This window comes from Arvicanthis niloticus, chromosome 13 (genome assembly GCF_011762505.2).
Source record: "Arvicanthis niloticus isolate mArvNil1 chromosome 13, mArvNil1.pat.X, whole genome shotgun sequence".
Lineage (NCBI taxonomy): Eukaryota > Metazoa > Chordata > Mammalia > Rodentia > Muridae > Arvicanthis > Arvicanthis niloticus.
The window spans coordinates 49,043,961-49,186,383 of NC_047670.1; the positions used below are offsets into that span (position 1 = coordinate 49,043,961).

At 50.0% G+C, this 142,423-nt stretch overlaps 2 protein-coding genes across 5 annotated transcripts; one reads left to right on the forward strand and one right to left on the reverse strand.

The window, feature by feature from the left end:
* Nucleotides 1-1,027: 1,027 nt before the first annotated feature.
* On the reverse strand, nt 1,028-66,432 carry LOC117719251 (maestro heat-like repeat family member 5). 4 transcript variants are annotated; one of them, XM_076911483.1, is made up of 30 exons: nt 63,374-66,432; nt 54,315-54,490; nt 53,256-53,401; nt 52,301-52,429; nt 36,518-36,677; nt 35,624-35,676; nt 30,040-30,147; nt 29,631-29,747; nt 28,431-28,550; nt 27,439-27,597; nt 26,707-26,829; nt 26,101-26,180; nt 24,682-24,817; nt 23,195-23,290; nt 22,010-22,114; nt 21,288-21,423; nt 20,850-21,022; nt 19,768-19,917; nt 19,008-19,162; nt 11,425-11,584; nt 10,260-10,426; nt 6,114-6,251; nt 5,593-5,707; nt 4,630-4,773; nt 3,145-3,321; nt 2,475-2,630; nt 1,905-2,024; nt 1,653-1,755; nt 1,452-1,526; nt 1,028-1,229 (listed from the first exon to the last, which is right to left on the reverse strand). In XM_076911483.1, exons 1-30 carry the CDS (start codon nt 63,451-63,453, stop codon nt 1,129-1,131), a joined length of 3,858 nt encoding a protein of 1,285 aa, XP_076767598.1. In that variant the 5' UTR covers nt 63,454-66,432; the 3' UTR covers nt 1,028-1,128. The 4 variants fall into 4 exon arrangements, with proteins under 4 accessions (XP_076767598.1, XP_076767597.1, XP_076767595.1 ...); XM_076911482.1 differs by having other exon boundaries at nt 1,086-1,229; nt 4,630-4,731; XM_076911480.1 differs by having other exon boundaries at nt 1,086-1,229; nt 1,905-2,027; nt 4,630-4,731.
* A 2,055-nt stretch (nt 66,433-68,487) lies between these two features.
* On the forward strand, nt 68,488-72,238 carry C13H8orf90 (chromosome 13 C8orf90 homolog). The gene is made up of 2 exons (XM_034517169.2): nt 68,488-68,588; nt 71,766-72,238. The coding sequence occupies exons 1-2, from the start codon at nt 68,522-68,524 to the stop codon at nt 72,221-72,223; spliced, it is 525 nt and encodes a 174-aa protein (XP_034373060.1). The 5' UTR covers nt 68,488-68,521; the 3' UTR covers nt 72,224-72,238.
* The last annotated feature ends 70,185 nt before the right edge of the window (nt 72,239-142,423 follow it).

Sequence of the window (142,423 nt, forward strand, 5' to 3'; positions counted from 1 at the left end):
CACAAAGTCACTGGTTGGTTTTTCCAGTCTGCCATGCTTTTTCTTTTTTATTTAAATCTTTAAATTACTTATTTAAATTATTTATTATATATTTGATGTATGAGGGCCCTGCTGCAAGTACACCCATATGCCAGAAGAGGGCATCACATCCCCTTATAGATGGTCTTGAGCCATCATGTGGTCCTCTAGAGGAGCAGCTAGCGTTCCTAACCACTGGGCCATCTCATCAGCCCCTGCTGTCCAAGTTTTAAGCACAATGTCACTATCCCAAGAAAGCACATAGTCTAGCGACTGGGAGAGACATGGTATTGGGGATGCACCCAACTGAGGGCGTGCAGGGTCTACTTAGCAGAGACTTTGTAAGGCCCAAGGGATGGCCTGTGGAGGCTCTTGGGTGTCAGACACAGAGCCCAGAGTGGGGGGTGGGGTGGCTAGCTAGAAGGTCCCTTGGTGGAGCTGTCTGGTCTATTGGGTCCTGTGAATGGCAGGCTGTGACGAGGTTCTCTAACTCTGTGCCCACAGGGCCTGTCTGCATTTCTTAAATAGGGACTGAGGCTGAGGGGAGAGGCTCGTAGAGAGTTAGGTACCCTCTTCTGGGCTGTTGCAAATTTAAGAGCCACCACTGGGCTTTGTCTGGGGCTGGCTGATGGGCTCTGCTGGAGGAAAGCCCTGAGTAGAGAGGCAGGCTGTTATGTGTTCACTTCCGCCGGCTCCACAGCCCCATCTAGAGCTCTCATCTCAGGACTCGGGAGACGCCCCTTAGGCCCTGCTCCTACCGGATGGCCTGCTCAGCCATGGGCACTATGTCCTGGGCTTTGGTCATGTGGAGTTGATGCCACCCATGAGCTGTCATTAGCAGAGTCTACCACAGACCTTCCAGTTTGTCTCTGGCCTGCCTCTCCTGGTCTGTCACCGTCTGTGTCCTGGAGTCTTGTCAGTATCTTCTAAGGGCTTGGCTTGGCCATAGCAAGGGCTCACGGGTGGAAGCACAAAGTTGACAGTGATTACAGGTTTTTTTTTTTAAATCTAGATTTTTCTTTCAAATGAAAAAATGTTATACAACCAAGCTCTCTGGACAGGGTAGGGCAGGGCTGTTCTGGGGGTAGAGGTGGGAAGGATGGCTCAGAGTCACTTCTTGGATCTGGCTGACATCTTCCAAAAGAATGAGAGCTGTCTGCTGGCAAATTCCCGGATGCCGGGTTCTGGGTCCTTTTTGAGCTCTTTAAAAGCTTCAGGAGAGAAAGGACAAGTCAGAGGTGACCCTGGCTTGGAAGTGACCCTCTGCTTCCAACTCCAGTTCCATCTGGGTAGGAGGCCAAGAGGTCTCTTTCCATCCATTGACCAGCATGGGGTGCCTTGGTGGGGTGGGGGGGTCTGTGCCACCGTGTGAGGCAGGCATGCTGCAGGAAGCTGGGCGGTATGGAGACAGGTCCAAGGTGTGGGCCACTTACTGGAGAATAACAACTTAATGTCGTTGTCACTTATGATCTGTGACACTGCCTGGGGATGGTTGCAGGTGGTGTACCCTGAACAAGATAGAGGGAGAGACATGACGGTTGTATGACAGCTGCTCAGCCCCAGGCCCTCCTTCCCACCCCAGTGGGGGTGGGCTGGGTAAAACAAGGACTCCAAGCCTGGCCCCTGCTACCCACCTATAAAAAAAGCTGCCCAGGTCTTGATGTGGCGGTGACGGCTATGCAGGTAGTTGATGGCCTGTGACAGGTGGATGCTGAACTCCTCCTGGCTGTGGTTCATCTGGCCAGAGGAGAGCTCGCCTGTCACTGCCATGGGTCTCAGGGACTGTTGGCCTTTACCCTTCCAGCCTCACTTCCCTGGGAAGGAGAGTTCATGGGGGTGCAGCTATCTCAGGCCCCCACTACTGACCCTGCACCCTGGTCCCTCACCAGGCAGGTCCAGAGGAAGTGGCGGGCGCTGAGGCCGGTTTCCCAGGCTAGAGTGCAGAACAGTGTGTACCGTGGCTGCCAGCGGAGCAGCACAGCACAGCGGTAGAATGTGAACTTGGCCTGCTGCGGAGACAGCCACAGGAGGGGTCACCCACTGCCCATGTGTGACCGAGCCCTGGGGTTCCCACTTCCCGAGACCACAGCTGTAATAAGCAGCTCAACAGCTTCCTGTGCTGGTGTCTGGGAAGCTGCTCCCACCCTAGGATCACAATGCCCTGTGGAAGATGGAGATAACCCAACTCTGTCTGAGCTTGTTGCTATCATCCCCTCCCCTGATGTCAGGGAGTCCAGAGAGTGGAGCACGGTAAGGCAGGCTGTATCCATGTATCAGCAGGTACACTGTTTGCCTGTATCCCACCATGCTCTGCTGTAGCTGGTAGACCCACAGATCTGGCTGGCTGAAGATGCCAGTGTGTGGGAGGGGATGGTGGTCTGGGGAGCCCTGTGGGTGGCCTGACCTGGCTGCCCTGTCCTTTTGCCAAGATGAAAGGCTTGCAGGTTGGCACTGACCGTGACAACAGCTGGACACTGGTCCTTCAGGTGCAGGAGCAAAGGCACCATACTCTGGCATACTTGGGTCCGCAGGTTGCTCAGCTCCTTGTCTGCCACGGTTGCCACCAGGTCCCCAAACAGTGCCATAGCTGCTGCTCGAACTTTGTCCTGTTCCTATGACAAGCAGGAAGTTAGATAGGTTGTAGTGCTTCCCAGCTTGGAGCCTCCCTATTTTCTCAGACTCCTTTAGTCAGGCTCAGGGCCCCAGGTTGGTTCTCCTCCCCTGGACTCAGGCTTTCTCTCAGACAAGGCCTCAGGTCATCCTCACATGGAATTACCCTGTCCTTTGGTGCCCACTGTCACCCTGACCATGAAGGTAGTTGGGTGACTTATTCCCCATATCCTAGTTGTGTGTGTGTGTTGTGTGGGGGGGGGGACGACAGTCATTTTGGACAGCTGTCTGAGTAGTAGGCCAGGACCCAGAGTGGACAAGCATGACTTGGCACTCTTCAGCCATGAAGAGGGCTGAGCACTGCCTGGTGGACACCTGGTTAGAACTCATGCACCTGTGGGTCGCAGCTTGGCAGTGTCCAGGTGCATTGAGAAGGCAGAAGGGGTCCTGGGGCTCAAGAGAGGTGCGGGGAGGGCCTAGGGATGTATGCCCAGCCATGCCTGGCTTTATTCTCACGTCATCAAAGTAGTAGCGGGTGTTGATAGCGATGTTGAGACTCTGTGCACCTGCGCCCTGTGTGCCCAGGCGGTGCAGTACATCCGAAACTATACCCATAATGCCTACTACCACTGCTTTGTTCTTTTGGAAGAAGCCATTGAGGAAGGCTGGCAGCTGACCCTGGAGCAGGCTTTCCTATGGGGAAGGTAGTGGGCAGTGAGTGGAAGGCACGGGTCTGCCCCCTTCACCTGGCTTCACCTGGGGAACCAGACCTGAGCCTCTGCCCCTGTCTTGCCCCTTGAGTCTGGGATCTACTCTGGTTGGATGGGGCTAGTGAATAGATGGGTAGGTGGAAGAATGGAGGGATGACTCCATACATGGACGGATGTATGTATGCATGTATGTATTGATGGATGGATGGATGGATGGACAAGCAGGTAGATAGGTGGGTGGGTTAACAGGTTGATGAGTGAATGCTACATTGCCTCCACCCTGCCCCATCATTAAGCACCCTCTGTGCTACATGCAGGGCAAAGGTCTTTGCTGACCATGGTCACTCTAATGGTTGGCCTTGCCTTAACCATGTGCAAACCTCTAAGTCTAATTGAACTGGAGTGAAACAGGCTGAAGGTCAAGGATGTTTTGGGGCCTCATGCGAAGTATAGTTCTGTGGCATCTCCATGATCACATTTTCTCTGCGTAACTGCCACTCCCTAAGTAGAGAAGTGGACACTTCTCTACTGGTAAGAACACTTGCACCTATTTCAGTCTCTTTATCAGATGGAGTTCACTGACTAGCCCGTAGTGTCCTGGCCTTGCTGCTGCTTGTGATGGCTGATGGCAGTGGTTTGAGGGCTGACCATGGCCAGCGTGATGACCATGGCCACCACTGGTCTCATGATCCTCCTGTCACACAAAGCAGGTTCAATTTCTGTCCCATTTCACAGATGTGAATGCGGAGTACTAAACAGGCCTTCTCACTAGAATCTGGGAAGGGAGTTATCTAGGGCCTCAGCTCATTACACAGTGCCTTCAGTGAGGGAGGTGTCAGGAACCCTAGGGCCTGAACTGGGGTTGGGGGGAATGCAGAATGAAGGAGGGGCAGGTCCTCCAAAGGCACCATTGCAATCTTTCTTGCCCCAAACTGTCCATAAGGAGTATGGTTTGCTATAGGGCTCTTAGTTGGGAACAGAAGACTGAGGGATAAAGGGCACGTGACTCTCAAGGGGAACCCTCTCTGTGCAGGGCAGAAGGTGATGTCTGCCTGGCTCCTCAGTGGGCCTCTGGAGTTGTGCAGGAGAGTTTGTCCCTTCTCACGGTAAGGAGACATGCTCCTGGAAAACAGGAGTGTCCTCCCCTAAAATAAGTCCATTTCTGAAGAGGAGGGAGCCAAGACCCAGAGAGGGAAAGTCAGTGTCTCAAGTGACAGAGCTACTAGGGTTCCAACCCACTGGGCCTTGCCCATCCCTGATACTTGGGGCTACATGTCCCTCTGGCTCTCACCTTCTCCGGGTGGAAGAGTATGTTTCCAAGGCCCTGCAGGCTGGCCACACGGATCTCAGAGCTGGGGTCCTGGAGGCTTTGAGCCAGTACAGTCAGGGCAGCCTGTTTAGAAAGCACCTCCAACAGGGCAGGGCTATAGAGGAACTGGGGGCCCCGGAGAGCAAGGTGGCTCAGGCTTGGCACCTTCTCTTGGTTAGCCTATGTCTTTGTTGGGGGCTCTGAGGCTTAGGCCTGTACAGGGCTTGGGGGAGGATGGTTGGCTAGTATCCCCAGGGTACTAGGGTTGAAAAAAAGCATCTGAAACTTTTCAATGGCCAAGCCCTTCTAGGTATGGCTGGCAAAACTGGGGCCTAGAGAGGTTATTTAGCCAGTCTAGAGCCAACTTACACCCTCGGTAGGCTCATGGAACATATGAAAACAGGGCCCCAGGAAGAGCAGCTCACAAATCCTTCTGGTAGAGGAAGAGGAAGAGGAGGAAGAGGAGGAAGAAGAGGGGAGAGGGAAGGGGAAGGGGGAGGAGGAGGCACAAGACCCCTTGCTTGGCTTAGACCCAGGCAGCTGGTACCAGATACAGAAGTGACCTCTCCTTCAAAGCTCTGCCTTGGCCGGAGCCTTTGGTAGTCAAGTTGCCACATCCTAGCTCTTGCTGAACCAAAACCCTTGTAGCTCAAGGTTCTAGGGTGGGAGTGGCTGGGGCAGAATAATGCCACACCTGAATATGACCTGATGAGTCCATACCCAGGGCTCACTAACTCTGCTTGGGCCATTGTGGGTGGGAAAGGGTGGAGAGACAGGCCCCAGGCTATAGGCTAAGAGGCCTCAGAAGCCCCTGCAGTCCTGGATGGGGTCAGTCTGGGCAGCTGTCCCCACAGGGTGAGTCAGGTGGGCCATCTTGTTTGGGGTTGAGGCAGGTGGAGGGTGGAACATAGGCTACATGGGACCCTTGCCCCCTCCCTGCCCTACCTCAATGAGGAGCAGGATGGCTGTCTTCCTTTCTCGCTCCTGCTGGCTCTGCAGGTTGGGTAGCAAGTAGCCAAGAAGTGCTTTGATCTGTGTGCAGTGATTCTGCACCATGGCCCTGTGGGCAGGGCCTGGTTTGTGGTTACCGCCCATGAGTATACCTTCTACCACCTCCTGGACTGGCTAGGTTGGACATCCAGGTACATCCCCGTGTGATGGAGTAGGCATGTGTCTGTGTGTTCCTCTCCCATGTGCCAGGCCTGGGCTAAGCATGGGGAAGGCAGAGGAGGAACAGCTAGCCCTTGTTCCTGAGGTCCCAGGACAGGGTGGATCTTGGGGAAAGAGTCTGCACCTGGTGTGTGGTGCGTGCCTCTTGTGTTGCAGAGTGCTGTAAGCACACACGTAAGTCCAAGGGATGCTGCCTTTAGGCTGTCCTCGGTGGCCTCCAATGATCCAGAAAGCTCAATGGTATGAATCACTGTGGTCCATATGCCCAGCCTCCCCTTCCCTTGCCCCACTAGTACCTGGCAAGGAGTCCCACAGCCTGTGGATAGGTGTGGATGGAAGTGAAGTATTCCCACGCACTCTGCAGTTCCAGGTGAGCAAAGTCATGCCAGTGTCCTGTGGTGGACAGCAGGCTCTTCAGTGCCTCCAGTGACGTGCTGCAGCCAAGCAGAGAGGCCAGGCTCTGTCCAGAGCTGCAAATGCCACCTGAGCCATCTCCTGCTATTGGGATGGGACGGGGGCAGGGGTCGGGCTCTCTCAGCTCTGGAGCCTGCCTCCTGCTAAGGCCCAGGGTGAGGAGGGCTGTGCCGGCCCAAGGACAAAGCAGAGCAGAGTTATCACTAGGACCTGCTTATTAAAGAAAACATTTAATTAGTGGGCTCTCGAGTTCAGAGAGTTAATAGAGTCTATGGCCAGCATGGTAGCAGCCAGGCAGGTATGGTGCTGGAGCAGTAGCTGGGGAGCTTACATCTGATCTGCAAGCATGAGAAAGAGAGAGAGAGAGAGAGAGAGAGAGAGAGAGAGAGAGAGAGAGAGAGAGAGAGAGAGACTTGTGATTATGAAACCTCAAAACCCAACCACAGTGACACACCTCCTCCAACAAGGCCACACCTCTTAAACTTTCCCAAACAGTTCTACCAACCGGAAACCAAGCATTAAAACTGTCTGAGTGCTATGGGGGACATTCTCATGCAATCAGCCACAGTGGGAGACCAATCACACTTTTGGAGCAGGTAGAGTGTGAGGCTTTTCTGACCAGTAGCAGGGAGCCTGTGAGGGCTCTGTGTCTAGTGTCTACTGAACACAAACAGAAAGCTGGGAAATGCCCAGGGTGGTCTGGCTCCTTGACTGTCATTCCCACTCTTCTCCCTTAATGGCATGATCTCTTTACATTGTTACCAAGCACCCTGGGGTTTCTTTCTCCTCCATTTTCCTTTTAAATTTTTCCATTTAAAGACAAGATCTTGTGATGTCACTCAGGCTAGCCTCAAGCTCTTTCTATGAGGCTAGCCTTGAACCCAGGACCCTCCTGGTTCAGGTGTGGAGCCGAGTGCTGAGGTAAGTGTGCCCACACACCTGCTTCTCTTCTTCTATCACTAGTCTCTGCCCCATTGGCTCGGCAGGGCAAAGGTCAACACCGAGGATGAGAGAGAGTCGGAAGCAGAGAAATGACATGTCTCATAAGTAGGGGAGTGAGTAAGTGGGAAGTCCTCTGAGAGGCAGGGGATGGACACAGCTGAAAACCACCCTGGGTGGAGAAAGTGTCCAGAGCATGAGTATTTGTGAGTCAGGGCGGTCCCACACCTGTCAAAGGCATGCTCCACCCGAAGCCCTACTCTGAGTATGAGGCCCATCTCAACTGAACAGAGCATCAGGAGCCTCCAGTGTCAAGGCTTACCTCCCCTGCCACCCAGTGTTCTGGGCCATCCACCCTGAGGAGCAGCTACAGCCACTGATACACTCACCAGTGGGTTCACAGATTCTTTCTTCAGCACCCCCTTTTTTTCTCTCCACACTGCCAGTCAACCTGGCACAAGGTGTCAGGTCCTAGACTGTGATATATCTCACTGATGCCACCTACCCTTTGAGACTGAAAGAATGCCAACCAGCTTCTCCAACTTCCCACTGTCACCCCTGTTACTATGCCTGCTGGGTGGCCTGCCTATGACTGGGCCCCTTTGGTTGGTCCCAGCCAGGCTGCTTTCCTCTGGGGTGAGAGGCCCAAGTCTCATTCAGCTTAGGTAGATATGGGAGCCATACATAGTCAATCAGGGCCTTGAATGTTTTCATTGGTTCAGGGATGGGCATATGTCTGAATTTGGGCAAATTGGAGCTCATGGACTCTACCTAGGGTATGTTTCAGGGCCTTTGGTTGCTTGGACTACCCCTTGGACCCGTGTGCAGGGTGGCCATTGAAAACAGGGAGTTGAGGTAGAGAAGGATGCCCCTTGGGATTTCCATCCACAGGGAAAGCCACCCATGAGCAGAGGAGGGTGGGACCTTCCTGGGGTGTGGAAACAGACATTCCTGCCTTCTAGAATTTTCTGTCCATAAGGCAGAGCCTGCAAGCCAGCAAAGGAGCAGAGATGTCAGTTGTTAGATGTTGAGGGCTGGGTGCATGGTGGGGTTGGGGCTGAGGCAGGCGCTGCTGTTCATAGGGGTGACTGTGGAAGCCTTGACAGGTGACTCTCAGGTGTCCCAGTTCTGAGGGCAGCAGGTGTTGGGGAAGAGTAGAGGGAAGGAGGAGAAGGGAGGAAGCAGCCATCTTTGCAATCCTCCCCAGCTTTCTCTAGGGGGAGAATGTTTTCTTAGCTTATTAGGGAAGATTCATGTATTTTGCATGGTTGATGTGAATAAAAAAGAGATTTTGTGCATATTGGAATTCAGAGGCAATGTAAAAAGTGACATTTTTTTTCTTCCGTGACATGCCTCAGGGAGAGCTGTTAAAACTGACAAATTGCACGAAGCACATAGTCACAGAGACAAATGAAAAGAGTGAGCCCCGATGGGTTTTAAAGACTTGCATATTGGATTTTGGGAAATAGGACCAGGCTCCAAGGGAAGCGCAAGGGAAGCCTACAGTGGCAGGATGGAATGTCCTTGAAATCTTGCTCAGGTGGGCTGAGGAGTGGGCCATTACTGTCCATGACATTACACAGAGGCAATCCATTCAGGTAGCTACAACATTGGCTATGGTGAGTGAGGGATGGTTATCTGTGGTCCAGCTCACTGTCTCTTGGCTAGAGAGGCCTCAGAGCCACCCTGAGCCTAGGCTGGTCCATGTGTATGCAGAGGGGAGGGAGGGCTATGTCCTGCAAGGAGCACATGGATCAAGAACAGGTGCCCTGAGGGGCAGTGGTGGCTCACACCTTTAATCCCAGTGCTCAGGAGGCAGAGGCAGGTGGATCTCTGAGTTCAAGGCCAGCCTGGTCTACAGAGGAAGATCTAGAATAGTCAGGGCTACACAGAGAAATCCTGTCTTGAACAAACAAACAAAAACAAAAAGAAAGAGAAAAGGAAAGGATGTTCTCTGTGTCATAACTGGGTGGCTGTGTTTAGGGGCTCTTGCTTGATACATATCTATGTAGCCTGGTACCCTTCTAGGGGGACAAAGAAAGCAGACACACACCTGTCTTTGGGACAGTTTGTGCTGGCTGCTATCCTGGTCACCGGGTAGCATTTGGGATCATAACTATTATGAGATAATTGTCTGTCCTGGTTGGTTTTGAGTGTCAATGTGACACAAGCCAGAGTCATCAGAAAGAAAGGAGCCTCCATGAGGAAATGCCCCCATGAGATCCAGCTGTAAGGCATTTTCTCAATTAGTGATCAGTGGGGGAGGGCCCAGCCCATTGTGGGTGCTGCCATCCCTGAACTGGTGGTCCTGAGTTCTATAAGAAAACAGGCTGAGCAAGCCAGGGGAAGCAAGCCAGTAAGCAATACCCCTCCATGGCCTCTGCATCAGCTCTGGGCTCTAGGTTTCAACCCTGACTTCCCATCCTGACTTCCTCCAGTCATGGACTATGGATCTGAAAGTGTAAGCCAGGTAACCCTTTCCTCCCCAACTTGTTTTTTTTTTTGGTCATAGTGTTTTTGTTGTAGCAATAGAAACTCTAAGACATTGTCTTTTTAAACTAACCATGTGGTGGAGATTAAATTATTAATGTGGTCCGAACTCAGTGGTTGGTGTCCTTATTAGAAGTGGGCAGTAGCCGGGCAGTGGTAGCACATGCCTTTAATTCTAACACCCAGGAGGCAGAGGCAAATGGATCTCTAAGTTCGAGGCCAGCCTGGTCTAAAGATCCAGTTCCAGGACAGCCTGGGCTACATAGAGAAACCCTGTCTGGAAAAAAAAAATAGGCATTTAGGCACAGGCAGAGGACAGTTTACGGGACGGTGGAAACAGATTAAAGTCGTGCAGCTTCAAGCTACAGATTACCAACACATCCTGGGGCCAGCAAAGCTAAGCAGGTAATAATGGGCAAGTCTGCAGACCCTCTGACTTTCGACTTCTGACTCCTGATCTGAGTCACGATATCTGGTAAGTTTTTCTGTGTGTGGGTGCACACACTTGATTCTTGGGCAGGAAGCTAACTTTGCCCTGAGCGTCCCTACTGGTGTGTGTAAGGCCGGGCAGTTAGCTGCCCAGGAGGCCTTGGGCTCACCTTTGAGGGCTTGGCATGGCTGCCTCCTGCTCAGACTCTGTGGGTTGGTTCAGCTCCAGGATATAGTGCATTTGGGTCAGATGGGCCAGGAACAGCTGCGGAAAGATATCCTGCACAGCTTTCTTGAACTCTCGCGCAAACTGTAGTTCGTGAATTGTGTTCATGGCCTGTTGGGTGAGTATGGATCTGAAGTGCTGGGATTCAGGCCCAGGATGCTTAGTCAAAACCCACACTCTATCACATCCCTCCCCTCTCCATTCTGATGGCTCAAGAACCAAGTCTAAGTGTCCAGGCAGTGTCCCTTGACCTGTGCCGGCTTATGCCACCTGTGCAGTCTCCACTAGAGGCTCTGGACCTGCTGTTCCCCAAATGGTGCTCCCTAAAATGTGCTCCCCTGATGGTGCTCCCCAGATAGTGCTCCTCAAATGGTGCTCCCTGGCCTGTGCTCTCTAGCTGATGTTCTGTGGCCAGATGTACTTTCCCAACCCACGATTCCCCAACCTGTACATCAGCCTAAGCATTTCCTGCAGTCTCAGTCTGTAGGTTGATGTCTGTCTAGGGAGGATTTGGGTATGGGGATGCAGCTGTATGCTCTGGGCTATCACTTTAGGACCAGAACTCTAAGAAGATTCTACATGAAGTTTGGCACAGCTATTGCCTTGCAAGAGTCTAGACAAAGAAGATAGGTATAGACATGGCCCCTGTAGTAAGCAGGTGCCCTGTCTAAGGTGTGAAAGTCAGGTGTGGGCTGACAGAGAAAACTGGGAGATGATCCTCCAGGGACAGTGTTGTGGCCAACAGTATGACTCTTCCAGAGTCTCTGATGCCAATATGGGGCATGGATTTGAGCCCCAAGCTCTAGGCTTCTGTTTGTTCATTGCCAAAAGCCCCTCCCCTCCAAGGCCACCTCATTCAGTCTCCTTGGCAGTCCTATGGACAGACCCTCCTGACTTACTTGCTGAGGGCTCAGAGTCCTGAGCCAGGTCACTGGGAATTGAGCCTGGGGACAAGGACTGTGAGTGAGGTCAGTCTATGAGTTGGGTTGCCCTATGCCCTTCTTCTCCAGATAGGGAGTGGACTGGGTACCAGTCTGCTTCCCTGAAGTCTGGCACACTGATCTGTGTGCTCACACAGTTGCCTGTCAGGGATGGGGTCAGAGACTCACAGCCAGTGAACGCAAGTAGGGCTTCTCCTTGGGACAGGAGCTGCTGTCGTCGACACTAGGGGGCAGAGGCCTCTTCTGCAGCCAAGCCAGCAGCACAGTCAGAATCAGGTAGCTTGCAGGCTCTTCAGCTCCCAGGGCCCTCCACAGGCGAAAGGCGTGGCTGTGGATAGAGGGGGTACTGTAAGTGCCATGCTGTAGCCCAAGCCTGCTTGACTTGGTTAGTGGGCTCTTTGCTTAGGGCCCCAGTGAAGGGTGGGGTGACCTTGTGTTTACTTTGCAGGGAGGTAGATGCTGAGGTCTACAGAGAGAGGCATGCTCAGATCACGGCCCTGCCAGTATATGGGCACTGGCCTTGCAGCCGCCTGAGGCTCAAGGCAGGGAGTGCAGATAAAGGCTGTTCTGAAAGGCAACTAAAGATGTTCTCTGCCTTGCCCTGGTGTTCTTTGGGCTGGAATGTTGGGTGGAAGGGGCTTTATGGGGCAAGACCAGGAAGTTGAGTGGCCTCATAAATGTCAAGGTGGACTCAAGGGTAGGCACCCTTAAGGCCCTGTGGAAACAACCCCAGTCCCAGCTGACACTTGCAGAGAGAATCCCAGGAGTCTTCTATAGTGTGATCACAAGATGGCTGCAACAAAAGGCCAGAATGAGCAAGTCCTTCCTGAGCCTGAGACCCTGGAGGGTAAGACTTTCAGTCTGCTCACTGGGGCTTCTGTCCCTCCCCCAGCCCCACACCACACCTTTGCTTGTGTCAGGCACCAGCCTTTGAAGGCAACTTCTTTCAGGGGAGCAAGACATGCAGAATTACAAAAATCCTTGATGTCTTAGGGGTGACAGCCTAGTGGGCAACACAGATATGTCGGGTGCTAAGTGCCTGTGGAGGGCAAGAATGAAGTGGAGGTGGAGAAACCTAGGAGCCAATGGGATGAGCATAGGCTCGATAAGAGCCTGACAGCTGACTGCTATCCAAGATGGGGATGGTCCCAGCAGTGTGACGTTGTTGCTATGAACAGTTTTATCTCAGCTGCAGTGGGAAAGATACATGAAAGCGGGCTTGGAAGGATGGGAACAGCAAGAAAAGAAGAAAGGAGACAGCCAGAACCCACAAACTGACAGAATTGAATAGACACATCTCAAAAGGGAGCAATACATGGCCACGGAGGAAGCATGTGGAAGATGTGAATGCCATGGAAGAAGCACGTGGAAGACATGGACTCCAGCAGGAAATTATGCATGTTTCTTTACACCCACTGTGACAGCATGGTCCAAGGCATGGCCAGCACAAGCCATGAGGAGGATGTGTAGAAATCCATACTTTGCTCTTGATGAAGTGGAAAGAGGCAGAATTGCTCTGGGAAGTCATGGCAGTTCTTGGCAGGGTTAGGTGGGATGTGGTCAGTGCGGCCTTGAACTTTCACTAAGTGCACACAACACCCCTGCCTCCCCAAAACCAGAGACAGGATCAAACATATGTAGTTGTCCCATGGTATCAGCAGGGGGCTGGTTTCAGAGTTACCCTTGGGTATGAAAATCTGTGGATGCCCTAGCTGGGCATGGTGGCCTACGTCTGTCATTCCAGAACTTTGGAAGTGGATACAGGAGGATTGCAAGGGTTTGAGTATAACCTGGGATACTGTAAGTTCTAGACCTGTCTAGGTTATAGTGAGAACTTGTCTCAAAGATCCAATCCAAACCAAAACTAACCCTGCACAAGCTCCTTGTGTAACACAGTGCACTCTTTTGCATTCACCCTACACACACCCTTTTCCAGGTGTCCTTTAAACCCATCCTCATTATATGGGCTACCTAATATAAGGCAGATTCCGTGCAAGCAGGCATTAAGCTGCATCACTTAGGTAGTAATGACGAGCCTGTGCGGGGTAAAGCACGGGCATAGTGTTTCTGTACGACTGTTCCAACTCCCTGGGTGAGGGACCTGTGGATGTAGAGGGCAGAGTTCACATACGCCAATGCTGACATCAGATTATGCATGCAGAGAAAAGGTGTGCACCACCTAGGTGTCCATCAGCAGGTAAGCTGATGGGCAGAATGTGGCTCAGACACACACACACACACACACACACACACACACACACACACACACACACACCATAGAGTATACACAGCAGAACACTGCCCAGCCAGAAGAACAAAGTTACAACAAAGTGTTTTAGTACAGAGGAACTTGGAAGGTGTAGTACTGAGTGAGGGGTCTAAGCAGGAACACAAGGCCATGGTAGATCCCATGGGAACTTTGAAGGTTATTTTCTCATTGGGAAAGAGTCAAGATCGCAAAGTCAATCCCGAACACATTAACAATTATAGTTCCTGCGAATAGAACATGTACTCCAGCCAAACACAATGATTGGCTGTGACAAGCTTGATAAACTTCTGTCTACAGCAAACAGGTCTGGGTGCTAGAGAGATGGCTCCACAGTTAAGAGCTTTTACTCTTGCAGAGGACCTGGGTTGTATTCCTAGCACCAACATGGAGCTGTTCAGAACCACCCATTCACTCTAGCTTCAGTGATGGACTGCCCTCTGCTGGACCACCAGGCAAAACACAGACACACACACACAGACACACACAAAAATTAATAAGTAAATACATATAACATTTAAGCAAAGATGTGGAAACACTAAAAGTCAAAGTTGCAACACCAACAAAGGGAACTGGTGTGTCTAGACTAGGGTTAGAACAGTCTAAGTGCTGGGCAGTGTGGACTCAGGTTCTACTTCAGTGTGCACATGTGTGAGCATATATATCTGCCTGTGTACATGCCATTGAGTGCCCAAGGAGGGCCACAAGAATGTGTTAGATCTCTTGGAGTTGGGGTTGTAGGTGGTTCTGAGCCACTCAGTACTGGTGCTGGGAGCCAAACTGTGGTCCTCCAAAAGAACAGTAAGTGCCAGAAGCACTGAGACATCCCTCAGGTCCCTCAAGCATCCCCAGAGTAAGCTGCTAATGAGATCAGCTGTGTCAGTGAGCTCCTGGCTTGATTGAGAGACTCTGCTTCAGTGAATAAGGTGGAAGAGCAACTGAAGGTGATCCCTGACTTCAACCTCGGTCTTCGAATTTACACCCATCCACACACACACGTGCCCATGCACACACAAACATGCATGCACACATTTGTACACACATACACATAGAAAAATGAAGGAAATGGGAAGATGTTAAGTCAAGCTCAACCATGGAATTAACAGTGAACATTGTAAGATCACCAGCATCCACCACATCAGCTAAAACGTGGATGGCTGACTACAGCTCGGGGCTGCAGAGCAGGAGGGATGCTTGGAGGATAGCGCTCTGTTCCTGGGGTGTGACTCTGACTCCAGCAAGAGCACACTGGGAAATGCCCTGCACCCTCCATGGAGGTGGGACATAGCACAGCTTTCTTTTCCAGGCATATTGTCTCCAATAACACACACTTGCGCACAAACACACACACACACACACACACACACACACACACACACACACACACAGAAAGAGAGAGAGAGACAGAGAGAGACAGAGACAGAGAGAGACAGAGACAGAGACAGAGAGGAGGAGGAGGAGGAGGAGAAGGAGAAGGAGGAGGAGGAGGAGGAAGAGAAGGAGGAGGAGGAGGAAGAGAAGGAGGAGGAGGAGAAGGAGGAGGAAGAGGAGGAGGAGGAGGAGGAGGAGGAGGAAGAGGAGAAGGAGGAGGAGGAGGAGGAATCCAGTTCTTGAGTATGTTAGAACAGGAATAATCAAGCTCACAGATGCGCTGTTCATCAAGGTCTCTAGTGGGGAAATGATTAAATGTTCATGGACAGTAGAGGGGACCCTTGGCATTCCCATTATTGCTACAGAACAACAAAGTTGAGGGAGCTGTGGTGAGACACCATAAGGTTGGAACATGAAGCCAGAGGGAAACAAAGCCAGGCAAGAAGAAAGACATGGGAAGGGTCCAGATTGCATGCCTCTGTTCACACTTTCAGCAATACTGCACCATTGGGATGGGCATGCTTTTTGAGACCAGGCCTTTCCTGTCTCCTTGGCTGGTCTTGAACTTGCTCCATAGATCTGGCTGTCATTAAACTTGGAGGAGGAAACTCCTGTCTTACCACTCCCTAGCACCCTCCCACCCTAGGCAAGGTGGCAATTTGTTTTTGTTTGTTTCTGAGAATTTCTGTACACAGAGTCTTCCTTAAAGTTGCAATCTGCCAATCTCAGCCTCTTGAGTGTTGGGAGTCAGCATATCTCACTAGGACATGCAGGATTTTTGTTTGTTTGGTTTGGTTTTGTTGTTGTCCATGATAGGCATCTAATAGGTGATCGCTTCATAGAGTTATGTGCATAGTTTAGGGAAGAGAAAATCGAAGCAATAGGTAAATAAATCTCTGTCCTTTAAAAATGAGAGTCAAGGACCCTTTCTGTTTCAGTACCCTAGTTGGGAAGAGGGTGCTGCTCTGGGAATCTGAACCATAAAGCCTATTTTGATGTTCAAATTTCCACCACCAATGCAGCCCCCAAACTGCCCAGAAGTTTCAGCAGGAGCCTTTATGTTTAAAACCATCACAAATGACTATGCCCAGGTGACTGGAAGAAGCTGATGTAAATCCAGATAAACTTAGCCATGAGACTCCACTGGAGCGCGGCACACAGACTCTGTAAATGTTATTGTGGGGACAATGCCGGGAACTGAGGAAGAAAGACATAAATTTCAGCAGTGAATGGAACCGTAAACTGCTGGACATTGGAAAAGGCGCTGCTTCCCTTGAAAGAGATCACAGAGCCTGGTGGGAACAGTGCAACTGTGGTCTCATCACTGGGAGTAGGGAGAAAAAAAAACCCCACCAGCCTTAATGGGCAAACTCCACCCCCTCCACCCCCACCTCAAGGTTCTGTGACAGACAGAGGCAGATAAGAGAAACTTCTGGAGAGTGAACAGAGGGCAAGGGAAAGCTCAGACTGGATCAAAACCACCTTCAGTAAGATGAATGAATCCACTTGAAGTCTTAAAATTCAGCAGAGGAGGGAGAAATCTGGGAGGTCAGAGCACCAGCCACTGGAGACGAAGTTAAACAGTACACCATCTTCAAATAGCATTAGGAATAAGGAGGAAGAAGAAAGATGAAATAAAAAGAAAGAGAAAATGGAGGAAGGATGAAAGGGAGGAAGAAGAAGAGGGGATGAGACCTGGTGGTGAAAGAGGAGGGAAGAAGAAGACATCCCCGTCAAAGAAGAGAAAAGGCGCCCAAAGAATTAGGGGACATATGGTGCTGGTGCCTACCACAAGCCCAGTCTTGTAGATGGCGTGGCCTTTGCTGTACTGACAGAAAGTGGAGCAATTGTACTTGTAATCCCATGAAACCCTCTAACAGTAACAGTAGGAACAAAATGAACGGGGTGGGGCAGTGGGGATGGTTTGCAAAAGAATGGCCTCCATAGGCTCATAGATTTGAATGCTTAGTTGTCAGGCAGTGGCACTACTTGAGAAGGATTAGGAGGTGTGGCTTTGTTGGAGGAAGTGTGTCACTGGCTTTGAGGTTTCAAAAGCCCAAGCCAGGCCCAGTGTCAATCTCTCTCTTGGCCTATGGATCAGAATGTAGCTCTCAGCTACTTATCCAGTGCCACAGTTGCCTGCCACTATGCTCCCTGTCAAGATGACAATTGACTAACACCCCTGTAACAGTAGGTAAGCCCTCAATTAAGTGTTTTCTTTGATAAGAGTTGCCTTGGTTATGGTGTCTCTTCACAGCAATAGAACAGTGACTAAGACAGACAGCTCTAGAGCTACTGCAAAAGCTAAAAGATGGTAACCGAGAAAGTGAAGATGCCCAAGGGTGCCAGTACCACAAAAGAATAATGGACTAACTCACTCCACAATGAGCACGTGATTAGAGACTCAACCACTTGAATATGCTCAGGAAAGGATAGATCGTCAGTATTATCCGTAAAGAACTGACTGAACTCAGGGAAGAAAGAGCAGGAATAAAACACTGAGTTCAAGGCCAAACTGGCAAGGTCTGCCTCAAATCAGACAGACAGACAGACAGACAGACAGACAGACAGACAGACAGACTTTCAAGCTTGGGAGATGGCTCAGTAGTTTAAAGAGCCTGTTTTGCAAGTGTAGACTAGAGTTCAGATACCCAGAACCTATACAAATGTCAGGTTGGCATGGCAGCCCATCGGTGGGTGATTCCAGCACTTGGAAGGCAGGGATGGGATACCCAGAGCGTGCTAGCCAGACTAGCTATGTATCAGTGAGCTCTGGTTTCATCTGTGAGACCCTGCTTTCATGTAAGGTGGAAACTGACTAAGGAAGACTGCGTGTCAACTTCTGGCTTCCACGTGCACATGCACATCCTATACATACGTGTGTTTTACACACTTAAAAAGGCTGGACATGGGAACAAAATTGAAGGGTATTCAAGTGAGGTAAGCATCAAATGGACGTCTAACAAGGGGTGTCAGGGTAAGGCAGGAGAGTGAGGGGAAGGGGACAGTGGGTCTAGGGAAAAGCCAGGAGCATCGGAGGGTGAGCAATGGAAGTAGAGATGACCATGAAGGGAGAGTTGGGAGAAAACAGAGACCATGACCTAGGCCAGCTACACTAAACGTAGCTGAGCAAACTTCTCAGAAATAAGAACAAAAAGACTTAAGAACATAATCCAAGATGCACCTGGTACTTGGGAAAATTAGTCTGGAGTACCTTACCTAGCAGAGGACTTGGATTTCAAAAGACAGAGAATAAAAAAAATATATCATCCAGGCAACATGAGCAAGTAACTTAGGAAGGTACATCCTGGGCCACCTATGTGGCTCAGCAGGTAAATTGTTAGCATCTGGGGCAAGAACCTGGGTGTGTGAGCTGTGACTGATTGGTAGAATCTGACCTGGGAAGGAGGAACTGGAGGGTGAGAAGGTAGGCAGGACAGCAGTAAGCTGGTCCCATCAGGTAGAAGCTTTTTGGATCCTGGAGGGAGCAAGAGATCCAAGGAGAAGTTTGGGTGAGGGAAAGAGAGGGTATTTCTAATCTGGAGAGGGGAGAAAGCACTCTTATCTTTGAGCAGTGTTATGTTCTCAAGAACTGAGAACTGACTAAGGCCAGGTGTGGTGGATGCATGCTGCGTGGCACAGACTGATGATGTGGGATCCAGAGGTGGGATTTTAGGGGGGAGGGATCATGAGGAGTAAGGAGAACCCTGGTCTATCTCCAGAGGTCCAGTGGCATGGGACAAAAGCCATGAGAGGATTGAGGTGGCTGCAGGAGGCTTGGAGAAGAGTAGAAAGAAGAGAACGAAGAACAGGGCAAGGCAGAGGGGGCTACAGTGATGGATGGTGCGGCTCTGTGGTTGTTGGTGTCCTGGCAGGAGCACTCTAGAATCAGGGAGCACTTAGATTGGGTTGTGGAGGCCGGGGCAAATGTCTCATGTGGAATGCCGACAGGGGTCCATGCCTAAGTGAACAGAGGTGCTGACTCCCTCCCACACCAAGCATTCTGGGTTTCCCGTAGGCTATGATGGACAGACAGGAGGCAGAAACTGTGGCCCTGGCCTGGGGAGGATGGAGAGCAGGTAATGGGGTCAGTGAGGAGGATACAGCTAGGTACCTGTCCAGGGGCGAGGAAAAGTCTAGGAAGGCAGCCACCAGCTCTGGAATGTGGTTCCTGGCCAGTAGGGTGATGACACGCAGGGCACTGTCCTTGGCTTGGGGCATTTGGATGGCACAGAGGTGGTGGTGGATGGCCTGGCCCATTTTACCAACCTGCTCAGGGGTAGGGAGTAGTGGGAGGTGTCTGATGGGGATCCCACCTACTCTTCACACCTGACCTGAAGCAGACTGAGGTATCTGGAAAAGTTGGCACCTCTTGTCTCCCACTGGGGTGTACCCGTCTCATCCCTTGAGCTCGTGACTCTCTCTGCACCTACTGGACCGTTCACCTCCGTCTGTATCCTATTACCCCATCAGACCACAAGCTCTAGAAGCTCTGTTGTTCTCTGTCACCTCATTTCTCTATGGTTCGAAGCTGCACTGAGCTAATGTACATTTATCCCATGATCCTGTTGTCATCAGGTGACTCTATGAATCACCCCTGTATCTACCTATCTATCCACTTATCTATCCATCCGTCCATCCACCCACCCACCCATCCACCCACTCATCCACTCACTCATCTATCCAACCATCCATCCATCCATCCATCCATCCATCCATCCATCCATCCATCCATCCATGGTATTGTCTGCTGCCTGCAATGGGATCCAAATGTTCACCATGGTCCAGAGAAAAGCCCATAGATACTGCTTACTGCCTAGTCCCCAACTCTGCCCCTCTCCTCCCTGGTCCTGGGTGGGGCCCCAACCCCTCACAGTTGCCAAGCCGTCCCCATGCTCCTGGATGACAAGGAGAAGCAAATCAGCAGCTGCCTGCACCCAGGAAGAACTGGTAGAGCCCAAGCCATCAATGGCTGTCCAGATGAGGTCGGTCAGCTCTGCCGTTTCCAGATGATTCGTGATTACCTGTGAGAGTAGAAAGCCTGTCACCTTATCACTTCAAACCCTTTGCCCGCCTCTGCCCCTTTACCCTCTTCCTTTGTCAGATTTCCTAAATCTCTGGGCATCCACTCCTCTAAGCTATCTACGTGGGTCCAGTACACAATCTCTTCCACACTCCTCTCCCCCACCCCAGCCAACGTTTGGGACAGGAAGGGAGAATATGAGGCCCAGCACACTAGGCAGCCACAAGCTCTTTTCCCTGGTCAGTGCTGGCTTGTTCTTGGATGCTTGTTCCAGCCCTTCCTCTTCCCATCTTGGGCCCAGGTCATCCACATATTATCCTGAGTTCAGAGTAGTGCTCTCCACAGTTAGGTCCCATTCCTCCTAATTAGGTTTCTTTTTTTTTTTTAATTGGATATTTTCTTTATTTACATTTCAAATGTTATCCTCTTTCCCGGTCCCCCCACTCTCTTATTAGGGTTTTAATCAATGAGAATTGAATGTCAGAGTTTCGAAGGATCTTCCAGGCCACCTGGTCTGACCTCTAGCCCTAGAGAGGTGCTATGGAATAGGGTGGGAATATGTGGGCCAGGCTGGTGTGGAACTCAGGACTACTGTCCCATGTAGGGCCTTTTGAGCCTCCAGCTAGGCTCAGAATTTCTGTACTAAACTTCTAAGGAGCCTCCGTACTCAGACAGCACGCTAGAGCTGTTGAGTTCCAGAGCCCACGGGATCAGATCATGTCTTGCTTGGGTACCGCACAGACTTCCTGAACTCACAGGTCTTATGCTGCTAACGCCAGTATCATAGCCTCAGGTTGTGGCTTCTGAGGATAACACGATTCAAACTCTGGTGTGAAAGGGGTGAAAGAACTGTAAACAAGAAAATACTCTAGAGAAGAAGGGTCTGCTCCGGCTATACACCCGCCCAGCTGAAAAGACGTTGACGGCTTTGACCTTGAGGGCTTGGCTGCTGTTCATGTGGAAGATGCTGTCATCTTTGGATGCTGTCCCCCAGAGGATTGGAGGAGACCCCTTCTGGTCTCCACTGCTCCATAGGGAAGCTTCTTCTGCATCAGGCCCGAACAGTTCCCGAGGGCTTTCCCTCTCCACTTCTGGAGTTTCTTGGGCTGGTCAAAACAGACACAGATGTGTACAGGATACAGTCGGCTGGGGTGATGGGACAGGGTACCAGTCCCGCTGGGTCCATTAGTAACTGGCATCAGGCTGGGCATTTTTTGGGTTTGGGGGGGTTGTGTTAGTAGAAGCTTATGGCTGGAGTCAAGGCTGGGCTGAGGGTGGACGTGGGGAAAGGTGGAGTTCAGGGGTGCTGGTATGAATCCGCCCAGGCTGTGGGGGAGGGACCAGGTGTGCTGTACTGCTGAGAACCCTCACCTTTCTGGTGCATCAGAAGCTGATAGAGATGGCCCAAAGCTTCTAGACTGAAGCTCTGGATGGTTCTGTCAGAGTCCTGGCACAGGAGCCCCAGCATGGCCACCAGCTGCCCGATCCTTATGAAGTTCTCCTTGGTCTATGTAGAGAGCATGGCATTGACGTGGGCTTACCTTACAGCATCCCACTGGCTACTCATGCATCCCAGAATGGCCGCCACCAGAGGATCTGGATGAGGACTTGACTCCAAAACTTAGTAATCAAGAGAAAAGAATGGGGTAGTATAATATAAACCAAAACCAAAACCTTAAAACAAACACAGAGAACTTCCAGATGAATGAAGTGGTCTTAGGGCCTAAGTGTCTTAGGACAATGAGCTTGTAGGAAACTATCTAAATTGTCATTCTGATCTCAGCTTTGGAGCCAATAAAACTATTTACAAAATAAGTAGCCACTCTGTGGGCCACAGTTACATTAAAAATAAAAGATTTATTGCAGGGCAGTGGTGGCACCTGCCTTTAATCCCAGCACTCGGGAGGCAGAGGCAGGCAGATGTCTGAGTTTGAGGCCAGCCTGGTCTACAGAGTAAGATGAGGGGGGAGATGAGGAGCTGGAGAGGAGTGGAGCTGAGGAGGTGAGGAGCTGGGGAGGAGTGGAGCTGAGGAGGTGAGGAGCTGGGGAGGGGAGGAGCTGGGAAGGGGTGGAGCTGGGGAGGTGGTGCTTACACTTAGGCAGCATTTATCTGTCAGGAATTTGAAGAGTGTTGTGCATCTGTGCACCGCCCGTTGTCGCTCCTGAGTCTTCTCTGATGTCAGCCAGATGTACAGGTGCTGCAGGGTGGATGTGTTAGGAGCTTTGCCAGACCCCCAGAAATGGCCATCCCTGGCCACCCCTCAGAGTAAGACTCTTTGGTTTTTACCACGTCCAGATTCAGCTTCTCCTGATTCCTTATCAGTCTCTGTCCCTAGAACCACCCTTCAGGGCTACCTTCTTCCTGTGCAGCAGACACATTCTCTTCCCCATAAGTGCTCAGCCTGATGGGTGCCAGGTGGCCCTTTCTAGAACCTTCTGCCATGCACACAAACAGGGATGAACTTGCCTCTGGTAGAGGCTGGGCATTGATTCAGACAACTGCATGCAGAGAGGCTGGGTGGTCAGCTGATCTAGACACAGGGTATTTGGAGATAGAGTGGCCCAGGAATGCCTGCGGAAACCATTGTGACTTGCACTGGTAGAAGCCACTGCCACCTGGGGACACTCCTGGAGTGCACGCTACTTCCTTGCTTTGGAGCTCTCTTACCTGTGTTCCCTCTCCTGACTTCCACCTGTGCACACCAGGACTTGGAGCTCCTGCTTCTCTTGGCTTCTTGATAAGGCCCTGCCCCTGCTGGGCTGAGCCATACCTTAACCCCTTACCCTCCGGGCTCCAGTGGGTCAAGTTACCTCTACTCTGACCTACTGGGATTGCTCCTGCCTCTGCCTGGCCCCAGGCTACTCTGTGGCTCCTTCTCTTCTCAGGGATGACTATGGTCTTCATTCAGGGCTCTTTAGTGAACTTCTATTGGTCCTGACCTCTGGCTTTGGTGGAGTTGGTGTGTCTTCTGGGTCAAGGCCCTCCTCCTAGGCTATTATTATCTGCTGAGTGGGCTCCCTCCCATGGACACCTTAGTGGGCAGATGATGTGGTTTATGGGATCCATATCCTCGAGGTACACTGAGGCATGGGCATAGGTGGTAGGGGAAGCCATTTCCTCAGCAGATGATGCTTCCCTGTCCCCTTTAGGTGCTCTAAACCTCTAGACATGTGAAGCCTACTGGCCAGGTCCTGCTTCTTGTGGCATGTCCTCTTTGGGACTCTCGGGCCAGAGCTGTGTACCCCTGCCCTGTCCCCCAGCTGCCAGAAGCCCTCACCGATAGCAGGAAGTGTAGCTCATTGGCTGTGGGGTTCTGCACCATGAAACACTGCAGCATGTGGTCCAGTGCCTCCATGGTCTGGCTGAATAGTCCCTGCGGAAGAGAGGAGGTCAGCAAGGTCCTGTGGGGGTGAGGCCCCCAAACTTCTACAGTGTCCAGCGGCCCCCACTTTCTGCATGTGTTCAGGCTGGGCTCCCACAACTGACAGAGCCCATTACTGTGTTTGCAAGGGGGCTGGCCACACAGGTATGGATACTGGTTAGAAAGGCCTTGGGAACCCACCCATGGCTACAGGACAATTCAGTCCCAGCAGGGCTGACTCCATAGACGCTGTAGACGTGTGACCAGGGCTGTCTTGTTCCAGGACCCCAGGGTAAAAGGGATGTTATTACTGAAAGTAATTTTTCATCCCAAAGCTCTTAGCAAATTTTAATTCCATTATCTATTTAGCATGTGTGCAAGCGTGCACATGCATGCATGCATGCACGCATGCTGCAGTATGTGTGTGGAAACCAGAGGACAATTTTCAGCCATTTGTTCTCTCTTATTATGGATTCTGGGATCAAACTTAGGCCATGGAGGTTGAGTGGCTAGCACTTTTACATAGTAGCCATCCCATCTTAAAAGTTTTCAAAAGGGGCCTGGATAAACACCTTTCCCTGGTCCTCAAAAGACATGGCTGATGTGACTTCTGGGGTTCATGTAAGCCCCCTCAACAGTGTTTACCACTGGCATGTTCAGGGAAAGGGGTTGGATGTGTAATACAAGTAGGGTTCTTGGGTGTATTCAGATCTTGGCATCCTCACTATTGATTTTTTTCTTTTGAACTGTCAAGTCACTGTGGGAAGGTGGGAAGGGTACACAGACAGGTGTGGAGCTCACTTCACAAAGCTGTCCTGCTGTCCTTTGATACTGACATGCCGGGCTAGGACTATGCCTAGCAATCTCATGCGCCCTCTGGTGGTAGCCATGAGACATAACATGTATCTTTTCTGCAAGGCCTGCTAGTATTGAAGAGGGTGGATCAGGTGACCCAGGCAGGCAGATAGGTGTGGCGAAATAGAGCTCACTTTCAGGAAGGTGACTCCCTAAGCCACCTTAGTGTGGCAGAATAATTTCCTGCAATATCAGGGAAAGCTTCTCTTTAAGAGAGCCATCTCCCCTCTTCTGTGAATTCCTGGGGTTGGCATGGGGCTTGGGAAGAGCGAAACACAGTGGCAACTTTGCCTACATGGATCTTGGATCAGCTGTGCATACCATACCATTACATACAAAGTTCCTGAGCAGGCACACATCAGGCAAGCCACCTGCCTTAGTAATCATGGCCCGTGACCCAGGCAGGTAAATGTCAGAGCCTTGAGGCCAGTACCTAGGGCCTCCACCCTGCCTGTGGAGTGGCCAGCCCTTGCTCTCCATCCAGCCACACACAGCAGACTGAGCCTAGTGTCCTGCCAAAGTCCCCTGGGCTTTAGTGCACGATGCACCTGGATGTTGGGTGGTTCCAGGAGGTGGGAAGAGTGTTTCTCCAGGACATCCAGCTGTGGCAGGGTAAAGATGCTTCGGAAGCAGATGGAGAGGAGGCGGGATTTCCTGTCCATATCCATGGGTGGCCTCAGCTCACTGTTGGGAGGGTAAAGGATCCTGAGGGCCTGGGATTGTGAAGGTAGAGGTCAGGGTTCAGGAGTCCCCTATCGTCTGTTTCTGACAATGCAGCCTTTTGCTGCTTCTACTTCTGTGTGTGTGTGTGTGTGTGGTTTTTTTTTTTAAGTATTTATTGTTGTTTTATGTACATTGGTGTGTTGATTACATGTATGTATATGTGAGGGTGTCGGATCCCCTGGAACAGGAATTCCAGACAGTTGTGAGCTGTCACATGGGTGCTGGAAATTGAACCTGGGTCCTCCGGAAGAGCAGACAGTGCTCTTAACCACTGAGCCATCCCTTCAGCCCTGGCTCTTTGCTTCTTACTGAGATTTGTGCACCCATCGGCCTCCCCAGTCTTCTACTCCTCTATCAACTCAAACCCATGTCAGCTAAGGGCCTTCGGAGGCGCTGTTCGTGCAGCTCTGTACCTGCAGGGCTCACTGACTCACCCGTGCAGGATTTGCTTAACAGTTCCCTTTCAGTCAGCCACGGCCATGCCCTGGACTCTAGCAGAGCACCAAGCTTACAGGAACAGTCTATGAAGCAATACTCTACCAGCTGTCATGTCAATCAGCCTCGATCCAGTGCTGGGGCTCCTACCATGAAGATGTTACATTCTCCCTATCTCCCTTCCTGCTTCAGTCTCTTTCAGCACCTTTCCCTGTGGCGTATGTATCCCATCTCAGGGGTACGTTTGGAGAACAGAGGTGTTTGCTGCTGGCTTCCAGCTGTGTCCCCAGAGACCATGCAGGGCCTACCACCTAGAGATCACCAATGGCTGTGCAGCAGGTGAACAGGAAGTGAAGGCGAAGCATCTGGAAAATGCAGTCAGAGTGGATAGCCACCAGCTCTACCTGGCAACCCTGCCAACGGCCATGTAGATTGCCTGCGATGGTCTGTGAGCAGGCAGCTCTGAGCACCCTGGTCTAACCTCCTCCCTAACCTATGAGTGGAAAGATAAACCGGGTCCTGCATCCCTGGCTCTCTAGACCCAGATTCATCCCTTCTCCCTGGGGCTTGGCTAGGCCTAGATGCTTGGCCTCCTTGAGTCTTCCCTACTTGAGTATCTGGGAGAGGGAGTCAACTCTGTGTGGAGTGGCTGTGCTCAGACTAAATGTCCCAGACCCTTCATTGCCCGCTGTGACCTGCGGTGGCTTAGCTGCTCTGCCTTGCAGTGCTTTGATGTCTGACGTCCCTCCACTTTTGTCCTGCTAGCAGCCTGGGCAGAGAGTTGGCAGTCACCACAGACTGTAACCTACCAGAGGCTGGAGATAATGTTGATGGCTTGCTGACGGATGCTGGTGAGCAGTGTGTCTTCCGGTTCTTTCTCAATCATTGTCTGCAAGTCCACAGGAGAAGGTGCAGAGGCTAGCAGACCCCACCTCTGACACCAAGTCTTATTCCCACTACACGCAACCTGGGTGATGTTGCTGCTTGTCTTTATCTACCTTGTAGTGAAAATCATCCCACTTTGCTGCTGGGTCTCAGGCAGGGGACAGGAGCTACCCTGTTTTGATCAATGGCCCTTAGCTCCCCACACTACTGCACAGCTTCTGAAATCCACAGTGATTGGTTTGAGACCCAAGCCAAGAAATTATGCAGAATGGAATGTGTTGGCCTTTCTGGGTCTCAATGGCATTGCCTGTAATGTGGGCATACCTGTTCTGCTCGGGGCCCCAGCAAGACCCAACTATGTGGAGTATTTCCAGATGGGGCTGGGACTGTGCTTGCCCTTTCCCAGGTCTGAGGGAGGAGGCTTCCCGTACCTAGGAAAGCTGCTGGTCTGAGAGAGGAAGCTCTGCCTAAAAGGGCTAGTCTGAGAGAGGAAGCTCTGCTTAGAAGGGCTGCTCTTCCTGTGCACATACCATCAGACACTCGAGGAGTTCGCTCGTCTGGGAGAACTCGTAGCTGTGGGCACCTTCACTCCGGCTGATGGCCCCCACCAGCATCGTGACAGCCGTAAGAAAGCTTTGTTTCAGGGTCTCATCCTGTGTAGGTCAGGCCCCAGGGCACAGATCAGGCTGACAGCCCAGGAGCTTGGGGGAGAGAGCAAGAAGCGAGGCCAAGGCCACCATCTTCAGGCACGCTTGAATCAGGGTGAGAGGGGCGTGGTGGGGACCACTGGGCTGGGAGCTGGTGGGTAGGGATTTCTTTAGGAAGGGGCACATGCTCTTGGTTTAAACGTGTAAATTCCGTGAGCCTGGTCAAATGTGAGAGGGGCCTGTGAGGGTTTCTGGGGTGTGGTGACTACAGCCTTGATGGGTAGACTTAGGGCTGGCCATTATGACAACCCAGGCTATGGTGCTCCTTAAAGAAAGGCATCACTCTGGTCTCTTAGGATCCAGCCCTCCCCTAAGTGAAAATCCAGAAGTGGGGAATGGGGTCCTTATCAAAGCAGAAAATTTTCAGGGATGATAAAGGCACCAGGGTAAAGCACAGCACAGGAGGCTTGGCAGGACGGCAGGGGAGTTGGACACAGGCCAAAGATGGCCCTGGGCTTCTCTGACTCCGCGATTGGGGCAGGGCAGAGCTGGAGTCCTGTTTCTGTCCCGGGGAAGGTGCCGGACTGGGGTGACGGTGAGCAAGGTAACTTGTACCCAAGAGCTAAAGCGGAAGTAGAAGATCATCCTGGATAAGATGTTGTCCACCCAAGGCAGGATGTAGCTCTTGGCCCAGGCTGCCATCTGGCCGTAGGAGAGGAGGATGGTGCAGCTGGCCCACTTCCACCGAAGGTCCTCAAGGTTGTGGCTGTGGGGCTGGGTAGGAGTGGATTTGGTGTCGGGCCTTGCCCGCAGTCTACTTGGGGAGTGGTGAGAGGGGGTACCCTGATCCCAGCAAGGTGGGGGAGGGGAGTGTCTAGAGGGTCTTTTTCACCAATGAGAACAGCAGCAGTGGAATTGGATTTTTAGGGAGTTGGGCTGATTATACTGGGACATTAAAGGTGATGTACCAGGCTCCACTGGAACTGGAAGAGTTGGGGTCTCTCCTGTGATAGCCCTTTCCCTATATAGCCCAGCACCCTGAGGGGCACAGCATACATGTGTGGGCTGCCAGGGGCCTGGAAAGATCACACTTCTATCCGGACAGACATTAATGGGCAAAGTGGAGTTTCCTGCTTAGGTGTGGCCCAGAGTCACCTCTCTTATCAGATGTCACTACAGTACTAGCCTGGTGACATTGCATAATAGTGACAGGTACCCACGGAGAGTCTGAAGCATGCACTTCAATTCTGCCACTTGCCAGATGTGAAGACCCAGTGGAGCCTTCTCTAGGTTGCAGGGTTAACCATGAACAGACCACCAAGAGCATGGAGAGCCTCCCCAACCCAGGAATCCCCATGGAGAGGATCCCAGCACTGTCTTCCTGGGGCAATCATGTGGGGTGCAGTAAGGTGGCACAGAATGGAGCCCCCTCCAATGTTCACAAGCAGTTCTTGGGCCAAGTGTTCACCTTTTGGACAAATCTTTGCCTCAGTGACAACCATAAACCTGCAGTGGCTGCTATGCTTCCCTGCATGCAGTGTGAGATTTGATGTCCACCCCTACTCCCCCATCCCCAACCTACAACCCCAGGAACCCTGAGTTGATACCTTCAGGGAAAAGTTCTGTAGGCTCCACTTGAAGGGTGTGCTCCGCCCAAACTGTTCTAGGATGGCCCAGGCATCATCTAAGTGACGTACTGCAACCAGCCCGACTGTGAGAGCAATGCCCTGTGGGCAGAGTCCCCTGAGTCTGTGACCAGAATCCAGCAATTCCCCAGTCCACCAGCAGGGGGCAGGAACTCACACACAATTTAGGACCTGCAGCTCAGAGCCCAGATACCTGGGAGGTGTCTCTTGTGGAGTCTGGTGGGTGGAGTTGGGGGTGGGGAGAGGAAGAAAGAGAGCTTTTGGGGTTGGTTGTCTCTCATGGCAGCTCAGCTCTGAGCAGACATGCTCAAGGGTAGCAGTGAAGCCACATAGGAGATGCAAGAGATGGGATCAGGGTTCAGTTTGTGACTGAGTCAGAGTTCATGCTGTGCAGCCTTCAGGACCTGACAAGGATCAGGCCTCCATGTGCGTGCATGGTCAGGTCTCAGATTGTGAGCAGCACCAGGGCTCATATTCTGACTGGAGAACCACAGAATGAGAGTTATAAGGACTCAGTATGAGAGCAGACTCAGGAGGTCTCAGTGTTAGGAGCAAGGTTCAGTGTGGGATGAAAACAGGGGTTCAGCGTGTGACCTTTAGGGCTCACTGTGGGAGTGGGATTAACTGTGCGTGCGCAACCATCAGGGTTCATTGTGAAACCAGGTAGGGGCTCATTCTGTGACTAGGGACATGGCTGAGTATGAACAGGGTCAGGGCTTGGTGTGAGACAGGATCACGGTTGAAGGTGTGATGAGAATCAGAGCTGTGTGTGATGAAAACCAGGAATCGGTAGGTGGTCAGCACAACTCAGTTTATGACCAGGGTCAGTGTGTGACCATGACCAAAGCTGTGGTTTGGGTTAGAGGATCAAAGGAGACTGGGCCCTCACCTCCCTCCTGCCTGGGCCCTCACCTCCCCTTGCTTTGGCCCTCACCTCCCCCCTGCTTTGACCCTCACCTCCCCCTTCCTGGGCCCTCACCTTCCCCTGCCTGGGCCCTCACCCCCTAACCCCTGCCTGGGCCTTTACCTCCTCCTGCTTGAGCCCTTAACTCCCCCCTGGTTTGGCCGTCTCCTCCCCCTGCCTGGACACTCACCTCCCCCTTGTTTGGGCCCTCACCTCCCTGTGACTGGGTCCTCACTTCCCCATGACTGGGCCCTTACCTCCCTTTGCTTGGCCCACTGGTGAGACGTTTCCAAGAGGGTTTTGAGATGTATCCTCACGGTAGTGCTGTTCTCCTCAGCTTGAAGGATTAGCCCATAGTAGGTAAACAGGAAGGCCTGGTGGGGTTCAACATCCTCTCCTGAGTGGGACCCACCTGACCTGAGCTCCTATGACCAACTTCCCTGGGCTCCCTCATCCTGAGGCCACCCTTCCTATCTTGCCCCAGGATGGCCTAAATCCCAGCCTGTGGTGAGGGAGGGAGACACTTCTAGTCCAGCTGCCCAGACCTAGTTCCTTTGCCCTTTAGATCCACCAATTTTGTCCAAGGGCCCTGTTTGTTCCATGACAGAGCCCATAGGCCTGTGTGGTGAACAGGCTGGGGACCTTGGGAATAGTGGGGGGGCCTACCTTGTCTGGGGAGTGCTCTTGCTGTGTCCTGCCAGACTTGGTGATGGCCCACAGCAATTCCTTGGACCACACGTCCATGTTCAGAAACGGCACCGACTTTCTGGCCATCTGTGGGCAGGTGAGGTGGACAGGGCTGGAGGTACTTTCCCCTCTGGAGCCTGAAAGCCCTGGCTTCATTATCCCCTGTTCCTCCCTCCTCTAAGTTTTCAGTGCTTGAGCTTATTGTGTAGATCTCAGAGAAGGGGAACACGTATCTCAAAGCACCCCTAGCTGTGTTCAGGATATCCGAAAGCCTGGGAGGCTGCAGTGTGGTATCCAGCCACATTCCCAGCATGAGCTGAGGGCTTAGCACATACGAGTTCAGGGTTAGCAAAAGTGGCCCCGAGACAGGGTGGGCCCCATCGGCCGGGGTTCAGTCTGTTTCCCAGTGTGGTTCCAGTGCCTGGCCTGGTGCCAGCCTGTAGTAGACGCTCAACTGGTTCTTAATGAAACGAGGAATCAACACAACGACCCTTCTAAATGCAGGATTCTGGAAGGTTCCATCTTAGCTCAGTAGGATGGCTGTAATGACGTCTAAGAGACCTTCATTTCCAATCTTCCCAGATGCAGTAAGTCAGTGAGCCTGACATTTTTGTTCCCAGCATTCTTCTGGTGTTAGGGACATCCCTTAACACCCAACTCTTAGAAAAATATTGATAAATGGTCAAAGAAGTTTGTTTAAAACATATAAGCTAAGTTAAAAGATACCGTTGAGAGTATGGTATCCCCTGATCTCTCTTTTTGGAACGGTAATATAGATTCTGTGCCACAGCATGTTGGAAGTATGTCATTTTCTTTTAGATTTTACAGGTCACAGTTAAGGGATTGCCTTGAGTCCTGAAAGAGACTAAACTTTGGACTTTTCAACAATGTTGAGACCGTGAAAAGCTCTGAAGACTTTTAGAGTTGGATTAAATGCGTTTTGTTCTGATATGGCTACAAGCCCGTGGGGACCAGGAATGGAATGTGATTGCTTGAAGGAGAATGGTCCCCATGGCTCATGTATTTGAATGCTTGGTCCCTAGCTGGTGGAACTCTTTGGGAAGGATTAAGAGGTATTGGAGGAGGTGTGTCTCTGGGGGTGGGCTTTGAGGTTTCAGACGCCTACAACATTTCCAGCTTACTCTCTGTCTCCTGCTTATAGATTAGCTGTAAGGTCTCACCCACTGCTCTGGCCCCGTACCTTCCTGCCTGCTGCCATGCTCCTCACCGTGATAGTCCTGGACCTTCTGATTTGGAAATTACAAAAGGGAACATATTGGTGAAGGAGGTATACGCTCAACCTGGCCGATACTGAAGAACTCGGAATTAGGGGCCGAGGCAATGGCTCAGTGGCTAAGGGAACTTACTGGGCAAGCTTAAGGACCTGAGTCTGAATCCTCAGCACCCACTTTAACGTCCCCAACCCAACCCAACAACAACAAACAAATCAAGCACTGTTGCATGTGTCTATAATCCTAGCAACATGATTATCCTATGATATATATTTTTTTAAAGAAATGGAAATTAATACTTAACTTGGTCCAAGACTGTGTAGAGACTAGATTCATAATGTTATTTCCATTAAGTTAAAATGGAGCTGGGAGATTTCTATTGCTGCTGTCCTAGGGTCTTTCTCCTGTGGGTTTTTTTTTCCTGCAGTGTGGTGATGCTGGGTGGGAACAGGCTAATGTGCCACCACTCTTGTCAAACTTGACACATACAATTATGGTGTGGTGTGTACTCCTTGATCATGATAAATGACTCTGTTGCTGGCTTATGCATCCACTCCTTTGATCATTACTTGAGTTTCTCTCTCTCTCTCTCTCTCCCTCTCTCTCCCTCTCTCTCTCTCTCTCTCTCTCTCTCTCTCTCTCTCTCTCTCTCTATATATATATATATATATATATATATATATATATATATATATCTCCTCACGCTACAACAATGTCAGTAGGCAGCAGCCCCATACAGCTTGTACCGTCTTTTACTTTCATCAAAGCCCTGTTTGCACAGTAATGAAAATGCCCAACAGATCTGTGACGGAAAAGAAGTGCTCTTTGGTAGCAGGGTGATTGAGTTGACAGCTTTACGTATGTTGTGTGTGTGAACATTTTGGCAGCACCAATTAAAAAGCAATATTGACACAAATTAAAACCCAAAATACATTTGTTTAGGCAACTAAACTTTTAGTTAGGGATTTATCCTAAAGGAGTCCTAAAATGAGAGACACCATGAACCCAAGGGGGAGTGTCTTGCAAGGCCGATGACTATCTTAGAGCGCCCCCTGTTGGTAGTATTGTTTATATCATTTCCTACTCTGGCTTTTCCACCTCTGGGATAGGATTTGCTCTCATCAGATGGCAGAACCTGATAAAAGCTTGCTTGTCCTGGCTAGGCCCTGCTCTCTGTCCGTTCCCTGCTTTCTAGGATACAGAACACATGGCAGGTTGATCCCAGAGTACTGTGACTCCTGGGAAGCTCCTCAGAAGCAACAGGGGTGTGTGTGGGGGGCATCAGGGGGTCCTGTCTTTTCACCCAGTCCCTTCTGTCTGCTCGCTGTGAAGAGTACCGGAGCCTCTTGTCTGCAATGCAAATGTCAAAACCCTGAAAATTAAACATTTGCCCCCTGTAGCTCTGTAGTCTCCTCTGTGTGTGGCCCAGTCTGTCCCTAGCTGGTGTGGTATGGATTGCAGGACTCGTGCATACCCGTCTCTGCAGCAGGGGCAGTTGTCTGTGTTTCTGTCTGGGCATGCACTCTACACTCTGTTTAGAGCTTCCAGGGACTATATAGGACAGGCACCACTTAGAAAAAAATCAGAATATTTGAAACTTTGAAGCCTATTTCCAATAGATACATATTATATACTATATAATATATGTGTAACATATGTTATATAACACATATATGTGTATAACTTGTATCTGTGTAACACACATATACATAAATATAATACATAACATATATGTGTATATAACATATATACAACACACACACATACACACACACACACACACACACACACGGCCACAGAGATGGCTTAGTGGTTAAGAGCACTGGCTGCCCTTCTGGAGGAACCGAGCTTAGTTCCCAGCACCACATGGTGGTTCACAACCATGTGTAACTCCAGTTCCAGGAGACCCATTGCCCTTTCTGCAGGCCCTGCGCAGACATAGCACACAGGCGTACATGAAGGCAGAATGCCCATACACAACTTGAGGGAGTTGGTTCTTTCCTTCATGTTCAAACCTGGGGATTGAACTCAGGTCATCAGGGTTGGTGTAAGCACCTTTACTCATGGAGCTTTGTTAACGTTTAAAACATCCAGGCGTAGTTAACGCACAGTGAAGTTCACAGCACTGAGTGCAAGAGACTGAGCACACATTAGAACTGCGAGCTTCATGTACCTTCTCGCTCCTGGAATGTGCACAGAGCTCCCGAGACTCGTCACCAGCACTGCCCTTTCTGATAATAAATCAGTGTGGACTTTTCCGGAATTCCTTGTATTTAGAATCCTTCAGTGTGTGGTGTTTTTTTTTTTTTTTTTTTTTTTTTTTCACTGAGTATTTCCGAGATTCATCCAAGCTGCTGCCTGTATCAAACTTCGTTTTCTTTTTTTGATTTGGAATTTGGTTGTTTTTAATTGGTTTGTGTTCAAGAGGCTTCCCCTAGTCTTGGCTTCCTAAGGTGGACGTCGGGTTGTGGGTTCAAACTCTGCCAGCCCTACATGTCTCCAGTTTGAGACTAGAGCAAGGACGGCTGCTGTGCACTTTTTGTATTGGTGTGCAGAGTCCACAGAACAACTCCAAAGGATTCCCGGGTCACAGAACTCCATCGGATTCCTCCACGTAAACTGGGCATTTTCCTTGCTGGAAGCAAATCTCAGGAAAACCCCAACAAGCCAGCTGCTGTCCTGAATAGACAGACCAGACCTCATCTGCTCTTAGTCACTGTCAGCGGATTGGTGACACCTTTCACCTTCGGATGAAGTGTGATCCAGTTACCTCTCCTCAGGTTTGGAGGTGGATTTCAGACCTGCTTTCTTGTGTCCACTTGCTAGGCATCTAATGAATAAATCCATCACTCTTTCAAGCATGCCGTTCAGTGACTGGCCTGCTTGCTGTGCAGCTGGCAAAATGGGCTTGGCTGGGAACAGGAAGATTGCATGTCATTCTCAAGGACTACTGAGACTTTCTGCTTCTTCTTGTTTCAGTTCTGACAGTCTGAGTTTTGCAGGCAATCCTTTAATAACTGAGAGTGTTTGTGCGGTTAATTATTCTGTGCTGAAAGAGACATTTCCCCCCTCTTAATCAGTGTGGTGATCTTCTGTGAGGAACCTGCTTTCCTTTCTTTGTATTTGCTATGTAGACCAGGCTGGCCTCATACTTAGGGCACTTCTCCTGTCTCTGCATCGAGTGCATTTTTCCTCTTTTCTATTTATTTTGGGTTTAGTTTGTTCTCCCTCAGTAGCTTCTAACAAATGAATTTTTATATCCTGACTAATATATAAAAAAAAAAGCTTTTTGTACCTCAGGATGTTCAAATATGTTTTCATTAACACTTAACTTAAAAATATTTTTTCTAATTTTCCTTCAGATGTCTTTATCCCCTACATTTTACTGAGAAGCTACTTGTTTAATCTCCAAGCATTTGGAATGTTTTCAGATATATTTTTAAACACTGACCTCTAGTTTAATTTTTGGTCAAACAAGTTTTCTGTTTGGTTTTAGTCCTTCTAAATTTATTGGATGTTGATACACAGCTAGCGTGTAGCAGAGAGAGGCAAGTCCTATTCATCGCAGTGAGGATCACCAACCAGATGAATGTGACTAGTGATGTCTCTGGTCCTCCAGTCCTCAGTGAGGACTTGCCATCTCTTGCCATTCTGCTTCATCTTTTCAACCCCACTCCTGCTTCCCTGCCTGCTGTCTGCCACAGTGCTGACAATCAACACTAAGCCGGGCTCCTTGGGTTCCACACTGGACAAGACCTTCATAACCACCTGTGAACCCATTTCACAGGTGAGCAAACTAAGCAACAGAGAGGCAAAGGAAGTCAGTCCAGGCCACAGTTGTGAATAGTTGACGTTGGAGTGCAAACCAGTACAAGCCTCTCACTTGGGAGTCAGAGATGGGCCTGCCTGCCATCAGACTGCTTCTGGGATTGTCACATCTTTAGTCCACCCAAGCCTGTCTCCCTTCTTCCCAGGTCTTAACACTGGCCCCTGTGTCTCTTCTAGTCCCCCAAGTTGAGTGACATGAACTTGTCTGTGTTGAGCATCTACTCTGTGCCAAGTGTCTAGAGACCAAGATCAAATCCTAGCTCCCACGGTGACCTTGGTTAAGCCACCATCTCCCGCTATGCTGTGTGCTTATCTGTATGTGGAGACTCTGTCAACCCTCCTGCCATCCCTATTTCCCCCTCCTCCCTCCAGTTCCTTCATTCTCTCCACCTTTCCCATTTACTACTTCCTCAAAAGCCACAAAAGGGGTTCTAGTGTAAGCTTGCTGTCCCTCACTTGCTGAGATCCCTCAGAAATTCTGGGGTGATGGGCTCCCTCTGTACCTGGGAAAGCAGATCTTTCCAGTTCTTCCTGTCTTCTTTCTTGAGAAGCTCCTCTGTGGGAAAAGAGGGTAGGCTACAGGCCAGGTCTTGCACATCCCCCAGACCCCATCTGCTCCTGCCCGGTGGGATCCACAGGGATTTGGTAGGGCAGCCTCCAGTAGGAGCTGGAATGGGGTCTAGAGAGCTGGGTTGGAATCTGGCACTGCCTGCACGCTGTGTTCAGGGAAGCTGCTTGCCTTCTTTGGACCGTATTTCCCACTGGTAAATGGAGGGGGTCCTTTGAAAGCATGGCCTTTTGGGATATGCTGTGGTCCCTTCAAGTATGGAAAAGTAAGGCTGGGAAGGGATACTTGGTGGGACTGAAGGCCTTCTAGGAAGATTAGAAATATCTTCCCAGAATATCTTTGGAGCCCTGCTTCTTCTTCCTGCCCGACCTTGTTGGCTGCTGACCTGCAGCTCCCAAGGCCTGGCTAGATGTGGCGCATACTGCCTGCCTCCTATTGGAAGCCCTCTATAGTGGGCCTTCTGGGCAGCTGGCCCTGTCACAGCCAGTGCCTTCTCAATTGGGAATTTTAAAGAATAGCACATGCATGTGAAAAAGGTGAATAAATGAAGTGAATGAATGAAGCAGGCAGAAAGCCCAGGGTCTGATGTAAGGCAGCCTCAGTGACCCTAGCCATCAAAGCTACTTCTTTTGAGCTGAGATTCTCATCTGCCTTGTGTGTCCAAGGGAGAGCAACGTGACACAGCCAGTATAGGGGGGTGTCAGGGCAGAGTGACCATCTCATCTCACAGGGTCTGGACCAACTCCTGGACCAACAACAATGTCTATGAGACATTGCAGAGGTCTCCTCCTACTGCCTGTCTCTTGATCTATCCTGTAGCAGCACGTACCTTGAGAGAACAGGATGCCCATCACATAAAAGAGGCTGCGGTGTGGGAAGACACCCGTCAGGAGCTCCGTCTCCAAGTGCTTGGCCACTGCTGGCCATGAATGCCGGCAGAGGGCTAGTAACACATTGCTGGCTGCGTCCTGATATGTAACATCTAGTTCCTGGGCAGGGGAGAAAGGATGGTGGTCAAGGGGGCTGGGAACAGATGGAACAGGGGGAGAGTGGTATATACCAAGCAGGGCAATTCCACATGTATTGCCTTTACTGAGCCATCTTTTGGATAGAATACAGGCTAAGGGAACCTGAGATGGGCTGTCTCCTGATGCTGGGCTTTCTAGAGCCCAGAACACAAGTGCTGTCTTTGCTCCCCAGCCTTTGTTACCACTCTGTTCCTGCCAGGCGTTCCAATCCTTCTTGCGCTAGTCAAACCCATGTTTATCTGTAAACCCACTCCCAAGCCTGCTTTCAGGACACCCATTCATAGGGCCTCTGGCTAACATCATCTTTCCCAAGGAGCTCAGGCAGCTTAGGACATCAAACACCCCCTCCTCCCCCTACTACCCTCCAATTCTTTGCACCATGAGTTTTGAGCAGAGGCTACATTTCCAACTTAAGACCTCAGCTTGGACAGCCACTGTTTGTAACATTAAGTCCACAGCAGAGTCCAGCCAAGCAGCTCCCTGTCTGCCTGCACGAGGGTCAGACAGCTAGGAGCCCAGTGCCTGCAGCCCAGCTGGGTGCCACACAAGGCTCTTTTCAGCAAGTGTGCTATGTTTTGCCAAACCTGCTTCCACCCACTCAGGGTGCTGTTGGGTGGGGTTGGAGAGAGGTGGATCCAGCAGGGTACATCTGCCTGCTCGAATCTGATGGTTTGGCAGCATCAGTAGGGGTAGATGTCTGAGGCCCCTCCCCCTCCTCCTCTCCCTGTGATGCAGGAAATTGTCCTATGAAATCAATATACCACTTATGGCTTATTATAGGCACGGTTGTGAGGGCCTCTCGTTAACACACTGGATTGAATTTGATTTTGCGATTTTAAAAAAACCAACCAAACAAAAAAACCCCCTAAAACCTCCCCATAACATCACAGAAGTCTCTCATCTAAAACTATATTTAGGAGATTAAAAAGAGGGAGTAACAGTAATTATGTTCTGACAGCCAGGAACTGAAGGACAAGGGAACTGAAAATCTAGGGCTATGCCAGCAGCAGGGAACACTGAGATCTGGCCCCCTCACTCAGTGCCACCCCCTGCATCTGGAGGGACCAGTGGTCTTAGCTCCCTAACCTTTGGAACTATGGTAGCAGTGAAGGGGCTAGAGGGCAAGCCACACTGGGCAGAGCTCTGGGCATGACAGGGAGGAAACCACACAGCCTACTACCCAGTACAACCCAGAAACAACTGACTGGAGAGTTAGAGGCTGAATATAGACAAAGACATCAGGTAAAACTCGTTAAGGGCGAGGGAGTCCACTCAGTTGATACAGTACCTACTGTAGAAAGCGCAAGGACCTGACTTCAGCTCACAGTATCCACATACAAAGGACCTCATGCAGGGCATGAGGGTGCATGCTTGTAACTCTCCTGCTGGGGAGACAGGGGCAGGTAGATCCCCAGGAATGGCTGGCCAGAATTTTGTAATCAGTGTGCTCCATGTCCCAGTGAGGGACAATGTCTCAAGAAACAGTGTCCTTCTGAGGAATGTCACATGAGGGACCTGTGGCCTCCATGTACATGGGTGCACACACACACACACACACACACACACACACACACACGGCCACCATGAACATGGACTCCCGCTAAACAAAAAGTGAAAATCGATCGATGTCACCGGAACAAGAAGAGGAGGTGACCTTCCTGGATGCTATTAACAGTGCATGCTGTGGCGACATACACCTTCCCCCCGCCCCCTTTTTTTTTCATGGTTCCTTGCTCACAGGCCCCTCCCCATGCACGGTAGAGCACAAAATCTAGAATTATCTTACACGTCCTGGCTTGCTTTCTGTTGCTATGGTAAACACCATGAACAAAGCACTTGGGGAGGAAAGAATTTATTTCATCCGTAGGTTATAACCCGCCATGTAGGAAAGCCAAAGCAGGAACTCAAGACCGGAGCTTGAAGCAGAAACTGGAAGGATACTGCTTACTGGGTCTCTTCTAGCTTCACATCAGCTACCTTATTTATATAGCCCAGGCCCAGCGGCCTAGGGATGGTGCTGCCCCAAGTGAGCTAGGCCCTCCTAAATTAATTAGCAGTCTTGAAAATGCCCCACAGACAAGCACGAAGCCCAGACTGAGAGAAGTGCCTCCTTAGTTGGGGTTCCCCGACACCCTTGTCTTTCTCTGCCTTTTTTGTTTTGGAGCAGATCAGAGACCTTCAGACCTGCCTTGTCCCATGGTGGTCATATGACCTCCTTATTCCAGGGACTTCCGCCCTATGCCCTGGAGGAACGTTGTTGGTAGCTCTCAGCAGCAGGAAGAGCCTGAGCAGACAGCCTTTGATTATCGTCCAACCCCCTCTCCACCCCCAGCCAGGTCATTTACAGGAATTAGAGTCTAAACAGGAACCAGAAAGGTCAGGGTTTACAGATTCCTTGCCAGCTCAACCCAAAGAAGTTTCTGGAAATTAGGAGTACCTGGAGAGGGCAGGGATGGTCCTTCCTTCCCCACACATCCTTCTAAGCACGTTCTCTCTTGCTTTGCAGTTTCTCTTGCAACAAATGAATAGGTTTGAGAGCATCTTCCCCTGAGTTCCCTTAGCTGCTTGAGATAATTAAGTGAAGATGGGGAGGTGGTTGTGGGTGTCGTGGTCTGTGGTCGTTGATCAGGGGGATGGGTATAACACCTGGTGCTGTGATGATGTCTAAAGGGGGCAGGCAGCCTAGGGACTGAGCCCAGCCTGCGGAGATGAAGGCCACCAACAGGTAGAGAGTGTCAGAGCCTCCTCTTGGTTTGGGGATGCCCTGCTGGTGCCTACAGCCTCAGAGCTGCTGGATGTCGGAGCCACCCACACACCTCCAAGGTCACAGGCTCCCGAAGCGCCCGAGGTGGGAAAGTGAAGACAAGATGCTGGTTTCCCCTAACACCCAGACGGGGAAATGAAAGAGGACGACTCTGTGAACAAAATCGAGATCTCTTGAAAATTAGACTTCTGAAGAGGTGACATGTTAGAAGCTGCCAGTGTGTGACTGTGAATGAGAAGTGTCATGGTAATGGGGGTGGGGATTTTTAATCCCAAAGAGGAAGACAGAGGAGCAGCAGGACTCCCAAAAGAGGTGACAGAGAAAGACAAGCTGTACAGGGTACAGAAATAAAACCAAGCCTCAGCCCTGGCTCCCCCGCACCCCTAGACTGGGGTGGGATGGGGTGAAGGTAAAGCCTCATTTACATGTGTTATAAAATTTGAGAAATAAAGATGAAGAGGGGTGTAGGAGGCTGGGGAGAAGGCTCAACAGAAGCCACTGCCCTTGCTGAGGACCCAAGTTCAGGTCCCAGCATTCATGTTGGGCAGTTCACAGTCACCTAACTCTAGCTTTAGGGATCCAACACCCTTTTCTGGCCCCCTTGGACACTTACGAGCGTGCGCGCGCGCACACACACACACACTTAAAAAATGAAGACAAATCTTTAAAAATTCTTAGTGTGCATATGTGTATGAGTATGTGTGGGCACATGTGCCAAGGTCATGTGGGGGTCAGAGGACAGTTTTGTGGAGCTGGCTTTCTATTTCTATGTAGGATCCAGGAACACAGCTCAGATCTCTAGGTTTGCATCAAGCTATTTCACCAGCCCAGGTTTGTTTGTTTGTTTATTTTTTAACTTAAAAAAAAAAAGCTTTTGTATTTTTCACCCCCTCTTTGTCTGATATTATTCACAAAGTGTTCTTTCCTGTTCAGATTTTCATCTCTTGCTTTCTCCCTCTTCCTCACCTTCTTCCTTTTCCCTTTCCTTGTCCCCTTATTTCATTTAATGTACGTGAGCATACTGTCACTGTCTTCAGACACACCAGAAGAGGGCATCAGATGCCATTACAGATGTTTGTGAGCCGCCATCATGTGATTTCTGGGACTTGAACTCGGGATCTCTGGAAGAGTAGTCAGTGCCCTTAACCATGAGCCATCTTTCCAGCTCTATTTTATTCTTTATCATTGTGTGTGTGTGTGTGTGTGTGTGTGTGTATTATTGCTTACTTTAACCATTGTACCTTGACAGCTTACTTTGTCTACATAATTTTTGTCATTCTCTTTTCTGCAGCAATCGGTGGCGTAGCAGTTAGCTTTAACTGAGTTCAGTTATGTTTCTTTATCTGCTGTGGATTGGTGTTATTGCTGTTGTAGTAGTTTGCTTTCTCTTTTCTGAGTGGTGCTTGGGATTTAACCCTCGAAGAGAAAGGCTAGGAAGACGCCAGAATAAAGTCGGAAGAAGCAAATACCCCAATAGATGAGCAAACCACACAGCTCAGGAACACAAGAAACATGAAAAAGCAAGGCAGTGTCACTCCTGCAAATGACCATGACTCTTCAGCTACTAAGTCAAAGATATGAGGAGGGTTCAAATGCCAATGTAGTAATAAAGATACGAAGTGACAGTAAAGTAGATCGAAATGAGCAGCTAAAGTAGAAGAGAGACACCGAAGAACCTGGGCAGGAGAGCCAGCAACACCGAGGAATTCATTAAGAAGGCAGAGTGTCAGAAGACAACCAACAGAACAACAGTCAAACAGAACGCTGGAAACAAAGAACTGCCGATCCGAAGGCCAAGTCAGAAAAAATTAGGAACTTAATATGAGGTTGAACAGATTATTTTTTCTTTTAAGACAGGGGTTCTCTGTGTAGCCCTGGTTGTCCTGGTTGACTCTGTAGACCTGGCTGGCCTTGAACTCACAAAGATCTGGCAGCCTCTGCCTTCGAGTGCTGGGATTAAAGGCATGTGACCATGGATGAGATCTTATATTCAGAGACCAATAAAAGAACAAATAAGCATGGTCATAAGCTGTGGGAATTCAGAGGGATAACTACAAAACCAAACATGAGAACCAATGGGTAGGAAAAGGAGCTAGAATACAAATGGAAGGCCCAGGAAAACCTATTCAAGGAGAATTATAGAGGAAAATCCCCAAAGGAAGGGACAGAGAGGGCATCTTAGAACAAGAGTAATTTAGAACCCCAAATAGACATGCCTAAGGAAGAGTCACTCAGTGCAGTTATAGTTTAAAAGCCACGACTACAGAACAAAGACACAGGGCTGAATATTCAAGAAGAGAATGCCAACTCCAAGCCCAGCTGATCAGACTGACACCAGACTTTTTCAGGGCAGAAGCTTCAAACCCTCTTTGAGCACTGAGAGGCAAGAGTTGACAACCCAGATACCACACTCACCAACCTTCCCTTAAAAATTAATGGGGGAATAAAGACTATGGAGAAATGGAGAATGAAATCTACAGAGTTTTCTCCAAAACAAGTTCCACTGATAGTTTATAGGATGAGTCAGTACGTACATGAAAACCAGAAATACATGCATTATCAGATCATAATAGAACAAAACTAGAAATAATATCAAGAGAAACTACAGAAACTATACATACGCTGGCTAAATGATGTCCTCTAGACACGAGTGCTGAAGAAATTTTAAAATTCCTAAAAATCATATGAAAATGAAAACAGCATCCCAGAAATTCAGCAAAAGAGGCTCTAAAATGGAAGTTCATGGGCAAGTGCTTACATTAAAACCTCCTCCTCCTTCTCCTCCTCCACCACCACCGCTAGAAAGAGAAATAACTCAAATAAAAAGCTCAAAAATGTATCTCTAGCTCTTAGAGGACAAGAGTAAGCTACCAGATGGGATAGAACGGAAGATCCGGAGGAAGTGAGTGACAAGGGGACTATAGAGACAACAGAAAGACATTGTGATTGGTGAGCTGGTTTTCTGAAAAGATACACTGTTGCAGACTCTTCGTAGGGGGCACCTGGAAGGTTAAACTCTCAGTGTTGTTCCTTCAAGGCAAAGCATGGAAAACTTGTTGTCAACCCAGTGGTCTGGGGTAGATATGCTTTCTAGCCTGGTGACCTTTGCACAATCTGTGTGGCAGGAGCCTTTCTGCCACCACACCCTCCCCCAGCCCCATCTCATAAGCTTGCTTTTTTCAGTTAACCTATAGATCCTATCTTTATGGAAGATGTCAGAGACTCTTTAACGAAGAGTTTCAATGTAGTCAGATCTGAATTGGGTTTAGCTTACTTTGTTCCTCAAAGAGATTTAGGTAAGCTTTGTTGTTAATGTGAGATTTAGTTGATCATCACAGAAATAGGTTTACTGTTTTATATATATATATTTTTAAACCAGATTGTGTTGTGCTTTAATAACCCTAAAATAAACTACTTGGGGGTCAGACTCCTGAAGTTTGAATGAACACCAGATACTGAGAGTCCTGTTGAGCTGAACTGCCGTCTTGCCTCCCACAGCTTACTACTCTGCTGCCATGAAGGTTGCAGAGGCACCTGCGACTCTTAGAAATGCAAACCAAAAGAAGAGAAGAAACAATTACAAAGTTAGAGATGAAGTGGGGGCAGAGGGACATTATAACTGATACCAATGAAATTCAGAGGATCATTAGGGACTACTTTAGAAGACATGGATAAATTCCCAGAGACACATGGCCTGACCAAATTAAGTCAAGCGGCCAGAAACAACCCTAACAGATGTAGAAGGAGCAGAACAGATGAGACAGTAGTGAGAAACCTCCTAACAAAGGAATCCCACATCTGGGTGAGTCTTTAAAGAATTAACATCAGGACTCCTCAAATTGTCCCATTTCACCGAGAGGGAGAATACCAACCTTATTCTACAAAGCCAGTATTATCCTGATATCCAAGTTGGTTACTTTTTACAATCACTAAGACTCAGCATCTGACAAAGACATCTCAGTGGAGGATTAGCTCAGGTTCAGTTTGAGAGGGAAAGTATGACAGGACTTGTGGGTGGATTCCTAACATCTTGGTGTGTTAGAAAGCAGAGAGAACTTGAGATAGTGTAGGTCAAGTCTGTAATTTCCAAGGCCTGCTTTCCAGTGGCTCCTTTTCCATAACAAAGCCCCACATGGTTAAGGTCCCACAACTTCCTAAAACAGAACGAACATTGAGGGGCCAAGTGTCAAAACACATGAACCAGTGAGGAACACATCACACTTAAACCAGAACAATACCTAACTCATATAAAGCCATGAACACACACACACACACACACACACACACACACACACACACACAGAGAGAGAGAGAGAGAGAGAGAGAGAGACAGACAGACAGACAGACAGACAGACAGACAGAGACAGAGAGACAAGAGGCAGAGAGACAAAGTTCCCAAATGAACACAGAAAAACTTTCAATTAAATACTATCAGACCAAATTCAAGAACACATTGATATCATTGTGGAGGTTTGAATGATAATGGCCTCTATATTTTTATATGTTTGAATGCTTGGCTCCTAGTTAGTGGACTGTTGGTGGACTGGCTGGTTTTCTGTGCCAACTTGACACAAGCTGGAGTTATCACAGAGAAAGGAGACTCCCTTGTAGAAATGCCTCCATGAGATCCAGCTGTAATGCATTTTCTCAATTAGTGATCAAGGGGAAAGGGCCCTTGTGGGTGGTGCCATCCCTGGGCTGGTGGTCCTAGGTTCTATGAGAAAGCAAGCTGAGCAAGCCAGGGGAAACAAGCCAGTAACATCCTTCCATGGCTTCTGTATCAGCTCCTGACTCCAAGTTTCTGCCCCGTGTGAGTTCCAGTCCTGACTTCCTTTGGTGATTAATAGCATGTGGAAGTGTAAGCTGAATGAACCCTTTCTTCTCCAACTTGCTTCTTGGTCATGATGTTTGTTCAGGAATAGAAACCCTGACTCAAGACAGTTGGGAAGGATTAGAAGCCTTTGCTGGAGGAGGTGTGTCCTTGTTGGAAGAGCTGTTTTGTTGAAGATGGGCTTTGAGGTTTCAAAAGTCAACAGCAGGTCCAGTCTCTCTCTCTCCCCCCCACCCACTCTCTCTCTGCCTGCTGCCTGTGGATCAGGAAAAGGAATTCTCAGCTACTTCTCCAGCTCTATATCTGACTTCCTGCCGCCACAATGTTCCCCCGCCATGGCCATGATGACAATGGACCAACCTTCTGAAACCGTAAGCAAGCCCCTCAATTTCAGTGCTTTCTTTTATAAGAATGTTCTTGGTCATGGCGTTTCTTCACAGCAACAGTGAAGACAGAAGTTGGGACCAGGGAGTAGAGTATTACTGACAGGCCTGAGCATGCGGGTTGTCTGGAGGAATATGGAAGATTTGGGGACTTGGGACTAGAAAAGTGGATGAACGTGTTAAGTGGCGCTTATGAGGCTGTAGTAGAAACAGGGCAGACAGCTGTGCTGAGGGTGATGTGCAGTATTGGGGGCCCAGCTCAGGAGGTTTCTTTCAGAGACCATTCTTGTGATATTTTGGCAAAGAATGTGGCTGCTTTTTGCCCTTGTCCTAAAAATCTGCCAGAGGCTAATTGAAGAGTTTTAGGTTAATGCCACTGGCCGAGGAGATTTCAAGACATTAGTATCGACTGCATCCTGTGCGTCCTGTGGTTATTAGTGCCCACTTTTATGCAGATCCACAATGAAAAAGAGCAAACAGGGTAATGAGAAATAGAGAAAGCACAGTCTGAGAAGAACAGGGGCATACGGAAATGCAGTGAAGTCCTGAGAAGAACAGGGGCATACGGAAATGCAGTGAAGTCCTGAGAAGAACAGGGGCATACGGAAATGCAGTGAAGTCCTGAGAAGAACAGGGGCATACGGAAATGCAGTGAAGTCCGGGGTTGAAGGAGATAAAAAGTATAAAGAAAAGTCTGATGCTAAATGCAATAAAAAGAGTACTAACCTTGGGGCAAGACCCCAGTTAGCTGAACTTTCAGTTTGTGCGAAGGAATTAAAGGAAAGATTAAGTAGCAAATGAAACCACCAACAAAGGAAAGCTGATACAAATGTAACTCAATGAGGGTCTCAGGTTCCAGCCCCAGCAAGCAGGGGAACTTGGTGCCTTTGCTCACATGGTTCTGGTTTTAGAGTAAAGAATACCGGAAAGGGTTGTGGAATTTTCCTCTCCAGTTAAGGAAAGCTGGAAGGCCAGGCGTGTGTCAGTGAAGTGAAGTCCTTGCATGGGCACCTGGAGAGGCCACTGTGTGAAGCTTTGAAGGTGAAGCCTGGGTTGTGTTGGAGATGTCAAGATGTTGGAGATGCCAGAGCTGTGGGACACCTGCCAAGGAGAGCTGCTGACTGGGCCTGGAACCCGCCCAAGGGAGAGAACTGTGTGGCAGTCAACAAAGCTGAAACTGACGGGAGTTCTGAGGAGCCCGATGACACTGGACATGGAGATGCAGAGTGTGGCATCTGCCCAGCTGGGTGTTGGATTTGCTTTGGCCCAGTATCTCCTCACTAGGCTCCCCTTTCCTCCTTTTTTTGGAATTTAATGTATATTCTGTGACATTATATGTTTGACGTATGTGATCTGCTTTACAGAGAGTTCCAGCTAAGAGATTTCGTTCAGTCTCAGAAGAGACATTGGACTTTAGACGGTATTGAGACTGTGGTAAACGATGGGGACTCTTGAAGCTGCCCTGAATGCATTTTGCATTATGATATGGCTATAAGCTTGTGGGGCCCAGGGAACGGAGTGCGGTGGTTTGAATGAGATTGGCTCCCCTTGGTTCATATATTTGCATGCTTGGTTTCCAGTTGGTGGACTTCTGGGAAGGATGAGGAGGTGTGTCCTTGTTGGAAAAGGTATGCTGCAAGGGGTGGGCTCTGAGGTTTCAAAAGCCTCTCTCTCTCTCTCTCTCTCTCTCTCTCTCTCTCTCTGCCTGTTGCCCATGGCTCAGGATGCAAAGGGTTCAGCTACTTCTCCAGAACCATGCCTGCCTTTCTGCCATCATGTTCTCTGCTATGACGGTAACTGACTAACCCTCTGAACCTGTAAACAGTCCCTCAATTAAATGCTTTTTTAAAAAAAAATAACAGTTGCTTTGGTCATGGTATCTCTTTCACAGCAATAGATACAAATAGTAACCAAGAAAAATCACACACCATAATCAAGTTGGCTTCACTTCAGGGATAGTCTAATATGTGGAAATCAATAAAGTGTCTATAAGATATACACAGAATCAGGGATGGAAATCATATGATCATATCATATGATCATATGAATAGACATGATAACATTCACATCCCTCCATAATAAAGGCTCTAAAGAAGCTAGGCCTAGAAGGAGCGTTCCTCAACATAATACAGGCTGTCCGTTCAAATCTACAGTGAACATTCAATAACTGAAGATAGCTGAGAGCATTTCCTCTAAAATCAGGGACAAGAGAAACACGTCTACGCTTTATACTTGTATCCGGTAGAGAGCTTGAATCGCTTGTGAGTGTACAAAGTTAAGATACAGAAACAAGTGACATGAGGAGGAGATTAAGAACTCAAATGACCTCTATCCTACTTGCAGACGACATGATTCTCTACACCAGTGGTTCTCAACCCTCCTGATGCTGTGACCCTTTAATACAGTTCCTCAAGCTGCAGTGACCCCCAACCAGAACATTGTTTCATTGCTACTTCATAACTGTAATTTTGCTGTTATGAATTGTAATGTAAACATCTGATATGCCACCTCTGTGAGAAAGAGTTGTTTGACCCCCCCCAACAGGGTTGTGACTCACAGGTGGAGAACCACTGTTCTACACTAAAGATACCAGTAGAAAAGTCTTCGACTCTGGCAAACACTTAGCAAAGTAGTAGGATACAAAAATCAACATACAAAAATCAGCGGTTTTCTGTCTCAATAATGCCCTTATGTTGATGATACACATGCTAAGAAAGAAAGCAAGAAAACAAATCTTATTTACAATAGCCTCAAAAACAGTAATGAAAACCAAACATAAACCTAACAAAGGAAGTAAGAGACTTATAACATCAAAACTTTAAAGCACCGCCTAAGGGATTTAAAGACGGCACCAGAAGACAGACCTTTCACTGTTAGTGGATCGATGGGATTAATATTATGAAAATGGCTACATCACCAAAAGCAGCCCACAGATTCAGTATGAACCCATCAAAATTTAATGATGTTCTTCACAGAAAGAGAAGACATCCTTAAATTATTATGGAATCACAGAATACGCTGAATACCAAAAGAACCCTTAGCAGTGACAGCAATGGCAGAGGCATTCTAATTATACCACCGGGCCACAATAACAGAACCAGAGTGCAGCTGATACAAAACCAGACAGATCACCCAATGGAATAGAGTAGAGACTCCTGAAACAAACCCACTACAGCCTCTGGATTTACAGCAAATATGCCAAAAATATATGTTGGAAAAAAGAATGGCTTTCAACAAATGTCTTTGGAGAAACCAGGTCATCCACACTCGAAAGTCTTAAACTAGATCGCTATCTCTCACCCTGAATAAAATCCAATTTATGACCGATCAAAGACCTTCATGTATGACCTGACCATTTGAAACTGCCAGAAGAAGAAAAAAATAGAGGAGATACTTCAAGATATAGGTATTGACACACAAACAGAACTCTCATCCCAATGGAGATAAAATATAGTTTATTTTGGAGCCGAGTATGAGTGACCATAGCTCCAGAATATAGATTAAGTCTTCTCTAAATTCCATGGCCCAGGCAGGTCGCTTTTCTTATGAACTGTTTATAGTGGCGGAACAAAAGAAAGCCATAGTGGAGGTATTTTCCAAATAGGTTTGTGGGTAGAAGAGGGAACTTGGCTAAAGCAGGATGGAACCCTGCCTTAGGTCTTAGCTGCTATCTGATAACATCTCATCCCTTGGTTAGTGGAAAACTAGGGTTTTGATAAATTAATACATTCTAAAGTTTTTTTTTTATCTGTTAGACTGTTAGATGGCTTTATCTCTTAGCAATAGAATATTTGTTCTCATTGCAGAGGAGGGCAAGGAATGGCTATTTAGTTGGCTAAAGATAGCCCACGATAAACTGCAATTAAGCTCTGGGTTTGCACCATTCTGTCCTCTCCACAAGGCTAAAGTCAGTTAATCAGCCTTTACAGACACAGCTTCTTTCCAGGAATTCCCATTCACATAGGCACAGGCGAGGACCTTCTGAAAGGGACTCTAATAGCTCAGGAAACAACGGCAAGAATTGACAAATGGGATTGCATGAAATTAAAAAGCTTTGGCACAGCAAAAGAAACAATTACCAGGGTGAAAGGTCAGCCTGCAGGATGGGGGGAAAATCGTTGGTAGCTATTCATCTGACAGAGAATTAATATCAGGAGCATTTAAGGAGCTAAGAAAATTAAACAGCAAAAGACAAATCATCCAATAATGAATTGAGCAGGCAGTTCTCAAAAGAAGTGGTACAAATGGTCGATAAGCGTCTGAAAGAAAAAAAAAAGTTCAACATCCTTAGCCCTCTGGGAAATCCAAGTCAGAACTACATCGAGATTCCCTATCATCCTACAGAGAATGGCTGTGTTATAGTTTGCTTTTATGTTGCTCTGATGAAACTCTCATTGACTGAAATCAATTTAGAGTAGAAACGGGTTTATGTGGCTTTGGGGGGGAAGTCAGGGCAGGAACTCAAGCAGAAACCATGCAGGAACACTGCTTGCTGCTCCAGTTTATGCTTATGCTTATGCTTATGCTTTATGCTTATGCTTAGCTACCTTTCTGCCTAGGGATGGTACCGCCCACAGTGGGCTGGGCCTTCCTACGTCAATTAGCAGCCCAGCCAATGCCCCAAAGATACGCACTCAGGCCAATTCAGAGGGATTTTCTTTTCCCAGTTGATTCTAGCTTACAATAAAACCTACACAGTACAGGGTACCATCAAGAAGATAAACAAGGCTTGGTGAGGACGGTGGTGGAGGGTGGGATTTATGCATTGTTAGTTGGTACAATTACACTTGAGCAGCGCACCTGTGGAAGTAAGTACGGCCGTTCCTCGAAGAACTAAAAGATGTGCCACATGACCCACCTTTACCATTCCCGGGTCTTAAGTCAACCTGCCACAGAGGCATGTGCATATCCATGCTTACATGGCACTGTTTGCAACAGCCAAGGTATAGACTTAGCCTCACTCTCTATCGGAAGATAAATGGATAAAGAAAATGCAGCCTAAACACACAATGGAGTTTTATTCAGACATACAAAGGATGTCTGTCTGATTCCATTTCTGCAGGAAAATAGATGTAACAGGAGATGAAGTGAAATAAGCCAGATGGGGAAAGATGGATGTCACTTGTCTCGTCTTACACCTGGAATCTAGATTAAACAACACGTTTTTAAAAACCATGAAAATGGACGGGAGACTGTTTGCAAGAGGAAAATGATTAGCAGTGGTTGTGCAGGAAGGAAGATCACGGGCGGATAAAAGCGGCCTGCATGATGCTTGTGTTTCTGTCTGCTGTAGCAAAACCCCTTGTTTTGTACAACGAGTCTATCCTAATAAAAACAGAACTGTTTGCTCCCCGAAGATCTAGATGCAGCACCACAATGCTTGGTGGGAGATTTGGAATGTTGTGAACTTTTAGCCCAGAGAGATGGGATGGGAGGGGAGAGGAGGCAAGAAGCCTGGAGAGGAAATTCTGTGTCTCAGCACTGACACGGAGCAGAGGGATGCTGTCATCAGTACAGGATCCGCAGCAGTTCTCTGGAATCAGAGGATACTGCTGCCAGACAGGACACTTGACCATGACCATAGCTCTGTGATTAGACTCAGTGTTGAAGTCTGGAGCATGCAAAGTAAAGCCATGCTGGGCTCCTGGAGGGAAAACAGGACATATGAAGGACCTGGGACTCAGATGGCTCTGAATTTTAACAGCCACACTGAGGGCACAGAGACTAGAGGCCAGTGATTTTATTTTAGTCCATGTTGCAAGAGAATGGAGAGATTCCTAGAAACTGAGCACTCGGTTCTAGGAATTTGGACCTTTCAAATGTTCTTGGTGAAGAAACCACCAGGGAATGTGCACATCCTGGGCTTTGGACTGTCTGAAGACTATCTCTGCTTGGACAGCATGAGCCACTGCCACAAGTCCTGTGGTACAGGGGTGGGGGCACATCTGGATGTGTTCAGAGGAAGAAAATGCTGAGCGGCCCGTGCCCCCTCACCATGCCCACACTCAGCTTGCCAAACCCCAGCTCGGTGTCAGAAAGCCTCAGAAGAGTCCCTGTTCACTCCGGAGAGATGATGCCCCAGGCTGACCTGTAGCCGTCACCTCTAGCTGTGGTCTCTGCTCTGGGATGTACTGCAACAAGCCCACAGCTAGGCCTGTGTGTGTAACTGTTTTATTGGCTTGTTTGTTTTCCTTCAATTTCTTGAGACAGGGCCTTACTCTGTAGCTCAGGCTGGCCTGGAGCACACTGTGTGGTCCAGGTTGGCCTCAGAGTTGTGATGATCCTCCTGCCTAAGCTTCTCGTGTGCTGGTATGACAGACAGTCACTGTTAGAGTTGGCTTCTGCTGTATAGTTCCTCAATGAATCCAGTATACTTCAAAATGATGGGGGAAAAAAACCTTGAAAAAAGGAATTAGGTGACAGTCTTTGCTCTCTTTTTCCTCTGCAGTCCACATCAAGGCTGTTCAGACTTCCCTGAAAGCCAGACAGCTCATCAAGTCTGCTCTCTACCACCTGGACTGATAAAGTTCCCCCTAACTCTGTGAGCCCCCATCCCTCTTTCTGTAAAACTGGGTCTAAGAACCTCTTGAGGGGTGGACACATCTCTTCCTGTAATGATAACCACCTGGTTAGCTGGCTGATCTCAGGGTTGTGCAAAACACCCAGTGAGTCAAAGTTCTTCCTATCTCGCTGGATGTGTGAGCGCTGTACAGCAGTTAGATTATAACTCTGCAACCATGGGCCCTGTCCAACCTGTATCTCATCATCAGTGGCCTGAGGACAATTTCTATCTAGTGACTTACTGTACTCAGAGTCTCTCAGAACCTCTCTCTGTCTGCCCCCTGCCCTTGTGTTGGGATGGCTTCCACTGGATGGCATTGTGCTGGGCCATGGTTTGAATGTGGCAGCGAGTATGTTATTACAAACCTTTTCCTCATGACATTAACCTTCTGAGCTATTCAGTGTGATATGGACAGAGGAATAAGCCTGGTCTCACTTGTAGAAGGCTGTAGCTTAGACTGTGGTACACTTTGGTGACAGTCACTGGTTTCTGAACACCATTTGTGCCATGTGTGTAGAGTAGTTCAACACGGGGCACCCCAGGGTCAGTAGATCTGGAGAAAACCACCTGTGTCAGACAGACCCCTAGAGGCCATTATAGCCTACAGAATGTAGAGGGCCTCTGATATTTCTGGTTCATATCAGAATTTGGTGGGCTGGGGCAGCTGAGTTCCAAGCTTGTATGTCACTATTAAGCAGGTACTCAAGAGGCAGGAGTTGAAGCAGGGTTGGGGTCTGAGGAGTGGGTGAGGCTGGCAATAGCTCTTCCAGATGCTGGTGTATGGACATTGGGGAAGGGATGGGTAGGAAGAGATATTCTGAGAAGGAGTGGGGCTGCAGTCAGACGGTTGGTTTTTGCAGATGGGTCTAGCAGGGTCCTGCATGAGATGGTTCTGCTGAAGAGGCCATTTCAAGGGCGAGAACATACAGAAAAAATGTGAATGGGAGAGTTCGGGAATCTACATCGTTACCTCCATGGTTTGGAACCCCAGGCTCTTGGAAGCCCTTGAGAAACCAGCCTGTGTGCTGTGGGTGGGAAGCCTACCGTGGACTTGGTCATGTGCTCCAGGGCCAGCTGCATGAAGCACTTTTGCCAGGTCTCCTCCAAGACATCAAGGGCTCCAATGGCTGCCACCAGGACCTGGAACAGCCGGAATCTGTGTCGGCAGGAAATCTGTGGAGGACAGAGGCTAGATAGAGACCATGGTATCTGACAGCGACAGGGGATGCCAAGGAGGACCCTACTGGGAGGATATGAAAGGAGGCTGGAGGGAGGAGCATACGTGGGCACATCCATTTATCAATTCTTAGATGACACCTGCCACGTGCTAACCTTGAACCTGGCCTACAGACTGGAGGAGGAGGAAGAGCTTGTCTGTCCTCAGGGAACTGCTGAGGATTTAAAAACTCCGCCTTCGAAGTGAGGTCATCTCTTCATCAACACGTGGGTAGGATTTCCCCCATCCATGCATTAATGCATTTACGCATATCATAAATGAATGCTTCTGTCACCATATTTACTCATTACCCACACTCCCCTCCTTCCCTCCCTGTATCAACCTACCTCTCCACCAGTCACTATAGCTATCTACCCACCAATCTATCCACCGAACCCTATATCCACTATATCCACCCATCCGCCCTTCAATCCATCATCTGTCCATTTGTCCACCTCCCCTCGACCCACATATTCACCTACCAGTTTCTACCATTTACTGGTTCTGTGACCTTAGGCAAATCCTCCTCTTCCCCAAGCCACAGTTCCTCATCTGTGAGAGTCATTACCTCATGAGTGTGTTCTGAACATAGTAAGGGTAAATGGATACGCTTCCCTTCCTCCCTACTTAGCCTACTGGCATGCAAGAAGATTGATGTATTTTTTGGTTGTTGTTGCCAGAATGCTGCAACTTTCCCATGTAGGATTCAGGGTTTGAGTCCAGCTTGGGATCCAGTGCTCCCCTATGCTCCCATGCCTGCCCCAGGGGCCTAAGCAACACCACCTCTGGGTTGTTTTTGAAGTAGTCATGTATGGTTTCCATCACCAGGTTGGGGGACCTCTGAGCCATCTTCTTTATCTTCTTGGTGATGTACTTGACTTGGAGAAGGTCTGAGGTGCCTATGTCTCGGAGCATCTTGAAGCAGACAGCTAAGGATGACAAGAAGGATGTGAGGGTGACAGGCCTTTGGGAGGTCATATTGGCAGAGAATTGGGTGGGTAAGGAGGGGCAAGCAAATAATGAAAACGAGAGGCGGACACATTGGGAAGTGGTCTGATGTTCTCGCTTTCTACGTGGTCCTTCATGGGGTTTAAGATGGAACAGAGCAGGAATACATTCTCATCTGCGTATTCTCATTCACTCATTCATATTTCCCTCTATTCATTCACCCATCTACCTGCCCACCCACCCATCAATTCATCCTAATTTCTATATATCCAGTGATCTAGCTCTTCATCTCATGTTTGTTCATTTCATATTTATTTAACCACCCATTTACTCAGATACTCCAAAGTCCACCCACTCCTACACCTAGCTAACTACTATCTATTAATACATATTTTGATCCATTTAGCAATATATCCAACCATATAATCATAAATCCACTCTAAAATCATCTCTTTATCTTTCTATACACAACTTCTTTGTCCCTCCCCCCGCCCCCAATGGTCTATCTCATCAGCCTTTGGCATTGGAATGAGAAGGAAAGCATTCCAGAAAGAGAGGTTCATGTCTAAGCTGAAGCTCTGAGGTGTAAAATAGTGTGGCTGGCGAGGAGGCATGGCTAGGAGATGGTGAGGAGACGTGGCTAGGAGGAGGCGTGGTTAAGAGGAGGCGTGGCTAGGGAGGCGTGGCTAGGGGAGGAGGAGAATAGGTCATTTTTTATTTATTTTGTTGGTGCTTTGGGGGGCAAGAACAAGCCAGGGTGCTCACAGACAGCTGTGCATGCCCGTAGCCTTTGTGATACACAAAGTCCTAGGGAGGAGCTCCTTCTACCCCTCATCCTCAGGATTACTTCATGTGGAGGGACTGGGTGGGACCTGTTGTCCAGTGTACCCTCACCTGAGTTGTAGGCCTCCTCCATAAATAACTGGTGTTCCAGGGGAGTCTGGCTACTCTTGGATCTGCACAGCAGCATGGTGGTAGTGTGGGACTCTCTGTCCCAGGAGGCATTGTCTTGCGGTTCCTTGGTACATGTCAATGACTCCTTCGTAGGAACAGAAACGTGGGAGAAGATTCTGAAATGGAGCAAGTTCCATGTGTAAGCATCATGTGCACCTATGTGTGGTCAACTGCAGGGCACATGGCGTGCTTTACTCTGGATCAGCCTCTGCAATGTCCTTCTATGTGTCTGTCCTTCTGTTTAGTGGTCTGGTAAGCCTGAAGTAAGTGTGTGTGTGTGTGTGTGTGTGTGTGTGTGTGTGTGTGTTTACCTTGAGGCTCTAGGACACTGTTGAATAAGCCAAAGCTTCTTAGACTGGGTCTGACCCCACATAGGGTCATGTAACTGCATGTATGGAGCTTCAAAACCTTGGTAACAGTAAAACATTTCTGAACATGCAACACCAAAATCAAATTCAAAATCAAACACACTTGTGAATTGAAGCTATTAGTCTGAAAGTGTTTGCCTGAGCTGCTCTGTGTGACTTTCACCACAGCCCAGGTCCTGAACACACCACCCACGCATTCCGCACCTCACACAGTATCATCGAAAATGAACTTTGAATAGTTCCCTGCCAGCACTGCTCAGCATGTAAATATCAAATTAGCGTAACTTTGGACTGTATTGTGTTAGACAAACAAGCACATCCATCTCATTAGTAACTAATTTGCTTTCATCTTTAATAAATGGTGAGATCCTACACACCAAATAATTGATTAAGAGAAAATGCTTTGTGGTTTTATGATCAGCCAGTGTTTGACTTGCACGCCTGTTGTATATACCTGTCTTTGGGGATGTTTGGCTTATATGCCTATTGTATACATCTGTATCCCTGAGGTCTTGAAAAAGTTTCATAGGCAAAAGATTCTTATGAATGGAGAAGTTTAAGGTCTGGAGTAGGTGGCTTGGTCCAGCAGAAAGACAGACAGACACACTAAGAGTCCAAAAGGGCTCAGGGTGGCTCATCCTGGCTCTCTCTCTCTCATATCAACTTGGATAGCCAGGGTTTTCAGAGTGGCATAGGTAATATCCTGCCTACCCAGATATGCCTTGAAGGGTCTCCATGTATGTAGACAGATCTGCAGGAGCAGTAGCAGAAAGAACACAGATAATGCAGGGCTTTATGTTTTGTAAAAGGGTGCAAATTATCTCCCTAGACTGGCAGTTACCATAAAGGGCCAGTCTAGAAAAGGGCCTCTGGCTTTGGATGCTGCCCAAGTCTAGTTCCTCCGTGCCTCCATATTGGCTTCTGTTTCCTGCTCTGACTGCCATCTGCTAGCTCATACGTAATTTTCAGTTCCACACACTTCCTATGGGGAAGGCCTGTTCTAGAATAGGTGAGAAGGACAACCATGCCTGCAGGCTAAACAAGATCACGAGGCATATTATAAAACAGCCATCATGAGTGCACTGAAAGGCAGCCATCATGGTTACACTAGAAGGCAGCAGTCTCTAAATGTTTTATTTATTCATTGTTTCACATGTGACACTTGCCATACCAGGTCTCTGATCCCTGCCACCTGTGCATCCATCATGGAGCCACCAGGACCAGATTTCTTTCTTGCCTTATGAAATCAGAAACTGGCAGAAGATATAGAAAATCATGGTCACCAGTAGACACCATCAGTATGGGACAATGATCCCTAAGAAGTGGAGATCTCCAGGGTGAGCTTCAGGCTATGAACGCTGGTTGCTGAGACACAACCTAGTTCCCAGTGGAGATCAGGAAAGCCTGTGACGTTTGTGTGCTGCTGACCTGGAGGAGGTAGGATGGGGAGACCTCAGTGATCAGTGTTTGAGTGTGGGAGGCCCAGAAGGAACTCTGAAGGTCTCCAGAGTCCCCTCCAACCCCATCTTCATCTGACCTTGGTGCGCAAAGGGTTAGGAGCAGAGGAAACAAGCTTTGGAGTTGATGCAGGGCTGGGAAGCATTCCTTTCCCATCTCTACAATGAAGTCTTTAAGGAGTTGCATCAATTACAGGGAAAAACTTACCCAAACAAGGATGCCCTTGCTCTCCCTGTCAAAGCTCTAAAAAGCAAGGCTGGAAGAGAACAGCTGTTTTAACAGCCCATATTCCAGACAGAGTTGAAGAATCTTTTTTTGTTTTTCGCTTTTTCTTTGTTTATCAAGACAGGGTTTCTCTGTATAGCCCTGGCTGTCCTGGAACTCACTCTGTAGACCAGGCTGGCCTCGAACTCAGAAATCCACCTGCCTCTGCCTCCCAAGTGCTGAGATTAAAGGTGTGTGCCACCACTGCCCAGCTGAGTTGAAGAATCTTTATGTGTGCAAGAACAGCATCATACTGATCGAGGTCTAGTTCATGGTTACTGGCAGTCACTTGAAATTTACCAGAAATGTAACACAGTAAGAAACAGTCCACAAAGAGAAGATTAACAGACCATAATCAATATGGAAGTCCAAGTATGAGGTACACCCAGTGTTAGGGAGGCTGAGGTGGGAGCACATCTCAGCAAGATTGGTGTACATAGCAAGTTCTGGGCTAGCCAGGGCTACACTGTGAAATCCTGTCACAAACAAACAGACGAATACCAATGCACAAAGTCAGTAGGCAAGGTCACTGAAACAGTTATATTCAACATGGTAGAATGAGATGTAAGGATGCTAAAAAAGGGGAGAGATAAAAAGGATGAGAGTCATGCTCCAGGTGAAGACTCCAGTGGGTGGCTCCCATATCAGGCTACACACCTAGGAAGGACAAAGTGGCAAACAGCAAAGATCTGAAAAGGAAAACACAAGCAGACAGGACCGGATGGAACAGAGTTTTCAAGTTGTGGGGGCAACTTACAATCTCTTACTATTTTCCAGGTTTGATAAAGATCCACACATCTAGGACACTCAACGAGCCGTGAGCAAAAAGCCACAAGGAACACACCAAGTGGCATCGGGAAAATGCCACCTGAAGCCAAAGGCAAGAAAAACAACCCCCTCCACCCCCACGAAGGGCAACAAAGATATATTAAATAAGGGCAGCAGTGTCCCTGTTAGAACCATGCAAAACAGGAGAGCAGAAAGGCGGGGAGGGACCTTAGCTATCTAGAAGACTCTGTCTAAGAAAATATCTTTGAAACCTTCAGGTAAGATATGGCACTTTTCATAGTGTGCCCCTCCCCCATGAATTCATCCCCAGAGACCCAGACTGCAGACAATGTTAGAGGAGTCCCTCCCCCCACCCCACCCCATCTCTGGTCCCCAAGGCAGGAGACTGACAGATCCATGTATGGAAATAGAATAAAGAACACTGGAGAGGCTTAAATATGCATCCCGAGTAGAAAAGGTCTCTGCTCATTTAAAATATTTACTGTGAAATAATGCATCGTGGGCTTGTAACACATGCAGAAGTAAAACATGTAACATCAGTGTAAGATCAACGGAGAGTCGTAATGATGTGTTGACAGCTCTGGCACGGTAAGTGATGTGACACAACTCAAAGGCTGTACTGCATACTATAAATACCTAAGTAATGACAAAGAAGGACATCAACACCAAGTCAGAGCTGCAAAAAGACAATGAAGGACACAGGTTAAGAACACCAAGTTACATCAACAGTCACATGGAATGCAAGTTGACTCAAACACTGCCACCTAGCAGCAAAGATTGACAAAAACGAAGGAAGAGAGATCAGGTCTGTGTGTCCTGCATGAACTATATTCCTGCAGCGAGCGGCACGGCTCAGCTGTAATCCATACTCACAAGGCTGAGGCAGGGAAATTATGATTTCATGGTTAGCCTGGGCTACATAGTGAGATCCTGTCTTAAAAACAAAACAACAAAACAGTTGCTGGAGTGATGGCTCAGATATTAAGAGCACTCATACGCACAGAAGAGCCAGGTTGAATTCCTAGGACTGACAGGTTGGCTCACAACTGTCTATAACTCCAGTTTCAGGGGTATCTGACACCCTTTTCTGTACTCTTTGGGGACCTGGCATGCATGCAGTGCACAGACAAAACACTCATACACATAAAATAAGCGGATCTCCAGGGACTAGGATAAAAATAAAACAACATATTAAACCTAAGGAAAGCCAGGCAGTGGTGGCACACGGCACACGCCTTTAATCCCAGCACTTGGGAGGCAGACAGGCGGATTTCTGAGTTTTAAGGCCAGCTTGGTCTACAGAGTGAGTTCCAGGACAGCCAGGACTACACAGAGAAACCCTGTCTCAAAAAAAAAAAAACAAACAAAACAAAACAAAACAAAACAAAAAAACAAAAACAAAAACAAACAAACAAAAAAAACCAAAAAATGAACCCCTTCCTCCCAAATAAATAGAGAAAACCAATGAAGCCTGATACCGGTTCTTCGAAAAACCAAATTCATTGACAAATCCTTTGTGGGTTTATTGGAGCAAAAAAAGAAAAAATGATAAGATACAAATGATTAATTTAAAATAGAGTGGTGCCTAACTATACATCTTAAAGGTGTTTGTAGGATGATACAGGAATAGAATGCCTAACTTTACTCGAGCTAGAATACAGCATAAACAGACATTTAAGGACATAAAATGCTAACACTCATTCTAGAGGCAAATAACAAAGCTCATATGAGATAAAAATTATTTTATATTGGAATGTCCTACAGTGAACACTTCAGGCCTATCAGCCCCTTACTTTTTACATAGCATTTGGGGGAGAAATAATACTGACATTTAGCTAGAAAACAGAAGAGATAACGCAGTCCAACTCTTCCTGTGAGATACTCAAGCCCACTCTTCCCGTCTCTTCTTCCTGACAGGGTCTCACTGTGTAGGCCTGGGACTTGAAACTCACAAGATCCACCTGCCTCTGCTTCTTGAGTGCTGGGATTAAAGTTGTACACCACCACACCTGATCATCAGTGAACTTGCAAAAAAAGGAAAGTACAGGTTCACACACTTCCTCTAAGGATACAAGATTTTTTTTTTTTTTTTTTTTTGGTTTTTCGAGACAGGGTTTCTCTGTGTAGTCCTGGCTGTTCTGGAACTCACTCTGTAGACCAGGCTGGCCTCGAACTCAGAAATCTGCCTGCCTCTGCCTCCCAAGTGCTGGGATTAAAGGTGTGCACCACCACTGCCTAGCAGATACAAGCTTTCTTAAAAATATAGGGAACTACTCACCTGTCATCTCCAGCTGGGATTCCTCTTGAAAATGCAAGGAATTCAATGCAACTTCCCATATCAACAGACTAAGAAGAAAGTCTCAACAGACGCAGAGAACGTGTTTGAAAAATGCAACAACAAAATCCCAACAGAAATGGGAATTAGAGGAGCCATCTCTAATGGACCACAAGAACATAACTCTCCCCACCCCCAGCTCCTAACCCCGCCCTCAGCTCCTATCACATTTAGCCATGGAAAACAGACTCTTTTCCTTTCCAATTAAGAATGAGGCAAGCGCATCTTCATGACATCCATTAAACATTCTACTGTGGGGATAGTACCGCTCACAGAGAGCAGGGTTGATTAACAAGATAATTTCTCATCAAAGAAATTTCTTCGGAGGCTGGAATTACAGGCAGGCTGCCATGACCATCCAGAATACCCATGGGTTTCTGACGATCCAAATTCTAGTCCTTATGCTTGCTAGACAAGTGCACCAACCATTGAACAACTTCCCCAGACCGGGGCGACTGAGTTTTGACAAATACACAAAAGCAGTTCCAATAGGAAAGGCAGGCCAGATTTGCCAGCATATCACATACAGTGAAACACTGGGACATATGCTCACAAAGCAACCCGTCTATAGTTTAAATATATGAATAAGATAATGCAAAACAGCACGGAGTTAAATGGCTGAACACTTCTTGAAAGTTCTAGACGAAAACAGGAAAAATGTTTTCATGACCTTGAGTGACAAAGATTTTTTTAGATGTGACAAAAGCATTACCCAACCACAAAAGAAAAATATAGATACTTGATTTAATAGAAACAGAATGTGTGAAGGATATCCAGAAGGAAAGGTGGAGCAGAAGGGCCTGGAAGCAATCACACAGGTAACAGAGGAGTGAGTCCCGGGTAGCTCAAGAACTCTGAGCCACCCCCCCCCCCAAAAAAAAGTAACCAAAACACAGGCAGAACAGTTGATGGGACAGCCACCTGTGGAGAGCAGCAGAGGGCAGAGCAGGGGATGGACTGAGCCATACTGTCCCTCTGAAGGACACAAAAAAAAAAAAACCAAGAAACAAAACAAAAAATCCACCACCACCACCACCACCAACTAAATCCATGGCAGGGAAAGCTCCATGCATCCCTAAAATAATAATATCAGGAAACCCGGATACATCAAAAGCTGTGGGTGTGTGGAAACCGGAAGTCTCTGCAGTGCCGGGGTGGGGAATGTTACAATCTCAACACTTGGGGAAAAAAGTTGGGTGAAGTTGAACAAAAAGTGGGCACCCCAGCTATGTGTGTTCACTTGTGTGTTAGAGTCACACACACATCCCTGCACAAACGTTTAATTAGTGCCTGACTTACAACAGCTAAAACAAAGGCAAAGCATGCAAATGTGCTTTCTAAGAAAGCTGTAGCACCCCCCACCCCGGAAATCCGGGGAAAACAGACCGATAACAACACAAGACATCAGAAACACAGTAGGACATGTGAAAGAAGCCAGACCCCAAGGCTACACTCAGAGTTATTTTTCTGATATTATGGAAAAGGTAACACTGGTTGGTGGCTCCTGTGCTGAGTGTGACTGGGAGCTCACCCACTACCACGCTGTGTGGGAAATTGGAGACTGAGCTGTTTCTTGTCTTATTTGTGGTCTAGGACACACTCAAACCGGTGAATTCTATCATAGATAAGTCTGTACAGGAAATGGGGAAAAACAAAACCCAGAGAACAGAAGAGAACCCACTCTGTTGGATCTCAGTTCATCCCGATTCCGGCTCATTCCACCCTAGTCCAGCGAGCTCTGGCTGTTTCTAAATCACCAGGGAGGCTACAACCTCAGGACATTTGCACTAGCTGCTCCCTTCTATCTGGAGGTCACCCCACTCCCTATCATTGCTCTTCTGGTCCCTCACTTTTTAAATTTAAATGACTTAATATGTATGTGTATATATGTGTGTGTGTATATATATATATAGTGTGTGTGTGTGTGTGTATATATATGTGTGTGTGTGTATATATATATATAAAATGTGTGTGTGTGTATACACACATACACATACATGTGCCTGCAGAGGCCAGAAAAAGGCATCAGATTCCCTGGAGCTGGAGTTACAGAGGATGTGGAGTCCCCTGATGTGGGTGCTTGAGAACCAGACTTTGCAAGAGTGTGTACACTCTCAAATGCTGAACCGTCTCTCTAGCTCCTAGCTGCGCACTTCTTTCAAGTCTTACTTAGGTGTCATCTTGACAAACTTGTCTGAAACTTGAGCCTGACCCTCACTCTACATAATTTTCTACCACTTCTCAGCTTGTGAGGTATAACTGACAGTATCCTACCAATTCTCATCTCCAAGGCAACCCCAGCCCCTCTAAATCTTTGGATGGAGCCCTGTAATAAATATAGTCTTTAGAATATTAACCCAGCTAGCACACGTGCTGTCTAAGAGCACTCCAGCAGACACCTTGGGCTTGTATGTCTCCCGATTCCCCTTCTGGATCTAGCAGGATGCTCTTGGGTGGGGTGGGGGGATTGTTTCCCTGGTCCTGGGGACAAACCTGGGGAGAAACTGTTCTAAAGTTGGACAGAGGGAAGGCCTTGGCTGTGGAGTAAGCTGCTGCCCTGCTATGGACAGACTTTTCTCCTTGCTCCAGAGTCAGGTGAAAGCTTCACTACGCCATGTAACCTTGGAGGTTGGATCTTCCAAATGATTGGGGTTAAGATGGGTCCTGAGGACAGGGCCCAAGCACAGGGTTAGTGCCTCCACAGGAGGATGGTCCATGTGAACTCTCAGCTGGAGGGTGGCTGTCAGCGAGCCAGGAACCGGCTCTCCTCAGAAGTCATTACACTGCTCTGAAACTGGAGGGGACAAGGATGGTGGGAGAGGCCCAGTTCTTGGTGCTCCATCACTGTACAGAGCGGGCCCTGTCATCATAAAGTTGCCATCTAGGAGCTGGGCCCTGTGCACAAAGCAAAGTTTGTCACAACTATTACTCTCAACTTCCCCTTGTGGGGAATCATCACATTGCGATGATGGACACAATGAGATGGGACACAGGGGGAAGCAACCACACAAGGGAGCTGCTAGGCAGGAGCAAGATATGGGGGACCATGTGGCACAAGAAGTCAATTTAAATGGCAGACCTGGAAGGCTAGGCTGAGGCTGTGACCTGTGGGCAAGGCTACCCTGGAGGTACCTCATTTGTGTGCATATCTATATGTTCTTATGTGTGTATACATGATACATATAAATATATCATGTATATATATATATATCATGTATATATGTATGTGTGTATGTACATGCATGTGTATGTGTGTATATGTGTGTATGTATATACACGAATGTACATATATTTGTATATGTGTGTGGGTATGCATGTACACGTGTGTACGTGTCTGTGTGTGAGATGAGTAAACAGCAGTGCCTCTTTTTCTTGGGGTCAAATCTGTAAAAACACAAGCTATTGTGTCCTTCCCATTCTGCCCTGAAGAAGCTGACACAGAAGTAGGCAGCAGCCCATCCCTGTCTGTCCAGTTGTCCATTTCTTGTTTCACACTGTGTTGTGACCCTCACCCATCTTCATCTCTGGTCCTCATGAGCAGTTTCTGTCCTCTCCCTTCCTGGTCCAGCTCCACCACTCCTCCTATCACACTGAGGGCAGCAACAGCATGGGACCTACCCCAAGTCCCTCTTGGCCTGCTCTTGGAGGTGATATCCCTAGACACTGTGCCAGCATGACCATCCCAGGATGCACCCTCCAACAAGGTGCCCTGGAAAGTGAAAAAGCCAGGTGCCTGTGGGCTGGGTAGCCTCTGGCTCTCCCATGTCTTCCAGGGCTGAACTGACCTGGGGTTGTGGGACATGGCTGATGAGGGCCTATCAATTGGGCTGCGGCTGTGTGACCTGTTGGAATGATGCCCATCCATGTTGAGATTCAGAGCAGGACACCCACAGGTCCCAGTTGCCAGCTTATCCTCACCAACGGGCTTAGTGCTGTCCTGCGTATTGTCCCTTCTCTGGTGCCCTGACTAGCCCTGACCTCATCCTGAGGTCATAATGGCTCCAGTGTCCACAGCACCCTTCTAGAGACAGTGTTGTGCCAGCGTTGTCTGAGGATCGTAGGCTGAGGAGGTGTGCTTGGGTATACACATGCATTGAGGACATGTGTCCCCAGGAAGGCTGCTTCATGTCTGTCTCTTTGTTCCTCAAACCTCCAATACTCTCTATGACTTGTGGATGAGTGGACCATGTTATAGGAGTCCAGGACCCTGTGGTGATAGCTGGGCCTAGGCTGGGCTGTAACACATGACATGCTATGCTCTCCTGTGCTATTGCACAGACAGACCCAGAACACACCCTCTCACAGACACAGCTCCTGGACTGAGGCCAGCTTGAGGTTCCAAGTAGAGGGTGGGGCAAACTGCCCCACACCAAATTCAGCCTTTCATTTACTGACTTTATGACTCAGTGTCAGTCATTCAACCCTTCTGTGCCTCAGTATCCACTCCTGTGAAACGGGAGCATATCTACTGAGCTCCTAGGCCGCTCTGAGGCTTGATGAGAGGATAGGGTACTCCAGTACAGTGCCTGAGCAGGCTAGGGGCATCTTGGTTCTGGTGCCAAATGGTGACCACCATCCCAGTCTAACAATAGTCTGTGAGAGATGGTAACAATGCCAGTCCTGGCTGATGATACTGAATGTCATAGCATCAGCCTTGGGCATTCCTGGGACTCCCCTCACCCACAAAGTGTGGGAAGCAAAGCAAGAAGCCAGGCCTCAAGGTGGAGCAGTGCACCTGCCCTGTAAGTTGGGGATGTTAGGCTGAGGACCTGAGAAGTACTGAGGGACAGTGTGTGTAGACACCAGGGGGTGTGAGGTCTGTTCTTGTGGAATGGGAAGAGTCTTGGGGCTGCGGCACCTGAGGAAGATGGAAGGAAGAGCCAGGTGTGACCCATCAGGTGTCTGGGTCACCACAGAGCTGAATCCAGCCCCGACATCATATGAGACTGTATGGACAACTTTTACAAAGGCCACTAGTCTGGGGGAAGTCTGGAGGCTGTGGGCCTGGCTCTTCACAGCAGAGGCCCTGGAGACTGAGGACTGATTACCTTGGCTCCAGAGTCTGCTATACGCAGCTTTGACTCTGCCCTGCAGTCCCCAATGACTGCTCTGGCTCACTTTCCCTGCCTAAGAGGAAAGGCAGGAGATGGTAACCAAGTGAACGAGGCCCACAAGCCCTCACTATGCAAGGACACTCTAAGAAGGTATTGTCTTCAGCCAGAAAGAGACCCTTAGCTGACTTACTGTTGGTTCACACCTTGATCTTGTCAGACTTCCTGATACCCATGAGCCCTTAGGCCATGTGTTCTGTCTGAGGGGCAGAGTTGAAACCCCAGGTTTGTTTAGGGAGGCTGACACCTCCTTACGCTATCCATTCACAAGGCAGGTCACAGCCTAGCTGGTTCTGTGGCTTCTGTGTGTGGTGGCTCCTAGGGCCCTGATAACCATTTTTTTTTTGCCATGGACCAAGGGTGTGTGGGAGCCAGTCAGGTAGGCTCTGAGTGATTCCTGAATTTTTAGGAATTTTGTGTTGGTTGCTAAATAAAGTCACAGGAAGCTTACACAGATTATCTTGAGTCTCCATATGTAGCCCTTCCTGCGTCTGTAGCTATGCTACTGTCCTTATGCTAAGACCATTTCTTAGCTGTACACTATACCTGTGTGGGCGAGAAACTGTAATGGTGACTCTGCATGAGTCAGAAGCATCCACGGTATGCCCGAGAACCTGAATTCAGTGCTCCCGGCTATACCTTGCTTGTACTGGTCTGCCTGTGAGCACCACCAAACATCTGCCAGATATAGGTGCCTTGTCAGGTGTGGGCCACTTCTTCCTCATGCCACCCAGAGGTCAGATGCGCCCACTGTCCTGGTCTGGGATGAAATTCAGAGGGGGCCATACATTGGTCACACAGCTGTCGGTGGTAAAGGCAGGATGCAAACTCAGGCCACTAAACAAGTCCAGTATGGGCTTGTTTAAACGAGGCCTCCTAGGATCTGGCACCCTCTTTCCAGGGCACTAGCTTCTCAGTCTTGCCCCAGTGTGTCACCTGCCTGGCTCCCCCATTGAGCCAGTAGGTGGCGCTGTGGCCACAGACAGGACTGTGATCAGAAGGCTGCGGTGGGAGGGAGGTGATGTGAGGGCTGGACTCTACTGGGCCTGCCATGCTGTCCTGGAGCCTCTCTCTGTAGGGAGCTGCTTCCTTATAGCACCCTCCCCCACCCTAGGACCAGCAGTGGGGTGTTACAGGCTTGGGAGTCCAGTATCTTACCTCCTCAGGGTAGACGTGGCTGGTTTGATCTTGGGCTTCACTACCAAACCCTTGCATACTGGCTCTCCTAGCAGAGGAGCCTGACCCACTTCAGGGGAGCCCCTAGCTGCTCTCAGGCCCATCCTCTGCCTTTCCCAGCCCTCAGTGTTCCAGAAATGTAGGTTTCCCCCACTGGATTTTGTCCCTTTCCTAAGGAAACCCAGTGCACTGTCCTAGCTCTTCTTGTCCTCTGAGAAGCCAGGCTTGGTTTCTGAGTTCTGGAGGGGCAGATCCTGGAACTGCTGGGCCCGGTGGGTGAAGGATGGAGGAGCTGCAGTGTTTTCTGCTCCTCCATGGAGCATGGGTCTGCTCCCCTCTCCTCAGCAGCACAGTGCAGTCCCTTTGACCAACTCACACTCTCTGGAGATATCAACCTCAGGCTGGGAATTACCTGCAAGACCTTTATAAGAAAACCTAGGGGACAGGAGGCTTGACATTGGTCCCCCTGGCTATGAAACTAAAAGTCCAGGGAAAGAAGGTGGAGACAGATGGAGAAGGCAGTCCAAGCAAAAAGCTTCAGCAAAGCACAGGAAACAGTAAAGCGAAAGGCAGTCCTCCCCACCCCGCCTCGCCCCACGCACGCCCCAGCCAGGGGAAGATAACGGCAATCATTTCTCTAATATATGATAAGGTGTTACAGCCAAACAGTAAGAGAAAACACTGAAGTCATCAACAGAGAAACCCCAATGGAAGCAGGGCAGGACTGGGGTGACATTCTCCAGAGTGGACAGACACCTGACCATCAGGTACATGAACAGGTGACTTCATCACTAGAAACCCGGGCCGTGCCGTCAGAACCACCCACGGCAAGCTGTCAGTTCTTACCTGACAGGATAACTATTGAAAAGCAAGACTCAGGGGTGTGGGGGAGGGGGATGCTTTTGCCTGGTGGGTGAAGTGTGACAGGGTACAGCCAGTAAAGAAAACAGTATGGAGGTTCCTCAGAAAATTAAAAATAGCACTGCCATATGATCTAGTAATCGCCCTTCTGGGCACACATCCAAAACCATCAAGATTAGGATCTCAGGATGCGTCTGTCACTCCTTGTTTCTAGCTGTCGCTACAAGGCCAGGGTGTGGGAGTGGCCTGTGTCCATCTACGACTGAATGGATGGAGGCACATGACAAGGCACCCAGGGGATACCATCCAGCCTTTTAACAAGAAGGAAAGCTGATGTCTTGCATGTGTGGATGTCCCTGAAGACACTGTATTAAGCGAAAAGAGCTACCACGACGGGCAATATGGCTGATGTCATTCCTACCACACGGCTGACTCCCAACCACAGGAAGCCGTGGCAAGCAGGGCTGGGGAAGGATGAGGGCTACTGGTCCAAGACTTTGGGAGATGGGCAGGGTGGGACATTGATGTAGCACTGAGGGTGTAAGCTGATGTGCATGGGAAACAGAAACAGAGCTCTGCTGGGTTGGAGTGTCACGAGTGGCCAGGAACCAGCATTCCCTAAGAGTCAGGGAAATCATGGGATCAACAGCCTGGCTGTGGCTGTTTGGGGACTGGGAGGGACTTCAGCCCTTTCACTATGACTGAATGGTCTTAGTGTGGGCTGCCTAGAGCAAAACACGCTCCTTCCCAGGATGCATGAGGTCACAGAAGTCAAGGGAAGGACTAATTCAGACAGGTGACTTTCCTTGAAGGCTCTGTGGGCTCAGACATATGGAGCAGACCAGGAGGGCCTCTTGAAAGGGGACAAAGAGATACCTGAGGGACAAGAGGGTGCTTGCCCTGCAGAGGATAGTAAGGCAGGAGATAGCAGGAGATGTGAAATGCAGATGCAGGTGGTAGTGGTGGTGGATGATGGATAGACTACTCTTCTATGAAGCTGTCAACATTCTCCCACTGCAGCAATGCTGTATCAGTTAGTGTGGCCGTGTAACAAATAGCCCCTGACAGTGAGCGTGCTCACATGATGGTTGGAGGATGGGTCTTCTCTCTTTCAGGCCCCAGACCCAACTACAAGCATGGACATCTACTTCTTCTGAGGTTGTCTTGGTTTCTGGGCCTTCTTACAGCCTGCAGGCATGTATGGAGGGGAGTGATACCTCCCGCCCTCTGTCAGGGATTATGGCTAGTTCCTGGACCATGAGTGCTCAGGTGGCACCACAGGGATGCTATGCCACAACGCCCAGTGCTCCTGACTTCAGGGAGCACTGCTACCTACAGCAGTTCCTGCTGGAGAGTCTTACCTTGTCAGCCCCACATCTTTGATCCCTCTACTGGTGCTGTGTCCATGTCGAGGAGGAGTAGGGGAGGGAAACAAGTCCACAGAGGCTTCTTGAAGCAGGAGTCTTAGTCTGGCTCAAGTCTGGCCTCTACTAGAGTTGCTGAAGACAGGAGCTGATGATGGGGTTCCCGGGCTCTGGAAACACCCCTGCAGTGCCCATGGCAGGGTATCATGGCTGAGGAGAACCCCATGGGCACAGACAGGCATGTGAATACCAGATTGATCTGAGACAAGACAGGATACAAAGGTACCTTCGGACTCTCAGGAACCCTGCCCCATCCCCCTTCCAGATGGGGCCCCTTTAAACGCAAGGTTCTGTCTTCCAGAAGGGCCCTCCCAGTCTCCTGGGCAGCCAAGTAAACAGAAGTGGGACCCTAGCTTCTGACATGGCTTCCCCGTGTTCTGGGGACCTCAGCCCCACTGGTCTGGCCCCGCCCCCTGTCACCACTCCAGGTGAGACACCGTGGGAAAGATGACTTATAAGAAGTGTGTGTGTGTGTGTGTGTGTTGGGGGGGCGGTTTCTGAGAATGTGGGAACAGAGAGCATCACTTCAGCTATCTTCCAGAAAGTGGGGGTGGGGCCCAGCCAGTGGAGGGCATCAGTCTTTTCCTGAGTTCCTTCCTGCCCTCCCCCACCCTTGGCCCTGAGAGCCCTCCTGGGGGAGAGTAGACAGGGCCTTCTTTGTTCTGGCCACACCTCCTTAATACCCTCTAGGACTCTAGCCCTTCACCCCAGTGGGGACACCACCATCTCTGTTCACTGTTTTCCTATCATCCTGCTGACTTCTTCCCTTCTCGTGGCTCAGGCCTCTGGATTCATCTAGTTCAAGCTTGGTCAAGGCCTGGTCAGCATGGCAACTACAGCTTTCGTACATCCATCTTAGAATTCTTCTCTGGTCTGCTCCCTTGAAGAAGCTCCTGCCCTACGTTGGGGGGAAACACACCCTCTGTCTTTAGCCCTCTCCCTGCACTCCCAGACAGCCTTCTCTTTCTCCTGTTCTTGATTGGCACCCCCTACCCCCAAAAGTACCCCCTCCATTGTCTGTGTCCTGTGGGCTGGAAGAACCAGGTCTTCACCCTCTTTTCTTAACAGCTGCCTGAAGGGTGGTGCCTCGAGCAGGCCAGGCCCCTGACTACTTTCTTGGTTGCCTGGTCTCTCTCTTAGCAACAGACAGGTGCCTTCTCCCTGTGCCCTGCTGGAGTCTCTCTCTCCATGACACTGAAGCCATCCTAGGACTCAGGTACTTGCCCCCACACACTGATGTCTGACTCTGTCCACTCCCAGCCAAGTCCAGCTGCCCACCCTTCTCTCTGATGCAGCCACACCCAAGTCACCTTCTGCCTCAGGCAGAAGTGTTCACTTTCCTCGGCCATTACCGCAGAGGCTGGAGTCTCTCTGTTCTCTCTCTCAACCTCATTTCCCTTGTGGTGACTGCCCGATTTCTCTGCTCCTCATTTATAACAAAGCTCCTCCGGAAGGTTACTTATCCTTGCCGCCTCCAAATCTTTCTCTCCCACTTCTCTTGAACCTGTTCTAATCGAGCTTAATTTCTGTACTTCTCTGAAGCACCTCAGGTCAAGGGCACTGATGTCCTCCAGGATGCTAAGTCTGAGGCCAGCTCTCAGGCCTCATTTGGTGTGACCCGCTGGCAGCACGTGACTCAGCTCGATCTGCTTCCAGAATCTCCCACACTGCTCCTACATCACTGTCTTATCTTTGGTCTCCTCAATGGCTTCTCTTCTCTCTGACCTGGCAAGGACAGATGGCCCCAGGCTTGGCTCTGGATTTCCTCTCTCCTCCCCTCCTCTCCCCTCCCCTCCCCTTCCTTCCCCTCCTCTCCCCTCCCCTCCTTTCCCCTCTCCTCCCCTCCTTTCCCCTCCCCTCCTTTCCCCTCCCCTGTCCTCTCCTCCCCTCCTCTCTCTCTTCTTCCTCCTTCCCTCTCTTTTCTCTTCCCTCTCTTCCTCCCTCCTTCCCTCCCTCCCTTCCTCCCTAGAAGATTTTATCCACTCCTTTTCCCAGGTCTGTCTCCAGCCAGCTGTGCTCTCCATGGGCCCATCTGAAGGCTTCAACCCAATCTGTCACAAATCAAGCTCTCCATTCTCTAGCCTCAGTTGCTTCTCTTTCAGCTTTGCCCTCTTCTATCTAGCAAGTGGTGTGGCCTTAGGCTCTCCTCCCCCACAGTGCTTCCACTCCATGGCTCCACATAAACTAGCTTCAAGACATCTTCAGAAGCAGGGCTTTTCTCACTGCTGTCCTGGCCCCAGTGGCTTCACCTGGACCAGAGGCAGCTGCCACCAAGTTACTAGTTTTCCTGCAGCTCTCCCTACCTTACTTACCTGGAACAGCAGCAGGCTGATAAAACCACCCTGTCCATGCCCAGGGCTGTGATGGGGTCACTGTCTCCTCTCCCAGGACCCACTGCAGCCCTCTCTTCTCCAAAGCTTGTCTCTGCCAGTACCTCAGAGGAATTCTCACGGCCCCTTCTGTGGCTGCACCCCACCCTGGTACTGAGTAGGAAGACAGGGATTTGGAAGGCAGCCGGGGAGACAGGATAGGCTGCAGGGATGAAGGCAGGGACTTCGTTGATCCTCTGAGCTGTAGACTGAGGGTGTGGCCCTGCAGGTCCTGCCTGGGCATGTCAAACCATCTCCAGGCCTGGCTCTCCCCACTGGGCTAGATGGGTCATCTCCAGTTCCTCTCTCCTCCTGGTATAACACCCCTCGTCCTGCCCAAGCTTCTGACTCAAGAACACATTTGTTTATTTACGAAGGTGGAAGAAGGGGCTTTGCTGTCTGGCCCATGGCTACAGACAGTACCTAGCCCAGAGCCCGACTGCACACAGCAGGTGCTCAGTAAGTGCACTATGTAAGAATGATAACAGAGGCCCCTGGGCATGGGTGTGGCACCGTGGGGTTTTATTGCAGCCCTCCCTCATGACTTTCCTGTCCTTAGACCTTTGCCTGTAGCAAAAATGGAATGTTGACAACCCCCCCCCCCCATTGCATTGTGGGAAATCACAGATTATTATTTTTTTCCAGCCTGAGACTGGGACTGGTCCCCATCTTGGGAGGCAGCATTTGCTGTCATACCAGGTTCCTGCACCCCATATCTCCACCTGAAAGCTCCACTCTCCTTACCCTTACTTCCTCCCCATGGGAACCAAGCTGAAGACCCCAAGCCCGGCCCATAGTCTGCTGCGTCAGCGTGGTTTTTGCTGAGTGACTCAGACACCTCCTGCCCCAACTGCTGCTTGCCGCCACCTGCTGGGTGAATCCTACTATCCCGAGCTTCCTGGCTAAACTAGCCTCCTCCCCATCTCGAACTTTCTGCCCAGCGGCCTGACTTTTTCATACTCTCAGGACCTTGCAGGCCTCCACAGTCTGTCTGTTGATGCTGCCTCTCAGGAAAGTGGACAACTTCCCCTTTGGAGGGAGAGGTGACAAGGAGGCAGGAGAGGGGTCAGGGATGGAGGCAGGCCCCCCTTCGGTGTTGAGAGGGGGCCCAGTTCTCACTCCCCAGTAGCCCTCACCTGTTTCTTCTGGCCCAGTGGCCTCTCGTTCCATGTCCCCCAGCCTCCCCTCGTCGGGGACAAGCGTGGGCGCCCCCGCTGACTGTCGCGCCCGCCGCAGGTCCGGCTGCGCCCCCGGCGCCGCGCTTCCCCGACATCTACGGCGGCGACGCGCAGCTCTGGGAGGCGCATTTCCGCGGCATCGGGCGCGCCTACCGCGCTTTGGGCAAAGAGGACGACTTCGCTATCCGGGTGCTCACCGAGGACTTTACGCTGCCTTTCCCGTTCGCCTGGCCGCCAGGCCCGGACCCGGCCACCGGGCCGCTCTTCTACGATCCGCGGGACCGCGCGGGCTTCGACTTCCTGCTGCGCGGCCCCGGCGCGCCACCCCCCGCGCTGCTGCGACCCCTGCACGCTACGGCTCAGGCGGCCGAGCGCAAGCGGCGCCTGGAGCGCCTGGCGCTGAGCTACGCGGGCGCCGGCCGGCCACCCGGCTTGGTGCTGCTGGCGCCCGCCGCCGCCTTCCCTCCCGAAGCCGGCCGTCCTGCTTGGCGAGCCCTCGCCCGCGACGGCGAATAAAGCCTCTGCCTCTCCCGTACCCGCGTCCGGCCTCTCCCTGCACCGTGCGCCAGGGAAGCCGGGGAGGGGGCGCGGGACACGATGCCTGCACCATCTCAACCGTCTAGTGAGTCTGAGAGTCAGGTGGAAAAGGTGACCCCGGCAGGCTGTGAGAATGAGATGATCCCGGGGAAGGTGGGAGATCAGGACTCCAACCCCCCCCCCCCCCCAAGTTGTCATTCTTGCTCAGCGCCAGGATGGGAAGTTACGCGACCTCACCTAGTGTGGACTGCCTGGCCTCCAAGGAGTAGCTGGATGCTGACTGTCCTTGTGCCTCACTCCAAGGGCCACAGCGTCTCTGGTTTCTATGGCAGCCGCTAGGGATGCACAGGGGTAGAGTGTAAGCGTGGAAAATATGGGCGAGGCAGTGTCAGGAAGGAATTCTGACAATCTCCAGCCTGCTTCCCTCTCTGTCCCCTCCCAGAAGGATGCTGTCTACTTCTCCCTTGAAAATCTGAGAGGATTTCCTGAAATGTGGCACTTGTGACCTGGGCTTCCGGCTTGTCCTTATCTAGGTTGCATTCGAATTTCAGACAGAAGTCTGTGTCGACAGTAGGTGGGCAGCAAGGAAGAACTGCCTAGCCCTGGTGACTTCTCTAAATCCTGTGATATCAAGCAGTAAGGCCGAGTGGCCTTTAGTGAAAGGACTAGGCTCCATCCTGCTTGAGGGCTTTGGGTTCCTGGTGTAGAGGGGCTGGTGGGCTGGAGGCCCGTTCCCACGCAAGAGCATCTGGGCTTAGAGAGTTTGCTTCTGTTTTTGTTTGTTTCTTCTAATACAGGAGTTATTTATAATTTCCCAGTGCTGGGAGAGAGAGAGAGAGAGAGAAAAAAAAAAAAAAAACTCCAAGTCTTGGCAGAACAACTTAGATGGAATGTTCACTTTAGGGGATGTGGTGGAGAAGCAGGGACAGGAGAAGGAAGAAAGAGGGGAAAGAGGAAGAAGAGAAGGAGGAGGAGGAGGAGGAGGAGGAGGAGGAGGAGGAGGAGGAAGGGGAGAAGGAAGAGGAGGAGGGGGAGGGGGAAGACACAGCGCAGCACCAAAGACAGTTAAGTGTTACAGAGGAGGGGCTCCCTCCCTCCCTCCCTCTCCTCAGGCTGCGCAGGATTGAACTCCAGCTTCTGCTTTAGGCTCCCTCTCACCTTGGGCATCTCTTCAACTCTTCAGAGATGCTCAACAGCGTCATCATCGGAGCACTCTCCAGCATGTGATTCCTAATGAGGCAACATCCATCTTGACTGTGCTTGTGTTTGTTTGTCCATATGGTATGTTAGCTATTTAGGCTCCTTAAAAGCAGTCCTTAGATGTGGACATTATCCTCCAAACACAGGCAGGGTATCAAGGAAGACAGCTGAGCAAGGAAGGGGGATAGCGGTAAGGCAGATCAAACTGTGGGCAACTGGAGGCCGGTCTCCTCAGGTCTCTGAAAAAAAACAAAACAAACAACGTCTCCCTCTTCGACCCCAAGCCTGTTATGAGGCATTCCTCAAAGCCATGCTCCCAGGAACAGGAGGTTCATTGCCTCTTCATTGTGAAGAGTCTCCAGGCCACTAAGTCTCCTAGGTCGGCTTGCCCTGTGGGGATGGAGCACAGATCTTCTCTCACAGCAGTGATGGGGTCATTTTATGACTGTGGTATAATAATGAAAATTTGGGGGTTGGGCCTTTTGTGTTTTTAATCTCGCCTTTCTAGAAATTTATTTTCAAAGTAGTTTTCAAAAGCGTGTGGTTGAGAGCTCAGAGACAAACCCTTGGTCCAATCTGGGAATATAGGGCACCAAGACTCCCGAATGAGTTATCAAATAGGAAATTAAACATCGCAAGATGGCGGCATGAGAAATAATGATACAAACTCTATTTCAAGCAGTGTGTGAAAGCCTCTTGGAGGGGGGGGGGTGTAACAACTTTAGCTAAGAAAGGGAAAGGAAGTGCCTGCCTTATGGGTAGGGAAGGAAGCTGAAGGCAGAGGAGACGGGATATGCAAAGGCTAGGCAATCCCAGGAAGTGGCAGCAAGGGTCAAAGGTCCCAACAGGAGTTCTGCCAGGCTAAAGAGACTGAGCTCGGGTGAGCTTCAACCACAGAAGGGATTGAGTGACCAGGTCATTGGAATGGCCAGTAACACAAGCTTCAGGGAAGGTTTGCTTCCTGGGCTCAGGGTAGTCAGGGAAGCCCTGCTCTGCCAGCTTGCTAGTTGTGCCCTCAAATTGGCCTCCCCACCACACTAGCTCAACTGACACCCCGTCTACCTTCACCATCTCCCTGGCCACAGGCCACCGGCTTCCGAGAGCTGTCTCAAAAAGGACAGCCACATGTTTAGAAGCTGCACAAGGAACTCGAACGTGGCCCTATGTTGAATGCGTTCCCATGTTCCAGGCAGTGTCACACACCAGTTGACATTTGTGCCACCCAAGTGAGTTTCTTTGTCAGGAAGGTAGGAAGATATTGGGCATACCTCAGAGCCGTGCTCCCAAGGACAGGAAGCCAGACATTTAATCACTGCCTCTCTAGAGGCCTGTCTACAGTGGGAAAGGTCAGAAAGAGTGATGGGAGCTGAGTCATGACCAAGAAGTTCAAAGGTGTGGCCTCATAGCCAGCTCCTGCTAAATCTCCCATCTTCCCCTCCACTCCCAGGGAACATTCTGTCCCAAATAGCTACAGACCAGAGTCTCTACCATTTGTGTAAAGTCCAACCAGACATCTGCATGTGCCAAGTGGTGTTGAGGCTGTGAAATAGATTCTGTCTCTAGGAGCGCTCAGATGAGGGTATGGTGGTAGGAAGGCCTGCACAGCCCTTTCTGACCTCAGCTTCCCCCGTTCACCTTGTTACACAGTCGAGGGCACTCACAGAGCTGTTTTTGCTATGGCCCCTGGCATAACTCTCCTTGTGCTTCATCTTCTGGAACTCTTGGCCCCTCCTTTTTATCACTGATGCTGCCTCCAGCTGTCTGCCTTCCAAGTCTCATGATGTCTGGATCATAAATATATGAGGTATGACCTAGTTTCATTTCTGCTGATGTGATAAAATACCCTGACACCCCCAAAAAAGCAACTTAGGGGAGAAAGGGTTTATTTCCGCGAACAATTCTAGGTTACAGTCCATCATTGTACAGAGTCAAGGCAGAAACTTAAAACAACTAGTCACATTATATCCATAGTCAAGAGCAGAAAGACTGCTTGTTTACTTGAGCCCAGCTCAGTCCTCTACTTTTATACATGCAGGCCCTCTGCCTAGGGAATGGAGCTGCCTACAGTGGGCTGGGTTTTCCTAGGGAATGGAGCTGCCTATAGTGGGCAGGGTTTTCCACATCAATGAACCTAACTCAGACAACCCTACCTCATGCCATACAAGTCACAGACCAATACAATGTGGACAACCTGTCATTGCGACCTTCTTTCCAGGTGATTTCAGACTGTGTGAAGTTGGCAAAGCCTCAAAAGGCCTCAAACATAAGGCCAGGTATAGTAGCATATGCCTTTAATTCCAGCACTTAGAAGACAGAGGTGCCTGAGTTCTGTAAGTACAAGGTTAGCCTGGTTTACATCATGAGTTCCAGGCTAGCTAGGGCTTCGTAGCAATAGCCTGTCTCAAACAAACAAGCAAACAAACACCTCAAGAACCAAACAAGCCTTCAAATTATGTTCAGAAGTTGAAGGGAAAGCATTTCTTCTAGGGTCGCCTTGGATGGTGGGACCTCATCCTTTTCTTTCAAGGAGCTGGGGTGCTGAGCCAAGACCCACACTGGGGTTTGTAAGCTGCTCCTGTATGCTACCATATCTTAAGGGCTAGCCAGTCCTCTGCCCCAAGTACAGCAGTGTCTCTCAGGGCCCCACATCCTCTTGGGAGCCTGAGCTACCTGCTGTTTGTTTGGCTCAACCTCAGGATGCATCATCTAATGGGGGTGGGTGGGTGGATCTGACACCTGGATGAAGCATCTGTCTTGCCAGGGTAAGGTTTCTGTCCTGGTGCACACATGACAGAGCTGCATACAGCAGGCATTCAAGTTAGTATCCAGAGCAGCCCTATGATCTGGGATATCACCTTTCTGAGCCAAGGCAGGGCACCCTGGGGCCCTTACCATTTTGAGCATGGAGGAAAAGGGGAAAGTGAGTCCAGGATACAGATGCTGAGTTCTTTCCACCTCACAGCGGTTCTGGGTAACTCCGTGTCTTGCTATATTCAAAGGAGACTGGGACATGCTTTGAGTCCCAGGCTGCTTAGAATAGAGGTAGGACCCATCTCCCCAGGTTTTCTCAAGAACAGATTCTAAGGAGCAGTGAGGATGTTTAATTAATTGCAATTACACTCTTCAAAGGAAGCCCTGAGTTGGAAGTTGTTCCTAATTACTGTGTTATGATGTCGGCCGGCTCCCTGAATTGATTGTGTTAGACTTTCCGATGGAGGCGTAATTGAGTTGCTGTGAAGGACCTACTTTACGTCCCTCCCCTGTAGATAAAGCCTGTGTTCAGAAAGGCAGGGAGTTGGGTTGGTAACAAGAGTGGGATGGGGGAAGACACTAATGCCTGGATAAGAACCTCAAGGCCAAAGTCGGGGCTGATGGCTGTGGGGATCTATTGTGAATGGTCAGTTGGGCTTTATGTGGTCACCTCTGCAGGTTAATGAATGCCCTGTGTAAATCTACTGTCAATTCTGGGTGTGGCTGCTCTTCCTGGGCTATAAGGCAGGTGGGGTTAGTAGGTGACCATTGATAGTCACTGAAATTCGGGCATCATGACCTTTCCACTAAAAGCCAAAGCATCTTGGTCAGAGGAGCACATGGAAACCCCTTTCTTGTCTGTCTTGGTGATTTAAAGTACTTGCACCTGGGTTGCCCACAGTCTGGGTCCTGGGGCTGACTAGAGTTGGAACTCTGTGGAGAGAACAAGAAATTCACCTCTGTGATGTGAGGTTGTCTCCTGGCAGCAAGCCATATGGAGCAAGGATACTCTGGCTACAGGGCTCATCAAAGCACCTTGGGTCCTAGGCTGGGACTCTGTATGACAGCCAGGTGGATGCATGTAAGCAGACCCTGCCACACCCCCAAGGCTCATATGGGAAGTGTTTTTTTTTTTTTTTTAAACTTCCTTTTAATGTGCCCCAGTTTCCTCATCTGTAAATCTGGGGATGGAGGGGTGCAAGCAGGCAAGTTTCAACCCTTCCTCCTCCCCAGAGAGAACCCAGGATGCTCCTAGAGGAGGCTGTATCTCGATGCAGCCAGCCACAGGCCCTAGTGGGTGGGGGTCTGAGCAGAGTCGGGAGGACAGGTACAGATGGGCCTGCTATAGGAAACTCAGGAAGGGATGGCAAGGTTATGGAGGCTGGCCAATGAGATCCAGACATGATGAGCAGAAGTAAGCTGAGTTCTTTCCAAGGTGTGAGGCACTCAGGCCTGGGGAGTGGGGATGGAACCTACCAAAGAGATGAACTGATGGACATGTGTCTCTAAGCCTGAGGGGATACCACCCCTAAGGGAACACTGAGGTCTTGGGAGCTAAAGACACCCAACGCTGTACACACACACACACACACACACACACACACACACACACACCCGAGGGGGAGGGGGAGAGAAAGGTAGATCATCTTCTGTAGGGGTAAAAAAACCTATCTAGATGACTTAAGTAAAGCAAGGAAGGTGAATGCAAGGGTAGCATCTGCAGATCTGGAAACTGAAAGGATGTTTCACTGCTGAGGGCAAGACCAGATCTGGGAAATAGGTGGGAGAGTGAGGGGAATTGGGTAAGTCACATTAGTGTGCTTGTGGGGCAGGGGCTGGTCTGGATTGTCACATATCAGGTGGAGGAGGGCTCTGGGGCCAGCAGGGGTTACCTGAAGGCAAGAACAGTTGGCTCACAGGTGATGTCTTGATGCCCACAGGTATCTCTGTGGTCATTACCACACTTGAGATGGGGGCAGGGAGGCTGAGGTTAGAGAAGCAGCTGAGGCTCAGCTTTAGAGGCCTTCTAGGGTATGCTGGGGGGTCTGAGCTCTGTGAGGGAGGAATGTGCAGGCTGCTGAGTGCTGTAACTGTCCTCAAAGCCCTGCTCTCTGCAGGCTTCTCACCAGGGACAAGGACTGGCAAACACTAGTCTCTGTGTCTCTTCTCTTCAGGGCTGTTCCTTGCAGTTTGCCCAAATTCAAGCCCAAGTAGTTGGGCTGTTGCTGGGGTGATGAGTGCTCCCTGGCCCCCTAATTACTGAGTACTAATGAGCCCTAAAATTCAATTAAGAGAAGGAGCTGACAACCCTGTGTCTTTTCTCTTTGAGCTTTGGGAGAGGAGCGAGAACCTCAGGAAGATGGGACAGATGAGATGGGTTACGAGGCATTTGGAGTTCAGGTGTGCACAGCTGTGAGTCCCAAGAGATGGGGATGAATGGATTATCCTGGAATGACAGTAGAACCTGATGAGATACCTAGCCCTAGCCTTCATGGTGGCTCCACAGTTCTGGTTGTGGAAACTGAGGCATACAGCAAAGACAAGAAGAGTGTCTATCTGACACCATCTTTGGGGTTCCAAAGTCCTGGGCAAATGAGTGTGAGTCTTGTTCTCCATGGGAAGTGAAATGAACATTGTTTAGATCGAAGGACTCTGCCTGACTTATCCCAAGGACTGAAAGACTCTCCAGCCAAGCAGGGCTTAGATCTGCATGTTTGGTTTATGTGTCGGTGACAGGAGGAGCTACGGTGGCCTCTAACCCCAGCCCTGCCATTTCATCATGCCTTCTGCCCAGTTTCAGGCCCAGAGCACCTACAAGGGCCGGGGAGTCCCCACATTGCCCCTGCTGGGGCGCAGCACCTGTGCCAAGGCCATGAATATGCCAGCACTGCCCACCCTCCTGTAGAGCTTCCTCCAGGATGCAGTGGACTTCAACATTAATCACTGTTAATTGCTAGTGGGAGTCGTTCTTGTCAAGAACCATTATTCCTGGGAAGAAAGAGAAATAAAAGACGCCCCCTTTTAGGAAGGCAGCTTGGCCCGAGGAGGAACAATGCCAGCCCTGAAGGAGGTCCCCTGGCCCAGCTCACTTCCAGGGGTTTCCAAAATGCATGTGACAAACTCAGGCTCCTGGCTTTGGCTGAATGCGCAGAGAAACAGAACATTCATCTTGCTCTCACATTTTCTAAAGTAGTTGTGAGTTTCCTTGAAACCCTGAGGGCTTTTTTTTTTTTTCTTCTTTTCTTTTTTTGGCAACAACAGCTGGGACTAAGTTGACACTTTCTGTTCATTGCTGGGGACTGGTGCGGGGAAAGGGGGGGGCTCTGCTTGCCAGCCCATGGTCCCAGATCCCCCTTCTCTAGCCAGAATCTACTCTGTCTTTGGGGTCTCTAGAGCTGGCGCCAGTGTCATAGTCTAGGTAGTCAGTAGGGACAGTGGAGTAGCACAGGGCTGGTTTTACATGTATTATCTGTGGGCTTGCTCCCCTCAAAGGACCCAGAAAACAGGGGACAAGGATTCTTCACGTTGTTTTTTTTTTTTTTTTTAAGACCTTTCTTACACTTACGCTTCATTGGAGTATCCCTTAAATTAGTTTTTAACTGGAATTTTGGCTATTATTTTCTTATAGCATATCATGCCTGATATCACTCAATACTGATTGAAGCCATATACATGAGAAACATGAGACATGACCATGACGTACACACAGAGCTCAAGCACTCTGCATCCATGTGTATGCGTAATGTTGCTCTACGTGTGTCCGTGTTCGCTCGTGCCATACATGTGAAAACCTGTGTGCCCTGTGTATGCATACATGTATGCATGTGTTCTTGCTGGCATGCATGTGCACTGCTGTCTGTTTGCTTGTGTCATGAACATGCGTACATAGGAACGTGTGTGCAAGTATCTTTGCTGATGTGCATACACTGGGTCATATCATTAACCTGCATGTGTATACCTATGTATGCACACATGTTGTTGCTTGTGTACACATGACTGCTCAGGAGTCGGTGCATGTACAGGTGTATGATGTATGCATGTGTGCTTGTTGTGTCTCTGGGATTCCACACATGCTGTGTGAGTAACAGGAAGGCCTTTGTGGTTCTGGATTCCCCATGCTGCCTCATACTGTCATAGTAGGTCTGTGAACTGTATGTTGATGAGAGACTGAGGCAGTGTTCAAAGGTCTGGCCCCATCTCTATATTGAGAACTGACCCAGAAGGATGTGGCCTGGGATTTCTGGTCTTCAGCCCTGACCTGCATGTCACAGGGAGGCACAGAGTTGGCAATCCACAGAGTAGTCAACAGTCAGGACACGTCACTCTGAGGCTCCCTAGTCTCTCTCATAAGCTCTCAGGTCCTGTCAGGTGTCTCTTCCCTTCTTGTAGACCCACCTCGAGCGACCTTACCCATTCCTCCCTCTGCTGAGGTTCAGCACTGGAAGGTCTTCAGTTGTGACCAAATCCAACACCTCCTAACACTCGACTAGGTTATGGCTTTATTTCCAGGGACAGCTTCAGAGTCCTCATGGATCTATCTGGAATTCTTGTGTTCATTGTACACTTGGCAAAATACCTCCACATGTGTCTGTTTGGCCTTTTGGCTGAGGCATGGGCTTCCACCCCACACCTCCAAGCCTTAATGATGGTGGTGAACATTCTGAGGGGACAGTGCCATCTTTATTTCTGGCTGCATAGACTGGTGAGGCTCCCATCTCCTTCCTCTTTGCTTCCTCAAATACTTCTGGAAAGAGCCTGGACCAAAGTCAGAAGGATCCATGCTTAGATCTGTGCATCCTCTTCCACTTGGTAACTGGGGCAAACATCTCCAGCCTAGCCTTGTATCCTTACCTGTAAATTAGGATGCTATGAGGATGAGGTGGGTAGGAGGGTGAGGTTGCAGATGAGAGCCCAGAACAGCTGGCTGGGGTCGGGGATAGATAAAGCCAGGAATCTCTGTGTCTCCAAGCATGCTGGGCCACCTCCACCAGCTTCAGAGTCTCAGTGAAGGACCAGATGGTGTTTTGAGCATTTTAATAAGAGCTATTTGCAGTGTTGCTGCTGTTAAAAAAAAAGGAGCCTGCTTAATGAGCGAACGCACGTTGGTAGCGAGTTAAAGGCACTCAGATGTTTTAAATATTATGTACGTTGTGTCGTGTTAACAAACCTGATTTTTAATTACACCTTCTCCTGCTGCCTGGCTGGGCTGGGCTGGGCTGGGGAAAGGGAGAGACAACCAGACAACAGTGTGGTTGGCCATTAGAAGTGATAGTCAGTTCTTTTGGGTCTCCTCAGATGTTGCCTTGATGGTGCAGACCCTGAGGCGGAATGCTGAGGTGGGGTGAGTTGGCTCCCTCTTGTTAAGATTTATTTCCTAGCTAACACCTGAGTCCTGATCCTGACAGCAAGTTAAACCCAATCTTGGCCATGTACTGAGCCCTAATCCCTGCTTAGAGGGTGAGTCTTGATCACATAACCTGCTGAGCACTGACCCTGGCCTTAGGCTGAGCCATGATGTCAACCATAAGCTGAGAGCTGATATTGGGCACTATCTGAACCATAGTCTTGGCTACAAACAGTCTACTTGCTGGTCAAGGTCTGAGCTCTGACCTCGGTGGAATGGAACTTTGGTCACATCAGATATGTACCAAGGCCTTAGTGTTTTCTGGTAGTGTCTCTCATGAAGGTAAACGTGGTGGGTGGGATATTCAGGGAAGTCCAGAATGATGTGGAGAAGGTAGGCTAGGCAGGGCTGGGCTAGGACCTCTGGCAGGTGTCATTCAAGTCATTATGTGAGATGTGTCAATGACCCTTCCTCTGTTCAGTCTACAGCTGCTCACAGTCCCCATGCATTGTGGCCTTATCTGGTGGGTTACCTGCCAGGGAAAAGCATGGGACTAGCTGTCTCCTGGTCACCATGGCAAGGATCCTGTCTGATCAGTCCCTAGGAAATGCTGACTACGTTTGGCTTTGTCCTGGTGAATGGTCACTGCAGGTCACAGCTGTGGGGTGACAGAGGGTCTCCACTGTTGGAATCTGTCACTTTTATTTTGTGGCAATAATGAGCACACTGAATTCATGAAAACGTTATGCAAATGACATATTTTAGTGCCGTATTTATGAGCTTTTGCCCAAAGAAAAGCTGCTCTAATTGGTGCAATTTGACTCTTTTAACAAGTCCCCTTTTCACATTTTAAAGCAAGTGACACCTTTCTGAGTAGGGACTCAGCTGGAATCCCAAGGGTTTCCCTGAGCTCACTCCCAGAGGCATCTAAACCAGCAGGGCGTGGCAGAGCAGACTCCCAGGTGGCCCTCGGAGTCACACCCCTCATGGTGCTGACCTTCCAGCAACCTTCTGACCTCACATCCAAAGGATACTGTTGCACAATGGTGGGCTTGCCTCTCTTCTCCCTTGCTGATGAACCTTCAGTGGTTCGAAAGATTCTGAGGAGGAAGCTGCCGTCTGGGTTTCTGAGTTCTTCCTCCAGCCTCCTCAAGGTCTCCTTTCTTCCTCCATAAGATCTCATTCTGATGTGGTGCTTGGTAACTGTTGGGTGAGTGCATGAATGAATGAATGAATGAATGGTGGTTTCCTTGGCCGTTCCCCTGGTATACTGAGATTAGATTTTGGCAGCCTCAAGGTTCCCAAAGATCCTGGGGATTGTTCATGCAATCACATTGTTGGAGAAGGTTCACTGTATCTCCCATGACCTTCCCCTTTTCCTGTGGAGGGCTTGGGAGATTTCACCCCATCCCACCCTTTCCTACTTTGAGGTGTTTTATTTTACTCTCCCCCCTTGCCAGGGACACCCCTCTTCTGTCTTTACCTGAAGGTTCCTGGTGACCTTTGGGTCTCAGGTTAGACAGAGTACCAGGGCCATTCTATCTTTATGTCTTGGAAACAGCTGCTTCTTCTACACAGTATCCATGGGAACAGCATCACTGAAGTTCTGGTTAGCTCTGGCATGTAATGCTCATACTAGGCAGCCCAGGACCCTTGTAAGGTTGTTTCTCTCTGGCTAGTGGGCACACAACATGGTTTGAGTGCCAGCCCTGTGGGTCCTGGCAGCTTCTGTATACATGCTCTGGGCTCCTCAGGACCTGCCTTTTTTCTGAGTTCATGCTGGGTACCACCTGCTCTGTGGTCTACACAGGAGCAAGAGCAGGTGAAGTTGCCAAGGCAGGAGGGAGATCAAAGTGGTGGCCCAGAGTGGTGCCTTGGGCAGGCAGCACATCGTCAGCCACTCACACTTGCAAACATCCCACACACCCAAAGCAGTCCATTTCATTTACAGCTGCTTTTGAAGATGCATGGGAAAAATATATTTTTACAAAATCTTGACCTTGAGCCTGGATCTGTGGGGCAGTTTTCTATCTCAAAGCAGGCCCCGACCTTTCCACTCCCTGGGGACTTCCTCTATCGGCCCAAGCCAAGTAGGTAGACACATTCCAGCCCCTTTCCCAGCTCCCTGAAGTCCAGGGACACTGCTGTGTCCCCTGAGGGAGGAGGTCCCCAGAGATCTCTTGTATCTTTGAGTGACAAGCATCAGTAGTGGTCATTCCTGGGAGGAATGGGGATTGTCTTACACACTGCTTCTTCCATGGCTCTGCCTCTGCCATGGGCTCTCCTGCCTCCCCTCCCCCCCAAATGGATCAGAGCCTGGTAATGCTCTGTCCAAGAGACACCATGCCCACAGCTACTCTGTCTGTGGTGCTGGGACTCCGTGCATACTGCTGGAAAGTTTTCTGTGGGCCTAGGTGTATGTAGAGTGCTGGATACCAGTGCCTGCCAGAAGGAACAGTTTCTCTGGGAACCACAAGAAAGAGGTCCGCCTCCCCTTTTTTTTTTGCAGGGGAATCTGAGGCTATGAAAAGCCTGACTCCTCTAGGGTTACATAGTAAGCAACTGGCCCCCCTTTCTTGCATCTCAGGCCTCTACAGAGAAACATGTTGAGTGACACTCATCTGGGGCTGGCAACCTGGCCATTATCGTGTGACCTGCTTTCTCCCCGCTGCATGATGCTGGAGGGGGTGTGCTGGCTACATGGATAAGAAGAGCTTTGACTGAGGGTAACATGGTAGAATTTGGTGCTCTCTGGGTTCTTGTCCCAACTCTTCTTGTGACCTGCAAAGAGAGCTTGTAACCTTGCTTCCTTCTGACTGCCTGGCTATTCCAGATGGCTCTGGAACTGAAATCTGGCTTTGAACTGAAATCTATGCCTTGCTCCTCCTGCCAGGATGGGACAGGGCAGGACAGGGTTCATTCACCTCCTGTGTCTGGAGCTGTCTAGACAAAGCTCTCAGACTCCCAACATGCACAAAAATAGCAGCTGGGTGCTAGCTCCATCCCTGCTGGGAACAGATGCTGCCTCCAGGGGGCGGCAGGCAGCCAGCAGCGGGAGGGGCCGGTCTGATTGCCGGGAGTTCTCTAGCTGCAGGCCGACCTGGGTATCGCTGGCCGTGTCATTGATTCAGGTTGTAGAAGGACGGACAGGGGCCTGAAGCTGGAGGCACTAACCTGTTCTAGGTGCTGTACATCTGTCCCTAGGTGCATTTCAAAGGACATGCCTGGCAGGTGCACGTTCCCCCCCTTAGTAAGAAAATCTGGGGAGTGAGATCAAGAGTCCACTAAGTTCCATGGATGGTGAGACAGAATGGGACTGGGTCAGCAGGAGGGCACACTGCCCTTGGTAGGGTGGGGAGCAGACACATTCATTTGTTCATTGGTTGCTTTGCTGGGGCTGGATTCTCACCTGGACTTGGCCTGGCTCACTGAGTACTGAGGACTGTATTGAGTCCATCTCAGGGACTCAATTTGTTCATGTGTGAAATAGAGAGATTGAAGTTAGTGGGCCTCTCCCTTTGTGAGCTTAGCAGGCTCACACATGTGGCTGCCCAGCTCCTCAGCCTAAATGTTTGTTATATTGGAACAGCTTGGAACAGAGACCAGTAAGGCTACCCCATCTCTTTTGTTCCCTCTCATCCCTGCCTGTTCCCAACATAGGCAGCCTGACATGGAGCCAGAAGGCTCAAGACAGCTTCTTGACTCCATCGAGCTAACCTCTTGGTGACTCAGTTTTCCCATCTGTATAGTGGGAGGCTGATAAATCCCATATCTCCAAAGGATGAAGCTCTGGGGACAGGAGGGCCTGGCACATGCAAGTTCCCAGGGATGGGCTATATAATCATGGTCAGAACCTTCTGGGTACCATGTCAGGCTGGACTCAGGAAGCCAGTAGTGAATCTTCATCGGAACTTCGGGTCTAGTGGTGTGAGGCCAGTGTCCTGTTTAGTCTAGGGGGTTCAGGGCTGGATGGTGGATAACTATATGATCACAACTGGGTTTGAGGTACACTTTAGGCTGAAATTAGTCACCCACTCTTGCTTCTGAGTGACTTCCTGGTGCTCTGGGAACTGGGAAGTCATTCTTCCTACTCATCCTGGTAACTACATGCTACGGTATCCACCAGCCTCCTATATAGAACCTGATTGTTTGAGAGGTTTGTAGGCAAGGCTTCCACTCAGTGACCCACTTGGAGGGACAGTGTTCTTACCTTACCAGGTGCAGTGCTGAGCTGGGGAGGAGCAGCAAGCAGCTGCTGGGAATGAAGCTGCCCAGGCCCAACTCTGCTTTCTCCTGGAGAGTGAGGTAGGGACAGTGGACATCACTCCTTTCATTGATGTCTTGCTACAGCTCCATGAGAGGAAATTGGTGCCATACAGGTACCCCTAGACAACCCCAGGCATCTGAAGGCTCTTCCTCGTCCCCAGCCAGGGTGCTGGTCTGTCGTCCCAAGTCTAAGCTGGCCCCAGAAACTTGGGTGGTTACCTCTTAGATAGCTCCTGATGGCTTTCTGGGGCCTCTATAGGCCACACGAGAGCAGTAGGTTGGATTCTGGAAGCTTTTGGAGCTTAGGAGTCATTGGTCATTGGAGGTAGGGTACGTTGTGAGCCTGAAGTCAGAGTCACAACTTTGGGCCTGAAGGAGCACATGCCACACTGCTGGGCAGTAGAATATTTAAAGACACAGAGGCTTTGAAGTGCATTTCATAAGTGGGGAAACTAAGGTCAGGAGTGGTGAGGCAGTGTATTTAGGCTACAGCCCAAACACTGGATTGCTGTGGGTGGGGTGTGCCCAGAAACCCCAGAGAAGTGCCTTGCAGGACTCAGTTCCTTGGTCAGATGGAAGCCCCTTTACCCATGGCCCGGGATCCCATCATAGTCCCAGTTCCAGGGTCCGTAACCCTTTTCCACCCCATGCCAGATTCTTAGGAAAGTGGTCCATGGATGGCCACTGAGTGAGTGGCTGCCCATAGAGATGCATGAGGGGCTGAGCTGTCAGCTCAGAATTTGAGGTTTCATCGAGCTAGTTAGTAAATGGTGTCTTACTCTGCATATGCTGTTAACTGAACACAGCACTGCCTCTCATAGCCAGATGCGGGGAGTCTGTTACTCCTACCCAATACCAGGTGTCCTCTCTGAAGGAAGCTATTTCACACATCTGTTGCCTCCTTGCTGGGGTGCTGAGGAGTCATGGAAAGTGTTAGGTTATGGTGTGATGTAGCCCACTGGGAACACTGGGTGTGGTCTGGTCCCAGCCAGATTATGAGGTTCATGTGAAGGCTCTGAGAGTTGAGAGGGGTGGTCAGGGAGGACAAGCAGAGGGCACCAAGGTGGCTTGTCTGAGATGGTGTTCTGCAGAAGTGGTCAAGGCTGTCCCTTTGTTTGAAGGGACTGTGGATTCGAGAGCCATGGACAAAGGGGCTGTGGATCTCCCATTGGTTGGTCTCCTCCCATGTGTTCTGACAAGGAAGGAGAGAGTCAAGGGCTCTGAGGCCTGACCACAGTCACCTAATTCTGGGTGGAGTGAAGAGAATGGTGTGAACTTAGGCAGTCAGGACCCCAAGCGTTTACATGCTATATGGATAGCGACTCATGGAGATGCAATCTCTCTCTCTCTCTCTCTCTCTCTCTCTCTCTCTCTCTCTCTCACACACACACACATACACACACGAGTAATACATGTACAAAACACGCCAACACATACAGACACACTCACCTCTCACACTCACACCCACCCAGACACGTGTGCACATACCTCACAAATATATTCATGGGTGCACACACCTATGTGAGAGTCCTTGAGACCCCAAGTGTGCCTGGCAATGGGCCCAGGAGGTCTTGTCCCTGGCTTCCCACCTTGTGCCAGACAGTGGTCAGAGGGTCTACCCAGGCCCAGGAGCTCATTGGAGTACTTCTCATTGGTTCCATGTTTCCTGCACAGCTGGAGATTCATTGCCAAAGAGGAGAGTGGGCAGCTCCAGGGCAGATGGAACAGGAGTGTCCCTGCAAATGCCTAGATCTTGGCATCCAGTCCTGTTCCAAGGCCTGCCCCCTTCTGCCAGCCAGCCTCTGTTCTGCGTTGGGGTGGAGTGGCAATCCCACGCTGAGACCCACTTCCTGCCACATGGCACCTTAGTTTTCTTTGGTCTGTGAGTGGCAGATTCCCATCCCACTATGGTTGACGAGCTGTGTGACAAATGTCACAGATGGAAGTCCTATAGCCTCCTACTGCCTCTGTCACCGCCTTAAAGCTTAGCTTCAAATTTCAGTTCCAGCTTAAGGGACCAGCCAATCAGGGTCCGGCACAGAAATCTGGGCACACACTTTAGTTTGCAGTTTTCTCTTCTAGGTATGGGGACCTCCTTGCTTAACCTTCTCCTAGGAGGTGGGCAGGGGAGAGGCATTCCCTGCCTGATCGTCACTGTCCACTGGGTAGACCTTCTGTATGACTGCAGACTCACACAGAAACAAGCCTTCTCCCTCCCCTGCGCCAGACACACTCCAGGGTCACCACCCATTCCTGTCACACCAGTACCAAAGCCCCAGTCCGGCGCTCATACAAGCGAGGTGCCGCAGACACAGGGCATGTAGGAGTCACTTGGTCTCTTCGTCATGTGAGCACGGCCTAAGGAACACAGTGAAGCAACCCTGACCCCGTGACCTCTAGGGCAGGGGTTTTATTCTGTTATCTGTTCCCTTATATCCAGTCTCGCCCCCATTGTGCCTTCCTGTATTGGGTGCATTAGAAGCAAATGTCACCCCTCATGGTTGGTACCCCTCCACAGCCTTGTGGCTCTCCCATCATAACATCACAGGGCTGGCTACACCTTAGCTCTCTGAGCAGCCTGGGGTAACTGCTGCAGATGGAGTAGTGTAGGCTGACCAGTTGGGGAGCTGGCCCTGAACAGACCCTGTGGCCCCTCACACTAGACTGCCTTTATCCTGTTCCTTCTTTTGTTATTAGCCAGCTCCATGCTGGCAAGGGATGCCATCTGGAAACAAATGTCCCCCAGTGTCCTTTAGGAAGTCACCACATTTGGAAGGAACCAGAGTTTGTCCCCAGACATGGACACTGTTCTGTGCCGGAGGCCAACCTGCCAAAAACATACATTTTTAATTAAAATAAGAATTAATCCACTCCCCAACTACCTGCTATCTGCAGTTGGGTGAGCACAAGTCTTATTCTTCTAATTAATGTTATCACTGGTAGCATTATTTACATAAGCAGATAGGATTTACGCAGGCCTGTGGGAGCTGATGGGAGACTTAATTTTTTTTTGAAGTTAAAAACAATTAATTACCTTGACCATCCCTCTTTCAGTCTAATCACAGATGTACAGACCCTTTATCCACCTCCTGCCCCAGCCCACAGCGACACCTTCTTCAATACACTGGACGCTTGTTTTAATTGAGGGCCATGAAGCATACAGAGGAGTAGCAGCCAGCGCCTGGAAGGCTCAACACACATGATCTACTTTTGCCTGGTGTTGGGTTTTTGTGTTGCCCAGTTAAACAGATTCTAAGCACCACATTAAGATCTCAAAAAGCTCCTGTCAGATTAATAAATCATACTAAGTGCTCTGGCATTCAGCAGTGTTGTCGGGAGGTCTGAGGCTCTGTGGGAGGTGAGGCGTTATGCCTTTAGAGGCTGCCTTGAGTGGTCTTTGCCAAGATCTTCCTGGCCCGTCTAAAATGATATCTACTCTGGAGATCTTTCCCTAGCTTTGTGTCTGGGTCCTGTGGTCCCTGTTCTGTGATGCCACCTCTTCCTGAGATGTGGCTATGATTTTTAGTTTCTTCCCCCATGGGACTGTACATTCCTTTGGGAGTCTCAGTGACGGTGTGCCCAGTCTGCTCCCCACAGAGCATACCGAAGTGCCTGGTAACTGTTGGACAGGCTTGTGAATGTACAACCTGATCTCCTCTGTCCTGTGGTAAACAGAAGAATGCCCCAGGTTGGCTGAACACTGAACACAGGACTCAAGCTTTGGTTCCCAACCCCTGTGGTAAGTTCTAGTGCCCCAGAGCTGGGTAGGCCTTCTGGCTACCTGTGGCCTCTCTGACTGGATTCCTTTCATCTTTGGTCAGAGGAGATACCCCATCCCACCTTTGAGCCTGAAATGGCCACAGCATATCATCTTTGGATTACACAGTTCTGGGGGCTGTAAGGATGCCTGGGTAGTAGACTAGAAGCCATGTGGAGGAGGGACAAGGACAGAGAGTGGAATTCTGAGGCGCTGCCCCCACCCTGCTGCCTCCATGAAGGGAACAGATGCACCGTCTCAAAGAGTTTCCTCCTCCAAAGAGACTCTAGTGTGCTTTTCCCCTTCTTGAATGAAGGGAAGAATGGGGCTGAGTGGAGAGTAATTACCGAAATTGAGGCGGAAATCTGCCATGAAAGGGAGCAAAATGAGGATCAGGCAGGAAGTGCCCGTCTCTTGGCCCCAGCCTGTTCTGGAGCTTTCCTGCCCAGCCAAGGGCACTGTCTTTGGCACCCAGTGTTAGCCCTGGATGGCTGGGTCTGAGGAGTCAAGCAATCAGGCCTGCTCAGGTGTACCCACATCCCTTGGCCCCTCTGTCCCGGGGCCTGTGGAAACCCAAGCCTCATAGCATAGCACACTACGTGGAAATCCCTCAAAGCCTTGTGCTGTGTGTGGTCTTTCCTTTCTCAAAGCTACAGGCATTGAGAGTGGGCAGGTTGACTCCTCTGAGGGTGGAAGGAAGCTAGGCATTAGACAGGGCTTCCTTCCTCCCAGGCCTTCTTTCCAGGTGAAAGCACTCATGTTTACAGGATGAGACTGTACACTAGCCCTGTCCTTTGGTCCTGGCCTAAACAAAAGCTCCTGCTCAAGTTAGAGAATAGGGTAATGCCGTCCTCATACCACACCCAACCTAATCTACCTCACTGCTCCAGAAGCATTGGGCAGGATTCCGCCCGAGAGAGATGGGAGGACAAGGGTCAACGCCACATTATACAGAATTAACCTGTCTCTGTTCTTGTCAACTTGACATAAATCTAGACACACCTGGGAAGAGGGGATTTCTGTTGAGGGTCTCAACTCCGTCAGGTTGGGAAATTCACTCCATCCAATTGGCTTGTGCACATGTCTATGGGACATTTTCCTGCTTATTGATTGATGTGATAGAACCAACCACACTATAGGCAGTGCCATCCCAGGACAGGTGAGTCTGGGTTGTATCAGAACAAGATGAACAAGCCGTGGGTATAAGCTAGCATTCCTGACATCTCTGCTTCAGGTCCCACCTCCAGATTTCTTTCCGACTTGAGTTCCTGCCATAGCTTCCCTCCAAGAAGGACTGTAACATGTAAGATGAAATAAGTAAAGCCTGTTCTCACTAAGTTACTGTTGGTCATTGTGTTTATCACAGAAACAGAGAAAACAAGCTAGGAACCATCTATGGCCATACCCTTCTGGAGCTGCCTTTCCATACAGCTCACTATGCTGTGGATACCTGGGGGAGACCAGAGACCCAACCTCTAACTTCTAGCTCTCGAGCCTCTGGGGGTCAAGGTAGCCCCAGGGTTTCTGTGTCCTGGGAACCCTGCCCATGCACGTTTGTTTGTGCCTTGTGAAGGTGAGGTAGGTGTTCCTAAAGTCTTGTTTTGGCACTTGTGGACCAGACAGGGTGATGGCGTTGGTGTTGTCTTTGTGTTGGGTGACCTGGCTTCTGTGTTCTAGATTCTAGAGCATCAGAGTTATAGGATGGGGTATTTATTGATGGGGGAGAAGTTCCCCCCACTTGGGGCAGATCATCTAGTAGGAACCACCTCGTTCCCTCAAGCAGCAAGAATGTCTTCCTATCATCTTGTATAAACACAAGCCAGTGACCAAGGACCATACTTTGACCTGGTCTGCCTAATTACTCAGACCTCTTGCCTTACCCACGTCCTCAGTTCTTCTCTTTAGACCTAAACCTCATGTCACCACCCTGAAGACAGGCTTGTATTCCCTGGACCCCTCTGTTCCTCTTCCTCACATTTGACTTCTTGCTTTACATCATCCCTCATACCTCCCATTGACATCACTGGACTGGAGGTCAAGCTTAGCCTTTGGGGCAGCCAGAGCTGGGCTTTTGTCCTAATGTTAGGCTGTTACTCAGTTATCAGCAGGCCTGAAGGTCATTGAGGACAACCCCCCACCCCCCTCACCCCCTCGTAATCTGAAGCATTTAAAATCAGGAGCTGCAGGTCTTTGATTACAGGGCTCTGACTTGAATCTCTGGCCTTGCGTGGAGATAGGATATTTTAAACTGTCCAAAAGATCGTAAGATTGCCAGCCAGCGGAGGCTTTCAGATAAAGACCAGTGTCCCCCTCCCTTCAGAGTTAATCCAAATGGGCTTGTCAATCACCTGGGTGGGGAAATGCCCCTCCAGCAGCTGCCTCAAGGTTTAGAGACTTCAAGAAAATAGTATGAAGTCTTTGTAAACACATAAGCTGGTACCAGTGGTCCTTCCAGTACTGTCCGCTCCGTCTTTGAGTGTGTTTCTCTCTGTAGTGGCCCCTTTGGCCACGGTCCACTCTCACCCTTGAGAATAGTTCATTTTACCTTGGAATAAAGTCTGTCTTCTGAACCACACTTGGCATGTCTCATGATAGAGATCACAAGGACTGGACCAGGGAGCTGAGCGGAGCTCAGAGCAAGGTCTTCACAATGTTAAAATACAATTCTACTGTGTGGAGCAGGGCTGCTAACAGCAGCCTCAGGTCACACAGCAGCAAACTAGTCTTGGTCCTGCAGTAGAACTGTGTCCTATAAGGGAGCTGGGAGCTAATAGGAAAACCAGGGCTTCTGACTGTGAACCTCTGAAGAAACCTAGGGTTTGTGAGCCTCTGAAGAAACCTTCTGTTTGTGAGCCACTGAAGAAACCTAGGGTTCACAAACAGGGATTTATTTACTATTTATTTAGACAGGATCTTACTGTGTAGCCCTGGCTGGCCTTGAATTTGAAGCCCTTCCGTCTCCACGCCCCAGCTGCTGCGATTTCAGGGAATAGTCAAGGCTGGTATAAATGTAGCTGTTTGAAGGCATGGGGTCTGTGTTCACCTGTGTGTTACAAAGCATAGACAGCTAACACAGGTGCCAGTGTCCTGTCCCCTTCTCATTCCCACCCTGCCTGCTTTTTTTTTTCCTGGGGAGCAGAGAAAAGATTGTGTTCACAGACTGTCTCTCGACCTGTAGACTAAGCAGACTGTGGTGGGACAGCAGGGTTAAGCAGGGGAAGGTGAGGCAGCTGCCTGACCTTCCAAAGTGTTCTGTGTCCCACCTCTGGCTCCTGCTGTGCCCTCCTCTGAAGAAGACCTCCACTTTGATCTGCCACTCAAATCCAGAAAGGCCAAAGGGGGTTTAATGGCTATGGAGTTCCCTCCCCACAAACCCAACTATCTATGTAACAGGCATGAAATAGAAAACACTGCATTTATGGAGTTTGTGGGTGGAGGCCTGCCAAGCAGAAAGCTTTAAGGATGTGACTCACCATGGTTTTATGTTGAGACCTTCCACCTTTTGGTCTATGCTTGTGTGTGTTCATTTAGGACAGGGCCCGAACCAGCCAACATTTGTTTGACAGTGACTAGTAAGCCAGATGCTTGCCTCTGAGCTCCAAAGAAAACCTCTTCTTTAGTGTGAAGGTTTTGGGGCTGTGGAAATAAATACTGAGTGGCTTTGGGGCATGAGTGAAGTTGGGCCACAGTGTCTGATCCTTCAAATGTGGCTCTGGGTGAGGATCCTCTACAAAATGGGAAAAGTGAGACCCCAGTAGATGACTCAAGTGTCCTGTCTCTCCCCTAGGCTCCTAGATGGGCTGGTTTGGGCTGCTGTTGTATACCAAGCTTGAGTTACAGGTGTAGCAGTCAGCAATATGAGACCAGGCTGCGGGAACAAACATGCCAAGCCCTAGGGATAACACAACACAAGTCTCTTGCTAAGATACAAGCTGGTATCTCCGTCCATTTGGCATCTCAACAAAATACCACAGATCAAGAGCTCCATAAACAACAGACTTTTATTCCCCAGTTCTGGAGGCTGGAAGTCCTGGATCCGCTGGTGGCTGTTTTCTGACCGTTGGATGGTGCCATGGCTTGTGAAAGGCTATGTAGTTTTTTCACTCCAGACATGGCATTTAAGGTGACAAAAATACCTCACAGGGGTTCTCAGCTTCAGAACAGGCCTTCTGGTCCATCCTGTGTTGGGCAGTGTCAGAGGCCCACTGTGGGACCATGTGTTGCTGAGGACAGATAAGCAGGAGAGTGCCAAGAAATGGATCTGACAGTCCTGCTCCCTCCCATTGGGGTGAATGGATCAGCTGAGGCTTCAGAGCCTGTTCTGACCCAGCCGCACTGAATCAGTCTGTAGAGGGTAGCTCAATGCGATGCCAGCCCTCACTTCAGTTTAGCATTTGCTTCGTATTCATGCTGGATGCTCCAGGGTGGGGACATGGGGACATAGAAGCTCTGCTTTGCAGAATCATTTGGCTGGGGAAACAATAAACAATAGAGATCCTAATTCTGGATACTGCTGTGTCTTAGGAAATAAGGAAGGATGGCAGACTCAGCTACCTGATCTTTGGGGTCTCCGTGGCCTCGAGTGGATGTGTCGGGAGAACGGGGGCGGGGTGGAAGAGGGGGCGGGCTGAGGGTGGGGAGGCATGTTCTGTTGCCTGCCTGTGTCCTGGTGTAGGGAATGTGAGGATGTGGGTGCGTGGGGCCCGTGGGTGGGGCCCCACAGCAGAGCCACCATCATCTTCAGAAAGTGACATCTGAAGGACGCAGCCTGGAGCTCACTTAGCATTTGACTGTCACACCGAGTGTCCCCAGGGGCAGTAGTAGCTGTATTTGCAGTGACATGCCACCTGGCACAGGTTGGTGTGGGATATGCAGGCAGAATTTCAGAGCTGAACGCAGATGCTGAGTTAACAATGATAAGGTTCCACCCTCTCTTCCTAAGCGGAGGCCCCACTGGGGATGCAGGAGGATGAGAGATGAGGCAGAGTATGTGGGGGTGGGGTGGGGGGTAGGAAGTTTGGCCCCCTCTCCTTCATGGAGTCCTGTAGCAGTCCACAGATTCTGGCTCAGGGTTGATACCTCCAACTCCTTACCCTGGCAGTGTCCCCCAGTCTTCCAATGTGACACTGACTCTTCCCCAAGCTCATCAGTGGTACTCTGTCTCCCCCACAGTCAGGATGCCCCTTTGGAGTCCATAGGAGTGGTCCACACTGCATGCATCTTCATAGGAACAGAGATCTAGACATGCAGAAAGCCCACACCTTCCTTTACCCCCCACATTCCCACAGCTCTGTGGGGGCTAGTGCTGTCTTTTGTGGGGGACGGTTCCCACAGCTATTGGAAATTATTCCTGCGAGACTAGTGCCTCTCTCACCGGAAGTCCAGGATGCTTGGCTCCTTCTGTTGCTAGTTACAGTGTGGTGAGTGGCATCCCATCCCACAGGGCCCTCAGAGCTGGTCTTGCAGTCATCACCGGGCAGAGTGAGACATCCTCCAGGCCCACTGCATTAGGCAGACTCTGTATCCTTGAAACCCTCAGTGAGTCGGGGGTGGTATATGGAGACTTAGTTTCATTCGGCAGTACCTTCAGCTCTGGTGGAAATAACTTACATCATGTCTGTTCCTCCCCACACTGGGCCTCTGTATTAGTCAGATTTCCATCATGAGGACCAAATACCCAACAGAGACAGATTATGGGAGGAAGGATTTAGTTCGGCTAATGGTTTCAGTTTGTGGACCTCAGCAAGGAGAGTATGGTGGTGGTAGAGTGAGCTCACGCTCAGCAGGCAGCCGGCAGAGAGAAACAGGATGAGGCCGGGGCCAAGTATGCCCTCAAAAATGCATCCTGCTGATCCATCCTGCCCAGGCCCCACCATTTACCTTCATCACCTCCCAAATGGTTCATGCATATTTGAATCTCCCAACAGATGAAGCCAGAGCCTTCCCAAGCACTCAAAGATGCCCAGGGGTGTGCTTCCTAACCTTCTAACATCCCTCATTTCAGTCAAGACCTGAGCTAACCAGCACGATAAGCAATGGCAAAGGCCTATACATGACCATGTGGTGTGGTGAGCCGTTGACCTTGGGACCCTTCTTACTGGGGTTATATATAGAGGAAATCAAGGATCTGTGTGGAAAGATTTAGAGCTTCCTTGGCCATAGGAAGAACCCTGCAGGCTGTCCTCAGAAGCATAGGCCGAGGAACGGGCCAGGCCTCACCTGCTCTGCCTGCCTCTTTCCTTCTAGTGGAGGCAGCTGGGATTGAGGACAAGCATCTGCTCTCCCTGCATCAGCCCTTGGAGGCAGAATTACCCATGCTCCCTTTCTCTCTGGGCTGAGTCCCTGGAAGCTGGGGACAGACCCTGCCTTTCCTGGGCATTCCCTCTGTGTGCCATGTGTCCTATATGTCTTTCTGAGGTGGGGCCGGGATATGGTTGCCTGGGAAGCTTTCTCATCTGGGCCCTAGGCTGACGTTTGGTCTGTGCTGGTTACTACAGCTTCATCCATAGAATGCAGGTCACAGAACCAAGAACTCCATGAAGGCACCTTCTTCTGTAGGTCCAGAGGTCTAGACGGTCTGTGGTCCCTTCGTTATGGTTTCTCATAATGGCTCATGTAGATAGACAAAACCTAGATTCTGGTATCTAGGGTACCCAAGCAGCGCGCGCGTGTGTGTGTGTGTGTGTGTGTGTGTGTGTGTGTGTGTGTGTGTGTGTTGCAGGGGGATGGGGGTAGGCTTTATGGAGTCTGTCCTTCGTTCAAGCACTGAGTAATGTCCTGAAGCTGGGCATTCTGTCCTTCCTGGTACTCCATACAGATCAGCCTTCCTATGGAAGTCTGCATGGCTTAGCTCTAGATTCTGTAGGGAACACCCTAGTCAGCAGGATGAGCTGGGCGAGTCAGTGGGAGGCAAATGGTAGGCATAGCCTGGAGCAGGACACACCTGGCCAGGGGTATGTATCTCCACTGATTCCAGGAGCGAGGAGAACAAGGGTGAGGACAAGCATTCTGAGCTGGGTCATTGTGCAGCAGGTGCTGAGAGCTCTGGGGACTTTTGGCCTCTGCCCAGGTCTGAGTAAACCCGCATGCAGTAGGTGTGTAACACAGGCACATGGATAGTATATGCCCTCTCTGTGTGCTGGGCACATCCTGTCCAATGTGGATTCTGCCCGCCTGGCACCCATTCCATACCCTTTCTTCCAGGACTCAGCCCCTCCCCCCCATGACTGCCTCCCACTTCTCTGGAATGGGAGTCCTGTCCTTCCCGCACTGGCTGGGCTCTTCCAGGCTCTGTTTCCACACCCATTCCTTCTCCGTGCTGAAGTGGACTAAGTGGGTTGCCGAGTTGAATTTCCCATGGATCTGGTCCCCTACTTAACCTCATCTCATTTTGATCAGGACACAGAATTGCTTCGTGTGTTTGCTTTGCTCCAGGCCAACCCTGCACACAATTACTCAGAACAAATGGCCGGTCGAGGCAAAGAGCATGGCTAACGAGGCATCCTCCACTCCCACGTCCTCCTCCCTGCTGCACTCCCCGAGCTCTCCTCCTTGACCACTGCTCCTGTCACAAGTGTGCTCAGGGACAGAAGGGACATGGGCTCAGACCACAATGCCCCAGAACTACCCACAGGGAGAGCTCCTTCAGATGGTCCTTGGGACATGGAGGTTTGCACAGTGGGTAGAGTGGGCAGCTCTGGAGGAGACTTAATCACTCCTGCCATTCAACAAACACTTTCTGTCCTTTGAGGTACAGTGTCCTTTCTGTGGCCTCAGCTTCCTGTGCTTCAACTTGCCCAGTCTGGCCTGGCCTGACACAGGTTCACGGGCCCAGGCTCTTAGTATCCTTGTTCAAAATTAAAGAAGAAGAAGAAGAAGAAGAAGAAGAAGAAAAGAAGAAGAAGAAGAAGAAGAAGAAGAAGAAGAAGAAGAAGAAGAAGAAGAAGAAGAGGAGGAAGAAGATGATGAATTTACTGTTCCCAGCGGCAACCACACCAATGAGGCTTTGGTCCTGTGACCTCTTCACCCCGTGCTAACTCACGTGGGTAACTAAGAAGGAAGAAAGTTCATTCAAGGAGTTGGGAAGGTCAAAGCCAGGCAGCTACATCATGGTGGCGTGGGGAGGGAGCATCAGGGCCTGCTGCAGCTGCACCTCAGAGCAGAGAAGAGGGTGAGCCGGGTGAGAAGACTGGCTTGTTCCCATTCCCGCTGCCCCCCAGAGCAAAGTCTGCCTTCAGGCTCGATTCCCAGTCCTGTATACGGAGGAACCAAGGTTCCAATGTCTGAGCTTTAGGGGTTCACACATTAAGCCCAGCACCTCCAAACAGTGAACAGCATGTGTGTGTATGTGAATGTGGATGTCATCCAGAGCCTCGAGCACAGAAGGGCACCAGGTGAGCCCATGGTCAAGGTCAGTAGGGTGTGAAGTCCTGTGGGAGCCATAGCCAGGTAAGAGAGAGTAGGTGAGTGGGCTGGGCATTAAATCATCCCTAAAAGCAATGGCTACCTACCCTCCTGCCCTTGGAGCCCTCTAGGGAGGGATATGGTGTCATTGGTCTATGGTTGGTCCTCTTTGCCTCCTCCAGGCCTGCAAATCCCTGGCCCCTGGCATGTGATGCTTCCTCCTACTTTTGGCTCTCCTCTCCTGGCCCTCTTCCCTTCATGTCTGTGTCCAGATTTCATTTCCTTTGTGGACACTCATCACATTCTCCACCTTTGTTCAGCAAGAGAGCTGGTCAGAGCTCGTGACCTTGGAGGCATCTGGAGGCTTTATGTCTAAAGTCAGACCCATTTGTAAGCTCTGATCAACACACTCTTCAGCCTGGTGCAGGTGGCCCACAAAGGGCAAGTTAGCCGATGTCATGCATGGAAGCAGGGCTTAAGCCTCCTGGTTCTCCGGAGCCAGTGCAAGCAAGTATAGTGTCCATGGGCTGTTCTGCTGCTAGAGGCAACCACTCCTGACACTTGCTCCTGAATGTGATTGGAGGGACATGGCAGGGAGAGCAGAGGGAGGGTTCCCAGACCCCCCTTTAGCCATTATTACCTTCTTGCCTCTGAGGGCCTTGGGATCCTGTCATCCTAAAAGGGAGGGCTCCTGGCTAGGAACGCCCTACACAGTTCCTGCTCCTCCCAGACACTCCACGGGACTGCCTAAGGATATCGGCTCTCTTGCTGTTTTAGAAAATATTTTTTATACATTGTTCATGTTGGCGTTTATTGTTGGCATTCCAAGAACAGTCAAACAAGATAAATGTCCCATTTCCATGCACGACCCACAGGCTGCTAGCTTTTCTTTGCTGCAACTTCAATCCAAACTCCCAGCCAACATCTCTAGTGGGTCTGGAGGTGGTGTAAAATTCAACCCATGCAGGAACAAGAGCCATAAGCTGCAGGAGGCAGATAAAACCCTGAAACCAGATGTGACTGTGCCTTGCCAACGAGTCCTGAGCCCTCGGAGGCTGGGCTTTGGCACTGTATGTCCATGGTGTTCTGACTGACTGCCACACATGGCTGTGACACTCTGGACAGATGATGTGCTGAGCCTCAGACTGGAGGATAGCTCATGCCATGAGCACATGGCCAGTGGTTCAATGTGTTCTCTGTGTCCCTGTTAGTTCTGTTTTTATGTGGTCACTGTTGATCTTGGAACCTCTTCTTGCCAGTGGGCTGTGAGTTTCTCAGGGTTTCTAAAGACCAGCAAGATGAATAGGCAAATGGATGTGAAGATAGAGAGACAGATGACAGATAGATGGATGGGTAGAAATGAGAGGTGATAGATGGACAGATAGGCAGCTAAGGATGATAAGAAGGAAGATGGCAGATGGTTGGATAGAGAGATTGATGCTTAGGGAGACGATGATAGATGGATAAAGAGATAGACAGTGGGCAAATGAATGGAGTGACAGAAGAGAAAGAGAAAGATGGATAGAGAGAGGGCTAGATGACAAGCAGACAGGGGGATAGATGGCAGATGGACAGACGAGGGATGCATGTCATCTGGACAGACAGAGGGATGGATGGTAGGTAGACAGAGGGATGGGCAGCAGGTGGACAGTGCTTCTGCTCTGCCTGAAGCTCCTGTATGCAGTCAGCATGAAAGATGACACAGGAAAGCAGTCAGGGAGGGCTTCATGGGAACAGCTGCCTCTGAGCTGAGTCCTAATAAGGTAAAGGGTTGGCTGGGCTGAGAGACAGCAAGAGGCTACTTCTGAGCAGAGAAGACACAGGGATGCGCTCACATGCCCACAGCCACACTCCCAGCCAGCAGGGTCCCCTAGCTATCCTCCTGCATCCATCACAACACAGAGGAATCCCAGGCTCAGAGAGTTCTGATCTTCATCTGGGTCATTCAGCATGAGGGGAACTGCTAGGACTCATCCTCAGAACTCCACTACCAAAGTGCTGATCCTCTGTCCTTTGAGCCCTGGCTCCCTGCCATGACCACTTTCTTGCCTGGAGCTGCCCCATGATGAATCTGTCAGCTCATGATGAATTCAGTGGTCACTTGGAGACCTGGGGCTCCCAGTGGCAGGAGATCCTAGGACACATGCCTCTAGTTTCAGGGACCTGGGACTGTTTTTCATGGTCTGTCTGTGGGAGGCCAGCTCTACTGGGGATGCCAGATCAGCTCAACTCCCGCTGGGTTCCTGTTAGTCACTTTCTGTCACTGAGATAAACAACTTAAAGGAGGACATTGGCTGGGCTCAGAATGCCTGACTCTGTATGTGTGTACATGCCTCTGCTGCTTTGGACCCAGGGGAAGGCATAGCACCATGCGGTGTGGTGATTGAGGAACTGCTCACTCATGGTAGCCTGGGAACAGAAAGAAACAGGTCCCAATACCCCATTTAAGTGCATGGCCCCCAGAAACCACTTTCTCCCATCAGCCCCTTCTTTGAATGTTTCTACCACCTTCTATTGTCTCAGCTGGGGACCAAGCCTTCAACACATGGATAGCACAAGCCAATCCCCAGAAGCCCTGTTGTTCTCCAGTGGCAGTGTCGACCACTGTGTGAGCGAACAGGCTGCAAATGCCAGACTGCCAGGTGACTGGCCACTGCTGCCTTGCCCTTCATGGCCTTCCACTGTGCTCTATTTGACAATGTTAGCAGAGAGGTTGGTGGGAGGAAAGGGTGGTACAATGCTCTCTGGTCTGTAGGAAGGACAGAAGAGTCTGCCAGTTGAGAATCTTGAAGCAGAACAGGTTGCCTGGGGGTGGACACAGAAGGCTTTTGCTGTCATAAGCCTGTGTCAGTCCCATGCTCTGGGCAAAACTCTTTACCAGGTCTGGTTGATCAGATCAGCATGCTTTGGAGTCTGGATGGGGGTGGGGAGAGGAAGAGGGATCAGGAGGAGGTCCTTTGTGAGTGACCCATGATGGTGGCAGATGTATCCTCAAAGTCTGTGCCCATGTACCAGAGCCTGGTAGAAGTCTGTGCATCGCCTTCCCATGGAGGATTGCTTACTCCAGAGCTCACTTTCAGTTGTGGAAACTGAGTTCTGAGGGGTGAGTGACTAGCTTGTGGTCCCAGCCACATCCAAAGATGGTGGGTCTGAAACTGGCACAGCCTCAAAAAAGGATTCTTCCTTGCTCCATTCCCATCAAGGAGAGTGAGGTCCCTGACCCCATGGAAAGCAGGGTGGCTCAGAGATTGTACCCATATCTAACTGTAAAGAGATAACATGGAGTTGACTCTGGAAGTTAGAGGATGGGACAGATTATGCTCATGCTTGACCATGTACACGCATGTGTGTATGTAATTATAGCTCTGCTCCCCAGTTTCTTGATCTCTTCCTCCTCCAGCTTCCTCAGTGGTCCATCTCCAATTAGGGAGGAGTCACTTTCTGATCTGAATGGCAGGCTCCTTGAGGCAGAGATTACTTGCTTGCATTCATCCTGAGCCAGGATACTCAAAAACACACAGATGCCCTGCTGACTCCTATACCTAGGAGAACTCAAGGCAACCTCTATTTTGGATTAAGCCATGCCACCCTGTACCTGACAGCAGCTCCTTGATGGCTGCCCAGCTGCCCTGTCTCCTCCCTCTCATAAGGAATGCAACTTACTGGTCTCAGTCTGGTCACTTTCATCCAGACATGATTGGCTCGGCCTCTGTCGTCACCAGCACCTCCCTCTGCCCACTTATGAAGGTCTGGATGCATGTGCACAGATATGTACCCCATACCCATGCACAGATGCAATGCATATGCAGCATACTCAAACAGATGCAAGTATGTGTCCACACAACACACTAATAACACACACAGACCCCAGGACACACATGAACATAGGTGCACAATGAATGCATGCATGTGCAACACACAGAGGAGATACACCCACATGTAGCTACACATGCATACATATGAACTCTGGTACGTAGGGACACTGATGCACAAACATGACACACACGTGTGTATATATGCATGGAAGCACATGTATGCACTCAGAGAACATAGACAAGATTGCATACATGGACTAAGCCACATGCATAGGTACACATATATACAACACTAAAACTCTGGTACACACATGCAGGTGCATGCAGACATACATGCAAACAAAGACATACATATCTCTGTGTGGGCCATGGCTGATGGGCCTGGAATTGCTAGAGGTTACTGGTCGCTCATGTGCAGCCAGTGCTGTTCCTCTCAGTGGGGCAGGGAGGCCTTTACAAGTTTTTTTGGGCACCCTTGGCATTTCTCCACACCTTTGCTTAAACATTAAACATTTCCCTTGGCAAAAACAGGTTGTCTGTCTCATCGGCTGGGAAGAACTCGTGAGGCAGGTATTCCTGCCTCTGCCTGGGTGCCCTTCCCATGGCCCTGGACGCTGGGCCCTCTCCAAGCCCAGGCTAGTGCAGGCTGGCAGCTGATGTGTTTATTTGCCTGGCGGCATGGTGGGCGGGAAGGCGCGAAGGTAATTGGTACATTTTGTAAGCAATCATCTCCTGGCACCTTCTGCCGCAGCGTGTGGGTCGCCTGATCCCGTTAATCACGCCTGGAGGCCTGAGGCCCCCACCAACTGACAGCCTCATTTCTCTCTCCTGGAAGGATGGGCTGCTCCACTTCCTAATGGCACTATCTGTTATCCCGGACAGTCCTTCCTGCCGTACCATACAGGAGCCAGACTTGTGGAGAGGGTGGCAGGCAGAGTTGGTGTCCATCCAGATCCTGTATCATGCCATGCTTGGCAGGGCACCAGTGGTTGGTGGCTAACCCTCCACAATATGCTGTGCATATTTCTCCTTTGAAGAAAGAAAGGTCAGGAGATGCTGGTGCACCGTGAGGTCATAATGCGGCGCTGGTGGGCTCTCTCTGGGTCCCCTGAATATAGCCCTCATGGTCAGGGCCAGCTGTGGAATCTGGAAGCCCACGGTAAAACACAAGTGATTTCAAGAGGGCATTGAACCAATCACTGGCCACGAGAATTTTACCTCACGGCAGGACAGACCACACACATACGAAACTACTTGCCTGGGTGTTCTGACATGTGTGTACATACAGACACATGTAGCATCAGACAGTGACTCAGACTCAGATGTTTCTTACCCAGAAGCCATGGCAACGCCTCTCCCTGCCCCTACTGTCTTTATTTCTGTGAGGAGATCCAGGATTTGGTTCAACACCAGGACTGCAATGAGACCCAGTAGGAGATCTGGCTGCTCTTGACAGGGAGATGTGTCTATCACTGTTCCTGATGCTGTTGTTAAGTGTGGAAATGATGGCTATGTATGGGAAACACAGGAGCAAATTAAGCTGCAGATGATGCACATGGGGCCCAAACTGACTAATTTCTGAATCACCAAAAAAGATTCACACATATATAGCAGATAATATAAGCCATGGTGTCAAGTACCAACTCTATCTACCCGCTCATCCAGTGGTTGATCCATCCATCAGTCCAATCAGATTCTTTATTCTAAGCATACATCCGTCCATCCATCCATCCATCCATCCATCCACCCATCCATTTTCCACTCATTACGCACCCACCATTATCTACTCATCTGCTCATCCATTGATTGATCCACCCATCCACCTACCATCTACTCATCCATCCACCTGTCACCAACCCATTCATTCATTATTCATATACCTACAAATCTATCTGTCTGTTTGTCTGTCTATCTATCTATCTATCTATCTATCTCAATTAATTCTATTCATCCATTCATCTTCAAATGCATACACTCATCTGTCTATCATCTGTCTATTCACTTACCCATCCACTCATTATCCAACCATACAACCATCATCCATCCATTCACCTGTCCATCATCCATCCATCCATCCATCTGTCCATCTATTCATTCACCCACTCCCTGTTTATTCATCAGTTCTTCCATTTATCCATTGAAACTCTATCCATTCATTTGCCCCTATAAATACCTACCTATTCATACACTTACTTCATCTATCTATCCATCCACTCTTCAATCTGTCCATCCACTAACAAGCTTACCCAGTCACCAAGCTCTCATCCCTTCAGTAAGTATTCACCATGGTAGCCCTTTGTACCAACGTTGAGGTCAGGAATAGACAGTTCCCATGGCCCTATCCTGAAGCCTATGCAGCTAGGTAAAACCATGCTCTCTCCCATTCCATGGCTCTGTGCTGCATCCAGCCGAGGTATGTGGGGGGGGTGGTGAAAGAGAGGGGACTAGGTCAGTGAGATGACCATTGTCTGAGAAGAGGGAGAAATCTACTGATTGCTTGGGCAAACCACCACTCTCTGTGCAATTTAGCTTCCTCAATTATAAGATAGTGCCAGTCATGATACCTTCTCTCCCAGGATTGCAGCGGGGGTGTTGAAAGAGTTAACTCAAATCAAGTATTTAAAATGGTGCTGGGCATATTGTGAGAGCATGCTATGTTAGCATGAGACACACATGTAACTCCTAAATTTATCTTTTACATTTAAAAATATTTCAGTTTGATTGGAGGGTCTGTCTCACCCCAGCTAAAAATCTAGTTAAGGAAACAAGGTTGGGGGACATTCACCATAAAAGATTCACTCAGAGATCTTCTGGGGACAAACAATGGGCCAAACTCTCCTAATCACTGATTGAAAAACATGTAGCCTGCTATAGTTTCTAAATGTTTCTTTTGAACACTGGGTTTGGAATACGTCCTTCCCTTCCTCATGGGCCAACTGGGCTAAATATAAATCCCTGAAACCTAACACTGACGAGGTAGTGGTGGGGTGCAGGAGACAGGCCCTGGGGAGCTGGAGCAGAAACTGTTCATGGAGGCTGAATGAGGAGCAAGGAGGCCACTCCTGAAGAGGTAATGGCATGAACAGGAGGTCAAGGGTTACCAGACTGGAAGTTACCTTGGGCTCATCCTCAGGGAGGAAAATGGGCAGCATTTTATCTACAACCCTGCTGTGACAAAATGCCTGACAGAAGCAGTTCAAGGCAGGAAGGATTCATTTGACTCAGGATCTCAGAGCCATCATGGACGGGCAAGCATGTGGCAGAGGCTGTTTGTATCAAGAAGACCAGGAATAAGAAAGAGGCCAGAACCAGGGTCTGAATATAGCTTTCTAATACTTACCACTGGTGACCTACTTCTCTCGGCTAGGCTCCACCTCCTAAAATTTCCAGAACCTTTCAAAATAGCATCACTAGATGGGTACCAAATCCCCCATCTGGTACCCATCAGATGGTGGGAGTCACTTCAGGTTCAAATTATAATGGCTGGATTTTTATCTGAAGTGGATAGAAGTACCGGGAGAAGAAAGGCACTGGTGATGGCATGTGTGCTCTCTAAGACACGGTGCATAAAACGTGTGATCTGAAGCCTAGGAAGCCATGCCTGGCACCAGAAAACTTCAATTTAGAGCTCTCTGTCTGAAGGAAAACCAGTTTCTGAACCAAGATTTCTTATAGCACCACAGGGGTGTTGGGACCTCACTGTCCTCAGTATGGAGTGCTTCAGGACCTTGAAGGCTAGTGAGGTATCTCTTGGCTTGAGATACCTGGTGCACTAAGAACTACTGGTGTCTCAGCCTGGATGCTATCCTTGAGGGAGCACAAGTGCCTTTGTGTCACTGACATGCTGGGTACTGCTACTGAGCTTGGATTAGTTGCTGGCATTCATTCTCAGCATACAAGAATGTAGAGTCTGGGGCCTGGGTTGAAGTGCTGACTTCTCATGGCTGTGTGACTTCTGGAGAGTTTCTCCCCAGCCTCAACTTTCTCTCTTTGCACTGAGGAATCTCTATGTCTGATGGGAGTTGACCCATCACTCAGACGTTAGGAATATGGCATCTGCTAAGCTCTGGCATCTACCTGGCTGAACCAATGAAGGATGTGGCACCATCTTTCTGAACTTGCTCTGGCTGAGCACCAAGGCCAGGCCTGGGGTCTGCCTTGTTCTTTTCCTAATAGCTGGGGTCCTGGACTCCTCTTTGGGGATCTGAAAGTAAATGCAACCTGCCTGTCTCTGTGCAGAAGAAAAAGGCTTTGCAAGATCAAACAGTGAAACTCTGACACCATCTCAAAAGGATATTGATTTCAGAGATGCAGACAGGCTTGGGGAGGCTCTCCTCAACCCACACCCCTGGGAGATAAAAGCTGGCCCGGTCATCACTGTTGTGTTTCGGCTTGTCCCTTTCATCCCTATGAAGGGACCAGACTCCGGTGAGAGGTTCAAGTTATCATGAGAACAGCTGGTCCAAGCCTTGGGCTTGGGGAGTGAAGTGGGGCAGGCCTCTTCCTAGAGGTAGCTGCTTGGTAGGAGGGGGACTTTATTATTCAGTACCACTACCAGATGAGCCTTTGTTCACAGCCGCACTCCCTGAAGAATTGGGAGAGGACAGGGTAGCAAAGGTGAAAGGCAAGGGTGGCCTGAAGATGCCACAGGGAGGGCAGAGAGAAACAGAACACCTCAAGGCTTCTGTCCCCTGACCTTGCCACCCAACTCTTTGGCCATCATGTGGGTCTGGCTGTCACATTTCCATGGTCACTGCCTAGCCTCGAAAAGGGGATGGAAGATCCATAGCGGCATGCCTAGTAGAGGGGTAGACGGAGGCTTCCCTCGGTTTTTATGGAGACACACCTGGTTTGGTCCCAGTTACACCTTACAAACAGAGACACAGGCTCTGTGCACCCCAACTGAACTTGTTCAGTTCCCTTCCTTCTCCAGGCAAGTCAACTGGACTCTCAGTCCAGGCAGCCACACCAGAGGCCTTGCTTACACTTTGTCTGAGTCCCAGGTTTGTCTCTGTGTGGTCTAGAAGCCCTGAGTCTTGAGCTCTGTTGAGTACCAAGCAAGTTCAGTAAGAGTGGAAATCAGACAGTATGGACAAGGATGAGCATGAGGCCAAGACACTGTTTTGCTCAGTGTGTGCTGTGTACCTATAGCCTGGCTTCCCCCAACACCACCACGAGGTCCTTCTGCTGCCCTCTGCTGGGGGGCTTGGGCCAGGGACACCCTGACCCATGGCTTCCTCTTCTGGTTAGTGGCGTGGATACATCTCTCAAACGCTGTTCACATCACTACAAAATGCTTTGCAGCAGACTGCTTTTGCAAGCATGGAGAATGACTATCAGTGGTTGGAACTAGGACAGGAGGGACACAGGGACCTTGCCTTTTCCTGGTCCTGTACTTGCTCCATTCTGGAGGCTGTCTGGGTAGAGCATGGCTCCCGGCAGGCCTGTACGGAGGAGGTAGCTTGGAGGGCAGGTTGGCTGGATGACTTGGCAGGTTTGGTAAGAATGAGACCCATGGGAAGACAGAGAAATATGGTCCTTCCTCTTAACAGCCATGTGGCAGGAGCTGGGGGCATCAAACACACAGGACGTTTATACCTACTAATAAAGCAGAGGTTGTAATTCTCTCCCCATTCCCCACAGAACCTGGGGACCAGCATGCCCTCTGAGTCACCTCTGAAAGGAATGATTCTTCTGTGTTCCTGAGGCCCATGGGCACAACAGTGGTGACCATGGTGGTCAGTGACCTCAAGAGTGGCAGGGCCAGGTAGAGTCTGGCTAGAAGGGGCATGACAATTGGCTGGGTGCTGATGTAGAAAGGGAGTATAGGAGTCCCTAAGAGAACAAGCAAGCAGCCTGCCTGATATGTATGGGACAAATCTTGAGATAGGACAGTAACTCTTCCTCTGGCTAGTTGGATTCTAGAAGAGGGGGCCCCGTATTCTGGGAGCCCCAGGTGTAAAGGACCATATTCTGCAGCTATGTCCTACTCTGAGGCTTTCTCTGCCTTGAGCCTGCACGAAGACCTCTCCTTCCTCTCCTGGAATCTTCCTGGTGGGAGTTGTACGGGTCCTACTGCACAGGTGTCCTGGGATCTGGTGTCACCTGCAGAGTGGGGAGCCTGGGAATCTGCAGCCGTGGTGGAGTAGCAACTGCTGTCACATGGCTTTGACATGAGAATGTACTAGATTTGCTCCAGGAGGAGCTGTGGCTGCCAAGGCCATCCCCATGAGCTTTGTGAACTAATCTTGTCTCAGCAACATCTAGGGGATTCCACTTTCTAGGAGCCTGAAGTTGAATCATCTGGCTTCCCCAAGGCTCATGTCCTCTGTCTTATGTAACGGTCTCTCTGTTACCTTGTGAATCCAGGAGAACCTCAGGAAGAGCCAGGACAGGTAGGCTCAAAGCCTTGAACCTAGGCCAAGCCACTGAAATGGCCAAGCATGGTAGAGCAGGGAGGCAGAGGGCTCCGGATCTCCTGAGGGACAAAAGGGGCCTTCAAGTAGAACACTCTAAACTCTGCTTGTTAAGTGGAGCGAGAAATGAGTCAGATATTTAGATCCTGACCTGCATGGAATTGTTGGATCGGGATACCCAAGAGGAAGTGGTCATTCCAGACCCCACCATAAAAGTCAGTCCATGGGGGCCTCAGTCCACTTTTCAGGAAGTAGAGGCAGATAGTCTGGCTACTCCTAGGTTCTTGCCTCTAGGGACATCAGCAGGGCTCCAGTCGAGCTGGGTGGGATGCTCCCTCGAGCTCGGCCTCCAGAAAAGATGCGACTGGGTAGAGGTATCTGGCTTTCATCTTTCACGTGCTAGGTTTCCAGCCTACTTGCAATTCTTTCTCAAGCCTAGGCTGGTTTTTCCAGCTTAGTCCATTCCTGAGAGTATTCAAAGTAGAGGTGTGGTAGGCTGGGATGGAGAGAAGGTGACCTTGGTTAGTGATGGAGGGCTACTGGCTTCATGTTGGTGTAGAAACTGGCACCAGACCAAGATGCTGCCAAGGCATCCAGGTCATGGCCCAGTGGTGACCCTCAGCCCGTCATGCCTCTTTACACCTGTAGAAAGACTCAGTGGCTGACAAGACCACAAACCTTCGAAACCTGCAGGGTAGTAGAGGGGTGGGGGGTGGGGATATGAGGTAGTTGGGGAAATCTAGAGCCAATCCAGGACCCCAGGACCTTCTGAGGTAGCTGTGTATCAACCTCACACCCAGGATTCAGGCCAAGTATGAAGAAGGTGGAGACACAGAAGAAATATAATACTGTACCATAGGCCCCATAGGAGGATTGGGGCAGGAATTTGCTCCTCAATATACTGTGGTCTAAATTAGACCCACTGCTAAAAGGGTCTAAATGTGGCCCACTGCTGCCAGCCCACCCTGAGCCCAGGACGGTTCTGAGGGGCCCTGGCCAGCCTCAGGCCAGCCATGGCTGAGGGGCTAGCTAAAGGATAACTGTTTCCACGCTCACAGTATGTCTTGGGGTATTAAACGGTTAGTGAAGCTTAATACAAAAAACACGTTCTCAGTTGATTAAAATTTATGAGCAGTGCAGGCTCCATAGCCACAAGGCTTCTGGGCCCAAGCCTTCCCTCATTCCCATCTCTTGCCCCACCCCCACCAAACGTCAAAAAAAAAAAAAAATCTCTGGAAATTTCCAGAAGCCAAGCCCAGAAATTGCTGCAGATCTCAATCACTGACCCCCCAAGAGACTATACCCCCACTGACTACTCCCTAGGCACATGAAGTCTGGACCCTGTCAAGAAGGCTAAGCCCTACACGCAGGGCAGTCCTAAGCAATCCATTCCCTCTGGCAGTGAAGCCACTCCCTCTGTGGAGAGGGGCCTGGGCCTCCAGCCATAGGCTAACTGAACCAGACCTGAGGAAGTTGCCTGAGGCTCCAGCAGGCCTGTCAGATTCCTGAGTGACTCCCAGATCAATTGGCCTGGCAGATTTAGATATCAAGACACCAGAGAGAAAAATCACCTGGTGTCCCCGGCTTCCCCAGATTCAAGAACTGCAGACAGGTTCTTGGCTTGTGGCTACGTCACTTCCCAGCTCTTCTCAGTGTTGTGTAGCTCCCTATGTCAGACACTTCTGTCCTGACCCTGGGACAGGGTCCCACAGCTCCCCAATACTGAGCCACAGTCAGCAGGCAACACCCAGCCATCCCTCCATTTTCTTAGCATGATGTCTGTGGGATCCATGGAACGCCACAGCACACAGACACTCTTCAACCAGACACTCTTACCCCTGTCCCACCTTTCCCAGAGTGTAAGGCCTAGAATACAAGTGAAGCTGTGAACCTGCCTTTTGTGGAGCAACTATCAGCACTCCTAAGAGCAGGATTTAATTGATATTTATAACCAGACCCCTGCTGTGGGAACTGGAAGCACTGTGATGAGAAACTCGTCTCTTGCAGCCTCTGGAGGGCTAGAGCAGCAGGTTCTACACGTTAGAGCCGGCCAGGCTCAAGAAAGTAGAGCATCGCAGGTCCCACCCCTTCATCTGTACACATAGCCTCTATTTCTGCATGCAAGGACTCACAGAGAGCAGGAAGTAGGGGACACACTGTATCCTGTATAGAGAGGGAAGGTTGTCTCAGCCCAGCGGGGGGTGTCCCATGATGGGGGATGCATCTCATTTGGGTTCAGAGGAGCCTAGAGGGCAGGCTGTATGTGGAGATGACCTGATAATGGGGTGCTGAGAACTTTGTTGGGAACAGAAGGCTATGTAGGTCATAGCCTGTGTAACCATAGTGAGGTACCAGCCAGTGCTACAGGCTGAACTAACGCAGGGGACATGCCAGAGGAAGGAGGTATCATCCACTGGAGGGCAGCAAGTGGCCTTGAAGTATAGGAAGCCTGGAGGTGTTGGCTCTGCTGCCGTGTGATCATGCCCCCGTACCCCCAGGTCCATCAGCCCCTCTCTTCTCCAGGTGACAACCATGGTGTTTTTTTAGGCCATGACTTTGTATCTAGGCAGAAGGTGACACTGGCACAGTGGATCTGTCCCCTATATCCTTGTCTTCTATGTCCTGAAGTCTCCTTCCAATGCCTCAGTTCAGCTCATGTCTTCAGATCTGGGTCTGACTACCGGAGGTGCCTGCATCACAAGGACCTGGGTAGCACCCCTGTGTAGCTACACAGTGTGCATCTGATGGTAGTGCCATTGAGGCTTCATGTGTTCACAGGACTGATACCTCGGCCTGGGTAACCTGACTGAAACAGCTCGAGGTCCATCAGTTCTGTGGGGCCTATGTCAAGCAGCACCAGTCTGTTTTTCTGGCCACAGGCAGCTGTGCCCCTTGGGCTTCATCTCTGCTCCTGCCAGTGTTGACCCCGAGTGCCTGCAGGAGCTACGCTCCCCTTGGAGGAGAGCAGTGGTTATGGACTCCCTCTGGGAGGCAGCCCCATGAGAGGAGACTGGCTCATGCTGGCTTCCAAACCTGACACACTTGCCCGGAGTTGTGGGTGGCAGATGGAAGCTGACAAGCCGAATAAATTAAGGTGCGATTACTTTTTAGCAGACGTCATCTGAAACAGCTTGAGGCCCGTTAGTTAAGCACGCCAGGCTGCATGTGCAAAGGGGAGGGTAGCCAGTGCTCTTCATCTGCAGAAGACTCTGGATGGTGCTGCAGGGTTCAGCCTGCAGGCCTAGCCCCCCCCCCCCATTTCTGGGGACCACACTAAGGAGCCTGAAGCTTACTGTCCACACTATTTTCTGTGGGAACCCTGGGCAGGGAGCATTCCTTGCTCACAGCGGTTGTCTGGCAGGCTCAGCCTACAGTGATGATGGTTTGGATACCTCAGGATTCTGAGAGCCAGAGCTTGTCTGTTCATTCAGGAGTTATTTATGAGAGCTTGGTGAGCCAGAGGCAATGGTGGGCCTGGATTTAGCAGTGCACTAGAGCCAGAAATCTGCAGCTTCCTCCACATCCAAGCTAAGTGTGATTCATACCTCAGTTGATAGGGTTCAGTCACGTGCTTCCCAGGTGCCCTCCTGAAGATGACACTGCAAACATAATCATGCTGGTGACCCCTCTCTGGGTGAGTATAAGGGCACTGGTTTGCAGAAGTTGAATATGGAGAGGGCATGTGGCTCACTTAGGGGCATTCAGGGTAGGTATTTGCATAGTGGTGATTCGGCTCCATCTCCCCAATCCCTAGGTGTGGGAAGCTGGTAAGACACACAAGGCTTTGGCCCCTGGAGTGATAAACACCAGATAGGCAGAGCCCTGTGACAGGCTGCAGCTGGCTTGGTTTGCACTGGCTTATGGCTGCCAGGGTGTTCATTTTGGAGGTGGTGGCCTCTGAGCTGAGACTACACTAAGGAGTAGTATGAAGTTAGCTGCAGCAGAGGAGTAAGGGGCAGTATAAGAAGGGGGTGTGCAGAATCAAGGAGCTGTTCAATAAGAAGAAGGGCGAAGGGGGCCCTAAACCCCAGTCACCCAGGGTAACATTGCCTGGATGCTTGGTGGATACATATAAGCCAGCTTCAGAATTTCCAAATATCTCAGCACCCTGACCTCTACTAGGTCTGACTGGCCCTACCCCCACAAACCTCCTGTGCCCCTGTGGAAATGACATCTCTTCCTATCTTGGTTTCCTGCTCACCCAGCCCACAGGCACCTCTTCCAGGAGCTCAAGGGGTGGTTCGAGGGCATGGTTGGCGTGTCTTTTTTCTAACACCTCTCCTGGAAAGCCTTCTTTCACTGGAAGTGTCCTTTGAAAACTACACTGTTGAGGCCTGGAGAGATGACTCAGTGGTTAAGAGCACTGGCTGCTCTTCTAGAGGTCCTGAGTTCAATTCCTAGCAACCACATGTTCACAACCATCTGTAATGGGATCCGATGCCTTCTTCCTGTGTGTCCAAAGTACTACATTGTACTCTTGTACGCTTAAAAAAACAAACAAAAAAACACCCCCAAAACAAACAAACAACAAAAAAAACCCAATTATGCTGTCACTGAAGCTGTGGGAGTGGGGATTGACCCCTTTGAAGCTCCAAGGGACAAAACACCCTTGAGTAGGCTGTATGGCCCAATACAGGATCCAGCTTGACCACTGGACAATGGAGCCACAGTTTAAGAGCCCACTGTGCACCCAGTGTTTCTCTGGGCACTTCTTATGTGCCTCGCAAAGCAGCTCCCATTGTCCTCCTCTGTCTCCAAGGAAGTGAGCTCAAAAAGTCTGTGAGTCTCTCTGAGCTCACACAGTGAGAAAGTAGAGATAAAGCAGGCTTTGAAACCAGGCACTTGCCCTGGGTCCATGCCTCTCCTCTCTTCATCTCTTGTGACTGAGACTGGCAGTAAGTTGGGCTAAGTTAGGTAGGTGGGTTTTGGTGTCTGGACCCTGGTAGAAAGGTCTGGGCTGAAGTTGAGAATTCCATAGGTAGAGATAATAGATCAACCCCCAAATCCTTAATGACAGGAAGAAGAGGAGGTCATGCCCCTGCCCCTGCCCCTGCCCCTGGGTAACCTCCAGAACCCTATACTGTCTCAATGACAAGGACAAGAGAGCAAGGAGCAATCACCTTCTGTGATCCAGTTGGATCCTCAGGCCAGGCCTCAGCATGCTATCTGCATGTGTGACCACATGGCTTGCCCATCCTCCCTTGGTGGGGGAAGCATGCACTCGCAAAGACTTGTGAGAACCATGATGGGTTGCTGAAGAGTCACAATTATTTGATCTCATCAGGAAGACATGAGTCAGCAGTGCTGGGAGCACCTCCTCCTTCCCAGGGCCTCCAGAGATCCATGTAGGTCAAGTGTGAAGGAAGTGCATGGGGTCCTGATGCAGGGCGAGTTTGGCCCCTCAGAGGCATAGTACACAGAGGGCATTGAGAGGTCTTATTGAATCTTCCAGCTTTGTGGATCTAGGAGGAGGTATGGACACCAAGTTCTGGTAGTCATCATGCTTTGAGGCTCATTCTAGTGACAGACTAAACTAGTCATAGACTGAGCTGAGATCCCCTTATACACTGAGCACCTATGCTGGTCACAGGCTGGATCTTGAGCCTTGCTATAAGCTGAGGCATGACAGTGGTCACTGACCAATGGCAGCTCCTGAAACCATGCTGATCCCCGATCCTGGTCACAGATGAAGTCCTTATTCTGGCCATATGCTGAGCTCTAATCCTGGCCATGGATTGAACTCTGACACAGGTCATAGACAGAGTCTTCATCTTATTTATCGCCCCATGACCCTGAAGAGCTCACAGACATGAAACTGCATTCCAGACAATTCTTTGACCCAAGACTGGGCCACAAGTACTCAGGGACTAAGTAGGAAGTCAGTGAGGGTCATGACTTCATGACAAGCTGCGATGACCTCACAGTGCTGAGACCCTCCTTAAGGGTCAGCAGGAACACATAGCTTAGTTGGGGGTGGCTGTGTGACTCTGGGTACCATGGGCCCGAGTCTCAGAGGACATCAGTGTGAGAAGGCTGTGTGGGCCAACCTCTGTGAGGCAAGTCTAGACTGAGGCTCTGTGTCTCAGTCATTGATCAAGAAAGAGCTCTAAAGATTTGCTTACAGGCCATCTTTAAAAACCAAAACTTCTAATTGATTCTTTGTGAATTTCACGTGTCTTGCACCGCAATCCGACTCATCTCTTCATTTCTCCATATCTGTCCTCTGCCCCTGCAACCTCCCTGCCCAAAAATTAAAAAAACAAAAAATAAAAATAATTTAAAAAAATAAGAAAAAAACCCCATTTCATCGTGGATGCTACAGTGTGTCACTGTGTGTCACACAGTGTATCCTTTTGCCCAAACAGCTTTACTTGCAAATGTTCATCACAGTGAGTTATTGGTCTGGTTTGAGGCCTCTGGCTTTTGCTACACTATCAATACTGGATCCTTTGTAACAGGACTCCTGTGGTTGCCCTGTGTCATAGAGATCCTGCAGCTTTGGTTTTGCAAAATGGCCCCTTCATGTGATTCAGCAATTCACAGGTTGGGTAGATGTTGGGGTGGGCTACTCAAAGGCCTGGGTCTGGCCTGAATGGTAGCAGAGCTGGTCAGCCTTCCAGCTCTCCTGTGCCCATGCCACCAGGACCAGCTTTCCAGCTTTGCACAGGCAAGGGGTAGGGCCAATCTCTCCTGCCTGTGGTAGCTAGCAGGAGGCAGAAATGGCTCCCCCATGCTTATACCACGAAGCCAGCAGTGCTCTGGTGGGTCAGCTTTCCCAAGTTCTGCAGCCAGTGAGGGGCAGGGCCTGCTCACTCACTCTCTCACTATCAATTAAGAGTCCCTGTTTCCAGAATATGTCTAAGTTTGTATTTAGCTGACAAAAATCATCTACCACAGTGTGTGTGTGTTTCACAAATGTGTGAGTTTGCAGGTTTGCATGTTGGTGCACACACACACAGAGCATGGAACAGGTTGTCTTCCTCTGTTGCTTTCCTCTGGAGTCAGGTTCTTTCACTGAATGACGAGTTTGCGGTTCAGGCTAGGCTGGCTGGCCAGTTTGTTCTTCAGATCTGCCTGTCTCTGTCCTCTGCTGTTGAGGTTACAGACCATGCCCAGGTTTTGTTTTTTTTTTTGTTTTTTTTTTGTTTTTTTTTTTTTTTTTTTACCTCATTAAAAGAAAATTATAATTTTTACCAGACATAGTTCTGGGGACATGGATGTATACAAGGAAAATGTGATGTCCTCACAGGTTTTCTTTTTTTTTTTCTTCTGGTGACTTGATTATTCATTCAGCAAACTCTTGTTTCTGTTTGAGGCCCCATGATGTACGTCTACTGAGGGCAGACTCCAGTGGTGTTGTTTCTCACTACCCTACCTATGGTCTTGTGTCCACAGACTTACTCTCCTCCTCTTCCTCTTCCTCTTCCTCTTCCTCTTCCTCTTCCTCATCCTCCTCCTCCTCCTCCTCATCCTCCTCCTCCTCCTCCTCCTCTTTCTTTTTTGGTTTTTCGAGACAGGGTTTCTCTGTATAGCCTTGGCTGTTCTGGAACTCACTCTGTAGACCAGGCTGGCCTCGAACTCAGAAATCCGCCTGCCTCTGCCTCCCAAGTGCTGGGATTAAAGGCGTGTGCCACCACCGCCCGGCCTGACTCTCCTTCCCATGCAAGCTTCGCAGAGCTTGTTTGTTGAGCTGAACTGAGCACAACTCCGGCAGGCTGGATCCACTCCTGGGGATGCCCTAGAGTGATCCTCACTGTGAGATTGGGATTGCTTTTATTATTTTTTCTAAAACCCAGAATTGTGGATGGAGGCTGGCTTGGTGGTTCCTGGATCCCCCCCCCCCCCCATCAGCCTTCTGTGCCTGTTGCAGTGATGGCTTGTGACTCACCTCTGGTTAGACTTCAGTGCCACGGAGCTATTCTGGGTGGCTTGGATGGGTTTGACAGTGACGCGCTCTGCGGTCCCGTTATTTTACTCTATGATCCTGGCACCCTATCCAGCTATTATCCTCCATGAGTCGATGATGGTTCTCAGGTTCTTTGGAGAAGGGCTGGGAAGCCTGGGCAGGGAGAGTAAAGGAAGCAGTTGGAGGAGGGGATGGTTGTGGCAGCCCTGCCCTGAATGTCCCTGGAGAAGCCAGAGTTGTGGGTGCTGTCTCTCTTCCTCTGCCTCCTCTCTCTTTCCCTTTTCCCATAGTCTTTCTCCTTTTTGCTGGGAACCCTGAAAGCTTCTGCTCTAGGACAATGAGGGGGAGGGGAGGTGCTCAGACCTGGTGGGACAGAGGGAGGGAGAACAGGCTGGATGTCCTGAGACAGTTCTCCTGAGCTGGTTTTGAGGAGTTATCTCAGGAGCCCAAGGCTTTTCTCCAGGGGTCACTGGCTCCCTTTGCAGAATTATCTCCAGTCATCTCCCCTCTGGCTACTAAAAGCAGTGCTCAGGGGAGCACTGGCTGCAGTTTCCAAAGTGGTTCAGACCCAGATCTTGTAAATGACATATCTTGTCCCTCAGAGTTGTAGCCTACCCAGCCCCATTCCCTCAGGGTGCATGAGCAAGTAACCCTGGCTGCCTTCCCCTTCTCCAGTGGAGATCTGCCCCAGCCTAACAGCCCACTCCATAGGGGGACATCCCCAGCTCACCAGGACACTTGTGACCCTGACTGCTGGTCTCGGTGGACCCCTGAGAGTCACATTGGCCTGATCATGGTTCCTGTGGGCCAGGTGGCAGTGAAGCTGCAGCCCATAGTCCTGTCCTATCCTTTGTCTTTACATGCGTCTTCTCCCCAAGTCCTCCTCAGTCCTGGGTAGAAACAGTCATATCTAGGAAATGGACCTATGACGCCTTATACCACAAATGTCCCCAGGAATTGGGATGAAGGAAAGCCATGGTGGGAGGGAAGGAAAGTGGTAGCTCTGTTGACTTTCTAGGCCACTCCCAGGGTCACGTGGGTGCTAAGGTAACAGCCCTCCTACCTGGTAAGCCTGCGGTGGCAGTGATGAGAGAGCTGGGGGGAAGAGGGAGGGGAGCAGATGAGTGTCATGGGGGTGTGGCAAGAGAGGGAAACAGGTGAGTAATCTGGGGGTCAGGTGAGTTGGGAAGCACGTGACTAGTGGTAGGAGTCACTGGAGTTGAGGTGACTCTGCTTTTCTGATTCCAGGAGGCTTTATAGCCTGAAGCACAGTAATCAGGTAGCTGCTACTAAGCCATTGATACCTGGAGAGAGAAAATGACAGGCTCAGGCCTATGAGTCATCATTTCAAGCACATCTCCAGGGATTGGACCCCTAGGGACTCTGGGAGAGAAACCTATTTTCTGCAGATGAGCAGGCCTGAGCCAGGGTAGGAATTGCTGGCAGGCACGTTCTCAGGGAGCAGTCTGTCTGCATCAGGTGGGGCCTGCAGGGAAAGAGTGGGCCCTGTTACTGGAGGCGCGGAGAGCCCTAAGCTTGATTTCCTATGATGGGACTCTGCCACCAGCTAAAGCATCTTCCAGCTACTCAGCAGACCCAGGGCAGGCAGAGCTCAGAACAGTGGGCCTCAGCTCTCCCTTCTGTGGAGGATGGGGAAGCGGCGACCTGCCTGGAAGCTACACTGATCAACATCTGTGGGTGGAAGGTGCGGTGCACAGCCCGGTGGCAAAAGGCCCAGCGTGGGATAATGATGCGTTGTCCACTTGCTGTCTCCTGGTGATGGAGGAAGTCTAGTCCAGGAACTGGCAGATTGAGCTCCTGGATCCTGGGTTGGCTTCAGAAGCTTCTGGTACAGCGTAGGGGAGATGATGTAACACAGAAAACCCCAGAAGATGGGATCAAGAGGCTGGCAAGCAGAATGCCTGACTCCAGACTCCATCAAATTCTTAGGCCCAGAGCCCATCTAAGTGAGATGTAGTAGGGTCCTTAAGGCAAAGAACACTGATGCAAGGTCCTACCCTTTCTCCAGGGGACAGGAGCTGTTTACCTGGAGCCCATGGATATAATATGCATTGAGTATAGAGTCAGACAGTGCAGACACTTGGGGGCTTAAGGCTCCATCCTGGTTAAGTGTAGTGTAGGTTGTACAGGCATCAGTTTCTAAGTGGGCTTTGGTCTACGTCCACTTGGCAATGGGCTCTATAGATGCCCATATGCCTATAGTTGGTCTTTCTCTGTGTTCTGACTACACATGGCAATGAGCTTCTTGTGGAAGAGCTGAGAGTCAATTCTTGGGCTTCCTAGCCTTAGAGATGCTGCTGTTTGCCTCGCTATTCCTGGTATCAACTTTATCACGATGGTATCCACCTCACTGTGTGATGTGTCCTTATCTCTCTATTTCTGGTCTCAGTGAATCTTCAGGGTAGGACCTCAGAAGCCTGCTAGCTACACTGTGGTGTGCTGCACAGTACCGAGGGTCAGAGATGTGCAGCAGATTCTGGAGAGCCTCTTCTGTCCTTCAACCCTGTGATGGTTTGAATAAGAAGAGCCTCCATAGGCACATATATTGGAATGCCTGGTCGTGCTGGAGTGGCACTATCTGAGAAGGATTAGGGGTTGTGGCCTCGTTGGACTAGATGTGGCCTTGTTGGAGGAACTGTTGTTGGAGGTGGACTTTGGGGTTTCAATAGCCCAAGTCTGTCCCAGTGTCTCTCTCTCTTTTCCTGCTGCCAGTGGATCCAGATATAGAACTCTCAGCTACTTCTCCAGAACCATATCTACTATGCTCCCCACCAGAATAATGGACTAAGCCTCTGAAACTGTAGGCAAGCCCTAATTAAATGCTTTTTTTTTGGAGGGGGTGGGGTGGAGTGAGAGTTGCTTTGGTCATGGTGCCTCTTCATAGCACTAGAACACTGACTAAGAGAACACTCAACTTCATGCTAATGTCCCCACTCCACCCTGTACTCCCTTGGTAGGGCTCTCCTCTCTGTTCCAGGCAAGACAGCCCTAGGATCAGTATGAGCACCAACAGCATGATGGCCAGATACTGTTCTTCTCGGCTTTTGGCCACCTGGCTGTACTGACTCAGAGCCTGGGCAAACCAGGTCTGTCTTTATCAGAATTCTTGCTGGTCTAATCCTTTTTTGGAGTCTTAGTGCAAGAAGAAGTATGAGGATATGTGTGGGCACCTCAGGCCTCCCTTGTCCTGTGGTTCTCTGGTGCTGTCAATTGAGCTGAGTACCTTTCATCATGGGAGCCAGCTGAGACCTTGGGACTCAGGCCTGGGCAGCTCTTGCTCCAGTGTCTTCTTGCTGGTTTATAAATCCTGCCCTCCTCGCCATTCCACTGAAGCTCCTGCCCTTGCCCGTGGATAGCACCCTTGGAGTCCTATGCACTGACTGTGACGGTAATCGCTTGACCAGGAGGTGCCTTTGTTTGTCCACTGGGGATGGGCCAGCCTGACAGTGGCCATGTCTGAAGGACAGCTGCCCCTGTGGATGGGTGTGGGGCATGAGCATTATAGCTTGTGTCTGTTGCCATGGGGTAGGCAGGATGCTGTTCCTTGCAGGCATTGGCTCAGGGTCCTTGTTTGTCTAGCCTGGACCTCAAGGAACCCACAGGTAGCAGTGTAGCCAGAATTGATCCTAGAAAGACATTAAATGCTGAGGTCCTGGTGAGAAAGGTCAGTCCAGTGGCGGTCTGCATTCTGAAACAATTCTCTCATCCCAGATGCCTGGCAAGAATCTGTAGGAATTCAGTACAGTGGAAAAGGGTGTTGTGGCCGATGGGCCACTGCAAAGTCAAGGGCTTCAGCCACAAAGTACTGCCAGCAGTAGAAATGGAGCCTATCTACTGCAGGACAAGACGCTGGAGGCATTAAGGACTAATCAGTGAGATGCAGTGAGATACAGTTCCCTGTGGAACTCACATCCTGAATGTGTGTGCATTCGTGACTTTTCTACTGCTGGCATGAAACACCACAGCTAAGGCAGTTTATAGAAGAAAGAGCTCATTTGAGCCTTTTGCTCCAACTTGGCCGAGAATCAGCAGACATGCAGGAAGGCACGGTGGCTGGAGTAGCAAGCTGAGAACTCACATCTTGAGCCACAGGCATGAAAGCAGAGAATGAATTGGAAGGGGGTGGGAAAGGCCTTAGATTCTCAAAGCTCACCCTCAGTGACATACTTCCCCCAGCAGGACCACTCCTTCTAAGCGTCCCCAAATAGCACCACCAACTGGAGACCAAGCATTCAAATGTCCAAGATTATCGGGACATCTTATTCAAACCCACCACAGTGCATGACTGCATACAACACATTTCTTAACTATGGCCTTCTAGGGAAAGCCAGAGGTGGGAGAGACAGAAAATGGATGATGGTGTGGAGAATACAGAACTGGGGGTCAGTGCAAAATTCGGGAGTGGTCCAATGGGAGATTTGGGCAGAAATAAGAGTGAGGTACAAGAGGTGACTATATGGGGACTTGGGGTATCACTAGTGGCCTGGGCACGTGTGGTTCATAGAGCCTCAGGCAGCAGAGTAGAGTCTCCACAGTCCCATACCTCAGCATACAGGTATCTCTGGATTTCTCAAGAGGCAGGTTGGGGTTTCTACATAGTTTCTCTAGAGATCAGGAGACCCAGTACCTGATTCTAATAGCCTTTCCATAGACTCATCCCCAAACCTTAATCTCATGCCTCAGTTTCTCTACTTAAACTTAGGGGCCAGGTGTTTAGCACTTCAATCACCATGGGGCTCCCGTGGCTGTCTGAGCCTGTGGTCAATCCCTCAGGGACACCAGCTCTCTCCCCTGGCTCCAATAATCTAGATTCATCATTCCTCCACTCTCTGGTGACATTTAATCCATGCAGGGCTGGCAGAGGCTTTATTTTTGGAGCTGTCTTTGATTGGGGAGGGATTGCTCACGGGGTCTCCTGGGAGAAGATTTAAGAGTAAATGTCATTGTTTTTTGAGAAGGCCTGGGGTAGCCCTGCACAGATGCTCACCCTGTCCAGAAGAGTACTGGGCCTGTGTGCCTGGCTCTCTGCCAGGATACAGCCTTTCTCCCTCTGTAAGGAGGCGGCTTGCTGGGCCATAGAGTTGAAACTGTGTTCGCCATAGAGTTTTCTGCCTGGCTCTGGACACAGGAGGCTGATGGGCAAGTCCATTAGTCCGTTGTCTCCTTCCACCTCAGTTTCTTCACTTAGACATCGTGCAAGGTCAGATGACATGGGATCCCTGGCCCAGTGTCTTCATGGCTGTGTGGGTGGAGCTGACCCTGGAGAGGAAGGACAGGCAGCCGCCTTGCCTTCCTGCAGCTGATCTGGGGGAGGTGTTATTTGCATATGATTTGCATGAATATGTATGCAGATTTCACTAGACTCTAGCTCCAGGCGGTTAAGAAAATTCCGACAGACAGATCTGGGCATTGCGCCCATGATTGTCCTCGACCTGAGGGGTTCTGCCAAGCACTGTCCTGCAAGCTATGTCGTCTGCCGTTTCCCACCTGGGCCCCTTTGCAGCATAAGGAAAGTTAAGACAGTGCTCACCGGCCCTGGCTGGGCACAGAGAGCTGTGTTTCCAAGGGGTGCCCAGTGTGCCAGGAAGGGGGCTCCTGGGCCCCAGATCAAGGTTCTTGGAGTCCCCTGTCTGGGAAAGCCTCTTCTGGGTCCCTAGGAGAATGAAAGATGGGCCTTTCATTCAGGATAAAACTTCCCACTGGTTCTGCATCCCCTCAAGTTGCCAGTTAAGCCTGTATCCCAGGAGCTAGCTACATGCACTGCCTCTACCATTTCTCCTCAGGACCTCTGAATAGCTCTTGGATTTCATATCGTTAAGCTGACCTCATTCTACAGCTGCAGGCCCTGAGTGGTTTCTCCTGACCTTAGAGAAGACAAAGCTTTTTCTTGGCAGCCCTAGGACCCTTGAAACATGGCCGTCTTGTACCCCCTGTTGTATCTGCAGCCTGGTTCCTCTCTCTGCATGCTCTGCTCTCACTGGCTGCCAAGCTGTCCCCTCTAGTTCTTTCCTACCAGTGCGTCAGACCCATTCGAGATGTCAGCAAATGGGTTTCCTCACACTGTTCCTATGCTGTATGGTGACAATGGACAGAACCCAGCTTCACTTGATCCTCGTCTCCCCCAGGAATGGACACTTCTCAGGACACACAGCCCATGAGCAAATGATACTGAGTGATCAAAGGTCATGCAGTTTTCTGACTTTTGGACCATCAGTCCTAAGGGATCAGGTTGGTCCCATTTCAGTGTGGTCCCTGTAGGTAGAGGGTATAGAAGAGATAGCCCCAAATTCTACACAGAGACAAGAAATGACCATAGCAGTGGTCCACCGCCTACTCAGCGTGAGGACTTTTGCTTTCATAGGCTGGGAGGAAGCAAAGGAAGAGGCACAGAAGGGTCCTGCATCCATCCTGAGACATCCTGAGTAGGGGCAGCTCAGTGATGTCCCCTTCCAGTCATCTGCTGCTCTCCACTCCACCCAGTTATCATTACAGGTTCCATCCTTAGAGCTGGTACCTCCAAGCTGGATCTAAAAAGGAGCCCACACCTTCCCGAGTCAGGGAAGCACTTCCCTGGCAAGGTTGTCAGGGAGACCATGGCTCTAGGGTCTACTGAGCAGCTGGTCTTTAGGTTGGGGCTTACGAGAGATCATTTCAGTTTGGGTGGGCTCAGCTACTACAGTATGATACATGGGAATGTTGATACTGCTGCTTCATCTGGACTATGTCCTTGTCCCTGCTGCCACTGTCTTCTTGGAGTTAGCCTCCAAGGTCAAATATGTAGATCCTCCAGAGGGTACGGGGAACAAAAAAAAAAAAATGGTGCATCAAGACTCAGGACTCATGGCTGTGTGGCCTTAAGAGAGCCTCTCACCATCTCTGAGCTATATGCTATACTGGTAGCATATGGCTACCAGTATAGAAAAACCATCCACCATAGGCTGGAATCCAGGACACAGGCAGGGTGGAAGGCTGTGGGATCTTGTGGTCCAGGTTCACCTCACATGCTGCGGGCTGCTGTTCTTCACCAGAGAGACCCCTCTATAGCGCTCCAGCTCTCCAGAGATGAACCTGCTGTCCACTAGGTCACTTCGTCCAGCTAGAGCTAGTTTCTTATCATGTGCAAACTCAGCACTGGGCCAGGAAAGTCAGGACCGCCCAGAGGAGGCATGTCTGCAGAGCCTCAAAATTTGGGTGCTATCTAGAGACAGGTGGAGGAGGGACCAGTGGAAATTTCTATACTAAAGGCAGAGGGGAAGGGCTACCATTTGTAAACCTCATAGCAAATGGCTGTCAAAGTCCCCAAACTGTGATGAATGCCCCCCGTGCTCTTGGCTCTGGCCCACATGCTTCTGAGTGATGGTGATTTATGATGGTTGAGATTTTCCTTAAGCAAGTGGTTTTCAGAGAGAAAGGAAAGGTCATAGCAAGTTAGGCCTAACATATCTTATCTTGTTCTGCGCCAGCTGGCAATTCCCTCTGACTGTGGTGGAGCCCATGGAGGGTTTCAGCACTGGACTGAACATTAATATCAAATAAACAGACACAGGTATAAGGGAGACATATACATGGCTGGGAGGGTATGCTATTGTTCTGAGGGTTTGTGAGTAGAGGGTAGCCCAGGATGGTGTTGTGAAAAGACGGGCTCTCCTGAGGAAGGAGCTTGGGCAGGCAGAAATGAGGCAGAAGGGGAGGATGGTGAGTGGTCTGCTTCCCTTTGTATATGGATGCTGGATGGTGATCTCTGATACACATGGCAGGAGTGATCAATCCTGCAACCTAGGGCTGTGTGTCTCTTGAGCAGTTTGTTCTGTCTCTGGGCTTTGAATGCCTCTGCCACAATAGCTCTCCTTAGTCATCTGTATGGCTTCTTTTATCTGTTATCGATTGGTCTTACCTAGCTGGATCCCAGAACATACCTGTGGGTTCTTCATAGATGGGAAGGATGGATGAGTGTGTGTGTGTGTGTGGGTGTGGGTGTGTGTGTGTGTGTGTGGTGAGAGAGAGAGAGAGAGAGAGAGAGAGAGAGAGAGACAGAGAGAGACAGAGAGAGACAGAGAGAGACACAGAGAGAGGAGAGAGAGACAGAGAGAGAGACAAAGAGAGACAGAGAGAGGAGTGAGAGAGAGAGAGCGAGAGAGACACAGAGCCCCAGACAGAGAGAGAACATGCATGTGTAAAGTGCGGCACCCCCCCCCCCCCGAGAGACTGGAGGAGGCAGTTACCTTTCTTACATCTTCTCAGAACATAAGCTGCATCCAGAGGCAGGCTCAGAATGCCAGGCGGGTGTGCAGGCGGAGGACTATGTCATGAACAGGTCCTGTGTCACTGTTAGACAGTCTAAGAAAGAAAGGCAGGCATGGTTAGGAGGAGAAAGGGGACTGTCCCTCATCATTCACACAAGCCTCCTGAAAGTGCCCCAGGGGTGGGTGGGAGGCTTGACATCCCCTTGCAGGGAGCCCAGGCTACTTGTTAGAGCAGCTGGAAGGACCACTGATTTATCTGGGAAGTCCTTACTGGCTAGCCATGCTTGTCCAAGTAGCAAAGAAAGGAGTGAGGCTTTGGGCTTGCAGAACCCCTGGGCTAACTTCTGCCTTGGGGTCCCCTGCCACTTTTAGCCAGGTCCTTCAAAGCAACAGAGAGCCCTGACATGTCTGTCATGGTTCCTCACAGCGCTTCCCCCACACCTAGAAAGCATGTCCACCTGGACTTTATAGCATGACCTTTTCCTACAGTATAGTTGCATGTGGGTGCAATTACAGTGGGGGTGCTGTGACTAAATAGACCTGGATTATGGTGACACTAAGTCCAACAGCTGACGGACTTCTAAGAAAGAAGCACAGATGCACAGAGGAGAGGTGTGTGTAGACACAGCTGAAGTTAAAGGGATGCAGCTATAAGCCAAGAACCTTTGAGGCATGGGGACCTTTGAACTTTGACCTCTAACACTCATAATAGATTTTAACCTTGATTCTCTCCTTGTGAGCTGTATGACCTTGCACAAGTGTATTAAAGAATACCAGGCTGTCTATAGTTTCCTTAGAGAGCATACACCTAGTGGCTCTCTCTCTCTTAAAACCTCCCACCAGGCCACCCCAATCTCTCAAAGGGCCTAATAGCACCACACTGGGAACACAGGCTTCTACACATGGCTTCTAGAGACATTTCCAGACCCAAGTTAGCTGGTTGTGATGGTATTTCACCTTTGTGTCAGTCAGAATTCCATGGCTGTGTCAAAATAAATGCCCAGGTTAAACATTATTGGAGATTGAAAGGCTCCTTGTGGGTGGTTTAACTCCAGGCCCGAATACAAAAGACAAGTGAGCTGAACACCACATGCATCTGTCTCTGCTCCCTGACTGAGCCCAGTGAGCTCAGCTGCTTCACGATCCTGCCATCATTCTTTCCCCGCCACGAGGGACTACATGTATATGCCCATGAGTGTGAGCCAGAACAAGCCCTCCCTTCTTTAAGTGACTTCTGTGGGATGGGAGGTAACTAATATGGCTCTTTGGTCTCCAGGGTCTTCTCCTGCTAGGTTGGCACTGTGAGGAGCCAAGCAGGTTACTGGGGAAGAGACTAAAGAGGTGGTCCCCTTCTACCCCTCACTGAAGCAGAGCCAGTTTAAACCCTGGCTATGGGTTGCCTCTCAACTCTCTACCTGCAAAGTCAGGAGCCAAAGCCTTGGCTTGTGTCCCTCTGTCCCTTCCTTTCCCACAGTGGAGACAAGCTGCACACAGCCCTCCAGGTCTTGCAGTGAGTGCCTGTGGCTATACCTGTACAGCTTCAGTTCCCTTAGAACACAGTGTGGAGGGCATCCCTACCTCCTGGCCTTCCCTGGTTCTGACTTGGTTCCTGTTACCTTCTCTTTCCTCACTGCCAGCCAGTCCATCCTCCCCATTAGCACTGATGCCCACTGAAGGCTTGTCCTGGCTATTTGCCTACGGGAAGCTGAGGGTGGTCTGATTCTCAGAGTCTAGGTAGAAGCATCCAGTGGCGGCTGCTCCAAAGGAGGATGTACTATGAATGTATGCAGAAAGCACTTCTTCCTGTGGGTGCCTCCAGACCATCCTGGTGCCTGTGGTGGGTTTGGTTTGAAGTGAAAGGGACTTGAGATGATTCATGGGATCTCAGAGGGGGGCCAGAGCAGGGGCAGCCACGCGGGATGCTGGATGGTGTGGAATGATGGATGAGGGGGCATGCTGGGGAGCTATGCCCCTGGCAAGAATGCCAAGTGAAGGGGCCCTACCCCAGCCTGTGGCATGTACACCGTGGAGCACGGTCACTGCTGGTTGGCATATATTGGCCAGAGAGGAAGTGGAGACTCCTGGGAGTTGGGAGCTGAATCAGAACTGTTGGCTAACTCCTGACACTTCGCTCTGTCTGATGCACAGAATTGGCTGCCTGGGGGACTGGACCAGGGGGTGTTGGGTGTTCACAGAATAGTCTATTGTGTACTGGTCTTGTGTTGGCAGGCATAGGCTGATTGACAGGCATTGGATGTCATTTCCTCATGATGAAGCTTGCTTCCTGGAAAGGAGGGGTGTTGGTTGCTGCAGGTGGCCACAGTTAAGGGGCAGAGAAGAAATGAGCCCCTCAGGTTTTACCTAAAGCCACAGGCCACTGCATCCCAAGGAGCTTTCTCTAGAGAATGTACAGATCATTTGCTCCTACCTCTGGAGGCTCCAGGCATTCTGTGATTGTGGTTGTGACCCTGTAGTCTCTGTTTCTGTTTTCACGTGGCCTCTCCTTTCTCTCAAGTCTCCCTCTGTTTCTTTCCTATGGATTGGGACGTATGTCATTGGAAGAAGCCCCCAGGTAACCCAGCAAGGTCTTTGGTTAATAACATCTTTAATTAGGCCTTGCACAGGTTCAGGGACTCAGAATGTGTCATGGCCTGTCAGAGGTGCTGTCCAGACTGTAGGCCAAAGGGACACAAACTTTGGGCACACTTTCATTCCTTCATATTGTGGTGAGTAGTGAGAAGCCTAGGTGCCAGGGCCTGGGTTGTGGGTAGTCTGTGTTCTGAGGTTGTGTGGAGACCGTGGGCTGGGCAGGGGCTGGAGGAGAAGCTGTGTGGGCTGCAGCCTAAGAGGGACAGTGGAAAGACTGGCTGCAGAAGGGAAGGGCGGAATGATTGGGTCTTTGAGCAGCTACCGCAGGCACACACTGAACAGCAATGCCTTATGCAAGAGTGGAAGAGGACAGTGATGTCTACCACAGCTGGCCATGTCCTGTCCACTTTTATTATTATTGTTTCTATTATTTGTTCCTGTTCTATTCCAGGAAGCTGAAAGTGAGTGGCCAAGCACAGAGAGTGAGAGCTATGGCCGTCACCAATGTCATGTCTACTGTGGGACTGACTGTACAGCAAGTCCCATTTCTGCCCTGTCCCCCAGAGGAAGAAAGGCTATGTCTTTGCTGCCATGCATATTGTCCCCTGTGTGGGAATGGCCTATAGAGACCTGTTTGGAAGGGGCAGGCCTATGGGAATCCTTGGGATGGGGACCTTTGGGAGAGTGTTTGGCTGTTGGGAAGAGTCTCTTGAGGTATGCCTGGGCCATCTCAGGAAGCAAGAAGTAGGCTCAGAAGACACGGGAATGCTGGGTCTTGATGGCCTCTTGTGAGCATGGGAGTGCTCTGGTGACAGGGCAGATTGCCATGGTAATATGCAGACAGTGAAGAGCAAGAGGTCTCACCATGAGTAAGGCTCAGTGGAGGATAAGGATGCTATGTGGGCAGAATAAGGATGCTATGTGGGCAGGGCCTCTGCCTCTGGAGGACCCAAAGAATGGAGAGGAAACTCAGGGCAGCCAGGATCCAAGGACCCACGGAGCCACCAGGGACCTGCTTTGGTGATGAACACCTGTACCCTGAAAGCCTGGTTGCTCCAACCAAGCCCTGGGCAACTAGAGTCACAGATGTAGACCTCCTTGTGCCAAGACATATTGTCTCTGTATAGTGGGAGACTGGATGTTAAAGGAACTTGTATCATGTTCATCCAGTATCCAGAGCACTGTGGTGGAAAACCAGGATTCTGTGGCCAGGCAGTGTTAAGATAACTTTGGGGGTAAGCGTAGGCACAGTAGCTCTAGGATCTTTGAGGCAAGTGGTGACCTGAAGGGGGAGCATCTGGAGGCAAGCAAGGAGCTGTGTCAGGCCTGCTTCTATGGGGTGGAAGGTGTGGTGGCCTGTCCCACCCCTGTTCCTTCCACTGCCTTGCAGCTGCTGAGCTGGACCTAACCTGGATCATCTGGCTTCATTGCAGTGATTGCAGCTGATCCCAAGCCCAGAGATACTCTGACAGTCTTGGGAGACACTGTCTCTTTGTCCCTTTGTCATGGCAACTGTAATAGGGCTCCAATCTGAGATAGATTACAAATTGGCTTCTAGACCTGCCTTTCTGTGTTATCTTGGCGCTCTTTTCTGGCACTAGGTGAGCATGGCTAGAATGCCCAGGATTCTCTCATGATTCTCTTACTCCTGGTGGCTGCAACGTGTCTGCTGCCTCTGCTGCAAGATGACGGGGGCCGAGCAAAGGTGCACTTGTTGGTTTTCTAGATGTTTCTTAACTTCAACGTTCATTGACTTCCTGCTGGGAGGTCACTGGCATCATGGCAAGAATGGAGCAGAGATGACCTCACTGGAGACTCCAGAATCTTCCAGGATTGTGTTTGCTGATGCTTGTCTCCAAGAGATGTGATCACAACTGACCCCAAGCACTTGGCCTTGGGACTCTCTCATGTTGAGTGTGACAGCTATGCTTCAGCTAGGAGAGCTCCTGGGCCTGACCCTGACTCTTCTTTCCTCTGTGTCCCAGCTAAGCGGCTCCAAGGAAAGCCAAGGCACAGAAAGGAGAGGCTGATTGCTGGTTACTGGTATAGCACCCACTCAGATCTCCAGTCTCCCAGAATTGAAGAGGGGCCTGGGAGATTATCTTGTCCAACTGCCTTTCTGCCAAGGAGACATTTTGGCACAGTGAGACTGGAGCTCAGAGAGGAGAGGGAGGCAGCTTTGTCTCCTAGGCAGGCTGTCCCCTAGCCAGGGCTGGTATGAATCCATGAACCAGCCCCTCTAGCCACTTCTTATCCATGCATCTACCTGGCAGAGTTATAGCCCCTTTCCAAGGCTGTCACAATGTCCTGTCTATCTGTGCCAGTGGCCTTTCTCTGTATAGCTGCCAGCCCAACACTGGGGTCCAGGGACAATTGTCAAGCTGCCAGTTCTTGGGAAAGACAAAGGAGGAAATTCCACAGAATGTGGGAGTCACTGGCCCAAGGGATGAGCTTGGAGGGGTGTGTGCTCTTGCCTTCTGGTATTCCAGTGGGCTAGGGATCAGCAGAATGAGGGCTAGCCCGAGCCGCTTGGCTCTACTCTGTTCTTCCCAGTCTGCTTCTGTCCCCACAGGGCCATAGAATACTTCAGATTGCAGAGGAGGGCTTGGTTGCCCAACTCCTTAAGCCATGCTTGTCTTCCTAGGGAGCTTGAGCCAGCGTGCACACATTTGAGAGGGGCTAGGGTCTGTGAGTGGTGGTCTGCAGGTGGCCAAGGTCCCAATCCTGGAGGGGAGCAAGGTGCAGCTGTGTGATCCTGGTGGCCTTTCATTTGCTCATTTTAGTTGAGACCAGAGAGCAGGATGGCCTCCCCACAAAAATCTCTAAGTGAACCGACTGCATACTTGAGAATTAAGTTAAAAGCTGAAGCTATTGATGTTTTCAAAAAATAGCATTTAGTAGGAGCCGAGAGATGCTTTGCTTAGTAACCCCCTTTCCTTTTTTCTTTTTCTTTTTTTGGTGTATTTTATTGATTTCTGCTCTGAAATAGTGCTTTCAACATTTTAAAATAGAATTCTAGGCGAAGGCGTCCCAGGCTTGGGATTTAAGTGGAAATTGACATGGCTCTTCATATATTCTCCTTAAAAACAAGGCACTTAGGAGCAATTCCCTAGGCTGGTCAGGTACGTCCTCCTCACGACTCTGTCTGCGACTCCCACAGAGGCTTTCTGTTTAAACAGAATGCTGGGAAAATGGCTGTGGCTGTCTTGAAAGCCTGTTGTGATTTATGGTCTGTTTCTCTGGTGCTGAATGTGGTGGGTAAGGGCCTGTGTCATCCAGTTGAGTGGCCACCCTGCTTACCTTCACTGAGGCCCTTCCTCCTCGGCCTCCTCCCACTGGTAGAACTTTCTCCACGCCTAAGGGGCTCTGCTTTGGTTCTCTAGAAACCTTGGCGAAGTTCTCGGACCTTGAGGGAATATATTAGATACTCTTTACCGCCACAGAATACTAACTACAGATGATATAAGGGAGGAAGATTGGTTTTTGGCTTATAGTTTGAGAGAACACAGTCTACCATGGTGAAGATCTGGCAGTGAGAGACATTCCCAGTCATGCCAGGGCAGGGCTATGTGGCTGCTTACTCACATCTCAGCAGACTAGGGAGCAGAAAACGTGGGTCAAAAGTGGGACTGGCTTATGACTCTGGAGGCTCCCCTTCATGGTTCTACAGTCCAATGAGCTAGGCCCCATCTTCTGAATCAGCAATTTTCAATCTGTGGGTTGAGACCCTTTGTGGGGGGTTGAACAACCCTTTCATAGGAGTGACTTAAGACCATCAGAAAGCACAGATATTTACATTATAATTCCTAACAGTAGCAAAACTACAGTTATGAAGTATCAATGGAAGTAATATTATGTTTTTTTATTACAGTCCCACAACACGAGGAACTGTATTAAAAAAATATCAGGAAGATTGAGAACCACTGTTTTAAAGGGTCCACAACTTCTTCAAACAGCACCACCTGTTGGTCACTAAGTATTATTCAAAGCACATGAACTCTAGAGTGTTCACATCCAACTCATCAATGGAAAAGCTGACCTAGAAAGGCGGCTGGGTCCCTTGCTGGCTCAGGTGGTGGTAGGGTACTGCCTGAATGTGTGCCCCACCCCAAAGGCTGAAATGTCAACTGTTAGATGATAATGTGAGGACACATTGGACAGATGAGGGTGGAGCTGAGATGAGAACCCTCTAACGGAGACTTCATAATGGCTCTTGTCCTCACCCTATTACTGCCTGAGGATATAGCCAGAGGGCTGGCTATGAGCCCAAAGGTGGCCCTTAGCAGACACAGAGTCGATAGACACTTAGTCTTGGACTCCCAGCCTCCAGAGCTGTGAGCAATGCATCCCTGCTGCTTGTTGTCCCCAGGCTGCCTCTTAGTGACAGTAACCTGAACAGACTTGAGGTAGCCAGATGTAGAGGGATCAGCCTGTAGGCAGAGAGTCCTCAAAGTGTGGTGAGGCTGAGGGTCCTTGGTGTGTTGGCTATTTGCATTCTACTCTCTGTTTCCGGAGATGCCTGTGGCTCTGGTCTCCAGCCTCAAAGCACCTCATAGCCAAGGCTCGGGGGCACCTCTTTCAACCCAGGCCTGTGGGTTGAGTCTCAAGACTGGATTTTAAGAGATAGCATTGGAAATCTTCTGGCAATTTGTCCCCTCTCCTCTATTCTTATACCTCCAGAGACTTCAGGACTGGTCTCCATGTGCAATGTTCAAAGGGGCCAGGAATAGACAGGTGGCCCGGGCTAAAACTGTGTCCTTACACTTTTCTGGTCTTCAGGGTACCTGTTGCTGGGCTGTTTGTGGGAGGAGAGGCTAGTGAGTACTGTAACCATCATTGACCATGAGTGTCCTCTGAGTAGATGGAGATGATTGTACTTGTGTTTCTCTGTTTAACCCATTAGGAACCCCAGGTGGCAGGTAGGTACCACCTCCCCAACCCAAGGGGCCAGCTTTCAACATGCACACGAACACCCATGTTCTTGGAGGCTTGAGGCAAGCACTCAGGGGTATTTTAGTTAGGGCTTGTATTACTGTGATAAAACACCATGACCAAAGCAACCTGGGAAAGGGTTTATTTCAACTGACAGTTCTGTATCGTGATCCATCACTGAGGGAAGTCAGGAATGGAATTTGGAGACAGGAGCTGATGCAGAGGCCACAGAGGAGTGCTGCTTCAGCCTGCTTTCTTACAGTACCTAGACTACCAGCACAGAGGTGGCACTACCTACCCACAGTGAGCTGTGCCCTCTCATGTCAATCGTCCATCAAAAAATGTACCACAGACTTGCTTGCAGGCCAATCTTGTGGGGGCATTTTCTCAGCTGAGGTTTCCTCTTCTAAAATGAGTCTAGCTTATGTGAAGTTGACGTAAACTAGCCATCACAGATGGGGAAGGGCCCTGAAGGTGAGGTGTACCAACAGGAGGGCTGTGTGGCATTGAAGAGTATTGACTGAGTGCAGAAGCGTTCTGTGCAGTGTGGGACAATACCACACACCCACGGGTACTTGGCTTGGGAGGGCCCACCAGGATACAGGCAGCTCAGGACTGGTTCTTGCTCTGAACTCTGCTTACTACTGCTCTCCGTGATCCCAGCTGTCTCTTCTGTGCCATCTGGCCTGAGATGGGAAGCCACCAGATGTCAGCGTGGCGGTCCCTATCACCACCGACAGCACCTGGCCAAGTGGCAGATGGCTACCAGGCCAGAGGCTGAGATGGTAAAACCCAGGCATTGGCCAACCCTGCCTGTCATGTGGGCAGTGTGACTGTGTCACCTCAAATTCAGGGGTAGTCCTGTGGATGGGTGAACCTCCAGTAGGTGGGAAGCTGAGTGTCCATTACTGCAGGAGCATGCCTTCCTAGAAGGTGTCTAGGACTGCCCTCTTTGGATGCTGATGCTGGTGTCTAGGTTGCTGGGGATACTTTTGAAGTCACAGGAAATAAGCTGGTGGCCCAAAGATGAGCCTGGGCCTGCTGGCCTGAGCCTGAGTTCCCTTGGCCTCTATGACATCTGCCCCCATGTGCACAGAATTCCTGTTGGAGTCAGTAGATGGATGAAAAGCTGGGGGAAGGAGGGAAGCACTCAGCCTCCTATGTGTGACACACTGCCTCACCCTCCAGCAGGCCTGGACCACACCTACTAGGCTCTAACACCCCACCCCTGTCTGCTCTTGACTCCTTCCTGGACTTTTGTTGTGGTTGCTTTCAAACCTTCAGTGTCTTCCCAGTGCCATGGAACCCAGAGCTAGCCTTCTAGATTAGGACTGGGGTCTTGCAGGCCACAGTCCCCATGGTCTGGTCCCCAGGCCTTCTGTACCTCAAGCACAGCCACTGTCCAGTTGTGCTCCTCCTTCTAGTAGGTCATTGTCCTTCAGGCTACTGGCTACTCCAGAGGCACCTCGGGGCCCTCTGGTGTTTTGCAACTGTATTCCTACAGGAGGGAGGGACATTCTACCCCTCCAGGCACACTGCCCACTATTGTTTGGCTGTGAATAAGTCCCATCAGTTTGTCCCATCAACCCAACTCCTTTCTGGACAGTAATAAGGCAAGAAACACTTGCAGTAATGTTCAGGGGTGTGGTTCCAGGGGCCACTTCAGCTCAGGGTTTTTACCTTGTCCACCTGGAGCTGAATACTGCAGGGTTCCCATCCACCAGATCCATTCACCAGGCCCCATCCACCAGACCCTGTCCATCAGACCCCATTCACCAGGCTCTCATCCATCAGACTCCACCCACCAGGCCCCATCCTTCAGGCCCTGTCCAGCAGACCCCATTCCCCAAGCCCCGTCCACTAGACCTTGTCCACCAAACTCTGTCTACCAGACTCTGTCTACTAGACCCCACCCACCAGGCCCTCATCCTCCAAACCCCTTAACTTCTCAGCTTTGTCTTGAACTGTTTGTGGTCCTCTGCTTCTGGGTATAGCTGGTTTTTACATCCTCACTTGCCCCTCTGCTACCCTCGCATGGCCCTGTCAGCCCTGTAGCTCAGGGCACCAGACCTCCTAAAAAAGAGAACAAGAAGACTGAGGGACCGAAGACGAAGCAGGCTGGGAGGAAGAAGAGAAGGGGGTGGATGCTGAGGGTTAGCAGGGTCCAGGGAGGGAAAGAGAGAACTCTGGTGGCTCAGGCCCTGCTGGTCTTCTTAGGTCTTCTTGTGGACAGGAAGTGAGGCCTGCCCTCACCGCTCCCTGCACCAGTGCTTGTTCCTTCAGCCTTCAGCGCTGCGGGACAAGAGTTATCATCCTGTTAGCTGTGACCATGGATTTGAGCTGATGTCAAGAAGAGCTTTGTCCTGCGGTGTGAATCCTGTTGGTTCCTCCTGTTCGGAATTCAGAGCTCCTGCTGCCTCATCTCCACAGGCTCTCACTAGCTGAGAGCCTGGTGAGGGTGTGGTTTCAAGGTTGGGCCCAGGCTGTAATATTTCTGGGCAATTCTTTGGGAGTTGCAAGGGAGCCTGAGTTCTTGGGACCCCTTTCTTTAGCACGAGGGGCCGGAGGCATATTAGACCCCCATGAGGGACTAAATAGGAAGTTACTGTATTTCATGAGTGACAATGTCACATGCCCTCTTGCTCACTGGCACTGTAGCCGTGTGGCCGGCCTTCCAGTGTAAGGGGACCTTGTTTTCAATTCATTCATTAGCTCAAGGCAAATTTGTGTAATTGTGAATTTTAGATGTGGAAAAGGTTCATGATGTTTCCAAAGATGTGGTGTGAGCAGAGCTCTCGAGGGTCTTGGATGCTGGCCTGCACTGCTTCAGGCCTGGAAAGCCCAGGTAACACTGTGGCTTCATCATCTTCCTTGAGATTGAAGACCTCACCTGTGACATCCGTAGGCAGCCTGGGTTGCCATCTCCTTACTCCCTGGAATCTGGGACACTTCTCCCCAACCTACCCTTGGGAACTGGTCCTTCAGAGATGTTTCTAGTCAGTGTTCTGCCATCATGGCCTACAGGACACTGTCACCAGTCTTCATAGGACAAAGGACACTTGCTTTCACAGGACAACCCTAGCAGGCACCCAAGAAGCTGAATGACTCTCCCGGTATCCCAGGCCCAAGGGATGCCTTGGTGATGAAGGGTGAGGCCAGTGTCAGGGAGGTCAAGTTCTGCTCTTCAGGCTTGGGTAGAGGGAAGGAACTAAAGGGCCAAGAATTATTATATGGATACATTTGTAAACAGTATCTGTAAGCCACTATGTTGATTCCCTTTCTGCTGCTGTGATAAAACCATGGTCAAATCAACTTATAAAGAGTTTGTTTTGGCTATAGTTCCAGAGGGATATCAGTCCATCGTGGCAGGGAGGCATAGCAACATTCAGTAGGCGTAGTGCCACGAGCAGGGAGCGTGTGTCAGGCTGGATAATCTCCAAGGCTGCTCCCTGTGACACATACTTCCTCTAGCAAGACTGCACAGCAAGACTGCAGTGTCAACCAGGAACCAAGTGTTGAGCCAAGACCTGAGCCTATGCGGCCCATTCCCACCCAAACCTCCACATTCTATTCTGTGGCTTTATGATATGGTTACTATATCCATAGTGTCTCATGGCCACATCATAATGCAAAATGCATTTAAAAGTCCCCATAGTCTACCACATTCTCAACACCAACACTGTTCATAGGCCCAACGTTCCTTTTGAGTCTTAAGGCAATTTCTTAACTGTAACCTTCTGTAAAATAAAATATCAAAGCACGTACTCCCAACATTTAATGACATAGATGATACATGATCATCCCAAAAGGGAGGAATGGGGGCATAATGAGAAAATAGTGGACCAAAGTAAGACAAGAACTGAGCAAGCACCAGATCCTATAGCTCTGTATCTGATGTCAGATAGTTTAGTTGGCTCTGCCCTTACAGCCTTGTTACCTGAAACATACTGCTCTCCCGTGGGCTGGTTCTACTTGTATGTAGCTCTCCTTGGTAGGCATCCCACAGTTCTAGCATCTCCAATATCTTGGGGTCTCCACTGCAGCCAGGCTTTGTTTTTATAGCTTCATACAATGGCCCCTCACAGCTTCTTACCCACCATAGACATTGTCTATGGGAAGAGCTGATGCAGGAGACAGGTGTTGATGGCATCCAGGACTGGATGACTCTGTTCATGGCCACAGGATACTACTACCCACACTGGATGGGCTCTGGTTTTGAGGAACTGGCTGTAGGGTGCTTAGTTACTTGGGTGGATTGCAAAAGGGAGCTGGACACCCAGATATGGTACCAAGACTCAGTCCAGAGGGTATTCAGGAAGGCTAAATGTGAAAGTCACTTGCTACCTAGAACTGTCCTCTTCATCCACGTGAAGACATGGCCCCAAGAGTCTCTTCCTAGCCTAAGGTATCACCATGTACATGAATCTTTTTTTTTTTTTTTTTTTTTTTTTTGCTACTGATCTATTCTGGAAGTCTGTCACCTTCAGCAAGACAGCCTGACTCTGAGAGGGTCCTGACTAGACTGGAGCCAAATCCTTATACTTGATGTTCCTTGGGACAGTCAGATTGGGATCACCCAGGCTGCCAGAGGCCATGGCTGGCTCCTTATCTGTCTGCGTCTCTATCTTACAGAACACACCGGGGACACACAGACTTACAGACCACTGTCCTGCCCTCTTTGATCCACAGGAAATAAGAAGTTTTCATGTGGAACTTGCAAACATAAGCTTGGAAAGTAACAGGGGAACCCTTGCTTCACTCTAAAGTGAAAACTCTGTGGGCAACAGTGTAATCAGATGCCACAGGTGTCATCAACACTGAGAAGAGATGGACAAAACCACAAGAGAAAAAGAGTAGAAAATAAAGGTTGGAACTGTAGTTCATTGGAAGGATGCTTGCCTGGCATGTATGAGGGCCTGGGTTCCATCCGCAGCAGCACATAAAACAGATACAGTGGTGCACATGGTAATCCTAGCACTCAAGAGGTAGAGGCAGGAACATCAGAAGTCTGAGGTTGTCCTTAGTTACATAGCAAGTTCTAGGCTAGCTTGGGATACATAAAACTCTGTCTTCTCTGCCTCAAAAAAACAAAAACAAAAACCAAAAACCAAAAACCAAAAACCAAAAACAACAACAAAAAACCCAAAACCCAAAAACCAAAAAACCATAAACAGCTAAGAATTAGAAAATATTTTAAGCAGTGCAGTTCTACATCAAGAGAGAAACAGAGCTTCCCCTAGTGCACATGCATGCACCTTTGACTGGGGTTGATGGGTTTAAGAACGTATAGCTGGATTCCTACCTTGCATGATGGGAGTGACTCTGATATTTGGGAACATGAGGCAATGCTGGCTCAGCTGAAGGAAGGACGAGACTCTGTCCTCACCCTGCAGAGGGGGAATCCAGAGAGACTTGCTTGGGGTTGTTGACTTCCTCATTCTGGCAATGGCTAGATGTCACATCCTGGTGCCTTGGCTTTTGGTGTTACTTGGCCATACGACAGTGTTTCACCTCCTCGGATTGCCACCAGGAGGCCACATTCTGAACCCTTGGCCAGGAACTCAGTTTCCTCCTGCTGCACAGTTGGGCAATACTCCCAGCCACTGTCCTTCTGTGGGCACTATTGTCTCACAGGGACCACCCCCCACCCCTGTACACAGGGACTGCCCCCTCCTCACCCCTGCACACAGGGACCACCTCCTCTCACCCCTGCACTTGGCCTAGAAGCATTCCTGGGTGCACATGATGGAGACACCCCACTCAGATAGTGCCATCCTGTTCCCAGACTCCTCCCTGATGTAACCTGTCATCGAGGCCACCATGCCAGTGCTTGTGGTCCCTGCCGTCTCTAGTGACTTTGTCCTCTTATCTCATTTAACCCTCTCTGTGTACAGATCCATGGCTTTTCTAAATAAACAGGAAAAAAAATCACTTCCTGGACAGCACTCCTGCTACCAACCCCATCATGAAAGATGCCGCACGGAGCTGCCCAGGAGCTTCTCAGGCTGTCCAAGCAGAGGCTCTCTGGAGAGAACTCCAGGAACACACCCAAAAAGGCCCCTCGACTTTCTGCCTCTGGCAAATTGAAGCAACAGAGAATCTCATGCTCTCTCTAAGTTCAGCTGCTTTCCATGGCAGCCTAGGTCATGTATTCCTTTTGATTAAAACACTTCATTCCCGAGGGTGAAAAAACAAAGATCCCCCGCTTCCCCAGGACCTTACCCTTCCCTCCTTCCTCAAAATGTTTAAAGAACTCTCAGAGATTTTGAGCTTGATCTGCTTGCAAATCTGCAGTCTGGGGTCTTTGTATCCCTCAGTGTGGCCTGGGATAAAGAGGTCTGGGACTTCCTTCTCTTTCTGCCAAGGAAAACATCCTTGTGGAGTTATCCTTGGACACTTCCCAGCGGGTCCCAGTGTTGAGTCTAGTATGGTTATACTCCTTCATGTGTGCTGGAGGACAACATGGCAGCAAGCATCCAGGCCAAGTGGTGCTTAGCTCATGTTGTCATGACTGCTATCTGTGTTGAACGCTTGCTGTCTCCAAACTTGGACCTGGGATGGTATGGGCTGCAGTTGGCAAGTCTTTGAGGCTGCCATACAGAGCCTAGGAAAGGGGCCAGTGTGGAGGTAAGCAGGGTCATCATTGGGCCCGTGAATCCAGCTGTGCCTGAGTCACAAGTCCACATTAACCATGCCTGAGTCACACGTCCACACTGACAGTGCCTGAGTCACACGTCCACATGCACAGCACTTAGACCCCTGTGGGCCAGGCTCTCTGTCTCTTGCAACCAAGTTAACACCAACATTCTGCTGAGAGCTGACCTTTCCACACATCTCCTGCCCCACCCACACATCTGTTACATCTGTTCTCTGAAAGCTGGGTGCAGTGCTGGCTCACCTGTAGGACTGACCAGGGTTGAGATGAGGCAGGGCTAAGCAATTAAATTCAGTAAAAATGCGTTAGTATTGTTAGCCTTTTGTTTCCTTCTGACATGGTGTGTGCATGCGCATGTGTGTGTGTGCATGCATGTGCGCGTGCGCACGAGTGTGTGTATATGGGCATGTGGGCGTGTACCTACAGGTGCTTATTCATGTGGAGACCAGAGGTTAAGCCTAGGAGTCACCTTCTATTGTTCTCCACTTTATTCTTTTTGAGGCCGAGCTCACTGATTCAACTAGATTGACTGGCCACTAAGCTTCAGAGAAATCTGCCAGGTTTTGCCTCCTCAGTACTGGAATTATAGATATGTGCTGCTGCAGCCACCGTTTTACACGGATGACAGGGATCAAGATCAGGTCCCTATGCTTACACAGCAAGTGCTTTACTGACAACCATTTCTCCAGCTCCACATTTAGGTTCTTAAGGCTGTCCTTGATGGTGACTTCTGCATTCACTCACCACTGTGGAGTGCTCCCAGCTGCCTTGCGCTCAGGTGTGCATCTTTGTGCCTCCATCTGCCCTTTCTCCTCGCTCTCATTGCCTTGGGGTTTCCTGAACTCTTCAGAGCCTAGTACTTGCCTTGTCCTGTGGGCCTGTGTCAAGTTCCAAGAGACTCTTCCCTGTGCTCCTATGTGGTGCTCAGCCTGGGGGTGTGGTGACTCTGTTCTCCTGGTCCCCACCATGATGTGTTCTCCACATAGACCTGGACCCTTCCTGTTGGCCCTGAACTGAGCACTCCCTCACCTCCAGGGTCAAGGTACAGAACATCTGTCACAAGAGATGAACAAAGGGGCAGGTACAGCCCCAACCACAACAGACCTCTCAGGACTACAGCACCTACATGTAGCCACTGGACCCTTCTCTCACTGTTAAGAGAGATCTCGGCCCCTTTGGGTTCCAGGCACTGCCTCACCCACATCAATGTGAATCCTAGAGAAATATGTCAGGCTCCCTCTAACAGAGAACTGGCTGGCTCTGTCCCCAGGTATGAGGGGGTATAGTGGATTCTCTGCTCCACAGCCAGGGCCTATGCAAGTTGTTGAATATGATTTGGTTTCGGGCTTCTTGGATGGGAAGGTTTCTTCTCAGGTTTTCTGAGAAGCTGCCTTAAATCTGCCTGCTGAAATCCAGGTAAAGGTAAGAAATGGAGAGTGGGGGATAGGTTTGGCTGAACCTTCTGGGTTTCAGGGCAGTGCAGACAAGTGGTAGGCGCCACTCTCCAGTAAACACTGGTGGCCTGTGGGCAGTGGAGGGTGCTCTGCAAACAGCTGGCTGCCCAGCCTGGGTCGAGAGAGGCTGAAATACTTGCTGTTGTCATGTCACATGGGAGAGGGTCAGGGCCACCTTGGCTGTTACCATGGAACCCCAGAGGGACCGGACGCATCATCCAAGGGATAGTCAGGGGTGACAGAGGACAGGTCACATGAGGAGGTTGCTGAGTGGACCTGTCGATGAGGCTGCCTCTGGTAGAAGTTATCCCAGGTGACGTTGTCTCTCTCATCAACGCCTACAGAGAAAGAGAAAGGGGAAAAGAAAAAGCTGAATATCTTTGCGAGACTTGCTGAGGGCAAGGGCACAGGGTGCGAGGCTGGCAGCCGCTGGTGGGTGGGTGATGTGCGTCACTGTTGCCAGGAGAGTTGATTCATTCCAGGGGAGTCCTGGGAACAGCTGCCTTCAGGGCAGGGGACTTATGTCCTCTTGGGGTGACACTGATTGGGGGCCCCTCTGGGAGCTGTTTTTTTGTCTGGAAAACGAAGAGGATTCTAAGGAGTCATGCTAATGCCTCAGGCAGTCTTTGGAACAAAGAAGCACCTCCCTACCATGACATACCTGCCACTCTGGTCCTTGGTTCTCCACCAGGAGTAGCAACATCTTCCTCCAAGGAGCTGGAGGATGTGTAGGAAGGTCCAGGAGACCACAGAGAGCCAGCCCTATTTGACCTTGAGCAGGCCAATCCATCTCTGAGCTGAACTGTCCTCCTGCAAAGATGCTGGCACAGGCTGGGAAGCGTCTGGGGAAGGGCAGGGTGGAAGAGCGGCTCCTGGGAGCATCCAGCCCTCTGGGAGCCTAAGCAGCAGGTATGGGGGTGTAATGACTACAGGTGACTCATAACCATGGAAGAAGAAGGTGTCTCTGGAGGTCTTTATAGGCCCTGGTGGATTGCTTGCCCCCATTCCTCTGTCTGGCTCAAACGTGGCTGGGAGGGCAGTTTCATCTCTGCTGCTGATTTTTCAGGGAACCACAGCCTGACCTCATTGCAGGGAACTCTAACCATCCACGTTGGCTCAAGCCAAGGCCCATCCCAGAGCCTTTGTTGGCAGCTCTTTAGGTGTAAACCAGGAGGGCAAAGATTCCAGGCTGCTGACTAGGTAGGATGGCTGCCACCCTTACAGAGGTCTTAGAGTCCCTTTCTTGGGCTCATCTACAATCAAAGATGAAGAGACTTTCTTCTGGCATGAGGCCTGTCTCTGTTGGCCTCTCCCAATCATCTTGGGCCCAGCTGGGTCTGTTTTCTAGGTATGAGCTGGGATTAGAACCATCACCCTTGAGATTGTCGGAAACATTTAGGCAAGTACCCTGCCCACAGCTACTGCCTCCCCAAGAGGGTATGAGGCAGTTCATCCTGGCCACTAGGGGGCGTTGTGTTGAGCGAGGAAGGCATCTTCATGTCATCTTCTGCCTGCTCAGCTGTTTCTCTCCCTCAGGTGGCCAATTGCTCTCATTTCTCCCTCTGTCTCCAGGACCAGCATCTCTATGACGCTATGGGCAGAAGTGATGCTCTCAGATGCAGGGAGGTTCAGCTCATCGAGATCCAACCCTACCTGCCACCCCATGCCATCTGGAAACCAGGCCTCTGAGAGGGAGCAGGGAAGATGAGAGGTATTCATTTCATGTGGTTTGGTTTCTAATTGTCTGGAGAAACTTCCTATGCGCTAACAGTAATTTATTTTCACTTAGGGCCAGTTATACTAATTCAAATCCACTTTAAGTATTAAAATAGTGATCCTGTGAATCAGATAATAAAAACTATTAAGGGAAATAGGAGAGACAAGAATGAACCACAGGGCAGCAGGAGGTGGGTCGTGTCCTGGAGGAAGTGGGGCGCTTTCTCCTCCATGTGCTCTGCTGAGGAAGCCTTCACACACATTTCCACGGGAGAGTGGCCCGGCAGCCACTCAAAGCAGAGCTCTGCTTTGAGAGGCCCGGCAGCCACTCAAAGCAGAGCTCTGCATGCCGAGCCCGGGTGGGCTTGGGTGACATGGGAGATGAGCTCTCATCTTCCTGTCACTCATTATGTGCTCCACACACCCTGAGTGGTCCTTGGCTGTGGGCCTGCTCCTCTACCAGGCAGAGGAGGTAGGGTAGGCGTGATTACTGAGGGTACCTGCAGGAGGGTGAAGGTTGGTCTCCCCACAGCCTGGATTCTGTAGATAGTTGAGTGAAGAGCCCAGTGTGGAGCAAAGAGGCTGTAAGAAGCTTCTGGACCTGGCCACACCACTGCCTTCCATACACCTGAGATTAACAAGGCATTGTTTAAGAGGAGGGGCTACAGATGATTTCCCTCGACGGCTTCTGTCACCTCTGGTCAGTCTCCT

Bases quoted from the DNA above. Each gene is read 5' to 3' on its own strand.
- C13H8orf90 (XM_034517169.2), top strand. From the start codon at position 68,522: ATGGCTTCCCCGTGTTCTGGGGACCTCAGCCCCACTGGTCTGGCCCCG. The intron at 68,589-71,765 runs GTGAGACACCGT...CGCCCGCCGCAG, and splicing joins GCCCCCTGTCACCACTCCAG to GTCCGGCTGCGCCCCCGGCG.
- LOC117719251 (XM_076911479.1), bottom strand. From the start codon at position 63,453: ATGGATGGGCATCATTCCAACAGGTCACACAGCCGCAGCCCAATTGAT. The intron at 22,115-23,194 runs GTGAGGGCTTCT...TCCACCCTGCAG, and splicing joins AGCTACACTTCCTGCTATCG to CACCTGTACATCTGGCTGAC. The intron at 21,424-22,009 runs GTAAGCACCACC...CTCTCTACATAG, and splicing joins CAGATAAATGCTGCCTAAGT to ACCAAGGAGAACTTCATAAG.